Source organism: Strongylocentrotus purpuratus, unplaced genomic scaffold (assembly GCF_000002235.5).
Source record: "Strongylocentrotus purpuratus isolate Spur 01 unplaced genomic scaffold, Spur_5.0 spur5_scaffold_3, whole genome shotgun sequence".
Classification (NCBI taxonomy): domain Eukaryota; kingdom Metazoa; phylum Echinodermata; class Echinoidea; order Camarodonta; family Strongylocentrotidae; genus Strongylocentrotus; species Strongylocentrotus purpuratus.
Window position 1 is genome coordinate 21,568,643 of NW_022145609.1, and position 144,179 is coordinate 21,712,821.

Here is a 144,179-nt window from a genome sequence, read left to right on the forward strand (position 1 = left end):
CAGGGCACGCAAATCTCGACCGCCCGGGACAGAGTCTCCAATTTCCTTAAGTTAAGGAAAATACAGAATTTTGAAATTGTCAGGGAATTTCAAAGGAAATTAAAGAAATGGCAAGAAAATTCAAAAGGAATGTAAGAAATACTGAAAAGGGAAAATGTCCACTCTTTTATCATTTGTTTAGCTTTAGAAACAGTGGCAGATCCAAGTGAGGGCCGAATGGGCCGCGGCCTCTTTTGATGGGGGGGGGGGGGGGGGGAGGGAGCGACGGAAGAAAAGAGAAATAAGAAAGAAAAGAAGGTAAAAGAAAACAAGAGGATGTCAATGAAAGAATTTGGGAACCCCTGCTCTACAGCAACACCATCACCATTATCACTATTATGTCACTATTATAATCATCATCTTCATCGCCTTCATCTTCATCAAAATCGCCACCACCATCATCATCATCATCATCATCATCATCAAAATCATAATCATCACCATCATCGTCATCCTAACAACAGCAAGACTATCTCCTGTAATCATGACGAAAAACAAAGTTCACATAAGATTGACATTATTGCAATAATTTTAATTTCCATATCATTTATTATATGTTATTATTATTTAAAATCGCCGGAAAAATCGCCACGTGGATCCGCGCCTGCCGCAGGGCACGCAAATCTCGACCGCCCGGGACAGAGTCTCCAATTTCCTTATATTAAGGAAAATACAGAATTTTGAAATTGTCAGGGAATTTCAAAGGAAATTAAAGAAATGGCAAGAAAATTCAAAAGGAATGTTAGAAATACTGAAAAGTTAAAATGTCCACTCTCTGATCATTTGTTTAGCTTTAGAAACAGTGGCAGATCCAAGTGAGGGCCGAATAGGCCGCGGCCCCTTTTGATGGGGGGGGGGGGGGGAGGGATCGACGGAAGAAAAGAGAAATAAGAAAGAAAAGAAGGTAAAAGAGAATAAGAGGATGTCAATGAAAGAATTTGGGAACCCCTGCTCTATAGCAACACCATCACCATTATCACTATTATTGCAATGACGAACCTTCGTCATTGCCTTGTTTTCGTTCACATTCTGCCCCATTAATATTTCCTTTTCGTCCTGAAATCCCATTCGTTTTACACGTAGTGCTTGTCATCACTAATTATGCCCTTTTCTCATGTCCGTTTCCTTTCAAATTTCATAGGCATAGTCTCTAACATCTCATCAAGGTCACTACATTCTTCGATTTTCAAAATCACTCATGCATAACCGTCCAGGCGCCATTTTGTCCGTTTCTGGTCCATTTTAAGGCCTTTCTTTCTTCCTTCCCATCTCCACTGTCTTAGATCCTACAAACTTCTAACAAATTCCTCTAGATAGTCTAAGAGATGTTCTTTTATCTGCGACGTATAACCTGACCTTCAAAATGCCATCTTCGTACTCAAAATGCAAATCTGAAACCGACTCCGTCAAAAATCTCTCAAGTTCTTGAAAAATTGACCCCTAAATAATCTAAAACTGCCATAACTTTCTCATATGAATTCCGTTTTATATTTAAATCTCACAGTATCTTTATCTCATAATTGCACATCGCCATGCCAAATTTCACGCTACATTGGCTTTGCAAAAAATAAATAGCGCCCTCTAAAGTTCTGGGAATGGCTGTCTTTCTGTGGCCGTATTTCCATTATGGCTTGGCAGACCCGTACCCTTTTTGGATTTAGATACTTGAAGATATGCCCTTTCCAGCCATATACAACATTATATACCCTAACACTGACCGACTTGAGAAAAATGCCCTCCAAATTCGCCATTTTCAAGAAAATTCCAAAATAACTTCAACTTGCTCTAAAATGGCGATCTTTATACCTACATCAATAAAACTTGGCACACATATGTATCCATATACGTGACAACTGTCTGCCAAGTTAAATAAATTGTAATGCCCTCGTTGCAAAGTTAACGCCAAAAATGATGAATTTGCTATGCATTACGTAATAGCGCCTTTAATGCTTGTAGTACATTGCGTGCAGATGACAATGGTGTCAAACTGACCGCAATGAAGTGCCCTTTCGAATGATACCAAGTATGGTATATGTTTACACAGAAAATTGTGAGTAAATCGCATTTGAACAAGGGTCGACCACTATACGAATTCCGCCCGATTATAACACTTATCGGCCATGACGTCATTTTTTCAGACTACTTTTCGCCCCTAAACATCTTTTTTTTTCCTTGAAAATTTGCAATGACATTCCGAGATGCAATACGCAGGGCACCTCGTGGCCGGATTTTTTAAATTGGTCAAGGGGGCCATTTAAGACGCCATTTTGTCCTTTAAATCTATTTTACATCACATGTTTCGATAGGATTATCATAGAAAAAAAAGAGTAGTTTACAATAACGACCATGAAATTCTCTTTCCAATGATACCATATACGGCCCATAAAGAGACATAAAGAGAGAGAAAAAAACAATTTAACTCCGGTCATAATACAGATCCTGTATGTTTTCCGCCCATGCATTACACGCATTGTCTATGGGGCAAATCGGGTTCACGCTTTTGACCCCTAGAACGATCTTGATTGCAATGACGCCGCATGCAACTAATCCCATTGTTTTTGCACGCAGTGCTTGCGAGCCCTTTCTAGGTTCTTTCCCCTATCCCAATTTCTTTCAAACATCGTAGGCATAGTCACTACCATCCCATCAAGGTCACTGTTGAGGCCTTTCTTTCGCCCTACCTGTCTCCAATATTACAGAAGCTAAAGACTAAAGACGCACATCGTTGTTACACGATTGCATTTCTAGTGTTACTATTATAATCATCATCTTCATCGCCTTCATCTTCATCAAAATCGCCACCACCACCATCTTTATCATCATCATCATCATCATCATCATCATAATCATCATCATCCTCGTCACCGTCATCTTTATCATCATCATCATCATCGTCATCCTAACAACAGCAAGAGTATCTCCTGTAATCATGACGAAAAACAAAGTTTACATGAGATTGACATTATTGCAATAATTTTAATTTCCATATCATTTGTTATATGTTATTATGATTTATAATCTATTCGAGCTTGAAATAATGCTCAGAAAGCAATGTAATGCTGGTTACCACCGTTTACTATGCGGAACTAGAGCTTATATAAATGGAGAAGACAGAGATAAAGGGAGGATGATTAAAAACACATACAAATGGACCTTCTCTTGAGACGCAAGGGCAATGGGGGGGGGGGGGGGAATCAAAATCCAGAAATCTGTGTTTTCCCCCCTTTCTGTGACTTCTACCTGTCATTGAAAAGGTCGGTATAGGATTCCCGGAATGACGTGTTTTAGGAAAATAAAAACAGTTAAAATAAATATCGCCCCTTTTGTTCAAAGCTGAAAGGCAACGCATTTCTTCGAACATCATGAAATTCACATGGAATATATTCTATTTACAATTTTTTTAAATTATTTATTCCATTCTACGAAAGACAACATAGCAATATATGGTCTGCCGGGCGGCCAGTTCACTAAACATTATACTGAACATGAAAATACAAAATTGATTGCAAACGGGGGTTTCGAGTATTTATTATATTAGCAGGAGTAGTATAGTATAAGTAGTAGTAGTAGTAACATTATTAGTAGTAACAGTAGTAGGAGTAATAGTATTATTATTATAGTAGTAGTAGTAGAAGTAGTAGTAGTAGTAGCAGCAGTTGTAGTAGTAACATTAGTAGTAGTAACAGTAGTATGAGTAATAGTATTATTACAATTATTAGTAGAAGTAGTAGCAGCAGTAGTAGTATAGTAGAGGTAGTAGTAGTAAAAGTAGTAGTAGTAGTAGTAGTAGTAGTAGTAGTAGTAGTAATAATAATAATAATAGTAGTAGTAGCAGTAGTAGTAGTAAAAGTAGTAGTAGTAGTAGTAGTAATAGTAGTAGTAGTAGTAGTAGTAGTAGTAGTAGTAGTAGTAATAGTAGTAGTAGTAGTAGTAGTAGTAGTAGTAGTAGTAGTAGTAGGAGGAGGAGGAGTAGTAGTAGTAGTATTAGAAGTAGTAGAAGTAGCAGCAGCAGTAGTAGTAGTAGTAGTAGTAGTAGTAGTAGTAGTAGTAGAAGAAGAAGACGTAGGGTGAGGGGGAGGAGTAGGAGGAGGAGGTGGAGGAGGAGGAGGAAGAAGAGAAGGAGCAGGAGCAGGAGGAGCAGGAGCAGGAGCAGGAGGAGCAGGAGGAGGAGGAGGAGGAGGAGTAATCGTAGTAGTAGCATAGTACTGGAAGTAGTACATACGTATATTAGTGTGCTAGTAGTACTACTAGTAATAATAATACCATTATTGCTCTTCTTCTTCTCTTCTTCTTCTTCTTCTCTTCTTAGTAGAAGTAGAAGTATCATTATTATTATTAGTTGTAATAGTAGTATAGTAGTAGTAATAGCAGTAATAGTAAGTACTAGGACTAGTACGAGTAGAAATAGTGGTAGTAGTAGTAGTAGTAGTAGTAAAGTGGTTGTGGTAGTAGTAGTAGTAGTAGTAGTAGTAGTAGTAGTGGTATTAGTAGTAGTATGGTAGTAGTAGTAGTAATAATAGTAGTTGTAGTAGTAGAAGTGTAGTAGTAGTAGTAGTAGTAGTAGCAGTAGTAGTAGTAGTATTAGTGGTGGTAGTAATAGTAGAAGTAGTAATAGTAGTGGTAGTAATAATAGAATTATTAACCCGTTGGCTACTGAATTATCTAATCCCCATTGGCTTAACACAGGGACCACCAGGTTCCAGTAAGCAATGGGTTAATAGTAGTAGTAGAAGTAGTAGTAGTACTATTAGTAGTTGTAGCAGTAGTAGTATTATTATCATTAGTAGTAGTAATAACGGTTGTAGTAACAGCAGCAGCAGAACCAGTACAGTATATATCAATAGTATGAAAACATCCTAGATGATGTCATCATCTTTCTCAAACACAATTACTATTTCTGTTATTGTATTATTTACATTTACTGTTTTATGAAAAGATTTATCGTTGGAAAATTCTTTTGTTCAACCGCTAGAATTCCTCACAAAATTTGAAGCATCTACCTTTCGGCTCTTTTCAACGCAACCATTTTTGATTTTCCATTGATTTTCTGTATATGATTTTGTACACATCGTTTAAAAAATGAGGATCAATTCTTAACCTCTCCCCCAAACAAAATGTACAACATAAACTTGGAATGCTTATTCAAATACCCTGACATAGAGAAAGAAAAAAAAACTCACATCAATGTAAAAACAAATATTAAAAAAAACTTGCATACGTATGTGATTAGAACTTTTAAAAAATCCATAACTTTCTCATTTCCTGCCCGATTTCTTTCGAACTTTCACCAGGTTTCTTTTTGATCAGTTTCTGCTTTCCTGTAGAATAAAGGTCTTTCAAGGTTGTATTTTCCTTTTAATAAAGAGAACAAATTTTGTTCTAAATTCTCAAGATGGAAAAACCCCAACCCAACTCTAAATCCCGTTTACAGTCAGCATTCCTTTTCGAATCAGGGAACAGATGTCAGTCGAACACTTGAAGCTGTAAACTTGTCGTGCGAGGCCTTGACATGGATACATCCCCCGATATAGCTTCTCGAGTCCTGTAATTCTCATCAAGGAAGACGCGGGAAAATGCTGATAATTAAAAAGAATGTTAATGGAATATGATAATGATGACGATCATGGCAATATGTCAATTTCCAGAAGCCCTAGTACAGTCAAACCTTCTTTAACGGTGACCACCTGTCTACAAAGATCACATTTGTTGCTTCCCTTGAAAGTGGTTTCTCATTGAAACATATACCAAAGGAACCTGTCTACAAAGACCATGTTCTGTGTTTTCCTTGGGTGGTCGCTATAGACAAGTTTGACTGTAATTTGAAGAGAGAAAATTTGATACCCGTGGAAGCTCGCAAGGATTATTATAGGTTCAAACATGTCGTTATTAATAATTATTTCAAGAGAGAAAGTTGGTGATACAGAGATATATTGTCAGAAACTTCAAAATGCCAGAGCCGAATTTAGCGATTAGTTTTGTTAATATTTGTTTGCAATGATGATTTTAAAGATAAACTTTAGTACTGGTAATGCGATTGCATTGTGAAAGAAAAGGTGTGGAAAGGATCAGAAACAGTTGATCATGTAGCATGTAAGTATTGGTGTGCACTGCAAGGTTCTGGAGTCATCAAAATCATAATAAATTTGACCGAGTCTTGGTAAAGTAACAAGCACTCACATAGAAAGCTATATATGGGACAACACACATGGTGTCGGGGCTAGTACTACCTTAATTTCCTTGTCTTTCTATGCTCATTACTCAGCCAGTATACATTTTCTTTCAAAATTGTTTGGCACATGTCATTTATTTGTAATCTTGAACATTCAGTGTAAGTTTCGTTTGATTCTGTGAGAATTAATTTTTTTTTTACCAGTACTGGAGTTTATCTTTAATTCTTTAAATCAGAAAAAAGGCAATCCCACGATTATTCAAACATGCCTACCCATTTACTTGGTGGGCTTGTCTTTAAGAAATAAAAGTTCAATACAGATATTGATGCAGGGACTTTTCCTGACTCATTTGATACGATCTGATTTTAAACATAATCAACTTATCTATAACCTAACTATTATTTAAAAAAAACCCGGCTTCAAAAAACAGTTTTAACTGGCAATTCTGGTATTGCAGAGCAATGTCTTTTTGTTAACTAAAGCAAATGTTAGAAGTAACATCGAGCATTAATAGACAATGTCAATGTGTTATCCGCGGTGCTTACGATGCGTCATTGCCTGACATAGCACTGCGTCAGCGGTTTTGGCGGGTTGTGATAATCCAGTTGAGAGTCACATAATATTCTTAAAAAAGTAAGAGCTAAATGAACCGTGCTATCCCTTTTGACAAATCACTGACACATGGACTATTGCCTTTATATCATCAATTGGAGCAGGTATTGAAGTAATCGAAATGACCCTAATGTGCACTTATGTTAGTGCAGCCCGTCATTCAACCCATTATTTGCATGGGGGGGGGGGATCACTTTTTTGAACGATGCCACTCTCATTATGAAGAGCCAACGAATGCACACGTCACTAACCCTGCCATTGGCAAAGCCAGACTTGTTAAAGGGGGGGGGGTGGGGGGGGGGGGAGGGGCAGACGGGGGAAAGAGGGGGGGGGGGGGGTTGACACCAGGTTGACACACAAAGTCACCTCGAAACATCTGAGTATGGGTAGGGATCCCTAAGCTCCGTGGATGAGCCCTTTTTCCCTTTTTTTAAAGTGAATGAACAGGGGGCCAAGGTCCCCATACCCCCTGCTGCGCCTTTGAACGCCATCCTACGTCAGGGAAATGACGCATCATATGCCACGGACATAGAGTGTGATACTCACCATGGCAGAATAAGTTACCAACATGTTAGTGAACACTGCAAAGAATGAATCGTGCAGTAAAACATCGAAATACTGCATGGGCAGTCAACACCTCGGGCAAACTTCGCCATTTACAAACCACCATACCATGAAATGCATGCATCATGCCTCTTCCTCTACAAAACACCATGATGTTAGTTTTGGTGTCCTTGCATACCGCGTGCAAACTTATCGTCAAGCTAATTTCCATAGTTACTTTTTTCCACCAATTTACTCATGCGGCATGAGTTTCACTTTTTTGTGTCTAGTGGTAGGATTTTTTAAACCCAATGATACGTATAAACTTCAAGGACTAAGCTAATGGATTATTTATAGCTGCAGTACCATGAATCCGTAATGGATAGAAAATTGTGTAACTTTGAGTGTAAATGAAACTTCAGTCTCCAGTTTGATACTCCACTGAATTCATCTCAAACACGAACAATATCGACTTTTCACTATCACCGAAAATAAAATTTCGTCGCTGTTGTCACAATTAAATTGCATCACAGGCGCGTGTCAGAAAGCAGGTCACTCTTTTGGGAATAATACCGATAGATTATAGTTATATAATGTGATATTGCTGGAGCAATCTGGCAATAGTCTTGCCGACAAAGAATCTAGTGCGATAAAAAATAGTTTTGTTTAATTGCTACGACACGTGATGCAGTGGCGACCCCTATCACGATTGCTCGAACAATAGCAAATAAGCACTACGTTTGACAACAAAGTGTAAAGTCGATATTGGTCCAGGCTTGATAGAATATAAATATTATGGAGTGATGTAGTGAAAATATGTGAAAACCATACTTTGTAGTAGATTATGTTTATTAATGCATATCATCGAATCTAGTGATGTTGCATACTGTCTTTCGAAAAGTTAGGTGTGAAACCGCTAAAGCCATGCAGACTCCGCTATTGTCCCTAGGAGAGGACCTAAAGCCGTCGGTCCTCTGGTTGCTTACTAGCAAGCGTTTATGCTTTCTTAGTAGTCAGGTAAAATAACCACCACCACTATTGTAACGTGCCAAAATGCCCCAAATCATGCAACAGGTCCCCCGTTACACAGAGAGTTGCGTCATTGGCGTCGTAAATGAACACTTGATTAAGCTAATAATTAGAAAATCAGGGGCGGGATCAGGTTTGACAAAAATGAATAAGTTAATGCCACTTTGGTGATATAATTTACTCAACAGAATTAACAAATAATCGAAATCACAAGATGAAATCTTGTGTAGATTTGAAAAGGGGCATCTTTGGTATTGGTCATATACGTTTTGACAGGGGAAAGGGGGCATGGGTCGGTTGTTCCCTCAATATCGGCTGCCATTGGTGCAAATGATCGTTACTCTCGGTGCAATAGGCCTGGTTGTAATTACTATTTGAATTGTCATCAGAACATAGGCAATCTCCTTTCACATTTAGAGTTTTAAAATGTTGATTTTGGACAGTCTCGCAAAACACACTCTAATCACAAACATAGCGATATACCATAAACAAAGAAAGGAAGTGTCACGAAAATTTGGATTACAGAGGACAGTGCCTTTTGGTTCTGATGTCAATTTTCCATTCATTCTAAACTAAACCACTTTTAAGAAACTCTGTTGAACAGAAATGACATGTATAATACAATTGGACGGGAGCAAAAACCAGAGAGACCGATCAGCTTGAATTCGCTTGTGGGCAATTATTTGATATTTTTTCAACTAGATCTTTGCTCAGAAATTGTGTCTGAGCGTCAGTTGAATGGGTCTAAATATGATCTCAATCCAATTCAAGCTATAATCATCTCTACTTATTTCATATCAAAAGACATGTTAATAAGTCAAACTCTCGCACTTCCCCTCATCACTTTTGGACTCGCCCGATTGGCTGGAAAAAGGTAAGTTACACCTTTCCCTTATGATAACTCCCCTAAAGATGATTAAAGAAGGTCGAAAGCACGGAGTGTGTTATGTCGGTTATTCAACAGAATCTCTTGTTTGAGTTGCATGCTTATCTAAAACGTACCTTTATTTTCATTTAGTTCAAATGCTCTTTCGTTAACCCCTCTAATGCGCATGCCCAGTCTCCTACGTTTGGAACGCCGGCGTTTGCGTGTGTGACATGTGATCGTCTGTTGCATTATGGGAATGATACAAAATGGCGCAGAACCATGGTGATTACAATGATGATATTACGGTACGTCATCTAGTTAGTTACTTCTACTGGAAAGAATACAGTGCTAAGAAGTGTGAGAACTGCCCGAACATGCAGAATGTCTACATTTTCAACACTACTAAACTGTTTTATAATATTCTGTGGTCCTAGTTTTACATTAACACAATGTGATTATGCCTGCATCTGTGAACTAAATGCGCCACACTGTGTCATGTCGTACTGCCAGTGTTACCACAGTTGGGGCACAATTTGCTCACAGTGCCCGCAGTATGAAAGAGTTCCAAACCCCCTATATGCTAACAGTAACATAATGCCATATAATGTGATTTTCTGTTTTGCACTGTTCTACACCCTATACACACTGTGTCATACAGTGTGAACACTCTTTACACTGTTTCATACAGTGTGAACACTTTGTACACTGTGCTATACAGTGTAAACATTCTGCACACGCAGTAGTCTTTAATACACACGTTGAGAGTGTTATTTTTCCTTTATGTGGAAGCACCGATATTTTTCTATGAGCATAGTGAGACATTTTTCTGTTACCAGAGTAAAAATTTGGTTCACACAATTAAGAGAGAGAGAGAGAGAGAGATATTCATTCACACTTTGTGAAGCACTGTATTCTTTCCAGGCAGAGTCTGCATGTATGAAACTTTAGCGCAACATTCATATTTGATTAAATACACGTCATGAAATGGAACAATGAGGTATGTCAACATGAAAACACTGAATGATACAATCAAATGTTAAAATCCACTTTTGAAGAACGCATGTTAGTGAACAAACCAAGTACATTTGCCCATTTAAAGTGGAAGGAAAAAGTTAAGCAGAGAGAGATAGAAAGGAGAGACAAAAATAGAGAGGAAAAAAGAGAGAGAAGGATGGAGAGAGGAAGACTGAAAGAGAGAGAGAGACAGAGAGACAGACAGACATGACACACCCACATCCACACTCACACACATAGATTAATCTCTCATTCCTTCGAATTTGAGGACAATCATATTTTCAGGAGAAGCCCCTAGTTTTTCACTAATGATTTTTTACAAATTGTCAGATTCATTAAATATATCCTTTTAGTAAAAAAAAAGCCTTCACCAATGTAAGTTAGAGATGTTATAAATCTGTCTTGTCTTGTGAATGACTGAAAACATTTCAAGAAAATAAAACAAACGATCTGATTATATTTCCATATCAATACACAAATGATTTCCCGTAAAAACACCAAGTCTTATGACACTTAATATAAAATAAATAAATAAAAAAATAATAAATAAAATAGAATAACGAAAAAGACATTTATATGTACTTTTAAAAGCCCTGTTCCATCATTCGCATTATCAAGTACCTGTTGATATACATACACTCAAATCCTTGTCAAGAGATTCAATGCATTGACACCAGTCTAAGGAATAAGCACAGAATGGAAAATAAAAATAAATTGATAGATAAAGCCATGATTGGAAATTGAAATTGAAATGAAATCGGAGTCAAAATGCAAGTTAGAGACCCCCCCCCCCCTAAAAGTAGGTAAGGAGATTGTGTGGAATGCGCATTCAAATATAATTGTTCATCATTTCATTCTTTTTTGATCGTAAGTTATTTGGAATGGATTAGGGGGATAATTTCTCCTGACTGAGTTAAGTCCGTAAAGCCAGTTCTTGTAACTTCTATAGACATAAGTATCAGCATACAATGAAGTGGTAGATTTTCATGAATTTTATGAATATACATTTTGCGTATGATGGTGGAGCTATGGTAACAGAGATAAACATTACAAAATAAACATTGATGATTTTTTTTAAATTTGGGATTGGGCGCAAAGTGTATTCCAAGCAAATAAGATATGTGTTTATTTTAGCGATTGATATTCCCCGATATTAAAATATTCCTGTGCATTCAACTCTTTTACAGTAACGTTTTGGTATTGAAGGCAAAGATACAAATAACAAGGGACTAAAGCTTGAATATTGCATCGATTGTATTCCACACGTACATGTATGTCAATTTTTTACATCAGAATTCCACAACATTAAACAAATCCTCTATGAATTACAAGTATGCACGTTACAACATGTAACGTTATGTTAAATGGTCTAGTAACTTAAAAAGACACATATTACTAACTATACGTAGAGTCCTCCAATTTCCCCGCAGCCCGACCAACTATAATTTTTTTGGTTCAATCTTTCATTTAATTCACAGGTACGTTTTGGATCTAAAGCAAAACCCGGTTGTCATAACCATCTACCACATGAAACTACTAAAATACCTTTGTACACCAAGGAACAACTCACCAACTTCACCATTTTTCGACGTAGTATGAGTATATGTTATTATGTTATTAAAGTACGATTGATTCTCTATCCCCCAGAAGAGAAAACCGAAATTAAAAGAAAGATCAAGCCAGGTTAATCTAGTCAGGGAGAGAGTGTTATTGAGGGAATGTCCACCATTAACAAGCCAAGCTGAACAAAGAGTGTACACGCACTGTGACACGCGTATTCCTGATGCAACGGGAAAATTCGTTGTTCTGCAATAGACCATTTTCATAATGTTATCAAATACACTGTCACTCATATAGTTGGAAAATTTTTGTTTAACCCCAATTTATGGAATTATTTTAAAAATAATTTAAAAATAATAAATCTAGATAATAGTATACATTCTCAGATTTTATTGCATAATAATTGGCCAATGTGTGTTTTGCGTGACTGCTAAAGCATGTGTTTGATACTATGCTTATCAACTGGGGGACCTACGCCCTTAAGTCATAAATGACAGTAATGAGGACTAATGCCCCACAAAAGGGCACTAATATAGCACATCGATACGGTTTTGATCCTGGGGCCTCACAGTTACGAGGCCATTGCTTTGTCACTGAACCATAACTGTAAGCAGCGGGGCTAGGGTAGGGGGCAGTTTCCATTAATAAAATTAAAAAACAAAGAAAATGCAATAAATTTTCAATAATTTATTGCATTTTACCCCGGCCCCCAACATAAAAAAATCATCTGGACGGCCATGCATTATGGCTCAAGGCATGGGCACACATGCTTTAGCAGTCACGCAAAACACATATTGGCAAATTATTATTCAATAAAATCTGAAAATGTATACTATTATCTAGATCTATTATTTTTAAATTATTTTTATCGTTAAGAATATTAACAAAACATTTGTTACACTTAGAAGGATTAAGGAGTTTTCATCTGTAAACTGCACTATAAAATCCCAATAATTTGAAGAAAAAAATAAGGGAAAATGAGAGTAAAAGAGAAAGAAAGATCATAGAAAGATGGATATATTACAGAGAGGGTGAGGTGATAGAGGAACCGCATATACAATCCAGTCTTACATTGGAAGAATAACAAATCATAGTTACTACGCCCCAACGAACCAAAAAATACGAATGGAATCGACATTAGACACATTATATTCCCCAAAACACATGGACCCTTAGACACTTGAAGAGAGAAAGGGAGAGAGTAAGACAGAGGAAGGGGAGATAAGAGCGGGAGAGGGAGGGAGAAGGAGGGAAAAGGAGAGATAAAGACAGGGAAAGATAGGTAGAGAAAGAGAGAGAGAGAGAGAGAGAGAGAGAGAGAAAGATGGGGGGGGGGGTTAGAAAATGATGGATGATGAAAAGAATTTTTTAAGAAGGCAGACCAATTTTTAAGTATTTGAAATATTGAATATAACAGTATGAAATATATATTATAACAGTTGCAACCCCGATGGTACACCACCATATAAACGACACCTGGGATATAACCATACATTACTTTACCGTACCACCAAAACAAGAACATAAACATTATATATACTACTTGAAACAGAAAGCAAGTACTTTTGCATGGCACTTAGTTCTTGCGGGATTACGTATCTTGATAATACAATCCCGACTGAACGATTTGATATATATACAGAGCTCCGAGTATTCCCGAAGCCATTATCCAGCATCCAAACCCAGTCCGATCACTGAATATACTCTCGAATTAGTCATTCCTCCTATCGAATGTTTAAAAATGAAATCCTTTATACACCGTATAGTTTGCCCAGTCAAGGAATTAAATAGCCGGTTTTAGAGGACAATGGATGTCCTCTTATCACGAGACAAGTATATAGCATCGGTGAACATGCCTTAATTTGAGCAACGCTGCTTGCTGTGTGCTCCGACGGTGTAACCGAGTGTCCAGTCTGATTTCACTTACATTTCTTTATACCCCCCAAAAACATGTTAAAGAGACCTTAAGCCGAATCGTGTGAACCGTTTTTTTTTATAACGGATTATACTGCGGAATACCCGGATATGATGAACATCACATGGGCATAATAACAAGAAAATAATATTTTCAACCAAATGTGGAAATGTGGCAAACTGCGAAGCGTGACTTAAGATTCAGGTTCAATCAATTTTGGGAAATTTATCTTGTTTTAATGGAGGATATACACTGATCTTCTATAAACCTGACTGTTGTCAGGTTATCATTGTTACCCAGCATTATTGATCGTTACTTGGCTTATGTGGATACTTGACGTACAGTCTTATTCCTAACGGTCATTTACTTCAAATCACATCGTATTAGAGATGTTCGTTTGGGAGACAATCTCCCAAAATGTAACGTACTTGTCTTTCAACACGTACTTTGTATCATTATAAAATAATTGGAATTAAACAAAAAATCGGTATTTGATCTTTAGACATCAATTTTCGTTTCTATGAAGTATTTTCAAGTTTTCAAACCATGGCAGTGGTTGTTGCAATAAGTAAAAACAAGAAAAGATACCGATCTTGCTTGTTTTACGGTAAAAAAAAATGTGATGAACTGAGATAAATTGATTTCATTCATGCAAAGAAATTCTTGAAGATCAGGCTAGACATTTTTTCCTCGATTTTGAATTTTGTTTTTTGAAAGACAATGTCTCAAAAAATAAGGTGTGAAGGAATAATTGAATGACCGTATGAACAAAAGCTATCCACAGTGATCTGGATGATGGAGGTTCTTCAATATACTGTTTCATCCTTTGGTCATAATTTTGAGTGACCATACGACTCGGATCGTAATCGGAGAGACGGCACAACGTCATTGCAACCCAGTGCTAGCCATAGGTTGGCATATCTTCTCCATAAATTTGATAGGTCTCTTCACCGGTTTCAAACGTCCGTCTTCTGGGAGACTGTCGACCTCTGCGGACTGTTCCGCATGCAGCTCTCCGGTGCCGCATAGGAATACGAGGCGCGCGTTGAACTGGTCCATCGGAAAGAGGGCTGGTAGGCCAGCCGTCTTTGGTGCAAGCTTTCGCAACAGCAGCAGCATTCCCTAATTACCTGTTTGAAACTCTGCCGAAAGTTCTTGGAGAGGAACGCATAGATGATGGGGTTGACACAGCTGTTGCAGGCGGCTAGAAGATGGAGGAAGAGACTCAGAACGGCGTGGGTGTTGTAGGGCATGTCGTCGATGAAACGATAGATCAAGGTGTACGTCAGGAGCGGACCCCAACTCAGGATGAAGAGCGCCACCACTATGGCCAACATTGTTATGACCCTCTGCAAAAACAATGTTTTTATCACAAAAATCCAATTCGTTAAGATTATACCTATCTTCAATTGAGAAGGGAAAAACATTAGACCATGACAGCCATCACCACTTAATCATCATTAATGAGTACTTTAATACAAAAGTGCATAGCCTATGAATATTTTCAAAAATATTCATAGACTATGTGTTTCATGGCAACAGGACATAAGAGATAAACAACAATACTTGGATTGAAGGCAGATTTTGGTGAAGGACACATCGTAGCAATAACGTATCAATTTATTTCTTTCATATAACATGTATATTTTATCAAGTATTATTCAACAAAATTGATATTGTAACTCTAAAAAATAGGGTTTGGGCCAATCCTATCCAACGCATTTTCATCTTTCTCTCTCTTTCTCTCTCAATTGATTTTTGTAAAGTGGAAAGTTTATATTCAAGCCATTCTTTACCATTTTCTCATATAATGTAGTGCCCCCCTAAAATGGACTCAAGCAATGCCACTGCTCGCACGTCATCTTTAAATAGGACCTTGGGTGATAGCAATCTTTCCTCTTCAGTTAACGATCCCTCGTAATGTGCACTTTCTTTAAAGTGCATCTGTATAACTGTATCTGAAGTTAGAGCTTTCTCGTCCTATAAGAACCTTCACAAATGTTGCTACGATAGTGCCTAGTATATACATATAGGCCTAAACACATATACCCTTAACTACTTACTTGTATTATGCTGTCGTGGTTGCATTGTTAGGTCACGTTGTTTACCACGAAAGCCTAATATCCACTCAGCTGTATACTATCCGTCACCTTCACTGGCTCCTTTCGAACCATACATTTCCCCTGATGTACCCCTATTCCACTGTGCACTAAACACTGTAGTCCTAGGCCGACAATGGAACCACAAACCCGTATATATCTTTTCACCTTCGCTGGTCCTTTTAAGAAGTTGAGGAAATATTTTCCAATAGAACAAGGCGTGCGAAAAACTTGTATCTTACCGCCTAAGCTGGTCCCTTGGTACCCCTTAAAGACGCAGCATCCTTCATTCCTTTCACATATTTCACCTTTGGCTTACCTGTATCTTGTCACCCTCACTGGTCCCACGATGCCTTCTGGGAGCTGGCGAATCATTCAGGTTTTCCACCCTGCTTGGCTCCGAACGCAAGGCGTCCGCTTCGGTTGTATCATCATCAATGGTAACCCCGTTGGCCTGACTAGCGGCTTCGGCTCTGCGGACGAACGACGAACCACTGGACCACCCTGATGTATTCCGGTACCATACCCGGTATCTCGACAGGACTGCATGAGATGTAATGAATTTACAGAGGATTACGACTTGTGAGATAATGTTGACATCCATTAGACAGTGATGGGGTTCAATGTTAAAATAGTCGTTCGTAATGATAGGATTTCTGCCTTTGTTTGTACGGGAGAAACAACCATAATCTTATGTTGTTTGTGATATTTTCACTAGCGAAATCATCTTAAATGGCACTTTATACATGACAAATTCAGAAATGGCCAAAGTTTACATGAACGAGGAAGTATGAGAAGGTTCATGTTAATACCTAGGAATTGTGTCTGATGAACCTTTGAAAAACTATCCATACTTGTTCAAATAACCAAAGGCTTCGGTCTCATGCACCTCCTGACACCTGTCCGAAGTATTAGTGAGATTGGAGGACTAGGAAATCGAATATTCACGAGGCCGTGGGCCGTCGATTGATCATACTATGGGGTAAATATCCTTTTCTAATATCTTAGCTAGTCACACCGACGAAACCAGCACCAGACCGACAACCGACCGGACAAAAATTGTGGTACTCCGAATGGTCGAGAATCTGTCAGTTTGGTGTATCTTTTACCGTTGGTATATCGGTGTAATTGGGATACGACTGTCCTTACCCGGTCTGTTAAACGGTGAACCATTAGACTCCCCTGATGAACGCTCCCTTGTACTGTTTAGATGGCACGCTATCCTCATGTAGGCGTAGGAGACAATCAACAGAGGAACGAAGAACAGAAGAAGGAACAGGTATACCGAGTATATGATGGACATGGCCTCGCTAGGCCAGGCGTTGTTACACGTATACGAATAAGGTTCGAGCTCTTCCTCCCAGTAGTGGGCGGTTACTTTCTGCAAACAAATACCAGACAAAAGGGCGTGGTAGGTACACAGATTACGTAATAAATTCAGGATGGGGGCAAATGTGTGATCAAAGCTACTTAATTGTTTATAACATTGATAGGGCAAGTGGACTCTCTCTTGTGAAAAGAAAAGAAAACGAAAATCGAAGTAGCAAATTGAATCCTTTAAATGATAAACAATAATCAGCCAGTTATTATATAATAGCAAGCACTTTTATGATTCGTCATATCTAAATATTTAAGATAACATAGAAATAATTTGAAACTTTTTATTTTATTGTATTGCATTTCGAGATAAACGTAAAATATAAGTTTGTGAAAAATTACATTCCTGAAAAGGTAGACATGGGGAGTGTTTCACAAAAACTTTAGTTAACATTTTTTCCTTATAATAATGAACTATCAAAGAATGTAAATTTTGTAGATTTGTGACCATGATTTGTACGTCCCTTGAGAGACCAATGCCAGTAAATGGTGAGAGCATCTCCCAGAATACATGTAATATATATCAAAAGTATGAGAGCTTGGACAAAAGAAAAACTCCTACCTCACGTAGTAAACCATAATTCCATATCGGTTAAACATTTGAAATATGGGAATTAGATATCCTGTTACATGAACCAACATAATTCCGCCTCGAAAAATGTTAAAATCTGGCCTCCAAAAAAGCATTTCTTCAATAATATAACCAACAGACTGCATTTTAATAAATATACCCGGGGTAAAACATCTCACACAATAATGAATGCTATACTTGATTATCATTCATAAGTGAGCTTCATGTCGGATCTCTATTCCTGCTATATCAGGCTACATATTTTTAAACCCACACCCACAAAAAGTACACTAAGGTCATTTCTGGCATGACCCTATTTGACCTGTCTCCATCCCTGGAACCACCTTAAAGGTCTCATTGAATTACGTCGGAAGCGACACGTTTAACGTTCCATCAATCAACCAAATTAAATCACATTACAGGACATGTCTTTTTCAATGCATTCCGCAGCGGTGTTATATAACGGGCCGAGTTATTTCTTGAATTACCCAAGAGCAATTCAATTTCCATCAGCCGGCAATCGAACACAATTTTTTTCTTCTTTCTGTGACGCGTACTTTTTTTGGTGGTCCAGAAGGTTGAAACGTACCGGGCAATATTTGTAATCATATTACCAGAGGAGGATTCAATATCGTACACGACGAATGTGTGTATGCGAGGGTGCGTTTGGGTGTGAGGGTGGGGTCTTTGTGTGTGTGTAATTTGTGTGTGTGTGTGTGTGTTTCTATAATGAAAGAGAAATGGAAGGGGGGAAAAGAGAAGTCATAAAAGAAAGTTAGAAGAGGTTGAGGGGTCGAGAGAGGGAGTTAGAGAAAAAGAGATAGGAAGGGATGAGAAGAGAGATCAAGAGAGGAAACGAAAAGAGTCAGAGACAAAGAGGGATGACAAGAGAAATAGTGTGAGTATCATAAAACAATGTGAAGGTGTATGGGGATGTCCACAAGAAAGAAAGTAAGAGAGAGAGAGAGAGATAGAAATGAAGAGGTGTAGTAGAGGAGAACAAGGAAAAATGCGAGAAAAGGGGAATGTATTCGGGAAGGGGGAGACTGCAAGAAGGAAATAAAGAAAAAGAGACAAAGAGAGCAAGAGATGTTGAGGAATATTTAGAGGGAGGGTCCGAGATAACAAACACACCATCGAGTGAAAGGTAGGAAACGGAAGATTTGTCATGTCAAAGTTTATAGCAAACGAAAGTAATTTTAGGATATCGAAAGAGGGTCGAAATGATAATAACTGAAAACAAGAGAGAAAGAAGACATCAAAAACTAAGAGAGACAGAAACCGGTCTTTTTACAAGGAAAAAAGTTTCTGAAGGTGACAACTCTTAAAGAGAAGTTCGTATAAATAAATCGATCGCGAAACGGAATTCGATAGAGATCAAAACAAACTGCGGAAGTGAAAATATCGATGTCCTAAAAAACATGTACTTGCTACAGGGAAACCAGCACTTAGCACTGCATAATTTTCACGACAGCGGTAGAAAATATATGCGTATTTTGTGTTCAAAAGTGTGAAGAAGGAGTTTCGTTTTCCCTTTTTATTTACTTCAAAAAGGAGCCTGACGTAAAATGAAAGCGGTTGCCTCGATCTGGTATTGATTGTGAAGACATCAAAAGCATTTATAGTTCATTTGCCCTGTTTCGCTCTCTAGATGCATAATTATGACTGAAATATTCCTAAATTGGAGCGAAGGTAGACCTATACCCCTCCAGGATACAGCTGAAATAGAAGAGGCTTGGGGAAAAAACATTTCTTTCATTTTTGGGGCTTTGGATTTTGCCCTCGTACTCTCTCTCTCTCTCTCTTCATCTCTCTCTCACACACACTCACACACACGCAAACACACCACCTCTCATCCTCTTACCTCTCCCTCTCTCACCCTCTCTTTTGCCCCCTCTCCGTCATCCTTTCTGGCTTTCCATACACCAACTTTCTACTTCTTCTTCTTCCTCTCTCTATTCCATCTCTTTTCCTCCCCCTCTCCAGGATCTCTCCATTCCTCCATTCTTTCTTCCCCCTCTCACTCCCACTCGACTTTCACTCTATTTTGCTTTGGCCTAACTTCCCCAACAACACACAAACCACAACAATTTACAGGTTAAGGCACTGGTGAATGCAAACACTTTCCTCATGATTGTTCTTTTTGTAAATAAAAAGATCTGAAGGTCGTGGATTGTTCCATTTTAGAGAATACCAAGGGGGTATTTCATCAAACCTTTCACATTCGAATCTTGGGACTTTGATGAAACATCCCCTGGTGTATAAATTAAAGTTCACATCGCTTAATAACAAAAGTTAGTGAATTCTGTGTTCCTACAAGGCGAAAATTCACCCGACACTTAGATTTAGTGAGGAGCACTCTTCAATCAAAAGTTGTGAAGTTTAGAACTATATTTACGATTATCATAATTTTTGTATCTCTCTTCTCGTCTACGTGTCCTGTGCTAATATGTGTAAATTTGTTTTCTAGCAAAAAATATAACAAAAATCTTACATATTATTTCGACGATAAGACCACTCAAAGTTTTGATTTAATTGTCACTTTGTTTCACTTTGTTTCATCTTTCATATTGTTAATGTACCTATAACCATCAATTACTCCTTAAAAGCCGGTGGTCAATTTACAGTATACGATGGGTCATTACTCATCCGGCCATTATCACTCCCTTACGTGTAGTGCCCGTTATAATTCAGCTCTTCAAAGAATACTGATTCGACTTTTCCCTCAAGTACCGTTCTTACGAATGTAGGCTATCAAACAACTGAAATTTCTAGGAAGTCTTTTTAGCATTGGGTCGAAAATATGACAATGCAATGGACATTCATTTTCACTGCCCATGTGATTACCACATCATTGCTTTATTTTACATTATTGCAATAGTACCTGATAAAAAAAGAATTACATTTCAGTTACAGTTTGGTTAATAACGAATGCACTAAGTGTATACAACCGTTTAACACGTATGAAATAACAAAAAAATAATAAAACTACTACCAAAACAAAAATGATACCGCTTCCCAGATATAAAAATGTGCCCCACGGACTTATATGAAGATTACATGGCGTACCGTGGTCCAGCCATTCCGGGGCACTCATGCTGGGGGGGGGGGGGGAATCCGTGAATGAAATGCAAATAATTAAGAACTACAATGTGGCTGAAGTTGTAGAGCGAAGAGCGCAAACATCGTCTTTTTTCAACGCTTTCTATCTTACCCTCCTTTCTCCGATCTTCTATCACTATTTTATGCCCCCCCCCCCTTTGTTTGCCATTCTACTGGGGTGCCCCCAAGGCGTCCGGTAGCTACAACACTAGAATGCTGAGTCCGGACAATAACAATGTTGTTTATTAATTTTGTATTTTTCTCAAGAATAAAAATGATAATCGCAAAAGAGTGTGTTTATGTGTTCGTGTGTGTGTATGTGGGTGGGGGGGGGGGTGAAATAGCAAATATCAAAGGAAAAAGAACATGCTTACCTTGCTAAATATGGCGGGACTTGAAAAAATACATGAAGCTAACCAAAGAGCTGTTATGACCCTTTTAGCCCTCCCCATCGTCACAAAGGACCTGGCCTGGAGTGGATGCAGCACAACGTAGTATCTGAACGGGAGAGGCCAAAGTTCAAAGTTCATTTATTTAAGACAGATCATGAAACTGCGTAAGAGTAGCAATTGCGACATCATACAAGTACAATAACAACTACAGGAAAGTTTAATGAGAATTCGATTAATGATATAACAAAATGAACATAAACTCTTTAATTGCCAAAGGCCCCCCCCCCCGAGCCGGAATACCGATAAATGAAATCAATCGATGAAAAAAATTATGACCTTCACAGTATTTCCTAGGACAGTGACATTGCATCGGTCGTGACACTTTGCTGAGTAAATATTTTCCAAAAATCATCCAATTTGTAAACTGAGAGGACTACTTCGTCAGTGATTTGACGATTTGAGTAACGTGAATAAACAACTAGGTTGGAGAGGAGGGAGTGAAAGACAGAGAGAGAGAAAGAGAAATCGGGAACATAAAGTGAGTAACAGAGAGAGAGAGAGAGAGAGAGGCAGAAAGAGAAGAGGAGACACAGTCGGGAGGAGGGTGGAGTAGTGGTGGGGGGGGGGGCGGGGGCGAGAGAGATGTCCACAAAAGTTCACTGCTCGCCACCTCTATATCTGTTGAATATCAAAAGTGGTTATCCATCTACTCCATCCAAGTGCCAACTACACTAATATTCAAAGGTAGAGTCGTTGAGACATATTTAAACTGCCTTTCACACACTAGATCTTAGAGGTAGGGGTGTTGCGAAGGAAGAAAAGGACTGCCCTATTTTGTTGGCATTTTTGAACAAAACAATTCGTAGGATCTTCGACTGCTTGGTCGAGAAAAGCGTATAAAACTTGTTGGAAAAATCTTATCAGACATCCGCCATTGATTTCTTTTCCGCCGAAGAGGATGTTTTCTATAGTCGTATTTCCAGAGCACAACCTTCGCAATTTATCTCATCACCTGTAATGAATTGGGAGGAGGCGCTACATTAAATCGCAATCAGAGTTTTCCCGTGGAGTAAAATTCTTTGATATTGTAAATGATTAGGAATCAGACGCTGTTTAGGTTCTGTCCTTCGAGAGTATTTGTCGTACCTATCGGAAGGAGATAAACATGTAGGCGGGTCCGAAATGCAGTATGAAAATAGGCAGGGGTAAATAGCAGTTTCATGAAGGGGCATAGGGGGGTTGGGAAATATTGAGAATAATAGAAAGAGAGAGAGAGAGAGAGAGAGAGAGAGAGAGAAAGAAAGAAAGAGAGAGAGAGAGAGAAAGATATATAGAGAGGGAGATAGATAGATAATTAAAAAAGAGGGGATAACAAAGAAAAGAAAGAAATGAAAGAATGAGAGACATAGAAGAGAGAGAGAGAGAGAGAGAGAGAAAGAAAGAGATTAACAAAAAGTGGGAGCAAAGGAGAGACAAGAAAAGAGGAAAGTCGGTGCTGATTTAAAAACTTATCAAATATGAAGAAACTGCACAAAATGGATACCCTCGTCAGCTTGGCTGGCATGCTTAGAAAGGAAATCATCCACCAAACCACGAACGCGCTTTACATAAGACCCGCCTTTACTATTGAAATAAACATATACAAACTGAAAAATATAACATCGATCATAGGAGGCCTAGTTCTTGATCCTTTTAAAAATGTGAACGTTAAACACGGGGGGGGGGGGAGTGGTGCAGATCCATCCATGGGATTATGGGAAGGAGATGGTGGAAGAGGGGGGGGGGGGGGTAGATCACATAGTTATGGGGAAGGGTTGGCAATTGCCCATTCTGTACTCCCGATGGTGTTTAAATGTGTAATGGGGTTATAACAATATTTGTCCGGAGTTTGGGCAAGATAATATTTTGTTCCAGCTTTGATAAAATACCTACTATGCTACCAAAATCAGCGTACTCCACAATTAAAAAAAAAAAAAAAGTTATGAAGATTAGGAAATAGAACAAAAATGTTATTGTAAAATATGCTTATCAACTTAAATCTTATGCAAAAGAAAAAAGTGATAACTAGAACAATAAGTGATTAAAGGTTCTGTTAGCTTGCCTGCAGAAAATAAATAATTGTCAGGGGTGATCATGGCGATATTTTCTCATTCCCCTTAGATCAACATTAGCCCTGTCTTATCACATCATTTACACCTACCAATTTTCTGTTAAATGAAAAAAACAAAAAAACAATAAACGCATGCAGTGTGCATTTCGCATTGCTTATGACCTCTAGGCAAACATGATCATGTAATTACTGAAACCGAATGCCTTGGGAAGAGGCAGTTAACCCATTTTGCACCAGACATAAAGCGCAAAGCGCCGAAAGGCTCTTAAACCGTGCAACCAAATAGTCATGTTCGTGCCAACCCATGTGCTATACAGAGTCTTGTTTTTGTTCTTAGAGCAAGTTTGATGGATGCAGATTAAAGGAAAAATCTAAGACTTCGTGATAAAAATCAGATTCTTTTTGGTTAAGCCTAAAATTCGATGCAAAGCTTGAATGTGGGTTATTTGTACGGAAAGTTTTGGGTAGTAAGCTTTTTTGTGCATTTTTTTCTGAGGGTATTATAATATTAGCAACAATCATTTCCCGAAAAAAGGTAGGAAATATTTGTTACAACTTTATGATCAACAGTGTGATTAATAAATAGCTACCTTCTCAAAATACCATCCAGGAAGCATCATGAGATTGATATGTTTTGCCGACAAACGTATTGGTTTCCATTTTGAAGCAAATATATAGGTCGCAGCTCTGCAATTCTGCAATTCTGATATCTAAACTTGCGTCATGCAGGTGAACGTTTTATTGTTTCGCCAACAAGTGAGCCGTAGTCGAAAGACTACAAGCCCATTTAATTGTTATAATTGTGAAATCTAAACTTGAAAACGTCATTCTCCGAGACATGATCCGCAGTCGTTGAGACCATAATCAGGTAGATATTTCTTTAAATTCTGAAATAAAGACATGCACCATGAAATCAAAACCACATAATCTGTAGTTTGACGAACGAAATATCAATAATTCGAAGTTCATATGCATATTCATGTGGTTTAAATTCTGAAATCTATACTTGGGCAATGTTCTTTTTCTGCACATGACCAGAAGTGAAGATACTGAAAATCGTCCGTTTTACATTCTAAATGTAAATTTGCGCGTTATGCAAGTGAATTTTCTTGACACGTGAGCCGTGAACACATGAAGAAGTCGTCCGATTTGGATGTACATGAATGGGATGCTATTTCCTCGGTAATGGTAAACAAGGGTGATAGAATTACCGTCACGGCTTCATGAGTACCAGAACCCATCAACAGATGGGGCTTGAGGAGTGGTACAATTTTTTGAAGGATTTAAAAAAATTTAATAGCGTAATACAGTGCAGTGCTCAATGATATACGACCAAGCTGTAATTACTTCCGACTGAGACTTAACTATAAAAAGAGAGGTTTTAAAGAAACAAGTTTTTTTTTAAAATAAAAAATAAATAAATCGTGAGGCTTTTAGTTTTACGCCGTAAAATTAGTGTATTTTGACCTTCAAACAACGGTTTTGGATCCGCGATATTTGCCAGTAGTGTGAACGATCCTGTTATTGATTTCTCATCTCTACGGGTTTCATCTCTAGTGACCATGTTCGTTGACACTACTCCATCTCGATTGAGGGCCCTGTCACTTAGGAGACCCACGGACCTGATCTAAGGTAGCCCCCGTAGGCGTTCAAGTGCATTCCAGGTGCATACATTCCTGTGAGTGCGCGGGCAGTGAGAGGGTGAGCGTTGTCAGTGAGGGTGTGCGTGATGGATGAGGGTGAGTGTGTGCGTTATGGATGCGGGTGTGCGTGATAGATGAGGGTGTGCGTGATGGATGAGGGTTGTGTGATGGATGAGGGTGAGTGTGTGCGTTATGGATGCGGGTGTGCGTTGTCAGTGAGGGTGTGCGTGATGGGTGAGGGTGTGCGTGATGGATGGGGTTGGGCGTTGTTGGTAAGGGTGTGCGTGATGGATGAGGGTGAGCGTTGTCTGTGAGGGTGAGCGTTGTTGGTGAGGGTGTGCGTGATGGGTGCGGGTGTGTGCGTTATGGGTGAGGGTGTGTGTGATCGTTGATGACGTTCGTCATTGGTGAGGGCCTGTGTGACGGGTGAGGATAAGCGTTGTTGGTGAGGGTGTGCGTGATGGCTGAGGATGTGCGTGGTGGGTGAGTGTGTGTGTGATCGGTGATGGAGTTCGTCATTGACTAGGGCCTATGTGACGGGTAAGGGTGTGTGTGTGTGTGTGGGTGTGATAGGTGGTCTTCGTGGTAGGTGAGGGTGTTCGTGATGGATGAGGGTGTGTTTGATGTGTTAGGGTGTGTGGCATGGATTGGTTTGCATGTGGGTATGATGGGTAGGGGTGTGTAATGGGTGACGGTTAGCCTACTTGGGATGAAAAATTCTGCTGTAAGTCATAATAAATATAGTTAAGAATTAATAGCTTTACCAATTCATTTCGGCAAAATTGGGCCTATAAAGCTAACACTAAATATACAGTATATCGACATGAGAGCGTATAGCTGGAGCTTATTCATTAGCACGAATGGGACCAAAACTAGTTGACAAAATAGCCATTAATTGATTGATCCATAACTTTCTATATGAGCTTTTTCCATCCTTTTTTTAATTCGAATGTTCATATTCATTCATTATTGTTATATTTACATTTAATACATTTACATGTCATGCATTTGTTTTGCCAAAGCAGTACATTACATTGTACAGAACATTTAAATAAAATAGCAAGAATAAGTTAAACGCTTAATGCATATCAAAATCAAGTATTTTCACACGATATAGGAATGTTACAGCGCAAGCATAAAGCTCAGTGTGACTAAAATATGAATATAACTATATAAAATAATAATGTCTCCCATCCCTCTCTAGTGACGCCCCTGCAAATATGGCATAGCCTAACACATTTTCTGCTTCACAACTGTACGATAATGGCGGACGCCAACAACACGCAGTCAATCTACATGTTTTACAACATTCGCCTAAGGCCAAACATCAACAAAAAAGCCACGGCAACTCCGCAAGTGGTCTTGTAGTAAGGGCAGGGGACCATGGGGGTGTTTAAGAAAAGGCTGAAATCTGGAACAAGAGCAATATTAATTGAATTTGATCATTCTTGTTATTCCTAGGTACAGGAAATTTGTAAGAGCAAGGTCACATGTACAGAATATATTTGTTGGAATGTCTTCAAACTTTAAACTTCACTAGAAATATGTAAAATCAGGAATTTGATACCAGATGGAGGTAGGTAGTCCGACCATCTGATGTACACATATCACAAGTCAGTGTATTTCATTAGTAGCGCATCTTTACAATACTTATCTTATTTCGATGAATTCAAAACCTGACAAATCACAATGAATTTCAGACACTTTCTTTCACGATACAATCCCATGGCCAGAACTCCATCTTACCTTTAATGGCTAGGTCCCAAAGGTTATCACTGAATTGGAGGGACAGCTGGGGTCGAGAGAAAAAAAGAACTAGTTTTCAATCTCGAGTGTTCGGTGTAACAGCTTGTGTTTGCGAGGCTTGATGAATATTTAATAGCTTTGCCATACAACTCTTCACATTTTGAATAATACACGAAGAGGAATTTTTCAGAACATCTTCCTGAAGATAAATCAGCACAGGAGATCACGATCTGCTCGTGAAAGTTACGGAAGGAAAAATGTTTTTTTTTTCTTCAAATAATTTTGTTTTCAAGAAGAGAAAGGGCAAGGTGGATATGGCCGAACTGATGTTGTTCACAACTACGTAGAATTCATGAATCACGCGATGGCATAGCTACTGATGACTCGTGCTCCAATTCGTATCTCAGAGAGATTGAAGGACATATATATATATTTAAAGAGAGATGAGAGATACAAAATGGAAGATGAAACAAAACAAATAAAAATATCGGAAGATGCTTGGGTACAGGTACCGGAAATCTACAGCAGTGGTAGCGAGGTCGGTGAAATACCCTGCCTTTAAGAGTAAAATGTAAATTGCATCGTGGCATGGATCTCTTAAGTGCCATTAACATCTGATTATCTATCACTTCACCGTTAAGGAAATAAATTTCCTCGTCGTTTAGGATTGTCAGTATCTTGTTATTTATCAACCAGAATAAATTAGATTTGAAACTATGATTTCCGGTATCTGCCTATATTACACACGCGCTCGTAGAAGAAACATATTAAAATTAGTTGCAGCAGTGATCAAAAGTTTTAATATTTCCAATACTTTATTACAGAAAAAAATGTTAGAAGAAATACAATGCACAATGTTATACATACTAATAGCAAATAGCCTTGATATTTAGAAGAACAAATGGAATATCCCCTCCTCCATAATGGAAACAAGCAAACAGTCAAACATCCTAAAATTAGAACAAACATAGAAACAATATTGAAAACGAACCGAACATGAGTCTGTGATGGAAGGGGTTAAAACAAGTATGGTACGGAAATAAATGAAATGGAAAGAACTGTTGTCTATATAGACGTGTCATAATTGATATACCACATTTTGGAAGGAGGAGAAGGAAGGAGAAGGAGAATAAAAAGTATAACAGAATAAAGGAGAAAGACCGAGGAAACATGAAAAAGAAAGGGGAGAAAAAGTTAAAGAAAAGGATAAGGATCGATCGGGAAAAAAAATACATTGGAGAAAAAGCGCAAAAAAGTAGAGGCCAAAAATGGAGAAGACAGAAAAGGAAAAAACGCTTCGAGGAAGAAAAGAAAAAACTGAATTTAAAAAGAAGAGAATGTATGAGGTGCGAGAAGAAGGAAAGGAGCAGTGACGGTCTAACTACCTAGAAGATTTACTGCCCTGTTCGGAAGAGCTATAATGAATAATTAAACTTGAACTAATCTGTCTCCAATACACTCTAAATTATAAACGAGGTCTTTTTCCTGTTTCTGTTTACAACTCTCCAATGCTAGTCTTCAAGTAGACGAGTAAATCAACGCCAACTAGAGTCAAGAGAAATATAATTTATTAGATATTTCTTCAAGGATCTGTGCGAGTATTTTCCTGACTTAATACCGAAGCAAATTAGCATACATGTTTATGGACTATTTATGGTACGTGTACATGTAAACGCTTTTTATTCCACACGTAAGATGCATTTCCATAGCAGGCTATTGTCACATTAAAGCATTACCTTTTCAATATTCCAATTATTCAATCTAAGGGAAGACAAATATAAACGTGTGTTACTACATTTATGTTATCAACAACAACAAACAACAACAACAACAGCAACAAGACACAGGGGTATTTTATATTCCGCCGTAAGTTCCGAATTCCGTTATATTAGAGATTGTACAGGTCAATGTTCACGTATCCAATACTACTACTACTACTGGAGTTATCGAGGCCCATAGTTTAAACCATTACCTTGAAAAAAGGTAGGTATATTAGTATTATATTCTGCATCTCAAAATTTGTTTATAATAGAAATAATTACAAAAAAATTCAAATCAAATCTAAAGATTTAAACAAAGATTTAAACAAAAAAATCTTATCAAATCTTTAAATAATGTTTTTCTTTCACCAAATAGTATTCCCAAGTAAACTCCCGAATCGCACTTTTTCAGAGCAACCTTAAAATGGTAGAGATATTTCTGGTCACGTATAGAGCTCTCAACCGATCAAAACCCAATACATTTTTGATGCAGGATATAATGGAATATTTATCAACAAGTTTGATGTCAATTTTCTTTCCGCTTACAGAATTGGAGAACCCCTAAATCTTCAATCGATGTTTTCATGACCCTGCAAAGTGGGCACGTGCGTGTGCTGGCCTTTTCATATATCCCGAATATCCAATTACTTTTTCAATCAAAAAATGTATCCTACCCTTTACATTGAAAAAAAAATTTAGGTCAGAAAAAATGAGAAGCATCCATCCTTTGCAAGTTATGCAACCTAACTTGCTTGGATCATAGACTTTTCAATCTATTCCCGTACGTTTGGAAATTATAAATCTCATCATGTTTACAGCATTCCCGAGAATAGTACACGCTTTACGTTTTATCCATTACTCGATTGCATAGACTTTCTAAAAATTCCAAAACCCTGTTGTTTGATCCCCTGGAAATCATGTTCAGATTACGTAATACGTTAAAGGTCCAGTCACATTATTACCTATGACGATAATGATAACCAGAATGATATACCTCTTTTGAGTATGTTGAATAAATCTAGTCATCTGATTGGTTGAAATTGCAGTGGTGATTTTGCCATGCCCGCCTAATGGGTCAATAGTTAATGGGAAAGATGCCCGTTGCCCCGAGTAACGGGCCGCATAGTTAAATTTTGCTGAAATCCCCATTGGTTTACATGTAAAAAGTTTCTTTCTGCGAGCGCGGATACCATACAGTACAGTGTGTTTGTGTGCGATTCCCGAATGATCGTTATTCAGGCAACTTTCCAGCGAATTTGTGTAGACAGTGTCTCAGATTTTCTGCGATGTTTTAAACAATCTTTACTCAAGAACGATAAAGTAAGTATACTTTGTAGATTTTTTTGTGAATTCGGTACATGGACTGCTTTAATATTCGAGGTAAAGCTGTTTCTATACGGGCTCTCGGGGACGTTATATTCTGATATGAGCCTTGATCCTATAGAAACAGCGATGCCTCTTATAGTAGCCAAAGATCTAAACTATAACACGTGGTTTCCTGAGTGAGGTCTTTGAGAAATTGTATTGAATATCCATGTTGCCCACCGATTTAGGGTCCTGAATCATCGCCACCGATTTCCTCGAATCGGGTTCATATCCAAAACCATTTCCCAGACAAACTTCAGGAAACCGAATTCATGGTTACAGCTATCATCATCGGTTACATGGGACCGGTGCTTTATGGTCGCTGCAAAAGAAAATATTTCTTCAGTCGAGCGGTTCACTTATTAATCATGACACCTCGCCTACTGCTCGTGTGACTGTATTTTGACAGTAAACGGAGAAAAGATCAATCAGCGTACACGACCGAGAAATCCCAAGGGAGGTCGTCTTCAGCTTTGTTTTTGTAAGCGTTTGTCATAGTCAGCCATGGAGGATGTCATTGATTACGCCATTATGAGAGTGGAATGGATAAAAATTGATTGGGAAATGAACATTATCTCTACCAGTAAATGAAGAAAAAAAGTCATAAAATCTTTCAACATGGACTCTAACGTTTTTTATAATTCTAAACACGATCGTATAAAAGCAGATTACAGAAACGAATTCAGAAAAGCAACTCTCGCCATTTTTTAATCGCCTCATGCACCACCTTTTGAAAAGGTCAAATGTTTAAATTAAAATACCATGATGATTTTTAAAGACAAGAAAGAAGTGCCTGGAAATTTCCTTCGAGTTGATCTCTAGAACTGTTAAACTTATTTATATATATATATATATATATATATATATATATATGTTCTAAATTTATTCAACAGGTTCACTACGACGCTATACAGTAGTATACGTAAATGTACATTTATGTTTGTATTTGTGTGTGGGTCTGTGTGTGTGCGTGTGCGTGTGCGTGTGCGCGTGTGTGTATGTGCATGATTTTGTGGGTGCGAGGGCCTATGTATGTATGGAAGAAAAGCTAATAATACAGAAACATTGAAGTCAACTTACTTGGTTGATAGACAGGAAATAATAATAATATTGGGTAGGGGGGGGGCGGCTTTGTTCGCCCAATAGTAAGATTGTTTTAGAATTTCATGATCATGATGATCTCTCCAACTTTATTCATATACCTTTGAAAATGTAAAAACAAACAAAGAAAGGAAAAGTAAAGAAAAAAGAAAAAAATTAGCTACCCAGGCAACCAGTCCGGCAAAAACCTGCTGAATAAGAGGCGTGACAGGTACTCATGACTGTCTGTTTAATGTGAAACGAAATAGGAGGACCACTTTAATCTGGGTAAATGATCTACTAATAATCATTGGTTCCTGTAGCTGGAGTACTTAATGACGTACATTTGGATTAACATCGCTAATTGCACATCCTCGCCTTAAGTATGAAAGATTGATGCGTTCAATGGGCCTTCACACTATCATGATTACATTATCGGGACTAATTCAATGTACACTTTGTGTGAAATATATATAAATCATGCCATGTACATAAATCACTTCAGTAATCAGTAGATATTATTCTACAATGACAGAAACATTGTTAAAGAAGTTATGGCGAATCGGGAATACATTTGTATTTTCCCTGTGTCAATTTTTTTGAATATTAATTCAGTCTATCAGGACTCATTCCATAAACAATTTGTGTAAAAACACATATAAATTATGTACATGTACACGTAGTACTTCGGTAATCCCTAGATATCATTCTACAATGGCGGAAATCTTGATAAAGAGGTAATGGGAAGCGGAATTTTTGTTCTCTATTCCATGTGTTGATCGTTTGAACAAAATGAAAGACATCGTTAATTTCCAAAGAAAGAAACGCTATATATATATCAAACAATTTTTTAACCATTCGGTTCCAAAACGGGTAACATGATTCTTTGTCAAATTTGAGATATTTACATGAACGACAGAAAATAATGACATTTATTTGTCCTGATGATACCCATTTGCATGTATATAAAGGTCAGAGTTTAAAAAACAAATTCGCCGTTCACGATTCCAGACATTTCACGATTTTAAAACATTCATTCCATTTGTTTTCTCTTTTCGTTTGAACTTTCGCCAATCGGTTTCTGTGATTTTCTACACCACTTTAGAGCAACTTACTATCATCCGGTTTCGACTGCCCCTGAGGTAGCTATGCCATGAGCAAAACTACCCAGACATTAATAAAACTACAATCATGGTCGGTACTTTTGATCATATACCAGGTTGGTCAAACGATTGGAACAAAGGTCATCTAGAAGGGAAGAAAAGATGGAGGGCAGGATACAGACTTGGACGGTCCAATTCTATCCCTTATTTGACCTAATCATCCAAATGCGACCCAACATTTAGGAGGACAATATAGAGTTCATAATAAGGAGTTGTCTTGTGTTGTTCAAGTGATGTCGGCGATGCGTACTGGATTCAGATGAAGAGAATGACGCGTAAACAAGTTCATCATGTTTCGTTTTGGAAGAACAATGGAAGAATGACAGAAGAAGAGGACAAGGAGGATGATGAGGGAGAAAGGCAGTGGAGGATTAGTATGAAGACGAGGAGTTTGGACGAGTGAGGAATGTAAGATGAAAAACGTAGAGGAGAAAGAGAAGAATGAGGAGGAAAAGAAGAAAGTCTACCAGAATATCTGGAGATAGAAAAAATACAAGAGGGTAGGGAAGAGGAGAAGGAAGAAAATACGAAGAGACGAAGAGGAGAAAGAGGAAGAGATTGAGTAAGAGGTGAAAAGGGAAGAGAAGGAGGATAGGACGCGGAAAAGAAGATCACAAGTAGGAGAATAATGAGGAGGAAAAGAGAAAGAAAAATAGCTCGGCAATGACGTGGAGAAAAATAAGGAATAAAATAAAATAAATTGAATTAGAATGTGGTTCATCATTCATCAAAGGGGTAATTAGCTCCCGGAATTAGCTGTTACAAGAACTAAAATTTCAAGCAAAGGAAGAAGAATGGAAGCGGAGGAGGAAGACGAAGTGGAGGATAAGGGGGAGATGAGATGAGTACGAAGGTCGGAAAGTTTATGACCACGCCCTTGATCTTTTCTCCAAAATGTATCAATCAAAGCAGGCACACAAAATGACATTCATGTTTGCATTTCATTAAAGGGAAGTCCACCCTGAAATTAAGTTAGTTTTAATAGGAGTAGAAAAATGAGAGAAACAAGTCAGTGAAAGTTTGAGCAAATTCCGATTAAAAATTAGGAAGTTAGGATTTTTGAAGTTGTGATCAATCAAACACAAATTGGCAACTCTATGACGTATCATGCGAGCTCAACTTCCATTTGCTCAGTACTAAAAAAATCTAAAATTTTCATTTTCCCTCAAGAAAAATTTCAACCATACATGCGCACCCTAAATATAATAATTGCAAATATGTTTCTATACTCCCCCTGCAAGGAACAAATATATATTCCGTCATCAATAACGAAGAAAACATGATTTTATGGAATATTATGCACAAAGCAAACGAAGGAGAGCTCGTATAATAAGTCACAGAGTTGCCAATTTGTATTTGATTGATCACAACTTCAATAATTCATAACTTTCTTATTTTCATTCAGAATTTGCTCAAACTTTCACTCACCTGATTTTCTTATTATTCTGCCTCTATCGAAACAAACTTATTTTGGGGGTGGACTTTCCCTTTAATGAAAAATACAGTGGCATTTCGAGTGTCAGTGTTCACTTGTTCAAAATCTCGTTGAATACGCCTGTCAAGAGCACATTAAGTAACTCTTCATATTTGCTATTTTTCTGTCTCTGATTCTCTCGCTCTCTCTATCTCTCTCACCATACTGATGATGATCCTTTCTCTATCGATCTATCGATATATAAATGATCAGTTATTTCATAAGGATACTAATTAATTTGTGTTTTACCTGTTTATATGCTTGTGTATTTATCTATTTTGCTTTTGCTGCTGTTATTTGTTTTAATTAACAAACAGGGCCTCATGGAAGACCACCAAACTGGTGATTATGTGCCACCCTGTATAGAATTATCAGAAATAGATAAATAAAAAAAATATATGTATCTATCCCTCTCTTTGACCCCACTTTTCTCCCTCCCACGTATATTCCCTCTCCCTCTCTCTCTCTCTCTCTCTGTATCTCTCTCTCTGTCTCTCCCTATCTCCCATCTGCCTCTCTATCACTCCCGCTTTCTAATTTCTACGTCAGTATAGTGATGGTCAGTTCTTGGTAAGCCCACATACATGATATACAGAAACTAAAATTTCCCTTCCCCTCCCGACTTTCTTTTCCTCACTTTAAACTTTTCCCACATCCTGTTGATCAATCGTGTGTACTTGAACTTCAATTCCTTAGTTCTCTCCATCCCTTAAAATGACTCTTCAATCATCTCGATCATTTTTAATACTTCATATTGCGGCTTACTTTCCCTGCATTTTTTTCTTCTTGTCCACAATCTCTTTGAAAAGAAGAAGGAAAAAGTATCGGCAAAGAAAGGACTTTATTCAGCCCTTTTTCGGTAATGTCATAATTGTTTTTGCGTTCAATGAGTCTCAAAGGGAAAGGAATCACTTATTTGGGATTGTCCCAAAAATTGTCAACTCGATGTTTAAAGCTAATTCACACAACTTGGTGAAATCAATAACAGCTAATAATACCCGAAAGTCATTACAACATCATTTATTCACGAGATTGCATTTATTTTACAGAGATGCATGATTTATAACCGGAAATAATATTAAGTCACGCCTCCATGGCTATCAATAAGCCTGAGAAAAATAAGTTATTGATATCCACCATCAAATTCTTTTGGGTAATGATTTATGTGATTTCAAATCTTTCCTGTTTTTGAAACTCCGAATAAGGTCATATATTATTCAACGAAGTCATTGTGTCAAAGTTTAAAACAGCAGAGCGCTCTTTTAAAAAAAAGGCTCCTTGGTAATGTTATTTTAGCGTTAGCACATTCGATTTTACAGCGGAAGAGACAATTCATTATATGAATTGATGTTTACTGGAATAGCAACGGCGTAACAAGGGTAAATGGTAAGGAGTGCAAAGGTCTCAAAAGTGCTGAAGTGGGAACATTTTAATCGAAAAGGAGGGGGCGGGCATAAGTCTTACAAATCTACGACAAAACAAACTTGGAAAACAGTCCTCTAATGATTTAAGGGACATCATGCCACCCTTTCCTGTCACAGGCTTCAACTTTCCTTCACAAAGTTTTACTTCGCGTTTATTGTTTCACCACCAACGCACTTAACTGGACTTGTAGTATCCCACAAGAATGGTAAACAACAGTGTAATACGCCCTCTTCCCGAAAAAACGCCAAAAAAGCCGGTCGCGCATCTGTTTGCCGGACGTCTGCTGGGAACGCGACGCCCTCTGTAGCACGTCATCACTTTACCGAGGTCGTGCATGGTATCGAGATTGGCCAAGAGATGAATCTCGTGTTGATTCAGTCGACGAAGCGTGCTCAAGGGCTATCGAAGCTTATTTTGAGAAAGGAGGGTCTACTCGATTACGGTTAGCATCGCGGGTAAATGTAGATGGAGTTAAGGAAACGAAACTAATCGGAAACCCTCTTCTCTATTTACCCGCTAAAGGACGTTTTTCTTTTAATAAAAACAAGTTAAAACTGGTTTTTTGTATCCCTCGAGTCTTCAAGGGATATGGTGGAGAATTTCCGGTTTCTCCTATCTTGCCAAACTGTGTTTTTCTTTTTAATTTATTCGAACTTCTGCAGTTTGTTTCAATTTCTACTTATTTGTACCTCAATTGAAAATGCAAGGAAATGGTACATATTGAGTTATAGGAGCTTTAGACTAAAATAAAAAAATTATAAAATTATTTATTTCATTAGTATTGATAGCATAATACTAATATGATTAGTGAATTAATAACAGTAACCTCTTTCAGATAAAAACATAAAAACTAGTCCCCAGAATTTGATCTTCAATTCAGCCTGAAATTTCTTCTTCTTCTTCTTCTTTTAAAAATTTTATTTGGGTAGCCTATATATATTTACTTCACCATAGTCGGTATGGCACAATACGTAAGAAAAGTTAATGCCGCGACTCCGTGATTGAAACAAAAATGAGGAGCAATATTTTTCTTACACCCACTCCCCATCCTTAATGACAAAATGCGGATGATGGGCTTGCGCTATACCTGGCCGCTAATTAACAATTAATACTGACCTTTCCTCAAGCTACCTTCAAACCTTTTAAAGAGAAAGCAAACAAATAGCACTTAAAACCATTTTTCATGTTTATTTTGTTAATATGAACAACCCCCTTCAGGTTCACGGTCAATAAATTGACAGGAATTAAGAAAAATAATTATAAACGCTTTGCAATGAAGAGCGCCAAGATAGGATCCATCAAAATCATTTATTTTTTAGAGTAGATCAACCGCAGGCTTTCAAGCAATTGAAATAATGTAGATAAATTGAAAACCATGCTGCCATTTGGCCTTAGCACGTCAAATAAATAGTTGTTTTATTTCCTTTATACTGTTAAGTGACCGCCTATTTGATGAATCGCAAAGAGTAAAGTGTTCTAAACCTACCGAGAGCTTTCACAAACGTTTCAAAATGCACCAATTAGAGTGTTTTGCTGGACATTGTGTGCCTAATGTGTCTTTACCAAGATTTGATTATTCGAAGGGCAGCCAAGCGTGTTTTCTTCTTTATATTGGGGATTTAAATGGGTTCCTTTCTCATTTTTGGGATAAACAAGGCTGAGATATAATGAATAAGAAACTCATAAAATAAATGTACCACAATTGCTTTTGCGGACAATTGAAGATTACTCAAACAAATGGCAGAATAAGTGTGGAATGTAGGTCTTTTTGATTTTGAATGGCCAATAAATATAAACTTTCTTAAACATTAGCTTCCATTGGTTCAGTGAGATACCAGGGTATCTCACTGAGCGGCGAATGCTTACGAACATAGCGAATTTGAACGCGCCAACTTTTCTAACGAATGTTGACGAAAAACAGAGACTTTTAATTAGCGACAGGGAGCAACATTTGAGCGAATGTTTGCCAAAGTGTTTGCGAAAGGCAGTTGGCAATTATTAGCGACTGTAAAAAAATGTTAGCGACAGTTTTTGCGAAGTTTAGCACCTATTTGCCAAACCTTTGCCACTATTTGTGAATGTTCGGGACTTTTTGCTAACTCCTGGTACTCAAAAGGTCGATTTCATATAGGAACCATATGGTAGCGTGGTCGCTAGCATTGGTAAATCAGAAAGAACTTTAGTGACACCGTCTTACAACTACTTGCAAGGGTTACGACTGTTTAGCGAACGCTTGCAACTATTTGTGGACAAATAAATTCGCAGAGAATTTTGAACATGTTCAAAATTTCTTTGCGACGAAAAAAACTGTTTGCGACAATGAAAACTGTTTGCGGTTGTTTAAAACCAGTTTACGAACCTTTTGCAACCTTTTACGTAGGCTGGCGAAACCCCACATTCAATACGTTCGCATATATAAGGTTCTTGCTCAAATTAAAAACGATTCATGTCCCGTAGGCTGTAGCTCAACAAAAGTGTTACGGATCACCTTTCCAAATTGCATGCATAAATGAAGACGTTTTTTCATCATGATGACTATCTTATTTTGTATCTAATTGTTCAGAAATTCTCTTTTCTCTCTTCGATCTATGGCTAATCTCTTTGGAAAGACTTGTGTAAAGCTAATTTTTATTTTCATTTTTATATAACCCCAGGGCACTCTCCAACCTTTAATTTCTAACTTCATTTCCTCTTTTAATCGGGTTATCTCTTTTTCCAATTGTTTGCCATTTTTTACGCTTGCACAAAGACTATTGTTAAATTCCCAATAAGATCCATTCTCCTTTTCTAAATTCTTTTCTGTTTCATCGTAGAGAAACAGAAATATTGCTGAGTGGTCGGGTGCTAAAGAAGATATTATATCGCACCTAATATCTAGCCCTTCCAGATCTTCAGATATGAGCCAATGATCTAATCGACTTTGCATAAATGGATAATTTTTGGTGAAAGTAAATTGTTTTTTTAATGGGTTTCTTTCTCTCCATATATCTATTCAATGTAACTTCTCCATTAGATCACTTACTTCCTTACTAAATCTAGTTTGCGGGCTTTGTTTTACCTTTCCATTGTAATGTAGCTCGTTATTACTAATCAAATTAAAATCTCCCCCTTTAAAACACAATTATTACTCCATTTTATCTTGTTCAAGCTTCTATGGAGTTCCTGTCAGATTTCAATGTTTTTCTCTATATCCCTCATCGGGAAATATACGTTTAATACCTAACACCATTCTAGACCCTTAAATTTCACAGTCTATTGATATACTGTATAACGTCCACTTTCGTCTTGATCTATGTGTATGAGTTTAAAATCAACTAAAGTCTTGACTAGAATAAGAACCCTTCAGCTGTGAGTAGATCCGTGACTATAAGAAACATGCTCCGTCCAACATAGAACTCCACCTGTCCTCGATGTCCTTAGAACTACTAATTTCTTGTAGAAATATAACATCTTCCTTTTCCTTGCTCCAAGAACGAAATCTCTCTCATTTGGCGCTTTGTCTAACCCTCTTACATTCGAAGAATAAGATTTTCAATTAAGATACATGTTAATCACAGCCATCCTTTAATTAGCCTATGAGTAATTGGAATCTTTCCTTTATCGGTTAATGATTTTTTTTTTTTACTGCATACATTATATAGAGAGCGAGATGTAAAGCCACTAACAGTCTTTTATCTTTTAGCCATTTATGGTGAAGTGCGGCTAAAATAATGTCAAATAGAAAAACTAATTTTATATCTTGTTGTTCCTGTCTTGCGTTGTCATTCCCCACCCACCATTGTAAAATTCCCCACAGAGACATGTTTTACTACATCGAGATAATCGACACAATTGAGTTCCGTGGCTCCACATATATTACATTCAATACAGTAGCGATAAACATCAGAGAATGCACCCATAAGGCAAAAAAAGAAGCTTAAAAGCATTTTTAACAATGTTTCAAGTGTCCCTACGTGTTATGAGTGTCTTTGCTATGGTGTAATTAAGCCCTGAACAAATTGCGATTCAAAATGATCATGAAGTGCTTCAAAAAAGTAAAAAACTGCTGGGAACACGGTTTCTGAAATATCAAATTCCAATCATAAATATCTTGATAATCAAACATGCGATTGGCTTGTAAAAGCTACATCCAGGATTTGGTTTAGAATCAGAGGCAAAGTTACCTAATACCATTAAGCTGAGGGTTGAAATATGTTACAATCTACAGTAGATATGGAACAACCGCGGTATGTGATGCACAATGACCAAGCCCGCGTTACAAACGAATCACCAACAATACAAATTTCTCATTTACAATACAATGACATAGAATTTAACCTATATATATTGGAGCCATAGTAAAGGAAAGAATCGTTGTCTCTGAACGTTGGCCTTTGTTATATTCCCTGATCGAAACAAAAGTTCAGCGATCCTGCACTTTTTCGTAAAACGAGTCGGAAAGTCAGAGTCATTAGGCATGTACGTGAGGAAAAAATCAAACTCTTCATGGAAGCATGATTAATCTCGAACTGGGGCCTACATTAAACAAAAGGTTACCACACTTCCATGAGAAGATCAAGAACCCTAGAAAAGAGCTCGACTATTTTCTTAGCCTTTAAGATCGTGGATGCTATGCACGTAATCGGGACGGACATCCCAAATACCAGTGACCTAAATCGAATGTACCTTTGTTTTTTCGCCTTATCACCTCTTTGAAAACAAGCCTTTATGACGTAAGCAGATCTAGGAAGGGGGACATGTCAAACTTTTTAGAAAAAAGCGCGGTAAATGTGCCTTAAAAACGAAAGAAATTTGTTTGAAATACGTCGCGCTTGTAGCTCACCATGTTGATGAAGCCTTGGGGGTCTGTGTGAACGCACTGAGGGGGAAACAGCGGTTATAAATCAGCGGCTCCTAGTGATCCAATATTCTAGAATGGGAGATTAAGTACCCCCTGAGCACACGCGCTATCGACCCCCCTACACCTGAAACTCTTCGAGGCTTCACGCGAGTCACGCCGCACCAGAGAAACCCGGCGCCATACCAGGAAATGGGTCAAGATTGACTCTTTTGTGTGTATCTGCCTTGTCCTTCTGGGGCTCGTGTTGATTTATAGCTACACGTGTTCGTCATGTTTGCAGAGGCGATGTTGTTCCACATGCAAAAGTTAACAGGTATCTGTTGGTTTCATCGATTTTGGATTAAGCGTATCAGGGATCCGGTGTCAGTTTCATATAAAGGGCAAGAAACAGTGGCGTGAATTCTTGGATTTAGGGAAGGCGAGGAGGAGGAGGAGGGGGGGGGGGGATGATGAGATTACTGATAACGTTCATCATGAAAACAAATGTATTGAAAGATTTGAAGAAGATAAAAATACGGGCCATTAGCCCAGATCCAAGATATTTACTTGTTTGGTGGAAATGTAATAAGCATGCTAAAGAGAGAAGTTTGAAATGTTACGTATTTTGAGTAAAAAGACAATGCCCCCAAGGCAATATGAAAGTTGACAGTGACGTAAATACAGGTGACCATGTGACCCATATCCCCTCCTCCAATCAAATGGAACCAAACAATGTTTAAATTAGAGGGAGAGAGAGAGAGAGAGAGAGAGAGAGTGAGAATGAGAAATTGAGAAAGAAATAAAGAAAATGTGAAAAGATGACAACAGGATCCCTCGCACACCCCCTTATCGTGGGCCTTGTTCATGTTGTTCATTCGTATTTTATCGACCTAGTATGACCGGTTCTCCCCGAATGGTGCCAGTGCCCTTTCAAGGGAAATACACGCTACGCCACTGTACGTTGATATCGTAATTTAGTAACTATCGACAGCAATTATCCAGTCATTCCTGTCCCTTTCAACTGCAGAATTTTGACATGGAGCCGAGCATTTCAAGTCAGCCCCATTGACAAACTTACGGTGACGTTAACCGGTTAACGGGCAATTTGAACGAATTATCAGCAATATGATAAATATAATTGGGAGAGTGGAAGGGCATGGGTGACATATCATTCTTGTAGCTTATGTAGGCCAAAGGCAGTGTCAACACCGCCTCCTACAATTATTATTCCGATGTTTAGCCAGTGAAATAACATATTCCCCTTAACCTAGATTTTGTTTACGCCTCTCTTTTCTCAATTTTTAAGTTGTTAGTCCTATGAATGATAATGGATAATAACAATATAAATCGCTGAGAAACGTAGAATTAAATGCTAAAGCTGGTGCGATTATTACTTTTATGAATAACAATTTGCAAATCACACTCCCTGCATGTAGGGTGAAGCGAACATTGTAATCTTCACTCAATATCCTCTTCAGCCATCTAAATAAAAGTTACAATTAAATTAATTAGGGCTACAAAGCAAAACAATAGAAAGAAATTATAGACCGCCATAGAAGGAAGGTATCTTTGGTGACACGCTTCTCTCACTGAAGAAATTTGTAAATATCTTTATTCCTCCTGTTTTTCTCGTGCCAAGACGGAGCCCTAATTCCACAACCTTCCATTTTGACATATTCAGACATGATCTTTTTCCTTTAAATTCATTCCAAAAATATTTTCTTTCCAAGTAATTCATGCAATACTCGATCACACACGTAGGTAAAATAAAAAGTAACAATCATGACCTAAGTATTGCAAACAATGCTAGGAGACAAAAAGAGCAGAAATATCGACAGTGAGACCGCGGAAAAAAAGAAAAAAAGATCAACGAAAAAGCAGATATACAAAGGGAGTAGATAGAAATAGAGGAGAGGTTGTAGCGGATGGGTGAAAAGAAAATCAGAACAACCTGAAGGAACAACAAGGAAAGGAGGAAATGATAAATCACCCTTAACAGCAAAGTAATGTGCAGGTGACCGCCTTCAAATCGAATGTTTCCATTTTGGTTATTGTCAACTCGCCCCTTTAAAAGTGTAATTACTTCTCACCTTACACTTGCTTTCGATGCAATGCTCGTAAAAGCGAGTGAAACCTGGATTGCGGATTAATAGAGGATCTGTAAAATGACTTATAGATGTCTGTGCCGTAAACAAGTAAAGGGCATGTATCTCAAAGTTGGAGAAAAGGACAAACGGGGTATCTGAGTTAATTCATTCGAAAACTACAAATTTTAAGTTCTCTATGCTAACTACCGTAACCTAATCTTAACCCCTTTTTAATTCTACAAATCATGAGACTAACAATTTTGGCGGGAGTGGTATAAACAAATATCACAAAGAGTTCGGGTTGAAAGTTGCTACTTTTGTCTTTCCTAAATTGTTTATACAATGTGCCGATCATAAAACTCGCAAAATAACTATTCAGAGTTTGTTTATAAATCGCCCATTGCTCACTCAAAAGAAGTGACATAAGAAAACTTGAATCGAAAGCCAAAGAAGCAAAACAATTTTTCATCAATGTAACATTATGTTCGCAGAAGCTTAGAAGAAAGAAGTTTTCTGGCAACGATCAATGATTTTGCCGACAAAAATATGTGAATGTAGAAAAAGAGAGGGAGAGAAATTTGTAAAATCATTTTTGTTGGGGGGGGGGGGGGTGACATGAACCCCTTTAGCTACGTTCCTGCACGGTATTAATTATATACGAGTTCTCATACCATATCAATAGGAAATCGACCTGCACCTGTTTCACCAGAGGTTTTATTTTAGATGCAAATTGAGCACAAGGGATTTCAAATCATCTGCCCTTGAGTCAAGAATTTTAGATTTTCTGAACCATTCAAACTATTACGGCTACAGGTCATGTTTTACCTTTCAAAATCTTGTTCTAGTTCGTATCAATTTGAAGGCAATGATTGAGGATGCCACGAGGGCATTCTATAGGAATTTCTTTGAAATGGTACAAATCTTCAAAGCAAAGTCATGCTACAGCAATGGAATATGCTTGTCTTGAAGTATCACTGAATTGCGTAAGGGCATTTTTACATCAGGCTTTGGGAAATCTATTCATGAAAGTGGAAAACCTCTCTGTGATAAATAAAGGGACATGTTTGTAAACTGCAAGGGAACCGTAGCTCCCCAAGCTAAACAAATAAAGATTACATACATCTACAAAGTTAGATTATCAACGAGAATAAACGGTTTTGATAATATTGAGAATACTTTGACATTTGAGTTGGACTTGAAATATCTTGTCGTGCCCTCCTCAGTACATTTTAACACTTCGGTAACTTTCTCCGCCTCTCTGAACGGACGCTCGTTTTCCAAACGTACACTTTTGCACAAATTAAACAATAGGCACCAATTGATGGAAGGATTGCTTTGTGCAATACTTTGGCATTGAAATATTACCCATTTCTGGTCTCGAATAGCACCACGACAACCCTTTTAACACCGATTTATAGCCTTTTCACACACAGCTAAAATTCTATAAACATGATTAGTATAAACGTGTTTCGAACGTGTTTAAACTAATCACGAGCCTTTCACACACAGAAATTTCGTCGCGATCGTTAATAGTTTCGTGATTAACTACTGCTCGTAAAATGCGCAGAAGTGCCATTGCGCATTGAAGGTCATGTCATATCAATCAAAGCGCACGCTCCATCCAGTTTAAACACGTTTAAACACGAATTTCCTTTCACACACAAAATGTCAAGCTCTCTAGATACGAACTTCGTATCTGCAGCCTGCTTTTAGGGGCGTATGGATCGCGACTTCGTATCTATCCCAACATCGTATAAACGATGTTCACACTGGGAAATTTTGTCTATAAACATGTTTAAAACTGTTGAGTGATTCTAATCATCTCTAGATACGATGAATTTTAGCTGTGTGTGAAAAGGCTGAAAGATTAATCTTGCACTACATGTTTCGATAATTAAACTGTGATTGTTACTATCGCGTGCTTGCTTGTTCAAAATATCACTTTGTATATCGTCAAGCAAAGTAAACACCATTGTCAAATCGTCCCACAAATTTAATATTCCTGACAAAAATTGTTTGCTTTTAATCATCTCCACAAAGAAAGCACTTATCAACAAGTCTAACACAAAGCCACATCCATACAAAATTTCGTGTTGTCGCGGGCAACGTTTCCACTGACTTCCAAGATCTAGGCAACCAGTTACTATAAGACGGCAGCCATTTAATCAGATACTTTATCTTTTGTCGATGATAATAATAAAGCAGTGGCCAACTTTGACTTTGCAAAATGAATGGCCTAGATGACCATGATGAGAGTGCTTTACAAACACTCTCTTGGTATAATGATTGACAATGAATTCAAAATGTCCTAGATAACGAACATGATTGAATGTGCGACATGTAAATCGCGATTCGCCAAAGATCAAAGTGCGTGATATTGTTGTATGAATGGCACACACACAAACTATTAATTGGAAAAGGACTTGAAACTTCATTTTTTTCAGATATTTTTTTATCGATAAAATCTAACTTGGTCATAGATTCAGCTCTAGCAATCAATTTTCAAGAATTATGTCAATATCACAGCTGTAAGATCGACATCAACCCAATTTAATCATGACTTCTCAACTGACTAAATCACAAGCAGAATGTTTTTCGCAAAATTGTAGGATGCCACAATAAATCACCATTACACAAGCTCGTTCAATCAGGTGGGTGATTGCGCACATAGAAACTAGATCTTACACATGATCAGTTGACGTGGGTAGTGGGCGGGGAAAAGTACAAACTTATGAAAGTCCTGGAAATCTAGGATAACCTAAATAGCCCTTTGTCATGTTCGTATGCCTCATGATCTTTTGATAGGTTTGCACAATTTGGTACGATGTCAGAAAAATAGCAAGAATAAACAATAACATGAAATTCAACTATCGCGTTTTACGGGATATGTTGACTAGGCATTAGCTTCAAATTGAAAACAATAATTACAACCTTTTCTCGTATTTCTGGTATTTTTGCCGAGAAACCTGGAAAGTTGATTAACTTCCTAATATCATAGGGACCTTTTTGTTACAAATAATTTTACTTTATTCGGATACAAATTTAACGAAATGTTTAATATTCAACAAAGGAAAATCACCGGAAGACCCCTGAACACGATATAAATGCGGCCAAGTATAAGAGATCACAACAAAAATGTACTATTTATTAAAAAATGGTTCGATGTAGGCCTTTTGAAAATTAATGATGTCGTAAAAAACTCTAGATTTATGTCTTTGAGAGAAATTGAAGAAAGATTTGAGAAAAAACATGCTTCTTTGTTTCAAGAATATTATATCATAGTAAATGCAATTCCCAAAGTTTGGAAACAGAATATGTTAAAACAGGTACATGTATATGATGCGACACGAGAAGAAAATGAAGGTGTCATGAAAAATGTTTTAATGAATGTTAACACTAAACGAAAGTCGAAGTTTTTTTTACTCTACGTTGTCTATTCATTCAATTGTTAGACCTCCAATAGAAGAGAAATGGGAAGAAATGTTAAATAGTGCAGAGCAAATCGACTGGAAAGTCATATGGTCGTTTAATTTACAAGCTATGAAAGAAAACAAAATATCAGAATTCAATTTTAAGTTATTACACAACTTATTACCAAATAGGTATAATTTATTTAAATGGAAATTGTGTAACAATCCCTTATGTTTATATGATGATCAGTTACACGACAATCTCCATTTATTTGTAAAGTGCAAGCACACAAGATTGTTTTGGTTAAAATTTGGAGACATAATTCGGAAACTTTACAATGTCAATTTTTCTTTTGACAAGTTCGTTTTAATTGAAGGTTATAAATTGAAAAACAAAATATTTAAAAGTTTAAATTTTCTTATCATATATGCAAAATACGCAGTTTATTTAACATTTATGCAAGCAGAAAATCGCAAACTCATGTTTCATGAAGTCTCTATTCTTTGTATTTTCAAAAGACTAATCCACAATCGATTAAAGATCGAAAGGAACTGTAAAACAAAAAAGATATGTATTTTTGAAAACACTGTTATTCAAGAAAACGAAACATGTTTTATTTGAACTATGCTAAGATGCTACGATGTTATTTCAATTGATTGTGTATGATTGTTTGTTTTGTTCAAATGCATATATTTATCAATAAATTCATTTTACAAAAAAAAAAAAAAAAAAAAAAAATGCGGCCAAGGAGAAAATATGCATTTACTTGTGTGAAAAGCAAAACGGTTAAAAAAAGAATGAGGCAATAGAAAGAAGAGGAGAAGGTTCGGATAGCTGTTGAACTCAACATTTAAAGATAGCGACGGGGACATTGAGGTGATTTGGCATTAATTTTCTTTCATTAACCTCGATATTTGGCGAGTGAAATGTTTTCTTCCGCTGTCTCCGCCCACCTGTGTACGTTGTATTTGACGACATATAGTGGTCACCGGAAAATAAAAAGCTTAGGGCTACCAGTAAATATGTTGCCGTACAGAGGAGAAAAAAATCTGGGTCTGTTGCACCTGGCGTAGCCGCAGGTACTAAGCAGGCCCCATTGGGGGTAGTGGGATGCAAGGGGAGGGCGCTTCCACTTTTAGGACTTAAACGTTTATACACCTATGCATTGACCATATATTTACTTAAATGATAATTAATTGTTCATTTTAGCTCATCATTAAAAAAGAAATTAGACTGGTAGTCAAACGACCTATGGAACTATGTCCTACATTTAACAAGATGTAATGAACTTGGTTGCGAACCCTAGACTTTGGGATTTCAGACCACTGAGCTGCCACCGAGGTATTTTGCCATCATCACCGTTTTATACATCGCTAACATGGAAGACATCTCCTTCTATAATGGTTCCACACCGGCGCATTCCAAGGTTAGTTCTGCACTCTAACTAAAATTATAATTAAATCCTTTCTGCCGACACATGAATGATAGGGCAGTATCACTAGATAATGCTAGATAATGACCATACTGGATATTCATCGTTTCGACCAAGCATGTTTAAGCTGGATTGTTCGAAATAAGTTACTCAGTAAGTCATCATGCTTGTCAATGGAATAAAAGGTCTGTGTATTGGGAAAAAAGAATGTTTAGCTTTTCCATCTCAATACTGAAGAAAAGGAGGTCAGACTAAAAAGGAAAGAAAACATCATCCCAAATATAGCAGCACGTTTGGAGGCACACCCACGCACAAATGTCATCCCTATTCCTATCAATACAATATGCAACATTAATCGCAGCCTACTTGTATTTAAAAAACGACAGTATGCAAGGTGAAAAGCTAGAAAGGCTAAGAAAATTAAGTTTTGAAGTAAATATATCTGGATTGAAGCAAACGAAACGATTACATGGCGTTAATATAAATTTAAGTAATCAATGAGTATCACATATTTGCTCTTGAAAGCACTGAAAAAGATTAAAGACTCCAGGATTTATCCTTGTCTTTGAGATAAATTCATAACATTTATTTATTAATCATCATTTAAATAGAGAATTCAAGTTCAACACTATTATTGTCATTTATATTACTCATATTTTGTTTTATAAAGCACGTAAAATCAGTAGCATAAAAAGAGTCACCTCATTAAAATTGACCTACTTTACCCGAGAAGAAGCCTTTTTTGATCCGTCATTTATTCCGATGAGGACGAAAGTAATGTCGTAGGAAAAGTGAGTTTTCATTTGGTGATGATGTGAGACAAGAAAATGACCAAATGTCATGCGGAAAAGCATCTTGTTACTTTATACGCAAGCCCTGGGGTAATCCTTTTTACAAGCGCTAGGCAAGTCATTGAAGCGTAACTATTCTTCCCGCAGCTAGCTCATACACTGAAAACCGTTCCAGAAAAGTGACCATACTGACTTTATTAAGAGACCGAAATCTAAAAAAGAAAAAGTACAAAATACTGAGATACACAAATTGGAGCAAGAGATGAGAGGTAACGGAAATTGAGAGGGGAGAGGGGGGGGGGCAAATAGATCTTGATCCAAAACTGCTCTACAATGAACAAGTTTGCCATTTCATCTAAAACAAGCGCTTGTCAAATATGCTGCAAAATGTCGTAATAAATTGTGGGCAACATCTTAACCGTAGGCGCAAGACATCACTTCTCTCCATTTCCATCATGCATCCACATTCAACGCAGTCTAATTATTGGGCATGTCATTCATGTTATGTGTCTAGACTTGAGTGCGATGTTGATTAATATTCTGTGTCTCAATTTCCAATTTCCCAGGTTTAATTAGTGCCACTAAACTCCACTTCAGATTCGATCAGACTTAATGTTTGACTTTCGAACTACTTTCGTTTGCTGAGCCAAAGAAAAAAGCTTGATGAATTAATGCCAGCTACATGATGTTATTAGAGATCCTCGTCAACCATCGCAAGTGGTTTTATCACTAAAGGTTGGGGATCTCTGTTTACGATAAACTGTCTAGAACCTTGATTAGACAGGTTAATCTCTTGTAAATGTTTGAAATTGTAATTAGACATATATTTTCAGCTTCTGGCAGAAAAGAAGTATGCCATCTTGCCGCACGCCGCACGTGTTTTACGAGCATATACATATTTGCATTTGATCATAACATATGAGGTCAGAAATGTATTTACAAGTGATTCTAAGTCAAGGATAATATTAAACAGTATAGGTTCAGGCGTTTAAGAACAGGCACGCAATAACTCGAGCTGTTTTCTACGACAAATACTTTTTATATATCAAAATGAAAACGGATATGAGGGATATATTTTTCCTACGATGGCATTTTGCGCATGAAGATACAAGAATGCATTTTGAAATGTATCGCGCGTATACGAAGTGAACCAACATAATCTTTCTTCCCACGGATGAATTAAACCCATCAATGCTATATTGTTGAACAAACTACACTAGTGTCCATGGACTGAGAGAATACACTTCCAATTATTTGTTGAGACTTTCAACTCCGGGTCAACAACACTTCCTCTATATCTCCCCTCACTCTTTCAGCTACAGAGAACATCATTCATGTATTCTCTTCGATCTACATCAGCTCCTTCCTTTCTAATTCCCAAATCCCGCAAAGAGGCTGGCTTAAAATCCTTTCAACCCGGTGCCCCACGCCTAATGTAAAGACAATTCCCTGCATTTCTAAGAATGAGAAATTCACATAACTTCTCCAAGAAACAACTGAAAACATACCTCTACATTTTAAAAGACCATATGCGAACTGAAAATAAAATGGATGAAATATTTGTGAACGGAAAGCTTTTAAGCCATAGATTACAATAATATCAAGCATATGCCATTTTAGTGTCTGTCAAAGAAGTATCAGCTCTCTGAAACTCAAAATCTAAAGCTTTGCAAATCGGAAGTTGTCGACCTAACAACTCGACTTGATAACATCATCTTATATGGTGTACCCATATTCACGATGACTTTGCATTAATTAAGCACGGTTCATCGTCCCAGCTTTATAGGTGAACACATGTTATGTCGTCACTGTAACTTCGGCAAATTTGACGCCTGCTGTTCCGTAATTTGGAGGGGTGCGGAAAATTACGTTTTAATTTGCTTTAGAGCAATAATGAAAGGGTAAATAAGTGTTATTAGTATTCTTTTATTTTTATTCTCCATTCATTCGGTTTTCCATAGATATCAAGTTGTATTTTTCATCGGACAGGGTCTCTAATTTGTCTTTAAGTTAGAATAAGGGACAGCGCCTATGTATTCTCTGAAAAAGACGCTTTATAAAGCCAACTATTATTATTTTTACACGCTATTTATAGGGAACATGATCAATTCAGGATGACCGAAGTCAGTGAAAAGACCTCTGCTCGATATCTTGAGAGAGACTTGTTATCCCTCGAGGGGACATGTGTGCATTGTCGTGTACTTTCTAGAGCAAAGCTGGTGAAATATCTCGTCTTGTACTGATAATTTTTTCAAGAAGTGTCTGAAAACACATCTTTTCTGATTTGTTGTAATATTCCTCTCTGTTTGTAATTAATGTAAGCTTCGTATGAAAATGTAATCTCTTTTGTTTGTTTGTATTTATTGTTAATGGAATGCGCTTTGTATCTGATAATGTATCTCTTGATTTCGACCTGATTTTGCCTTTTGCTCCTCCAAGCGCAATTTCCAAGAAAGAGAGCATATGCCCAAATCCACCCACGAACTCTACACACATGCACACACACGCAAACACAAGCTCACACACACAAACACCCGCAATCAAATTTACGCTCGCATCAACTTACACATGCTTGTATTTATTACGTTTTGAGCGTTTTATTTGTTCCTCGTACCTATTCATTCACCCATTAAAGTCCCTTCCTAAACATTGACATTGCTAGTTAATTGCACGTTCCTCTGTCGAGTATTAATTTCCTCCGTGGCGGGGACACCGTGTCAGTTTTATCGGAGGGACAATTTTCCAACTGCGGAAGTCAACAAACTAACTCATTTTCCTCGCTGCCACCAGGGACTTGATAGACAAGTCCCTGCTGCCACGCTGCGTAAAACACAGACACCACTCAATGACGGACACACTGCCATCTAAAAGAGGACCATCATACGCCAAGGACCTTCCTATTTAATCAAGTCATTTCTGAGAATTGTGACATTGAGGCAAAGAAGATGCAACGCTGTGTCGCTGCATGCTGTTTCGTTGCTTTAACGAATCCAGTCCCCCGCCCGAAAAGTAAATCAGAAATCCACACCGATACATAGCTTCAAATGGTAATTTTGTAATGATAATTATGTTGCATGTTTAACTACATTATGAATAGAGGTATCGCGGAATAGTGGATCATCCACTTGTCAATCCAAAGGTTGACAAGACATTACTCATGTTAATTTACATTTGCCTCTCTCCACCCAGGTGTAAAGGATACTTGGCAATTCCTGGAAAATAATACTTGCAGCGCCCTTTAATAGAAAGACGACTATGGTTGCCGGTGAGGCTTCCCTGGATAAACATGATTATTAACATGGAGGTAAAACCGAATCGTATTTATCAAAACCACCCATATGCGCATGCCTACGCACACTTTTAAATCGAGATTTTACTTCTCCGCTGGTCGACCTTGATGTGAGAGCATCATCTATTTTTCAAAATCCTTAACCCTTTGAATGTCGCATACTTTTAAGAAGGATTTTATGTCTTCTAACGATTTTTGCGGTGATTGTTTACCGTTTAAAGTCTAAAAGAAGGATTAATAATGAACATTCGGATGACGATGGACCATGATGGACGATTCGATGCTTTTAAGTGCGTTTACACAACGATATATTTTTTTCTCATAGAAGAGAGTAATGTGTGCTTCTGATTTCGTCAAAAAGCGATTTGCGTGCTCTGCAGTAAGGGCTTTCCACGGAAAGTATCAAAATGAAAAGTGAAGGGCAAAATGATTTAAGAAGGTGAAAAAAGGAGGGAGAAGAACTGTTCCTTGAGCACAATAACAAATCAGTACGATTATATGGAATGATGACATCACGACATCAGGGTTCCATTTCAAGCTTATGCAGCCATGAATATAGTTTTCGATCACCAACCTTTTTAGTCGCGATGCTTTTCACATACATTTCACTTGGTAATAAGACTGTAGACTACACCCTATATATATATATATATATATATATATATATATATATATACATAAATGTCCTGTATTGTATAGCTACTCCATGGCTGTAGTACAGTGACAAAGGTAGCCTAGGCTCCAGGCGTTTTGCAATATGTTCAGCAAATTAAAGTATGTGCCTACAGACTACAATTCTTGAAAGAATGTACACTGAACCCAAATGTACTTAAATTTGAACATCGACATTTTGAGCCTCTCCCCTCTTCCGTCTTTGCCCTTTCTAGAGTAAATCAAGATGGAAATCTCAGATTATGTAAATCTTTGTCTACGATAATGCGGCGACGGAACGAAACCCTATATATGCAACTTCGAGATGTTGTGAGGACTCCTTGACAATAATTCAACGCTCCCCAATAATACAAAGAAACGACCTTGGAGAACCATAAGCAGGCTATGAATTAAAACTAGTATCTCACTGAGCGGCGAATGGTTGCGAACGTAGCGAATTCGGGGTTTCGCCAGGATTTGTAAAAGGTTGCAAAAGGTTCGTAAAAGGTTTCAAGAAAGTTCGCAAATAGTTTTCATCGTCGCAAACAGTTTTTCTGTGCGAATTTATTTTTCCGCAAACAGTTGCAAGCGTATGCAAAAACAGTCGTAAGCGTTTTCAAAACAGTTGTAAGCCTTTGCAAATGGTTGTAAGACGGTGTCGCTGAAGTTCTTTTTGATTCGCTAATGCTAGCGACCGCGTTACCATAAGTTTCCTATATACACTCAACCTATTGAGTACTAAGAGTTAGCAAAAGATTTGCTAATCTTCGCAAAAACTGTTGATAATATTATTTGCTTACAGTCGCTAATAGTCGCCAACTGCCTTTCACAAATACTTTGGCAAACATTCGCTAATTGTCGCTGACCATCGCTAAATGTCGCAGAGGTGAACCCTGATTTTCGCCAACATTCGTCAGAAAAGTTGGCGCATCCAAGATTCGCAACGTTCGAATAAGCATTCGCCGCTCAGTGATTTACCCCCTTTAGCAGTTGATCATGAGCACTTTTTCAGACGAAATGTTTCGATGTCCTCTATAGTCGAGACCAGTCACTTTCCCCTTGTATGCTCCTTGATTAACTCTTGTGATCTGACATGCTAATTAAAGTTAGACCTCACAATCATTCGTCCTACTTTAAATGCCACTTAACCGTCTGTCGTATTCATTATCTAACCGATAAATTTAAATCTTATAACCTTCTTAATTGACCATGCTGACAGAATGTAAATTGACATATTTACTACTTAGCCGACATTCTGTAAAATATACCATGTCTGCCAAATACTGTTAGCATAATATGTCTACCCACTGGTATTTTCAATAGCGAATACTGATTGTGTTTTGATATTTGCGTCGACAATTATTGCACCTTGGAGCATTGAGAATATCAAGGTTGTAAGTGAAAGATGAGAATGATTTCTGAATATTCAAGCGATTGCATTGTGGACAAAATGTTTTAAAACCCAAGGGGAAGGTTGATTATGTAATGCTTAACCGTTACTGCGAGTGTTTTTTGATTGATCAAAATGAAGAAAAAAGATAATGATGCAATCTTAGTGATTTTTCAGAACTATATCTAATACATATACAGAAGTTGGTATGTGAGACTTCAAACATAACTTAATATGAGGCAATGTTGTTTTGTCCGATTTTTAAAGCCATTTCTCGTATTTCCAATATGTGGGCATCTGAAGAGCAATCCTTTTTAGATGTTTTGTTTCTACGATATTCTTCGAAACTGGCATACAAATATGAGGAGGCTCAAACATTATTTACATTCTTCCGAGAAATCAGAATTTTGTCCCCTTAACTGCCACTGTACGACGGATAAAAACCATCTCCCCAGAGCGATTTTGAGCTAAGTACAGTTATCCATGTGAATACGCGTTACTTTTTCAATATCGTAACATGAAGGTATTATGACATCTGCGATGGTACTCGAAGCACTCCGGCGCACTCTCGAGTAATTCTCACGACTTAAAGAGAAGATCGATTTCTAGTGAAGATGATTCGTGACCTTGCTCATTTTTCTATGTCAGTTTCAAAGAATATATCCTAGTAGAAATGTCTCCTGATAAGGATTTCTTTCTTCAAGTGCCTATTTGGAATTTGACGAGAAACTTCTCACGATCTCGGACAAAACATTCAGACACGTATGGGTGTAGACAATTTAGCAATATTCCTTTGTATAGTACATGCCATATTCCGCAAGATCGAGTCGATTTCTGTGCATTTTGATAATTCCAAATCCTTACTGTTCATAACAATTCATACGTACTGCATAACCTTACCCAATAGCTTTCGAACAGTTTCTTTTACAATGTCACCCGATGACGAGTATTAAATTTGATCGCTAACCGACACTTTACAATATCCTATGTCAAACGACAAATCCATCTCCCGGAGGCCAGTAAACTGCGCGTTCAGCAATCTCTGCACGTCCTATCATCTTTCAATTAGTTGGGGGGCATACCAAGACAGTTGGAGCCCAACTAGAACATATTTATCTTCGGGAGCATCCCCTGCTCCATAATTGGAGTCGTCATGTCGAAACAAGACAACGCAATGTTGCTCAGGTACTGGTAAAGAGGTGTAAACGGATAAACGTGAGATCTTCTTTCCACCTACTTCGACCGCGATAAATATACGTGTCATCTCGTTTAGGAATGCTCGCAGGCGACCTGAGGAGTGCAAATTGACCCCCCCCCTAATAATTATCGCGTCCAATCAGTTACTCAGTCGAAATTCTGTGTTATAAACATCGCTGGCTGCATATTTACGGAAAAGGTGTGCTAAAAAGTTAAAAGCTAAAAGTTTAAATCACAATCTTAAAACGTTAATGATCAGTATAGTATAGGTCATTTTTAAAGAAACTATTTAAGCTAAAATTATTATGGATACAAATACATGAAGGTGATTAGGTGGTTAATATGAATTATTCTGTATTCTAAGGATTTAGATGCATACATAAATAGAAAATACCGACTGTAAGGTAATGGAATCGGAAGCAATTTATAGCACTGCACGTGGTTGTGGATTTATTAGACATAAAAGACTTCGACAAAATGCGGCATCGGAATTCTGTCTCCGGGTGTCATGAATCGTTCTTTGTCATATTTGGGACATGAGAAATGAAATGTCTTATGGACAGGATTTAGCCGTTCCTTAACCCTGATAATTTCTCTTTCTCTCTCTCTCTCTCTCTCTCTCTCTCTCTTTCTTCTTCTCTAGGCCTAATTTGTCTGTTTTTCCACAGGTAAGTGTTTTGGCTCACTGTTTCTGTTTGCTTTATCCCTCTTTTCCTACCAATTATATTTACATTAAATGTCTCTATATACACCATACTCATACACCATAATATGGCCAGTATATATTATGTATACACGCGCACACGTACATACACATAAAGAGAGAGAGAGAGGAATAGAGAGAGACGTACACACGCACTCATACACACGCACACATTCACACACACAACACACACACGCACACATACATAGATAAAAACGAACACTGAGAGAGAGAAAAAAGGAGAGAAAGAAAAAGAGAGAGAGAGAGAGATACGCACATAGACAGGCAGAAAGAAAGAAAGAAAGAGACAGAGACAGAGACAGAGACAGATAACAAAAAAAGGGAGAGGGAAAGAGAACAAACAGATAGAGAGAGAGAGAGTGAGAGTGAGAGAAAGAGAGAGAGAGATGCCTACTAGAAAGACAAATTAGCAGATAAGTTCAAGACTGTAAAAGCGCGTCTTGAAGAAAAGATCCAAGATGAGCGACACATCAAACGATTGATGATTGTCTTTTTGATTCAGAAGTGGAGAAAGATGCGAAATTGGAACAAGTACACTTTGCTTTCGTAGCGTGAAAGTATGAACATTTTTGCTATCTCAAAACGGAGGCGAGGGAATGGCCAGCGTTCCGACTTCGTGGACACGCTGCGAGACGGTGGACCGTCACCAAATTAAGGAACTATTGCAAATCTTTATTGCTTCACGTACATCAATCTTAAAATCAAAAGTTCTGTGCACTATAAATTTGCAGTTTTATGCTCATCATCGCGTGCTCGGAATATATAACCAACTGAAATGTCAATGTTCTCTACTACCTTTCAAACAGTGCGTGAAACCCAATTTAGATGCAATACCATAACTGTTACGGAGGAACATTATTACAAAATCAAGATAGAAATTAGTAACTTGCAAAATCGTTTGTATAAAAAGGCCTCGCCTTAATGTGAAAGTGTTTGTGCAACTGCCTTTTGATTTGAACGGTTAAACGTTGAAAGCTTGATCAGCATAGACAATTATTTTCTCTACCAGTCTATATGACTTGGACGAGAAAGCTTCTGTCTCTTACAGATAAAGTTGATTTCTGGTCATGCGATTGCATTGTTAAAGAAACGGCGTGGAATCGATCAGAAAAGTTGATCATGTAGCATATAAGTATTGGTGTGTACTGCAAGGTTCTCGAGTCATCAAAATAATAAGAAATTCGTCACAGTCTTGGTAAAGTAACAAGCACTGCACACAGAAAGATGTATATGGGACCACACAAGTATGTGTCATAAAGATCGGTCCTCATTTTTAAGCTGTTACTTGTCATATTTACAATGTGAAGGCATTTGAAGAGCCATTCTTTTCAATGAACATTTTTTTCTCTGATGTTCCTCCAAACTTGCATAATAACAATGTTAACGCTCAAGAAATATTGTTCACCTCTCCCTAGAACTCAACCTTCTCTTTAAAAGAGCAGTATATGTTGATTTTTTGTTATCACGCAATTGACTGAACATACTGACAAACAGTGACTATGTGATTAATCGAGTGAGATTTGATGGTATTTCATGCTTTCCTGTATCTGGCTGGAGACGAGCTAAAGTCATGAATTCCAATGTGAACGCAAAGACCATATTCACATAAGGCCTTCATCTCTCTTTTCCTTGCTTCCCTTTGTGTTTACACATTGCCTCCCAAGCGATCTCATTCCCTCTGCCTCTTTCAGTCTTTGTCTGCCCCCATTTGTCTGTCTGTCTATCTGTCTGTCTGTCTGTCTGTCCCCCTCTCTCTCTCGCTCGCTCTCTCTACATCCCAGTCTCATCATCTAACCCTCAATCATTTTCTACCCGTTACTTATGTCTTTTTCTCTCTCCTCGCCTCTCCCCTCTTGGTTTTGCGATCTCAGTCTATGTATCTCCTTTTCTCGAATCATCTCTCCCTTTCTCTCTCTTTCTTTCTCATTTTAATTTCGCTGATGGGAAAGCGGACCTGGGCAACTTCTTTGAATACCTTCCCGTACTCTTCCTCAATGAATTCATGAGGGGGAACTACTAGAGACAGACAGAAGAGCCTCTTGAAGACAGCGTTTCGGTACATTTGAATTCGACATCAGGCGACCTAGCGTGTCCTCAAGAGAGCAGGTCGCGGTGGAGTAAAGTGTGGATGAGTAGACGAAGATAGGGGGTGGGGTGGACTTTTGACTTTTATTTGCGGTGGCTTTTGTTTCTAATTCCCCATGCTAGAGGGGACGGAGGTCTTGAGAGGTCTTGAGCATGTGTCTACAAGTGCAAGAGTGCATGCATGCAATGCACGAATGCTGCTTTCTGCGTCGTCCTACTTTGATGAGCAGTCTGGCGCTTTCTGCCTGTTGAATCTCGCCTTGTCCTTGGCACATATACGACCAGAACTGCATCTTATTAAAGATGTGCGGAATGCCCCATTGATCAATGAACACACCTCTCCCGGACTGCACCCAATGGGGTTAAGTCACACTCTAAAAGCAGAGAAAAAGGGACTATGCTTGCAAAAGAAATATGCAGAGTTTCGTGAGTACTCACTCCCAGACAGTCTTTATTCTATTGAGGAAATAAAATTCTACTACATGGTGATAACAAGAGAACGATGAAGATGAAAAGGATATAAAATCAAGGTGAGCGCTCAAAACGTTTACAGGCGCAAGGGTCCTAATCAGGTCGGGATGTTGGGAATTAAGTAGGCGTTTCCGATAGAGATCTGCTGCAAGGATTTACCTAGATAAAGTTGATTCGGGTAGATAATCTTTAAAAGGATAGACAATTTGCATATTACTATTACATCAGAGGGGCGTTACTGGTACGCTTTGAAACTAGGACTGTAGAGACAGAGACAGACGCCAGAAAGAGAGAGAAAGAGAGAAAGAGAGAAAGAGAGAGATATAGAGAGAGGGCGGTAAAGAGACTTGTGACCTCTCAACATTTGAAGCGTTTGTATTAAACATAAGTCTTGATGGGCCGTATTACACCCTATTCCTTTCCTAAAAACGGTGCGTTCGATAAGACTGAAGGATCCGTCTAAAAATATCACACATACTGCTCAAATATGGCTGAACTCATTTCATCGTTCTATAACCATTATGGATTATATTTAAACTTTGGGCATACGTTTTACGACTCTGCTCTAGCGTCAATCAAATATGCCAATATTTCACACCTTTGTTGCGGAAGCCTAGGGAATTTCTGAAATTGATATGAAACGACAACGAAAACTTATATTCTGTGATCAATCCATTGCAAATGATTTCACACCCCCTCCCTCCAGCTGCATTGAGAAGGTTATTTTTTTATCCATTTTAATGACTAGCAGAAGGGCTTGACTAAAGGGGACCTACTTTACACCCCTTAACAAAAATCAAAGTAAGGGCAAACAAATATTAATTAGAAAAAGAAAATGGTTTCTAATTCCACAGGCAAGCGAGAATTGGAATCGAGTCGAATGCAATTTGGTTTAGAATTTGATACCTTGGAGGTCTCATGCATACAGATTATAATAGTTATTTCTTATTTCTCTACAAGCAATTCTCGCGCTCCATATTTTTATTTGTTCATTTATATGGATGTGCGGGCGTGTGTGTGTGTGTGTGGATGTAGTGTATGTGTGCCTTTTCTCTCTTTTCGAGATTGTAGGCTCAATTTATACAGCTCCCTCACTCTCTTTCCCTCTTCTCCCTCTCCTTTTCTCCCTCTGTCTATCCACAACGTTAATTTCTTTCTCCCATTCTTGCACAAATTGTTTTATTTGTTACTAGGACTTAACTCTCGTCCTTAAAATTCCTTTTCATATTGTAATGTGGAGGTATATGAAACTGAATATAAAAACTACATTCGTCGAGATAAATAATCATTAATACAGACCATAAGTCATATTAAAGATTTGCTCGATGTTGTTGGTACGATCTGGAAAAATAAGACGACAATATTGAGTATTTTTAATTTTAATCGATGCTCCGTCGACTTAAGCGCTGTTGTGGTGTGACGGTATAAGACACTCGTGTTATTTGTTATTGGAGAGATTTGTGAGACAGCCATGGGCTAAGTTCAGGCCCAGAGAGAGAGAGAGAGAGAGAGAGAGATAGAAAGAGAGAGAGAGAACGAGAGAGAGCGATGTGGGAAAGCATTACATTCGGTGAATTTTTTTTAAATAAAGGCACTAAAACTTTGCCTCGCACATTTTTATTTTGTTCATATTTAAAAGCATTTTGTTTCCATAAATTGTTTCATCAATTCTATTTCGATTTCTCTTCCGTTTGTAAAATATAAAAAAAGTTTATATCAATCTCTGGGGAAGATCTAGTCGATATAGACGATCATCACCTAATTGATCAATTTCAATGTAAACTACACCGTTGTCGTCCACGGAAGAGCAGCGACGTCAATCTAGCGCAAAGTTTGTAACTGAACCCGAAAACCGGAGCCCTTTTTTCCTTCTCTGCAAGACGATTTTCAAGTTTTAGGCCGGGCAGAAACGCGTCGGCAGGGGTTAGGGGAAAATTTTGCCAGAGACATCTGAATGAATTAGCTCTGTTAGGGGACTTTTGTTAATGCAAGAGTCTTCAGTATTTTCAAAGTATCGCTATCCGACAAGAGATGACACAGAGAGACGCTTTTCACTCACCTATGTAGTCTTTGGCTTAATACCCCTAGAAATGATTTCAACCTTCCTGTACTTTTCGGACAACAACCGCGACAATCCGACAGAGCCTACGGCTACTTAAGCAAATACCATTTTTATATGGCTACTTTGGACTTTTCCTATCAATCTATGTCACGTGTGGGACATTCTAGTACCGGAAACATGTGATGGAGTACAAGCGATTCATCAAATATCATGCCGTGAGTCTGAAGCTGCAGCCTATAAAGTTCACCTGATATTTTCGAAAGCATGCACAAGACGTTCACCCCAACTGGAATCCTCTTGAGTATAGGGTATACATTAGGAATAGAAAACAAGAAAGAATAGAGGAGATGAGAGGAAAAGAAAGAGGATAGAAGGAATACAGGGGCGCAAGAGGCATACTCAACAGACAAAAGTATTGATGTTGTATATTGCTGTTTCAAGTTTGTTAAAAGAAAAACATTTTATAACTTATGTCCACACTCATCAGCACTCCTCCAGAATGCAGTCACTGCTGGAGATTTATCGGAGAGAGAATGCCCGGGAGCTGTTTTCCTCAGGGTAGGTCGGCGTCTAGACCGATGGCCCACAGAGTCCGGAGTTTTTGCATGGCTTTTAAAAACATTTACCGTTGAGTAAAATTGGTTTTTGTAAATGGTTATTTTATTTCCAGACAAAATATGAGAAGTAGGAGTGGGACTGCTTACATTTGTTACGCCAACTTGGCCACGAGGTCTCGTGACACCGAAGTGTGAACCCATTAAAGAACGATACCTTTCAAGAGAGAGTTATAGAAACTGGCTACGTGATTGCACTTCGAAAAGTAATTGGACAAAGCTGATAAAAAAAGAGATCGCAATGACTTGTGAACAAAATCAACAAAAGGCAATTCAAACACTCTTGTCCCTCACCTTTTGAAATATGCAAACAGTGCAAAGTACAAAGACAGATTACGAACTTGAACTTTTTCTAATCTCTAAAAAGATATCGAGGAATTTTAAAATAAAGTATTTGGCGGTTCGAGTCCCGCCGCCGCAAGACATTGATCTACATTTGCCACACTCCACCCAGGTGAAGTTAATGGGTACCTGGTAGGAATTTATTCCTTGAAATGCTAGAGCGCAGTATGGCAGCCGTGCTAAAGCCAGGGTAATAATCGGGAGCGCCAGGAGGGTCAAATCTGTAATATGAGCGCTATACAAGAACCCATAATTATTATTATTATCATTATTATTATAATGGTTCTCCACAAGGGATTAAAATAATGAAACAGGTCATGATAATAATTTCCTTACCGTTGTGACAGCGGTGGGATAAAAACGAACGAACACCATATACAAAACAAGTACTTCTACCTACCCCTACCTATCGTTATTATTTTAGAGTATCATTGTGAATGCTAATTGTGACAGCATCCAAAATATCACGTATTTGCATTATTATTCGCAATTACTTGTTAAAAAGACGAGAAGGGGGAGGGGAAGGGGGGTCCTGCTATTTGTTCATGTTCCGTTTCCCATCTAATGTATTGTTTCTTTTTTCCCTTTTTCGACATTCTCGATGACTTCAAAGCTACTTCGTCGTAAGCCATTAATGCAGTTTTGAAGAAAGTTTTCAGTAGTTATATAGGGTATTTTGCTATCTCGCGGCTTACCAACAAACAGTAAATTGGCTTTTAATAAAGGAGAAAAATAATCCCTGATTAACGTACCATGGGAAACCCCCGTAAATGTGGTGGTTGGGGGGGGGGGGGGGTATCTAGCTATATCCGGTGTTCTCGATCGGCTTCAATATTCGATAAACTATATCCCATAGGCAATCTTGTCTGATACTGTGGTACTACAGATTTGGATTTGGATTCCTCTAACTGCCTACGTCATTAGCTGGTGATTGGCAACCATATCCTCACTCCTTCTGATCACTTCCCCCAACTTTTGTCAGTTCTGTGCTAATCGCTTGGTTTCTGTTTATGCGAGGCTAGTCCATCCCTTCATGTTATCGAACCCCTACTTTCTCTGTCTGCCTCTTCTTCTCTTTCCTTCAATTTGACTTTCAATTAACTGTGCTTCTAGGCACTCCCACTACCCCCTTAGGACGTGTCAAAGATATCCCAGTTACAGACTGACTACCTTTCCAATGAGCTCCCTCTCTCTTGGTGTTAAGTTCCTTCAAATGAGATATGTTAGTCTTCTAGTCCTTCCAGCTGATCTTCAGAAGTTCTCCCTAATCACATCTCCGCTGTCATTATACGTTTCTCATCAACTTTCACCACCCTAGAGGAGTGCACTTCAGACAAGTGTCTTAACTAAATGCATCCTAAGACAGGTTGAGATGACAATATTCTTCCTGAGCCCTCGTAATCCTTGAGTAGATTGTTTGAATCAAAAAGCAACGACAGTTCGATTTCATTCACGTTAGCAGTCAAATGACTAAAATACTGAGAATTAAATAATTATTGTACCATTATAATAAAAAACATTTAAAAATATTTGAAAACAAATGATAATGTCATTAGCTTTACGAAAAAAATGTATTACAAATAGCTTTACCATTTGCATAAATAATGAAATACTGCTAGCTGTCACGATGAATCTGTTTAGGAAAGAGAAGCAAATTCTTCCAAACAAACAAAAATTAAACGGGGAATTATGTTAATGACTTGGTTATGACGTATGAAACGACCTTGATCAGATTCATAGCATGAATTTCAAGCGGCATTCGAAGTCTTTCCTCATGAACATGGCCAACTGGAGCTGTGAACGATAATGTGGAGGTTTGTTCTTATCAACACATGAATGTACGTCATCACGAAGACCAGATGGCGCGTGTAACGTGTCCCTACGGAACGGTTGATAATTTGTCATGACCTGTTGACTACACAAGCATCATACTACAGACAATATTGGGGAACGTTATTTATGACACGAGAAATAAATATTGGTCAGTGCTAAATGCAAGAGATGTTTCCTGTTTTCATTCTTGATGAAGTAGATGTTTCGCGGGACACAAATAATTCTAAAAGCCTTCTCTCTCTCTCTCTCTCTCTCTCTTTTTTCTCAAACACTGGATACGACGTGAGAACTTAGTATCCAGACAGCCGACGGGACCTCCGGCCCACGAGACCGAGTGCATATAAGACCGATGGCCCACGAGACCGACTACCTATAAGACCGATAGCCCATGATACCAACGTGTGGGTCTGACAGGCCTCTCGAAAACATTTATTTACATCATTGGTCTCGTAGGCAGTCGGTCTTGCGGGCTGTCTTCCCTAGGGCTAGTACATGATAAAGAAGGAAAACACAACAGGATAGCATTAGAATTTCGCGAACTAAAGATAAATATGAAAATTTGGAAAAGAGGACGAAAATTCCCTTTGCAAATATTGCTCACTTTCGGTCAAAAAAGATGCCAGCGGAAAATATGTATTCGCTTGGTATAAATGTTTTATCAAATTTGAGTAGACATTAGTGAAAAGCGTAACCCCTCACATTTTTATCAGGCGAATTATATTCGAGTAATGATTCATTTAGTAATGATTTATTTGACTCGCCGCCTCTGGAGGCAATGAAAAAAATTAATGAGAGCTTGAAAAGGTCACATGGAATAATGACTTTTTGAAGGCCATCTCCTACGATAAACATGACTTTGATCTCCTCTGTACTATTATATGGTAGCAATTATATCAAATATTTCAAACTCAGTAATTTTGGTTAACTTGCTGTCTTGTTAAAACTGATTTTGTTTACATTCTTATTTCCTTTGATTTAAGGGGCTGCATTAACTACTAATATGACTATGTTACGAAATCAACGACTGGATAAGAGATGGCGTTTAGTATATACCAATTAAGGACAATTGCACGCTACTCACCCAACCGATCCTTTAACTCGCCAAGATAAACATAAGACCAAGCATGGAAGAAAAAACGATAGCCAGGTGAAAATAAGACAAACAGGTCATAGGTTCAAAATTACCTACAATAATACTAATAATATTCATTTCTTGTATAGGCGCATATCACATTATATGGTCCCTATGCGCTTCCAAAGAGCTTTGGAAATGATTACCCTAGCTTTAGCTCCAGTAGCCATTATCAGCGCACAGTGCATTCCAAGTAATAATCCTACCAGTTACCCATTTACCTCACCTGGGTCGAATAAGTCAAATTAATGTCTTGCCAAAGGAAATTAGTGCCTGTGACGTATCCACGACCACGACACCTATAGCAAATACTGTAGACGGACGGGGAGGTGGTAAAAGCGAAAATAAAAGATAGTCTGAACGTACACACAGTAGACGAAATATAATATAGTGTTGTTTTAACCCACTGGACTTACTCTATATCAAGTGGTATTTTATTATAACAATAAGTTCCATTCAGCATGTTCAAAATAATGAAAATCTGCATGTGTCATCCCAGTTCATAGTTAATAAGGTTATGTAACATATTCGCCGTCCATACGATGTGACGTTTCACGGCGTGTTTGTTTAGCATGCCGACGTTCCCTGTATGGACAGCGAAATGTCGTCTCAGCTGTACCTTAACTTAAACGTTATATCGACGTGTAAGTGCACGGTGGGGTTGTCGTAAACAATGGATTCTCGACTGATTTGGTGGTATAAGCTGTATTGGTGTGCACAGAAACGCATTACGTGATCTAACACCGAATGGACACGGAAATGTCATCTCGATTCGACGGACAAAGCAAGTATCTAGGCGTGTGAAAAATAACCTGGCGAGAACTCACTACGTATGGACAGCGAAACGGGATTCAAATAGAAGCAGGTGGGGTAAAAACTTGAAGCAAGTCGTCTGCTTACTCATTGGTAGTCAACCCTACGTCAATTTGAAGCAGGGTCTTATTCTCTAGCTTATGGACCTGAGTACTATCTGATAACCAAAGCATCACAACCGAAGACATATTAATAGATTGCCAAAGCCGCAGTGGAGACAAAGTGGGTAAACCTTTTTCCCCGTCATTTAGGGGCACGAGATTCATTCGGTCATATTATGCCAAATGTCAAGACACATTGTGACATCGCCTGCTGAGCTATACGTGTTTAGGTGGTTTACGTCTGATTTGTTAGAAATTGTTTAGTTTAATAGAAGATAGAGGAACAATTTAAGACAAGCGGTACATACGTCACATGATCATGAACGGTCGAGTTCCCGCCACGTTCTCCCGCTGTTTCCGTTTATGATTGTTTCATTGGTTTTTGTTTTGTCGAGGAGGAAGAGAGACGATTCATTTTTGTGTATAATCCAAACTCATTCATTTCGTTTTTTCCCCTCTATCTTTTCCTTTCCTCTCTCCGTGAAAACAAGGTCTACGCACAAAATTTATACCAAATGTGTATTACACTGAGGAGAAAGTTGAAGTAGAAGTGGTAAGATTAGAGTTAAATTAATATATTAGACGATTTTGGGAAGCGAAATGTCAAATTATTAATTATCAGATGTGTAGTCTATATCCAGAGTGAATGACTAAATGCAATATGTGGAATTGTTACGTACAACATAATTTATAAGTACGATGTGTAAACCATATTGTCCAATTATATAAATGTTCTACGTATTATGGATATAAGAATGATGTACTTAGAACGGGAGAATATTATTCAAAATAGAAAGGCTAGATTGGAGAGACAAAGAAGCAAATAAAAGGTAAATTCATAGAGGTACATGTAAATAGAGTAACATAGAAAGAGACCCAGAGACAAATACAGAAAGAGAGGGAGAGACAGAGAGGGGGAGGGGAATCGGCCACTGATGGTAATACGAAAATAACAGCATATAATATGGTTTTTTTATGGATGTAAAGGAGCGTGGCACACAAATTAAATCTTGTCAGTAATCCCGGAGCTTTCCATCACCCGAAAAACATTTGCTTTTAGAATAATTAGATGAATTTATCTCAAGATTCGATGAATTTGATTAAAATTTTTCTGCTCATTTTCCACGTGTATTAAGTTAAGATGCTGATAATATGTAGCTGAAATTATTCTCGTTTTAAGTACCCAACAGCGCATGCGCACTGATGTGAAGGGCGGAACGTTAGATGGTTGAGAAAAAATAAATAAGTAAATAAATAAATAAATAAATAAATAAATAAATATATAGCTCTAAGAATGGCGATTTGTGATGTCATACATATCCAAACTTTCTGTCCGTAAATCTATTGAAATCCAGCTCAATCGTTCTTTTGTGGCAAACTTGTTCGGGCAACCCCTCGCTTTATAGGAAAGCCCCCAGCAACTCAACATTAAAGTGACTCGGTAACATTGCCTCAGATGCTGAATCTACATCCTGGATTTAGCTTATGCTGCAATCATAATTATAAACCTTAAGGTCAGTCAGGAATCCCATGACTTTTACAAGCCGATTGCCTGTCTGATTATCAAGATATTTATGATTGGAAATCGAAATTTCATTTTTCGTTTTCCTAACGGTTTTCATAACACTACTGACAATTGGGGAAAATGACTATGGTAAAACCGGTCACTAAAAGATGTTTATTGTTTTGAGGCACTTCATGATCATTTTGAAGCGCAGTCTTTTTAGGGCTTCAATAGTACACCATATCATAGACACTGATAACACGTACAGGGCCATGCATCTCAGATTTAACATTGTTAAACGATGCCTTTAAGGTAAAGCATTCCTTTCAAATGGGGGATGGGGGTAGAGGGGGGGGGGGTGGTTTGAATTGTTTCACCTCATGCTTGCCGAAATAGCTCATTGAAGACAATATGAAATGTAGGCAATTATATTTCTAAAGGAGAAACGACTTGCACCTTCCTCTACAAGTGGAAATAAAGTACGAAACGAAAAGGTTACCTCGCATAATTTTTATGTAAAAAGGAACCACACTTTTTAAATTGAGAGCGCAATGAAAGAGGAAATGAACAGTCATCAATGAGAAAAGCACCTCTCATAATGATGGAAAGATAATTTAATAGCCAAATGTTAATGGGTAAATGAAAATGCGTCTGACATCAGGGGCGGAAGCACGGTTTGATGAAATGGAAATGATGCATTGTCAATTTAATCGTCAATCTACCAGAAAACTATTTTAGAACTGCGGTATATGGATATGGAAAACTTTTCCCATCAATGTAAAAGCAAAAAAGCCGACAATAAAAAAATAACAAGAACAAGAAAAAGAAATGCTCGCCTCAAATAAAGCAGCTGAGGAAAACGAGAAATAAAATAATTTCTTCGCCATTGTAAATTTGTCTCGAATTATATAAGTTAAAGCGCATTGGCAAGCGGAAAGGTGACATATTTTGCTAAATGTACCTTGCGCATTAGCAGTTATATAAAATTAACCAAGCCGTTCTAGGAGCACGGAATGAAAGGAAAGGGAGGTTATTAAAATGTCTGCGTGACGAGACGTATTTAACCAGACATGTAATCGCATTAAATCAGATTCCTGATAATAATAATATGCGCGATTCTCTGTCAGCAATAATCTCTCTAGGTGAAGTTTTGTCCTAATGTGACATATTCTGGATATACATTCTGCATTCCAATAAAGCCTGTCCATACACGAACATTTAACTTGGGTGCCACTGTATTTACACGACTCAGGCCACGCTAAGAAATGACGAAACACAACTTCGGCGGTGTTGCTGTTAAAAGCTGACGTTAAGTGTAATACGCGTTATTTCTGTAGATTTCTATACATTTCTGTATATTATAACACAGGTCTCTGTGAATACGCGCAGGACCTTTATTGCGCGCACTTACCATACATTCACGCGTAACAAACAGCGGCCTTTCCTTTTTTTTGCGGCGGTTGACCGCATCATATCTGAATTTCCTATTGTGTAGTATGACCACAGTGGCATGATTTAGTGCCGTTTTTGGCCTACGTACGATTACAGTAATTGTGTATTGTTACGTCGCGCCAGTTGGATGTCGGATGCACCTTTGTTGCACGGTCAGACTGCGGTTTCATTTTGGAAGAACTTACAGTGACAGTTCACAGAAAACATGTTATCGTGTTAATCCTTATGGTCGATGATCTGGACAAGCATATCAATATTAACATTGAGACGTAAGCCCTTTTACAGGAACAAAAGCGAAGACGGTTCCGAATCGCCGTGTTTTCAGACTTTTCATGCGATTATCAACGATATATTAAAGAAGATTCGGAATTTTCCTTCAACTAAAACACTTACTATCGACTTAAATCTCGATTTCATTATTTGTTTCACTATACTCAGAACCTCAATCCAAAAGATTATAGGCCTACTTGTATACATTTCTACACCAAAGATAATTGCGATGATATAATAATAATTCCGAATAAGTTAGACTGTTATAATAGTGCATATAAAAATATGTACCCACCTATGGTAGCTTTTAATGAAAAAATTATAACTTTTGTGACCTTGAACTATATTTACTATGAAGAAGAAATAATACCCTGCCTAATCATACCATATTCATATGTGTGCTGCCAACGATGACTGAACAGCAGGCTTTTAAAAAAGTAATGTCAAAATCATATTGTACCAAGTTTGAGCTCAAGCAATGAATTTGGGTCAAAGCCTTAATGTGTGTGTTTTCTCATTTAAAAAACAATAATTGTTCATTTATTTACATTGACTATTATTCAGTTGAAAAAAGGTGTTAATTTCACCTCAAACTCAAGGTAAAATTTATTATACTCTCTTCGTTATGATGATGACAATCTTGACGTCATTCGCATCCCTTGTTGAAGGTAACCTTCTTATTGAGAGATACAAAATGGATAAAGTTTATTTGCGATGTTATCTCTCTTTGAGAAAGTCTCCTGTCAATTTCTTTGATATTCATCATCATTATGTGTTCTTTCTTGCATTTGGGTTTAGTAACCTTTGAGTTTTTCATTCGCTATCCGAGATAAACACCTTTGAGAAATGGTGCAGCTGACAAGTGAGCAGAGAAAACTATCAGATATCATGAGAACAAGAAGTTATTTGGCTGTTCAAAATAATTAAAGGTTATCCTGTGGGATGAAACAAGGTTCCTTGAAAGTCTAGATACATTGCATTATTCTAGACAATAAAGCACGAGGCATAATTTAACTGTTTAAAGGACCTAAGACCCAAAAAGCACATGCATATGGCCTGAGCCACATTCACTCCTTTATCCAAAACTTAATAAAAGGCGTTTTTGACAACATTTTATAAATACCCTGGTGCTCATTTACCCGTACCAGAAATATTGTGAATAGAGTATCATGGACAGAAAATAAATTACTCTTCACCATGAAATCAATTTGATATTCAAATTGGTTATGGCTTTTTAATTAGAAGCTGCCAAAGTGGGTACCCTTTTATACGCACTGTATATAGCTTTCGAAATCCGTTCCAGTAATATCAAGTTTGAAAGTAATCGTATGATTTTACTCTTTCGGGTTCATTTCCGGCATTCTCATATGGTATGGAATAATACCGGATTAGGGTTGTAAAGTCCTCTGGGCGGATTTTATAGGATATTCAAAGTACTGTGAAGCCATGGAGTGTACAGAGATCAAACAATGTTTCGATACATTCCGTGTTTAGAAAGGTCATCGAGATATACGGCTTCCAACCAATTATTTCCCCTCGTGAGTAGGATTTAAAAATGAATGAAGTTCATGATGATTCTTATATCTAAATCGTGAACGGAAAAGCCAGGGAGCTCAGACATTTCCTCCAAAAAAAAAAATCCACGCAAGAGCCATATCATACTATTATAAAAGTGAATCTATTTAAAAACTACGCTTGTGTGTAGGTTCACTGAAATAAAATATAGTATGCAGTATAATGAATACAATTAGACTCAGACACAAATAAACGAAACAAAATATATAAATTTTCAAGCTAAAAGTGGACGAGAGAGAGAGAGAGAGAGAGAGACAAACAAACTAAAGACATTTTACTTTAAAAAGAGGGAAATATGACGCGCGAACCCTGAAGAGCATATTTGTTTTTTGGTGTTTTCATGGAATTGTCTTAAGTTTGTTTACAACTCCATGAAATAAACAATGCAGAATTATTTTAGACGTAGACCTATTTTGTAGCAATGCAGAACCTCAACCAAGCCTCAAGATGGGTTTAAAAATCTAGTTCATCGGGCCTTTTCTTCTGCGGTGTGGTCAGCGTTAATGAATTCCGATGGTCGTTTTGTACGCTATCAGTGTGTGAAATTTGTCGCCTTTTTGGTCAAGGAACCGTTGAGGTTTGCTTAAAATATAGGTCTATTAGTATGCAAAGTGATTCCTAGAGTATCTGGTTTCGATTATCCCTCAGGTAACAATAGAGGATTCTGGTGTTTTAAAATAGGTTTTTTTTAGGGATATGTTCGTTGTTGCCTTGCTTTGTTTTTCAGTGAAATATGTCCGCTAAAATGGAAATTACGGAAAGGATTGAAAACAACACGAGTTTCAGAGAAAACTCTCTCATGAGAGTCAATGAATGTTTGTATTAAACTCAAATTTGAAGGGGTGCATGGCCGTCCCGCGATAAGAACCAGCCTGTTCATTCTCCCCCGAGTATGACTGAGTAAGTGAACGAAAAACAACGATTTGTGCATCTTTCTGATATGTTCTGCTGGGAAATATGGCAAGGTATGTAAAGAGAAAGAAAGAGAAAGAGAGAGAGAGAGAGAGAGAGAAAGAGAGAGAGAGCAAGAGAGAGAGAGAGAGAGAGGGAGCGAGAGAGAGAGAGAGAGAGAGAGAGAGAGAGTGATAGAGAGCAAAACGAAAGAGAAATGATGAGGTTAAGACCGTGAAGGAGCCATGGAGATGAAAAGATACGTAAAAGGTGAATGACTGATCGTACAAGTGAGAGATCGAGGGGTAAAAACATCACATAAAAGGGAATACACACTTTGAAAGGGAAAGTAATTTGACACAATATGAAATATCACTAAGGTACGTCGTGTTTTGCTCTAAGTCCAGATCAAAATAGCAGTTTGTTATCAGCGAAGCGGCATACTAAGTGGATACAAAATGAAGGTAATTAGAAACTTATTCGAAAACAAAAGCAATGCCAACAACTGGGGGAAGATCAGACAAGAATATATATTAGTAAATGCCTATATATGGAACTACTAGTGTCGTAAAATAGCTAAAACGGAAGATGAGGAATGTGACAAAAATGGTTATAAGCGGATGTGTTGAATAAATAAATGGTATGCGCCAGAGAATATCAATTTGAGGATGGAAAATATGACGTAAACATTTGTATATTATTTCTATGCTTCCATTATTTATCTTGATCGATATTGATCGTGTGAATGGGGATGGTCTACAATTACGAATTCAAAGCATGTAAAGCTGCCCCTTGCGCTGAAACGGAAGGCGTCTACGTGCAGGGTACACAGCGCAATGTACAGCGGTTGCGGTCCAGTGGATATGCCTCCGGACTGTGAACCACAAAGTACAAGGTTCGAGTTCCTGTCGCAGCACTAATGTGTTTTCACACACTTCATCCAGGTTAAAATGCCCATGCGCTGCAATGGCAGCCGTTATTGTGTCAGACATGAGCGCTGTACAACACCTCACGATTATTGTTATAATTATCCTGACAAGTTGAAAACAGTTTGGCATTGTCACATAAAATGCAAAGCGTGAAGTATCTTCCTGATCTCATAGTAATCATATTTTGTTTGTTAAACTATAAAGCGTTATGTAAATATTTACTATTATTATTGTATGATTGTTATTAGAAATTTGTTATTATAATTATGTATCATGTATTATATTGTTGTAATTTGTAGGTTAACATTACTCTAATTTTATTTTTGTTAAGCGCTTAGAAACTTTGTATTAAGCGCAATATAAATGTAATTTATTATTATTATTATTATTATTAAACGGTTACGTATTCGTTTTAGCTGTTGTTGTCTTTTTGTATATTATTTATATGTTTATCATAATCATCGATATTCTTCTCCTCTATTTCTTTTTAAAATTTCCCTCCCGATGAAATTGTACTACATCTTAGAAGCCCCTTTCATATTACTACAATGGTCACGATGATGACAAATCGTACCGATTTCATTTCAGAAGTTCCACGTCATCGTGTATCTGACGCCTATTGATATCTGACAGAGTCAAATCTGTAGATGTTAATAGTCCAAAACTAGGTCTAGATATCACCTTGCTGTGTCTCTCTATCGCCTCCCATTCGTTTCTTAATCCACTCGAGTTGTCTATAAGCGATGGAGAAGGAGAGAGAGAGAGAGAGAGAGTTAGGAGATTTCGTGACTGACGGGCCACTTTAACGTCTCATCCTGGCCGAGATAACTGAATTATAATATTACCAAGATCTCGGAATTAGGGGTTATGCTGTTGCAGATGAGACATATCATTGACATGATTTCTGAAGTTCTACATCATCGTGTATCTGACACTAACCTTATTGATATTTGTCAAAGCCAAATTTGTGTCTAGTTATCACCTTGCTGTGTCTTTGTATCGCCTTCCATTCGTTTCGTAATGCACTTGAGGCTCGAGTGGTCCAAGCGATGGAGAGGGAGCGAGTGAGAAAGAGAGAGACTGAAGGGCCATTTTGTCTCCTCATTCTGGCCGAGATGAATAAATTATATTTCCCCCAAATTCTGACTTGAGGATTATGATGTTACAGATGAGAAATGTCTATAAAGATCTAGGGTTTCATCTTTCGTACAAACGTCATGAGAAAAACTTAACAGTCCAACTTTCATCTTGTGTACCGGAAATGCCATTTCAATCCATTTACCGTTACCATAAAGACTGATGTTTTCAATTAATCATTAGAATGAGCTAGAGAATAATGTTCGTGTCTTAAAACAAAGGAAGGATCTGTGACATGTTTATTTTTCATGAGCTCTATGTTTCCTTTCAAAAATGTACTCTGATAACTGATCATCGATGTGAATGCAGCGATGGATATGAATGATGTGTCTGTATGTGGTCGATTTCCATTATTGACATAACGATGTCATCTATGCAACACACGCATTTGTTCGATGATCTATATTGTCGTCAGCTCGTTATTTGACAGTGACTGGATGCCTGAATGATGCTAAGCTGCCGTTGGATCCCATCAGGGGGGTTAAATTGTCCGTGTCTCCCTGCGGCATTCCATACGCTTCTTTAGCCGCCATCGGCCGTGTCAACGGTATATTTTCTCAGCGTTATCACATGACCTTCGAAAACATGATATCGCACAGTCCATAATGTGTGTGTTGTCCATACGCGCTTGTCCAACATACTATTGAGCTTCTGCTTAATATATTTTAACGATATTATACCATCAAGGGGCTTAAATTGTCCGCGTGTCCCTGCGCGCATTCCGTACGTTTCTTTATCCGCAGAAAAACTTTGGCCATGTTTAGCGTCCATTCATTGGCTCTAGCCCTAATCACGTGACATTAGAAACATCATTGAACTGTCCATATATGGTGTGCGCTGTTCATACGCGCTCATTCAAAGTTATATCATTGTCGACGGTTTGTTATTCAAAAGATGGTCACGCGCCGTTGATTACCATCAGGGGGTTTAAATTATCCGTGTCTTTTTGCGGCATTCCATACGCTTCGCATTCTTCAGCCCCTTTTCCACATGAGATTTCAGACATGAAAATGCTCTCTTCATAGTTTTGTATCGATTGTTTGGGTTCGAATCACGCCATAACACATGTAGCACTGTATGAACACCGTAATACCTGTCAGACATGTCTTGAATAGTTTTCTTTGACCATGTTTAGTTGATAAAAATGAAGTTTTATTGTCTGAACGGTGTTATTTTTTCCTCGCTTGGTTGTATGTCAAATAGGAATCGTACAGTTAGGATTAAAGTGCGCAGTCTATAAGGGTATGAGGTACGCTTCCTACTATTTTCGTTTCTCTCTTATAAGTCATTAGACCAAAAAGAGAGCTTGTCGAGAGGACGAAAAAGAAAAAGAAAGAAAGGGGAAAAAGAAAACATACGAGGAAACCGGAAGTAACACACAAAAAAATCGATGGAATATACGTGATACATTAAACTGCGTAAAACCATACATACAAACGGATATAAGACGGGAAAGAGATAGATTAGAAGGAGGTTAAGGGTGAGAATGATTAAAAAGACACTCAAAATATCTTCCTAAATCTTTATAGCGCTAAAAGACTGAACTGAATTAGTGAAAGTGAATCTGCCAATGTGAAATGGCCACCGATGGATTCGCGGCAGAAATATTCTGTGCCGGTACGCAATTCCATTTGTCATCAAGACACAATAATAGCATCCAGAAACAAAAATAGCCGAGCGCAATCGATTTTCCATTCCATTCCTATCATTTTGTTAGTTTGAAGATGATGTAATGACTTGCGTTTCGATCAATCTCAGGAAAAGCAGGAATACCCAGTAGAATGATAAGTCTGGTTATAACAAATTGTGATGTAACGACTTATGTTTTTAATGAATCACAGGAATACCCAGTAGAATAACGAGTCTGATAACAAATGACAAACGTGACCAGTTTTAAGATTTCAGTGACCATTTATTTTTGCTGCTATCTTCATGTATGATGAAAATGTGACTGATTACCTCTTTCTTTCTCTGACATAAACTATATGTCATTTAAAGGAACCTATTAAGTATCGTTACTGGATCACTTTCACGCAAATATCTATAGGTATGGTAAGCGTAAAGGCCTACATGACTATACAAAGTTTTCTGTGTTCCTTTACTTTATTCGTCATTTTTTTTTCCTCATCATGATGTCCGTGCTTTCTTTATTTTCCTCTTTTACATTCTCAAGGTTAACTTCACATGGAGTTGTGAACACTACAATAAAAAGTTGAATTTATCAGGAACAAAAGTGCCCGTTTCAGACGAGGTGTCATCTCTTAGTAGGTCTGTGTCAGCTTCTGGCGCTGTCCTTGACGAAAACACGATCGCAAACTGTCCATAATATTCCATTATATTTGCCTCTAGAAATCATGTTGGGGGTAACGTATAGGTCATTATCACGGTCACACATTTCAATTGGCTATCGAAGTTATTTCAGGTTAATTCTTCGAAAGTTTTTGCAATTCAGTTTAAACTTGCCATTGCATATGAATAGTGACTTAATTTAACGCGGTTATGAGTTTAAACCATTAACCAACAAAACTTTTAACACGGCTAATTATAGAGACCGATTTACTTTAACTGAGGGGATTTGTTTGGCTAAGGTGTCATCTCAAAGCATTGTTCTATTTTCAATCAAATAACGCTCTGAAAACTACTCAGAGCCAGGTTTTGTTGAATGATGTTAATGTCAAAGCAAATACAAATGTTGTTGAGTGCCGACAGGTGTGTACCTTGGGAGCTATATCAGAGTCCCGTAAATGAAATTATCCCGGTCTAATCGAGCTCCCTTACCCCAAGGTGTCGTCTTCTTCGAACATAGTGACGTCATTAATAAAGAGATCTGGCAAGTTTACCCGCGTTCACAATCTCGGCAATTACCTACCGTCACATTCAGTTCTGATCCTATCTTCGATTAATTTCCTTGTCAATCTTTTTCGTTGTCTTTCTTCCTGTTTTTTCCGTGTATCTTTCGAGTTGTTAATTATTATTCAGCTCTCTTTTTTCTCTCTCGTTTTTTATTTCCCTCCCTTTTATTCTTTTTCATCTCTTTTCCATCTTTTTTTCCCTTCATTTTTTCCATTTTTAAAAAACTTTTCTCCGCTACCTATCTTTTCTTTACTTTTTGAAGAAAAGAAGCGGATAGAAGCACACAATAGTTCTAATAAAAGAGTTTCCGATTATTTTCGGTTATTTGACCGCAATCTAAGCGAGCCTAGTTGTTTCCGTATCTGAACGTAAGACAGTTCGTTCCATCTATTACAGGCCATCACTGCTTTTAGATTTTGTAAGATAAAAAGAACCGCATTTCCTCATTGTTTCGACAGTGTTCATGGTGTATTTAGTTCTTAAAATAGGGTGTATTTCTGGTGATGCTGGACAGGAAATTTATTAAAGGAATTCCACAACATTTTCATTAAATTTTTAATTCTACAAAATGAAATCTACAAATGTAATGAAAAGAAAACTAAAGTTGTTGAATCAAAAGAAAAAAGGGGAGAGATTCGAGTGACACAACATTCCCGATATACCCCCCCCCCCCCCATACAGGGAGGGAGGGGTGGGCCCCTTTCCGTCCAATCCTTGAACTGTCTATTCTTAAATGAAAAAAGAATGTCTTTGATACGGTGTAAACATAGACGACCGGGAAACCTCGAGACTAATTTTGACCGCGTGGTCTATGTCACGTTTGTGCTGCCTTTTGATGCGCTGGAAGTCCAGATAGCGACAATGCTTTCTTCTACCTCTGATTTCCGCCCATTCAAACAAATCAAATTACATAAAAGCAGAAATCCTCGTTCATGGCTGTTCAATACCCAAAGTCATTTCGTGGTTTCTTTCTTCTCTCTGTCTAGCCATTATGAAGCTGCAAACAATTCATGAAAAGACGCCAATACCGTTTGCGCTATAAACATAAATTTTGTTTGAAATGGCTAAATTGTTTTATCTTTACTGCTATCAAAACTGTGGTTATACGGTGGTAAACATAGCAAGCACGAATATCCTTGTTTAGTTCGAAAAATTTAGCATTCAAAGAAGAATATGATGAAAGACATTGTCGGAAATGAAACATGAAATAGATACATGTTATGTCAAGAGTTCATTAATTTGATGTCATTTAATATGAATGTTTTTATATATTGTATTTTACATTTGTAAAACATAGCCCGATTCGGCCTTGTAGGCCGCGATGCGTTGTTGTTCTTTTATTCTCAATACAATCATGATCAATTCAAGAAACATGTGAGCCATAGATTACAATAACATCAATAATAATGTTTTTTTTAGTGTCTGTCGGAGCATAGTCAGAGGTATTGAAGTAATGCTTCCTGAAAACTCGAAATCTAAAGCTTTGAAAATCGAAAGTTGCTGACATAACTATCGACTTGATGACATCATCTTTAATATGGGGTCTACGCAGGCTCACAATGACTTTGCATTAATTCAGGACGGCTCATTGCCTCAGCTATAGGCCCTATAGGCGAGCCGATCGGTTCCATATGTTTTATGTCGTCACCGTAACTGTGGTAAATTTTACCCCACTGACCCGTAATTTTGTGGGATGAGGAAAATTAGATTTGTAATTGCTTTTGTGCAATACTGAAAGAGAAAACATTTTGTGCCCGTTTATATTTGTATTCTACGTTCATTCAGCTTTCCATTGATACATACATAGGCCGATACATATATATTTATATAGCGCCTTTAAATAAACATGCGCAACGCGCTTTAAAATAGTAAATAAAACAGAATAATTATTTTGCCCTCCAAGCGCATAGACTGTAAATTTGTTGTGTAAAGCTGGGTAAAGTAATTCAAAAAGCTGTGCACCACATGAACGAAGGCCTGGTTCATACAGTACACAACCTCGTTCACATCCCACACAACTCCACACAACACCTTGTCAAAAAACAATCACAGGGAAAACAAATAAGTCTTGAGAATTCTCTTGAATGATTCGACTGAGGGGCAGGAACGAATGGTTAATGGGAGATTATTCCAAATATAGTGGGACAAGAAAATATTATATTTTGTTGACCCTTCTTAAATTGATGCGGGGATTTGCAGAAGAAGAGGATGTGACCTTGAGCGTAATGAATATCTCGATTGCTGGATGATTCATTGATTAATGATATTAAGTTGTATTTTCATCGGATATGGTCTTTATTTTTTAAGGATTGTTAAGATAGATTTTAATGGAGTTGGTTGAGTGGGGGCCATCTTGCTGTTTATCGATATTTAATAAATATGCTTCGCGTGATAAGAATGCTGAAGGAAAAAGGAGACTTGGCGAGAAATTTAATATAGCATCTCCTGTTTAATATCAACTTAATGAAGTCCATGAGTAAATTATAAACGTCATGCATTTACGAGGTGGCCTTGGTATTACGTATGTCCTTCAGCGATATTATTAACATGAAATGCAATTTAGTTTATCATTATGTTCGGTGAAAAGTCGCACCGCAAAATGCCGAGCAGCTCTCCACTGTGCGTAGAGATTTCTTTTTTACATAACACTTTTTCGTCTTTTCCTACAACTTTATAGCATTCAGTCAATGAAAATAGTATCTAAGAAATAAAGTTTATCAAATTGGTACCCAAATTTATATGTTTATTTTATTTATCTATTTCTGACATCTATACCAGAGAGTACTTTTCAGCAATGGTGGTGGTCGTCCACGAGGCACTGTTAAGTTACAGCAAAATCCAATAAATCTCACGAAAATACACTCATATGAGTAACAGATCAAAAAACAAAAGAAATTAAGAATGCATTTTTTGTGGAATCCTCGTAATACTGCGGACCTTTTCAACGAATAATTGTGCATATTTGTAATATCGTATAACATGTATAGCTGGTTATCTGTTTCCAAATCAGGTGAAATATAATCATTACTTATTCGAAATTTTCATTTTCTAAATATAGTTTCCCATAGTTTCTGAAGCTCATACAAAAGTAAAAAGAGAGAAATTGATTTCTGATATGAGGAATAAGGCAATTTTAAGGCGGTCTTGCACTTTATGAGCCTTTAGCATGTTGAGGGTCCACAGTCTGCTACTGAACGTAAATTCCACCCTCGTTCTAACTTCATTTATAAACATTTTTTCAGTCACCTACTTTTAGCGATTTGCGCTTTGCCAATCTTCAAGTAATTATACGTCCAATCAATTCCCATGTAATGTGCCATAGGCCGATTAAAGAAATCTGAAAAATCTCATTAATAGAAAAGAGAAATAACCATGGCAACAGATTACTGACCTATTTCAACCACCTTCCTTTCTTTCTTGGCCTACTTGGAATTCACTTTCTCATTAAATGGAGGGGGCATCTTGTACAGGCTTCAAAATACAAAATTGGCAAAGCCCAACGTATTCTTTAGAAAAAAATAAGAGAGTGAGAGTGAGAAAACAAGAAAGAAATCAGTCCAACCGATTGACCTTATCCATGCAATCACAGCTGGTATTGGTTTCTCCGACAAAATCAATTTGTCAGATATGTTTCGTTAGAAAGCCATTGGTGGAATTACAGAAGCACAAGTGACATGTTCTGTCCGCGCAAATTTACGTCATGGGCCGCTTTACAGAGGGCAAGGCTAGATTTTCTTTTCCTGGTAACGGCGACTGCAATATCTGTGACATCTCATGGACATTATTGCTAGGATAATTGTATATCCACGCCGAAATTCATGATGTTTGAAATTGTGACCGAAAAGTGGGGTACCAAAGACTTTTGAAGTCATTTTTCAATAGCTTTTCCCCATCAACTATCACAAATCTGCATATTTTCTATTACGTAAAATGTCAATTAGTCAATTTCTCGAAAGTCTTTGCAATCTGTAATGAGATTCTTGTTGTTTCAATGGGTAGCATTTTAAAACAATATTTTGTTCGTTAAAATCTTAATATTACTGGTTTTGGAGTGTGATAAATACCGTAAATATTCCTTACAGCGAAACTGTATCACATAAACATACAAAATAAACGTACATTGTAATTATAATATACACGTATCACGGAAGGTAGATACAAGTAATCATAGAAAAGAAAAGGCTTTATCTACTAACAATTACGAGTGATATCTCTGTCTTTAAAATAATACTCTGTATTATCAATACCACGTCGAAACCAGCGAATTCAGTATTGCAACTATTGCAGCGATTTTTCTTTTCATTGATTCTAGCTTGAGCTGAAGCGCTGAAAACACAGGCATAAATGTTTTTATTATTTTCATGGCCACCTGCTAACTAACAAATGATGTATCACTCAGATATTTTATTTTGCCCCAAGTTCAATCACTTTTGCCGTCCTTTCAATTTTTATGGGAAGTACAAGCCGCCCGCACATTTATTTTCTAATAAAAAACACCCGACTAGGCTTAATTGTCTAAATGGAAACGACAAAGCATATTAATCTTGTCGGGTTCCATTGGCGTTTCAATTAATCTTGATTTACAAAACGCGTGAAAAGCATTACCGTGAGCCTTATTTAAAATCATCTATCCTGCTCTCTCTTTTTCACTCTCCCTTGTCCGGGTGTATGCGGAGCAATGATATGAGTATGAGCTATAAAGGTTAGTTTAACCTCTGTTAATAAGCAACAGATTTTAATCTAATACTGCACTTGCACTTTTTAAAATATAAATAATGCAGCTTTCTGAGCGTAGCGTAATCGTTTTTGTAAGTTTTGATCAGGGAGATGCAATCGCAATCAATGATGGAATACGTTCTCGTCCAAAAGCTCGAGACTAGTTATACAAAATAGGATAGAAGATCCCAAATTAATAAAAAGGAAAAGTAAATAAGAAAATACAAAAATTATCTCACGCAAAAATAAGCGATATAATACAGAATAGAACAAATACAATAGGTAATTTAAAAAAAAGTACCGAAGAAGAGTATAAGAGTACAATTGAAAGAGAAGAGAATGAGAGAGAGAGGGAGAGAGAGAGAGGGAAGAAAGGAAGAGGGACAGAGTGAGAGACAGAAGGAGCGAGAAAAAAATCGCAGAGGAAAGGATTGGCAAAGACATAAAGAGAGGGACTAAGAGATAAAAAGGATGGAGAGGGATAAAATAAAATTTAAAACGAATGCCAAAGAAAAGAACATGACTTGGAGTAAAGAAATGATATAATAAAGAATAAATACAAAATATCATAGGTAATACAAAAAAGCTTTGGGGAAGAGTAAAAGATTATGAGGGAGGGAGAGAGAGAGAGGAATGGAGAGAGAGAGAAAGAGAGAGAGAGAGAAGTAGAGAGAGAAAGACATAAAAAGTAAAGAAAAAATCAGATTGACAAAGAGAGAGTAAGAGATAAAAAGGATGGAGAAGGACGAAGGTTCAATTTATCGAGGATAAAACAAAATCTAAAACGAATGTCAAGAAAAAGTACATGACTTGGAGTAAACTCCTCAAGCTTGCCAAGCGTGAGGGAAAGATATTTTTGAGCTATTGGAAGCTTCATGAATTGACCAATGAACGTGCGTTTGCCCGTCAAAACTATATTACCCATACATGAACACAGTTTACGTAGCGTGCCTGTTGGCTCACTCTTAGGGTTCATCATCTTCAGCATTAGATATTAAATTAGTCTAAAACATCGACTTCATTTTATGTCACCCGACTCTGATTGCTATGGTGTGTTAGAAACGGTGATTACTATCAAAATTACGTTTTCATTGCGGCTGACAACTTTTATATGGCTTAAAATTGTTCAGAAAGTTCGTTGGCGGCACCCGTATAATTACGGTACGGCGACTTTATGCTGTCTATTGCTATCTACGTTAGATGGTAACTTACTAGAGTAATGAGCTGGGAGTCGCTAGGGAAATAAGGTAGCTGTTATACGCAGAAAATGGGAAAGGTTGCTCTGAAACTATTAGAAAGTATGCTCTCAGATTCTCTTTTTTGTTCACAGAAGTTTTTGGACAAAATAAAATGAAAATGATGATGTGTTTAATCAATGGAATATGATGATATCCCCAGTTCCTATGTGGATAATCATGTTCATAATATTTCTTTTTCCTGGCATGATTCAAAAGACGCAACATAGCTCGTATCCTCAATGTTCCATAAACAATATTTCATAAAATACCATTGACTTGCCAAAACTTCTCTTTTGCTATAATTGTTGTAAGCCTCTGTAAAATATAACCACGCATGCAGGCATGTAAATCATTCTTCTTTTTCTTCGTCGTCTTCTTCTTCTTCTTCTATTGCTATTGCTGCTTCAAGGGGGTGAAGATAAACGCACTGATTGTGTGTGTATATGTGGAGACTTTCACATATTCTGTTATTCCATATTTTAACATTTTAACTTCTTGTTCTTGTTGTGCAGGTGCATATATACATGTCCTTGGGGGAAACAATAATTATACAAGCGTTTTCTACCGACCTTTTCTGAGGTTATGTGTTACTTCAGTTTTGAAAGTTACTCATAACGGATTATGAATTAATCAAACCTATTTTTGACTCTTCAAAGAAAAAACTTTCTGCTTGTGAGGGTCATATACTTAAGAAAGACCTTTTCTACGTCAACCATCGCCATTTAATTTCCATCGCACTACATTTGTCACGGGGAAAACCACAGTTATTGCTTTGAAAGACGGGTAGGACCAAGGTTGTCTGCGAAAGCAAATCTTAATGAATTATTGTCGGATATATTAAAGGTTGTATAAACCAAAGAAGTTTAAATATAATTCCCGGTTTACCCTTGGCTGAGGCACGACTTTGCCAAGTAAAGCGTAGGCGTGCCAATCAGCACAAAACAATAGGCCCATATACACAGTCAAAGCACCATTGACTGCCATTTGCACAACTGAAAAAAAAAAAAAAAAAATTGCTTGCTCATCCCGATTTTTTGGTGAGAAGTGCGCTTGCGCGACTTGCACGGAAGGGAGAAAAGTCACGTGACCAAAAACCGGAATCATTCACCATTGTTTCAAGAGCGGGCATTCACACTTAAAAATCGGTGACATTTCTGCCGGCGTTTAAAAAGAAACTCTCTTCAGGTGTTGATTTTTCGATTTCAGATTTCGTCGTATTTGCCGGTAATTGCTTTACAACTTTCGTCAAGTTGCTTGGTAACTTCCGGTTAAACACCGGAATGTGAGATAAATTCACGATTTTTGTTTGCAGTGTAAATGCGGCTCATAATTGATGGGAGATTTGCTTCGTACAACACGAAAGCTTTGCAAAGATACCTATTAAACTTCTAGTCTTGATTAGATACACGGCAGACCTTATTCTTACTTGTATAGATGATACCTGTTTCCACTGGAATCATTATTATGTTTATTAAAAAAAAAGAATATTTTTGTACTAACCCAAGAGAAGTGCAATTTAGCTCTGTGTGATCACTCCCATGGCACGTACAGAGTTAATGGATAATCATGGAATGCTGCTATGAAACATGTTCGGCTAAATCAGATTCGTGATCATTTCGAGATTTCAAACAACACTGTTTTAAAAGCATTTGTATCCCTTATAGGTAATTTCGTGATTATGAATTGGATAGGAACACTTGACGTATACAAATAAATCCCTACCACGAGCAAAACTGTCTAGCCTTTAGGGCCTAGTTATACACGCTAGTGATATATTAACTTGGCTTGTTAATGCCTCAGCCAAATAGCGAGATCAATATTTTAAAACAAAGAAATTAAATGACAAAATCTTACAGTGTGATAGTAATCTCTTTAATTGTATCCTCGCTGAGCAATAAGCCTTTCAAAAATTCTAGCCTCTCAGAAGATTTGTTGAGATGTGTTGCAATACCCGCAAAAAAAGTGAAAATCAGGCGGAAAAAAGTTTTTACGAATGTTACTGTATCCATTTTCATCTCCAGCAAATACAGATTAGGTGAGATAAAGATGAATTTGAAGTATTTTACATCTGAGTCATGTCGATCGAGGGGGAGGGGGGTGGGGTTGGTGCAGTGTGAATGGGATGGTATCACCCGTCTTTTACTAGGAGGATGGAAGAAGAAGAGAGAGAGAGCAAAATACTGAGGGAGGGGAGAGTATGGAAGGGTCGTGTCATTTCCAGGTTGCCTTCAGTCTCCCTTTCTCCCTCTCTACGTCTCTGTCTCTCCGTCTCTCTCCATCTCATCCTCTGTTTGTCTGTCTGTCTCTATTTTAAGTTTGCCACTCGCTGCTGGGGGGGGGGGGGGGTGGGGGTGGTTGGCGTAGCGACACCACTATATCCTAACTTCTACATGACCTCCCGGTACGGGTTCACCGAGGATATCGGTTTAGCGAAGTAACCAGAATCGCTGAACTCCATCAACGTGTGATAAATAAAGAAAAGACATCTCCTGGAAAAGAAAAAGTCTTTCCGAACCGGAGCAGATCGAATCCTTTTTCATGAAGCCCATTCTCGTGCTCACCGGTATCGATACAAGTCACGTTCACACCCAATAGACTTTTTAAAGGATTTAGTTTCAATCCACAGGTCTTCCAACTTAGTAATTCAATTAAAGCAATGTCCTGTAATCTTGAATGGAAGTTTTTACCGAAAACAGAAACAGCTCATATTTTCATTTCAGAAATTACATCAATTGTAATGATAACAATTATTCAATTTAAGTTTTACCACTGCAAACATTATTTTTTCACAGATTATTGAATGATTACTTGAAAAGAAAAAATATGCTTGCCTCAAGATCGGCTCTTAAGTTTTTTCACATTTGAGAGCAGTATGATAAAAAAAATGCTCCGCAATGAAATGTGTGGAAAGCAGGGGAAAAAATGCCAGAGAAGTATAGGTGAAGGAAAATCCTAGAAAGTAAATACCCTTTTTTGTCTTCTTTGTAATATTGAACATGTGAGTCATGTAAATAGAGCCGTTAACGAGACATTTTAATAGTAGTAACTCGGTTTCAGATGTGTGTACAAGTTACGACTATCTACGAGTTTTCGTGCCAAGAAACACTGCGGTAATGCACATGTCAGCAAATATGCACGCTTTTCTCTAATGATCTCGGCGCCTTATTTCGGTCTATGCAAGTAATAATTTAAAAAAGTTTACCATCCAACTTAAACTGTTGTTTGAAATCTCACTCCCAATTAACGGCCTTTATTGTGCATATTGTCGACAGCTCGTTTCTCTTGAAAGTAAGCATTTCGTCGGAACATGGATACCAAAATCTATGAAATTACTTAGAACATGAAACGAGAGAAGAAGGAGAACGTGCAGAATGTCGGGGGAGGTATTATTTCTTGGCCGACAAAAACCAACCCGCTAATGGACTTGTTTCTAAAGAAGAATAGAAGCGAGAAAACAAGGATAAAATAGAGAGTGGGAGGGAGTGCCACACCTGGTATTGAAGTGTCATAAAAACAACCTTGTAACCGTGTTGATTTGCTAATTCAATATCAGTATTCGCCCCCCCCCCCTCCTCTCTCTCCAGAGCGCGTGTAGATTTTAATGAAAAACGAATCACGCATAGCGGAAACATCTTGATGGCTTGTTGATGACTTACAGTGATGTGTGATTATTTGAATGACGCTGAAGGCCAGAGTCGCACAGTGGCCTTTCATAAACCCATTACATGCCAGTGTGGATAAAAGAGTCTCCGTGTCACATGATAGGAAAGAGTATGATATGAAAGAGAGAGTACATGAGTAGTTTCTATACTGTTCAGACTCGTTTTTTCACGGTTAGAATTAATGGATGTCAACAATTCTGAAGACAGTGGGAGTGTTACTGTAATTTCATATCTTTACTTTTCTCGAACCTGTCTATCAAAAGCATAGCGGAGTTGGAAATGTGGTATTCGTGTACTTTTAAAAGGAAAAAACTTGAAAATGGTGCGCCTATAAAATAAATATTTTTTTGAGGTGATGAGAAGGAAAGGAAGTCCAAAATAAAGGGGAAAGAAGAAAAGGACATTAAGAGACAAGTCACAGTAATGATCTGAATTCGGAAGAAAATATATAAAAATCAATTTAAATGCCATGATTTCAATGGCGTCGATACCAATGCATAATTATGGTGAGTAGTCCTTATGCATCCTCACTTCCTTTTAAGAAAGATAATTACACTGTACAGACCCAGCATCTTCCTCAATACAATTCATTAACCATATGTACATGTACGTTTAAATAATCCTCGATATTCTAACTGATGTTCATTAATACTGCTACACTTCTTTAATGCAACACCACAATACTTTATGTGTCACGTTACGTTAACGTAACGGCAGTACGCTGGGGTGAAACAAAATGCGTATAGCCGTTTAATACGATACTGCAATGTTCATACTTTACATTGGTCGAAACTGCGTTCAAATCAAAGTAAATTTACCAAATATCTTTTTCAGTTTGTGTGTGAACGTGTGTGTACGTTCCCGAAGAACTGATATGCAGTTGTTCGAATCACTGACTGACTGGTGAGATTTAGCAATTTATTCGATATACAGTGTGAGTCAAAAAAAGTTTACACTTAGAAAATTGCTAATTATTTAAAAAGATTATCTATGAACAGTAAATGATTATACATCTTATGAAAGGGTGTTTTATCCCAAATCTTTTGGTATCATTTTTGTGTGGTATGTGTTCACGCTTGGATGAACAGGAGGCATCGTTTGCGAGAGTGCAAAAATCGATTTGCGCCAAATTTGCTTGTGTGATGTTTGAACAAAGTAATTGGGATTTGGGTATTAATGCGGTCTTTTCAGATCCAAATAACATCCATAAGAAAATTAATCATGCCACACATATCAAATATTGAATATTTAATATCAACGAACATTAAGTGCGCGCGCGTGTGTGACTTTGCTTCTGCAAAAAGCATATGCAATGCATTTCATTTGATACATTCAATTCATTCTCTCACTCCGCTAATCCCAACATTATACATGCTTTAGGCATCACTTTGGCGCAAGTCGATTTTTGCACTCTCGCAAAGAATGTGATTGAGACAGAGATAGAGATAGACTCAGAGATAGAGATAGAGATAGAGATCGCGATTGAAATTGAGGTTGAGATTGAGATTGAGACAGAGATAGATAGAGGGAGAAAAAGAGAGAGAGAGAAAGAGAGAAAGAGAAAGAGAGAAAGATGGTTACATTCGTGAATGTGAACAGTGCGACAGGCACGGAGCCACAAATAAATCAGTCAAGGAACCGAGGGATAGCTGGAAAGGGGATAAATTGGAACAAAAGAGAAAACTTAATATCACTTTATGTTACCGTCAATATTTTGAGTTAAATTCCAAACCCAAAACAAATAGGGATTTCCCTTTCCTTAAAATGTCGTATACCATCTACACTAAATTGAGACACCAGCTTCTCTTTAATGTCAGTGCACTTGCGGGTTACTGGTGATCATCGAAAATGCTGCCTTTTTATAAGGCAGTCTAAGTTTTGTGCAACTTTGTTTAAATTACCAAATTAGAATTGTCGTAATTATATAATATTATGTGCGTATATAAATATATATATATATATATATATATATATATATATATATATATATATATATCTATAACATTTATAGCGCAATGCCTTTGAATGAAGTATTCACCAATGCAAATTGAACAAAAGACAGAAGAGTTAGATAACGACAGAGGAAGAAATGTAAAGACACAAAGATAAATAGAGTGAGAGGGGTAACGACCGACATCGTTAACGACAGAGAGAGAGAAGGGAAAGACACATCGAGAGTGAAGTACGGAGGAAGAGAACAAGAGAGAGAGAGAGAGAGAGAGAGAGGGAGAGTGCGAGAACGACACGAGAGACAAGATTGATTTTCGGGGGCTATCCCTGCCGTGGATATCGCCCTCGCAATACTCGAAAAACCAGGAGATTCCCCGGTGGCTAGCTTTGCTCAGACGATCAATCACTCATTGATTTTGATCCATTTCGTTTGGCGGTCCTCCTGTGAGTCCTGTAAGAGTCAGTGACGGGAGAAGCTGCCTAGCTAGTAAGGCACCATAATGAAAGAACGCCGCTGCCAAAAGGTAACATTTCCACTCAACATGAACCGGAGAATTTCATTTTCAGCTTAAAGGCATCGTTTAACAATGATAAATCTGAGATGCATGGCCCTACATGTTATCAGTGTCTGTGACATGGTGTAATATTGAAGCCCTAAACAAATGCGGTTCAAAATGATCATTAAGTGCCTCAACAAGTTAAAACAAATTGAGTGACCGGTTCTACCATACTCATTTTTTCCAATAGACTGTAGCGTTATTAAAACCGTTAGGAAAACGAATTCTGAAATTGCCAATCATAGTTATCTTGATAATCAGACAAGCGATTGGCTTGTAAAAGTCATGGGATTCATGTACATGTATGACCTAAAGGTTTATACTTATGAATGCAGGATGAGCTAAATTCATTTTATTTTTAAATCTGAGGCAAAGTTACTCAATCCCTTAAAGTTTCGGTTTTGCACCCCTTTATACAAAGTTTCGATTCATTCTCCCGGGAAACGTCTCGATTCCTGATTTGATTGGTAATTTAATTCAATATGATTTCATCTCATTTTATGTTATCATCTGGATCATAGGACTAACTTTAATTTTTTAATCCGGTAAATGAGCGAAATCATATAATGCAAAAATAAGAGGCGCTAAACATTTAATTACAACATTTGACTAAATGGAAGGGCTCTGCATGGAGTCATATTCATTTTTTAATTGTTTTTTGTTGTTATCAAACTGAGACAAATTCGTGTCATTTTAATGTTTTACTAACGCTGAAGGATTAACGAATATGCCCTAGAGCTAATATGGTTATTCATGGGTGCACAGAGGGGATTTCATTCACGTACTTTCCTTTTCTGCGATTTACGTGCCACTAAATCCTTTCTAAATATAATATTCGAAAGAGTAAATCAATTTCATTTGGTGATATTATGCATGCTTTAAAGGATTACGATTCCGTAAGACGTACCTAGATTTCACAACAGTGACTTAATCCCTTTTGAAAACAATCTACCCAACAAAGTGCATCATGACATCTCGAGAAGAAAGAGGAGAGCGATATTGTCAATTGTATTTTGATGAAAATTCAGTTAGCTTTTATCAAAAAATTATTGGTAAAATTGAATACAGCATTATTGCTTGCCAGTGACTCTGTGATGTTTAACAGCTTACCTACAAAGAAATAACAACAATAGGGTAAATCTTCTTTGTTGGTTGGTTTCACACGCTATTTTTGTCACTAAAAAACGTGTAGCACATTGGGTGTATGATGTGTGACGTCCTAATTACCTAAAAGCGATTAACAAGATGATTCGTGTATCATTCACTTGAATGTATTTAAAGAGCAATCTTGGATCTTCTAAGATATTCGTACAAGCTAACATAACAGAATGAGAATTATTACTATCATTATCAGCATCATCATTATGTTATTATTTCAGACACACATCCGGTCCGATTCGTTTTACTCCACCAGGGGGTTGTTTCACAATAAATAAGATCGACTTGAATTTGGACTTAACTATGGCAGGCCGTTCATGTCACTGTTTGATCTCACCATTTACTGGCATTGGTCTCTCAAGAGATGTACAAATCATGGTCACAGATCTACAGAACTTACAGCCTTTTCACACACAGCTAAAATTCTATAAACATGATTAGTTTAAAGGGCTTTAAACTAATCACCTGCACATACAACATCATTCACACACAGAAATTGCGTTGCGATCGTTAATGGTTTCGTGATGCGCAGCAGTGCCATTGCGCATTGAAGGTCAGGTCATATCAAACAGAGCGCTCGCTCTATCCAGTTTAAACATAAAAAACCGTTCACACACAAAATTTCATGCTCTCTAGATACGAACTTCGTATGCAGCCTGCTTTTAGGGGCGTATAAATCGCGACTTCGTATCTATCCCAACATCGTATAAACGATGTTCACTCAGGGAAAATTTTCTATAAACATGTTTAAAACTGTTGAGTTAAACACGTTTATACTAATCATCTGTAAATACGATGAATTTTAGCTGTGTGTGAAAAGGCTGTTATATTTGTTGATTATTTAAAGATCATAATTGAGAGACCGATGATGAGAGCAAACAGTCGCATGTATGGCCTGCCATATTTAAGTCCAACTTAAAGTCAATCTTAGTCTTTGTGAAACACTTCCCAGGAGTGTTAAGCCGTATTTCTCTAGAGTCAGGGAGAGTGGTAAAGCTCTTGGTTGTAATGTTCTGGTTCTCGCGATGGAATGCTAAATAAAATGTCTCCTGATACAACCTCATTCCTACAACCTCGTAAGAAATATACCCATTATCTGAGGATGTATCGATCTAGTATAGGCATAACGCGATTTAAAACTCATTTTGTTACCTATCTTTTAAACATGATGAGAATAAGAAAACGAGAAGCATTTCCAGGGTAGTGGCATTCTCATGAAACCGATGTAATCTTCTTAACCTTTAACAAATTTGAATATGAAACCGATTGATATTCTTGAATCGATTTGTTATAATTTTGGGAGATGAGTTGAAATTGAAATGAGGAGATTACAAAAACGTATAAATAAAAAAATTACCCTGTAGAGATCATCTAGATTTATGTGCGTGAGCGGTTCTTATAAATATCACCAATGATATTGAATCAATACTGAATATCTTGACGAGATATATTTTCGAAAGAGTAGAATCCTTCGTTGATTGCTTGGCGTAACATTGGGAATATCGGTACTGGCAAAGAGATCTCTTTTATACACCTAATACACTACCGTACGAACTACAAACCGACTTTGAACCGACTGAATTTCGTCATTAGGGAGTGATGTAATTGTCTTGATCGTTGTATTGTAGGTTTGTTTCCTGTCTCATTGGTGTGACTTCGGTATGAAATGTTCGTTTTTAGTGGCTTTTTTAACAGAGCCGTATGACGCCTTCCCAAACAATTCCAAATGCAGGACGTCGGAAAGATTTCAAAGGCTTTCGAAAGATTTTTTTTTTCTTCTTCATATTAACTACCCCCTCCCCCTCCACACACACTTTAATAAATGTTCTTGTTTCCTCTCTTTTTAGGTTAGAAAGTAACAATTCTTTCTACAATCAGCATGAAAACGGAAGATTGTAAAACTTCAGAGAAATGGATTAACGTGCACGTTTTAATGTGTTAGGAGATGAATTTACTTATTTTGCTATCCTTGTTATCTGGATACGTTGGTAGAATATAACAAAATCGAATCCGAATTTTAATACAGAGGCTTTCATGACTCTAGAGATTCCCAACCGAAAAAAACCTGTTGCGTTAATGGTTAGGAACTCCAAGGTCAATGACCGTCGCTCGCGCACGAGGTGTCATTCGGGTGACGTAGGCTTCCGTCAGCAACACGTGCGGGCCTTGACGCACCAAGTGCGATTTTTGTTCAAGAACAAAATGAACACTGCATAAATTGCGGTATCCTACATGTACTTGCATATGGAATAATTTCCCTAATTGCCTTCTCACAGGCTAGTTTGTGGTACCTAAAAACCGAATGACGCCATGTGAGCAACGAGCATGACAATTTCAAGGGTGCTATTTTGAAGGCTTGCAAGGGATCATCGCTTATTACAAAAAAAAACCCTTGCGAATGATATATCACTTCACTATCTTTTACGCCGGGGCTTTTACGATAGAAACATCATTGCGGTCTGGGAAATTGTACTTGAACGTCGCACGTGGTCGCAAATTTTGGACGAAAACAGCTGCTATTTTGGTTCTAGAATTTCTGAATTTTCTGAAGTCAAATCAAAAGACTGACTACAGCTTTGACTTGTTCTAACTGCATGAGTTGTTGTTGTTTCGTTGTCTTATCATTCTATGTGGTACGAGTTAAAATCAATGTTGTATATTTGATATTGATGAAGTTACTTTCTTAACGAGCTATGATTTAATAAAAGCTGAACATGGTTTAAGGCATGCAGTCAGGGAACCGGCACTTTGGTGGTCAATTCGAGTTGTTTTATATCCACTTAACAGGCAACCTATCAATCTGCATACATTTAAATAGAATTTGTAATTTGAAAACATCTCTTCCTTGACATACACACATGGACTATCTTTGCCTTAGTCTTTCCCCCTGTCTTTATCTGTTTATGTCTTCGTCACAATCTCTCCTATTCCCTCTTCTATCAAAATCACGCGCGAAAAAAGGAAATTGCCAATAAGATGTATTTATTTTCTCCTCAGTGGCCATATAAATATAAGCAGATTGCAACTGAGAATGAAAAGCGTAAGACCTGTAAGAAAATACGGCCCCAAGGATGTGGCTCAAGAGTCGAGGTCTACGCAGTGTCCTCTTATGTCAGTTCACGCAACGACTTATCACAGAGATCCTTGGTTCGTATGGCATCAGTGATGAAAATTCCGCTCCACTCCCCCTCCCTCCCTCTTATGCTCACTCCCCTCTTCCTCTCTCCTCCCCCTCCCATCTCCCCCCTCTCTTTCCCTGCTGCACGTACTTTTGAGTGGGGCTTTCCCGCTGTCTTGCTCCTCCCTCTCAACCATGTCCTTACCCCTCTCTCTATCAGACACACACACAAACACACGCACACATACATACACACGTACTCACCCACGCCCAAATGGACCCACATCCCGTCTCTCCCCCTTCGCTAGTTTAAAAAGATGTGCGTTCTCAGTTATTATAGTGCAATGAACTAACTGAAAAGACAATGACAATTTATCAGAATTCCCAAATCCACCAGAAGCACCCCTCTCCTACAAAAAAGCACAAACAACAAAGTTTTTAATATGTGTCATGAATTTCTATTTTCAGTAAACGTGTTTTGTTGTTCAATTGAGCATTACATTTCAACCATTTATACAGCCATTACTGATGTCATGATGACGTATTTGCTATCCTAAACGCTCATTTGATTCTTCTGGCTTCATAAATCACTAAAATAGCCAAGCTGTACTTTATCCCTTTATCGTTGAATAATTCGACCTGTTGGGAAATTTCTTTTAGGTATCCAATGTGATTGCAGGAGGTGCATTTTAAAAACTATTTCTTTGTTTCTGGTTACTGCTCAAATATATACTTGTTGTTGGCAAATTTAGAGGTATTTTTGTCATCTTTCCTTTCATTAATGTCATCACGCTTACCATTATTCTCACCCACCCTCCCCCTCTCTCTCTCTCGTTCTCCTACTCTCTCACAACTACCCTCACTAAAACACACACATACCTCACCACCTACTCACAGAAGTGTACATGCATCTACTCTCTCACTTTCACTCTCACACACATACACACACACACACACACACACACACTCTCTCTTTCTCTTTCTCTCTCTCTCTCTCTCTCTCTCTCGATCAAACCTTACACTTTTCTCTTTTGATACAAGCTACAAGTCGTCTTCTTGAATGTCTTGACCTATAAACAAAAATTTCATCAACATCGTTGAGAATACATATTGGAAAGATACTCAAACTCGAATTTCATGAATATAATTCATTTATAACATGTGCAGGTATTCCCAATTTAGGATTGCGACACTACCTAAACGTGCTTCGATTGCGTTTCATCGCCTGATCGGCAAATCGCCTTTTCCTAAAGACTTTCACGTAGTTGAGATATCCCGATGGGTGCTCGAATCGCAGTCAGAAAAAGAAAAAAAAGTTTACAAATGCTCAAGAAAAAACAATTTGCGTGTGGATTAACTTCAGTTTACGGCGTGCCTTTAGAATACAGAATTTACCTGAAATTTATACCGCCCAGGGCAATTAAACTGGAGCAGTGATATGGAATTCATTATACGGGCCCTTCTATTTATTTATGTGAGAGTTAAGCCAATACCTTTCAAGGGAATGTACAATTGATCTCGATGTAGCAGAGTAAGGATTGCTATTAAGTTTGCGCCTCGGGTACTGCTAGCAGATACACAATCGTATCTATAAGAGAGCTATAACGGAGCGACGAACAATTATATATAGCCGGACCAAAAATGAATTGAGTAGCATATACAATGCAGGTAGTTATGCTTTCAAAGAACCGACATTAGTTTAACTGTAGCAACCTGTTTCCCCATTTTTTGTTACTCTCGATACCTTTCTCCCTTATCTGCTTCCTAGTCACAACTGGTCTTGTCTCTATACTCTTCTGTTTCTCCACGTTTTTACCATCGCTAGTACTCTGTTTAATAAACACCTTCACCCCATCTTTGTTCTTTATTTGAATGACGAACATTTGATCACTCCCCCATTGTTGTCAATCTCATTACCCCATATATTGTCTTCAGAATACTTAATGGCTTGTTCAGATACGGCGATGTAAACCGCTTTCTTTTTAGACTTTTTAAATACTTGTACATAATTATACTCTGGCTTGATGGTTTGTTTTACCTGACCGCTAAGAAAGCATGTGTATGTTTGGAAGAAACCAACCAGGGGACCGACGGCTTTTAGTCCTTTCCGAGGGATAATGAATGACAACTGAGCGTAACAAGTCACTTACGCTTATTCTTAACTCTGCGTTACAAGCAGTTCAAAGCGTGTTACAATTTACGTCATCATAAATAAATCCTGCGGTTTTGCCGAGTTAATCCGAGCGAACCTTTACTTATAATCACACTGATATGGATAGTATAGCCAAAGAAAAAACTTTTGCTTGGTGCTGCTAACGACCGACCCCAAAATATTGAGAATTTTTTTTTACTGTTTTTTAGAAGAAAAATGTATTGAAGCATTACAAACTGAGAAATATCAGCCAAAAGTGGGAGTAAAAAAAAAAAAAAAAAAAAAAGATTTCCTACCGACCGTCCGATGTGTTGGCACCTAAAGGGCAATACAACATCTTTTTTTTGTTTCGGCGTTATGTAAAAGTAAAGGAGTACTATCCGCTATAATGATATCGATCTTCAATTAATGGGACATTCTACCGAGGTACCACTTCACTTTTTCACTTCACTACCAATGAGTCTTATTATACAATTGGTGTTTTCTCATTTTTTCTTTGTTCTAATCGCTTCATCTATCTAACGCCCGAGAAAATAAGAACAGCAAAAATAAAATCACACATACCACACTCTATGTAACCATAAATATTCAGAATTGTACGGAAAGTAGTCGCACCATGAAAGAACGTTACCTTGTTTACACTTATAATCTATTCTACAAAAAGATATCTTTTTAAATAATCTTGGGGTTTTATTGCTCTCAAGTTAAATCTTGATGAATATCTGATTCGATGGTGTATTTATGTCTATCAAAATAAGCAAATTAATACAATGAATCCTGGGACTGGTGGCTCCTATATAAAGCTAACGGGAATTTCACAATTCAGTATTCAACGGGTTAACTATCTTAGGGCGCGTTCATGCTTGATTTTGACGGCCAGAATCAGGCATCTGTTACGCGTTTAGTTTAAAACACGCTTGCGTTCATGCTCACTTTTGTAGAATCACCGAAAAACGGCGATCACGATCGCCGATCGTAAACTCACAAAAAGATGCGTTTACAATTTGTAAACGCGTTTAAATGGGGTCAACGCACTGACCTCTAGTGGGTCTACGTAGCATGCGCACACAGGTTTGCGAATCCAGCTGAAGGCCACCCAAGGAGAATTGCCTGGAGAAGTGAGCATGAACACTACATCGTGGAACTGCGATCACGATGAGCGTTTACGATGAGCGTTTCAGATCGCTCATTCTGCCTTCAAAATTTAAGCATGAACGCAGCCAAAGAGGATCTGATTATATATCACTCGTGCGAAAAGAGAAGTGCGTTTATACGCGGAAGTAATGGATCAAGTAAGCTTTGTGCAGTGTTTTCCATAATTCCATATTATTGTTCACGATATATGGTTTGTTGCTTTCTACCTAAGATGTTGAAGAACTGACTTAAAGGTACGTCTTATGTTTTATTAAAAAAAAAAAACAATCAAAGATCTTGATAATATAAGCTTCAATAGTCTGAAATCATAAGGGTGTACAATATTACGTCGGATTTAAGCATATCAACTTAAAAGCTGTGTACTTTTCAAAATCCTGTTAATGATCTCATTTTCCCTTTATCTTCTGTTAATGATACACACGAACTGATATTAAATTTTAAAAAGTCCCGCTTAACAATGAGCTAAGCCTTTGAGAAAAGTTCATGTTAAAACATATCATGAAAGTCCTCTGCGTAAACTGTTAGTTCATCATTCGCTCCAAATGATTTCTTGTGTTTCTTCATTTGGTGTTTTCCTTTTTTTCTTCTGCTGCGCTGCTTTCTACCTAAGATGGTGAAGAACTGACTTAATCTTGCACACCGCATCTAACGAAATAACCAAACCACCTTTCCGTCTGATCATTATTCGCTGATATGCTTGAATGTCAAAGGATAATAATCATCAAATCATCGCCTTGTGTTTGGTGACCAAGTTTAATCCTAAAGCTTCGTTCAGATATGCCACGGAAAAGCAACTTTGTTGCTTTTTTACCATAACAAAAAGAAGGATGGTCCCAAAGTTGAATACGCTCCACATTTATGTATCTTATACCAACGAACTAAGTGACTACGCGCAAGTCCTTTGTTGCGCGCAGTTGCCATTGGTTTACACATACAAACCAACGACGGCTTTTTCTTTGCCTCGGTTTCACCGCGCCATATCTGAACTTGCCTTGATCGTCATTCACTGAAACTTCGGTATACGAGTCACACGCTTTGCGTCTTCAAAGAGTGAAATAAACTCATTATCGAAGCTGAAGATCGAAATGTTCTAAGCTGTGTGAATACCCGGGGACATCGCTTGTATGCACTTTAAGTATGCATGTATTATGTATCAAACAAATAGTTAATAACGCATAGATGATTATCAAACAAAACTATTGCTTGCGATCATAATAATTGTTCATTCAGACACCACTTTGGGCAAAATATATACCTGCAAAGGCAACAGCATTGTAAATCTCTTCTAAAAATGTCAATTAAAGAAAAGATTTCCATTAACTGTGTGTATCTCTGAATAACTAAATCGAAATCGCTGACAAGCAGCTTGTAGGTGAGAGCACTTTAAAAAAAAAAAATATTTAGTTTTTATCGCGATTTAATAAATGTACGATAAACTGAGACACATACACACACTGTATAGAATAAAGGGGTGCATATAAAGGGTCAAACTTGTTACACCAGCTGTTTCTTTTAAGGTGTTTGTTCGCACCTATTTAAACCACCTACGTACACTCTAAGGATTAAGGGATTTCAGATAAGGAAATAAACTTGTTACACCCGCGTCTTCTTTTAAGGTGTTTGTGACCACATTGTTAAATTTCACCTACAGAATAATGGTGTAGCTTAAAGAGCCCTTTTAATGATAACCTTTCGAAAGGGTGCTGGTGGAAAATAGAGGTGCTGCTTCGACAATCTCTGGGAATCTCATACATTTGCATAGAATCAAAATTCTTTGGAGGGTAACCACCCGATTCCATACGCCGAGAAAGGGTAGTTTTGGAGCAGCAAACGAGACAAAGGCTTACAATAAGCAATCAAACAAAAAAGGAAAGGAAAGAAGTTGAACGGTTAAAAAAAGAACATATTTTGTTTCAACAATCATAACAACGTTACCAGTGAGTTATGTAGTGAACAGTCGAAACGTGAAAAGGTTTTTAAAAAAGAAAAGAACCTTTGCCACAAAGAAAAAAACAAATAAGATAAGCACTAAAATTGAGAATTTGAACGTTTAAAAAGATTGAAACTCACCGTTCTAGACTTATAATCATCATTGTGAAGACAGAGCAAACGGGTGAGATGACCCCCACGTAGGCTACCAGCCGGCACATGACATCCCCAAGATTCCAATGATCACTACTATGGACGATGATCTGAAGGGGGATGAGGAACACGACGGTTAGGAGGTCGGCGACTGCCAGGTTGGCCAGGAAGAAGCAGGTGACGTTGTGGAGTCGACGGCTCTTGACGACGGCGAAGATGACGAGGAGATTGCCTGTCATGCCGACCAGGAAGGTGATGGCGTAGACGGCGAAGACGGGCACGTTGGTCAGGAGATCGAGAGAGTTGTCGTAGTCATACGATGACGAATAGGACGACGCCCATGCCGTTGGATCGTCGACGTCCGTATCGTTCGTGGTTGTTTCAAAGCCGTTGGCGAGTCTTGGCGTAGTGAGCATTAATTCTGGAAAAGACGCCATTGTAATAATTAGCCGTTTCAGGCGACTTTAATGATTAGCAGCGGAAGTCCATGTACCCCTCGAGAAAATGGATAAAGGAAAAAATCAAACATCCAATTATTCTCCAGTCAAATATCTAAGAAATTACTGCAAAAAATGTTTTACCTATGGATTTTCAGAGAAAAAACCAAAACTGTTTTAAGATCATGAGGATTATGACAGGAAACCGTCCACGAAGATAGAGTTTAAATTTGGCTAATCTTGTGTGAAATCGGTGGTTTAGGAGAATGCAATCCAGTGTAAACCTTTTTTTATAGCCCAACGGCAACCATTGACGTACACGGACACGCTAAAACAAGATTGTCGATACTGTGTATCTGGAAAAATCTAGCTGATATCATGAGGTATACTTGGGGATCTCGTCTTTCTCTCTTTCTATTTCTTTTCCCCCTCTTTTTCCTCTGCCTATAGCTGAATCAGGCGTAAAACGTTGGCAATTTAAATAGCGAGGAAGAGAATTGTGAAGTCCAAGCGATGAAGATGTGGTCAAATTACTCCGGGGAATCCGGTAAAACTTTTTCGGCAGAGACGGCGAATAATAAGATGACGCGAATGAATGCGTGATACGCACTGGTTCAGAGAAAATAATTCCAAGTTCAGGCATCCGCTATGTCACTTCGAATGTCCAACTTAAAACAGTTTCCGATAGCACGAGTTATTTGCTAGCTGTCTGGGCTTGTTATTACGAACGTTTTCAATGTGGTATTATACGATATACATCCGATATGAACCACTTCGTATATATATAGCCCTGTCACAACAAGTCATTCCAATGCATATTTAACAATCAGCGAGCTTCAAACTCAAAACGGAAAAATATATTTCGTAGACATAGTGCTCACAACAATCTACAGTGAGAATTCCAAGACTTATCCAACACAACGTCTGTGTAAGAAGGTTTTTTTCCCTCAATATCTATTCCGTCTTTTTTCCTTTTATATCTCGTCCTGACCTTTTATTAATGAAGGAAGGAAAAAGTAAAAGTCTAGGAAAGATGGCTCGATGTACACCTCCAAGTCCGTTTCCAACGACAACCGCACGCAAGGTAGTTTCTACGAGGAATAAGCTGTAGCTTGTAAAAATCGCTGCTAAAATGTTTGGTGCAGTGAACACCCCCCTTAAAGTGCGCGCGCTTTCTCACTGCACCAAAATCATGTCGTCAATGTCGTCTGGTCAATTGAGAGTCCGTTGCGAAGAAGAGCGCATCGTCTGGTGTAGATACAAAAAGCGATTGATTGGGGTTGGGACTGATTTAGACGAGAATTCAACTTTGTTGGGGCAATAATCAGGTCATCAAAACTGTGGGGTACTCGTCTGCATTCTTGTGGCGTGTAATTGGGATCATACTGACGCTTATCAATCAGAAATGATTACTTATGTCTGGGAAACGACCTCTAACAGGAGTCCGTTTATAGAGTCGGTTTGTAGATGAAGACAAAATAACTGACCGTACCGCTAAACCAGACGGCATCTGTGGAATGAGACCCGGCTTGATACGTCTGCGAAGAGACAAAGAATGCAAATAAACAAAATGTCAATCAACCAATGAGATACTTTCACACAATTCCTGTTATCCTATGAACATATGATACATTGTTATGCTTGTTGATTATAATTAAAATCACGCGCCTGTCACTCAATTATCGTAATGTCGGTTGTGATTTCCTCATATGATTGTTCATTAGCACCAGTGAATCATGGATTTATGAAAAGAGAAATGAAGCCAACTTATGTAAGAAGTGGACGTTATTTTCAATTTCAAGTATCTCCTCTTTTTTTTATTCAAATTGCTTGCACGCTGATCATATTATGGCTATTTTGCTGCGGTGAAACTAACAGAATGAGTCAGCAGAAATAGAAACACTCTCGAGTTTATAGCTGATAAATCACCGTTTTAGCGACTATCTTACTAGCTGTTGGTCATTACGTGTTTTTTTATTGTTATACAATAAATATAAATTACGGCTGGGGGAAAACAGGGTTTGTGACAAAGGAGGTTGGGTGAAGTTTGTAGAAAGAGACAGCGGGAAAGAGAGAAAGAGAGAGAGAGAGAGAGAGAGCGCGCGGGAAGACAGGAAGGGAGGTAGAGAGACAGAGACAGAGAGAAATAAAAGAAAAATGAAAGATTGTGCAATGGTTAAATGGTCGCACATACCTGCAAATAGCTGCAAAACAAAATAACACTCACTATGAAAAAATAAGGAAATCTGATCGTACGGACATAATCACACCATAGATCATATTTGATACATTTGATCCGTGTAGTCATGCTTAATGCCTCGTGCATAAAATAAATGATTTCAGTTGGCATGTTCAAAGCCCTTATATCTACTGACCAACCCAATATTAGAATCCAAAAGTAATGCAACTTCAAGCAAATTAATTATTCTAAATAATCATGAAAACTTGATATCATGTTTAAAGCGATGCATATGGGAGAGCATCTGCATACATTTGATATCGTGATTTAAAACAAAAACAATGATGCTCTCTCTATGATAAGATGTTCTGATCAATCATACAATAAACAAGATATTACAGGGAAGAGAACGAAACAAAAAGAGAAGAAAGACATTAGATGAAAATAATAGTAGTGTATTAAACTGGCAAATCTGAGGAAGAAAAAAAAAGGTACATTTCAACTGGGGTGGGGCACATATATTTTACATCTCCCCTTAGCTACCATACTGCTTCAAAAGATATTTGTAATAATGGTGCACTTTGGTGATGAAATACCAGGGGCGACGATCCCGGGGAGAGGGATGGGGGGCGGGATGACACGTCCCCCTCAATTTTTCTCCCCCCAGAAAATTTGAAAAATTGCCAAAACAAATGAATAGAAAATACTTAATAAAGACTGCAACAAACTTTTAGGCTCAAGAGGGCCCAAGGGTGCAACGTTTAGACTAATACAAATGCAAAAAAAATCTCGGTCGGTCGCTACGCTCCCTCGCATAATATCCTTCAAAATGCACAAGTAACTATAATTGTAGAGATCTGTATTCCGTTGGTATCACGTACGCACAGTTTACACTATGCTCCCTCGTCCCTTGCATTTTGCCCCCGGTCATGAAAGAAATTGCCGCCCCTGTGTAATACTATTAATTACTTACTGTATAAACTCTTTATAATAAGATGTAAATTTGGCATTTAAAAAAAATTATCATATTTTCCCAAATTAAACAGCTCAGGCACAAGTTTTCTACATCTCCTCTACAATGACAAACACCAGAAACAGTGTCATTAATGTACTGTAACTGTATTTTATTATGTTATGTTATTTAAATCATATCTCTTTATTCATACACTCTTACTTATACCAGGTAAAACGTAGAAACCCCTCAATTCCCCATGAAACGAATTTGCATTGTAGTGTTTAGTCATTAACATATGTAAAATTATTTTGCGAAAAAAAGACTTTCAGCGACAAAGTAAACGCAACCTGGTTAGTGTGCGCGTTTACTTTCAAAGTGAAACGGTGATTTGGAAATGTCAATGGGAACTCGTCAACGGTGATTTTGGAGGAAGAACGCAGTCGTTCACGATTATCAATAGGCGATCGTGAAGGCCATTCGAAGTGACAAAACGTGTTTCCTAAAAATAAAAAAACCGATCTCGAGAAATTAATTTGGCATGGAGTAGAAATAAAAGCTGAGATATACCGGCTGAAATGAAGTATGGAATTTGGAGGACATCTCTAAATGTAAGTGTATCGTGAAGAAAAGAGTTATTTTCTTCGGACAAATTCTGTACGTGCTCTTGCCCTGTGCATTTTAAGTCATCATTGGCGATTTGTTTATAGTAAAAGTAATATATGTCCTATTGAGTGCGTGTGTGTGTGTGCGTGAGCGGTTGTGCGTGTGTGTTGTACGTGTGTGCGTGTGTGTTGTGTGTTTTTGCGGGATGAACATTTCCTTTCTATTTTATTACCACCGTAATGATTTAACACTCTCTTGTTGTCTATTAATGTTGGCACGAATTTGCCCTTTTGATTTAGTTTATATATGAATAAATGGAAATGAAAATGAAATGAAAATGAAATTTAACATCATTAAGAGTAATGTGCATCATATTGAGGGAGTTTCCCGTCATTTACTACTATTCCTTCGTTATATAGTGCTTCAAATGTTCAAGAGAAATTAGAACGTAATCAAAGGGGATCAGCTTATTCATTAGTAGTAAATCTTCGAAGCGCAGAAATTATATTTCTCTAGACACTAACTAACTAGTTTCTAGGGTAACGGTTAACCTCACATACGTTATGCTAACACGCTGTCGAGTCCGCTTTCTCGTTTTACGATCGCTCTAAATTTATAAAAAAAATTATCATTGATATTCAGCCGACCAGCAGATTTCCATTGAATCTTATATGGACTAATAGGATACAAATCGGGTATTTATACGCTTTGATGAGTGAATACTTCTATTTTGGCAGAATGTGGAAGGAATTCCTATAGGCATACTTTTCTGTAAAAAAAAACGGCACTGTATCCATGGTGATTTCTTAAACCCCGTTCGGAAGCAGTTTTTTATAGCTGATGCTTTTAACATCGACATTAAGAAGAATGCACCATTTGGACAAGCCATTTGTCTTCACTTTACAGGACATTAATAAAAACCGTACAGGTCCGACCGTTATCGCCTTGGCTCGTGTCATATTCAATACTTAAGGAAAGGGCCACTTCATGCAGGTATACTTTGATATATATATATATATATATACCCATAATGATGGAAAGATATTTAATGCTAGTGAATAATGTTTTACGATGACAAAGATGAGCTTCAATAGGTCTTTGTTTCTTTCTTTCTTTTCAATAGGTTGAACTATATGTTAAATCATAAATATGGCGGATTGCCCATTTCAGTGGCATATTGATGATGCCATTATGAACGTTTAATGAGGTCTTTTAAATGCAGTAAGTAAAATGATGTTGTATTGCCCATCATGTCGATCTTTTACACATCATTTTCATATTAACATGAACTGGATCTTTCGTTTCTTCATTCTTTATCGAATGACGTCATAGACAAACTCAGTGACCAATAAATAACTGAACATTATTACCTGATTATTGATAGGACGACACTTAAACGCGAACACAATTACACGCTTCAGTATCTCGGGTAGGTGTGGCACTTTTCCACTTTCTGACTCTATCTCTCTCTCTCTCTCTCTCTAATTCTGATAATTTCCCTATGTTTTGTAAACCACCGATCGGCATGTTTACAAAGTAAGGGGAATGGATGCGAATAAAGTCGGGGTATATGCAAAAACTAAAGCTATGGAATATGATCGACGTAATTATGCTTAGCATGTTTGTTGAAAAACATATCGCTCCTTTTCAAGGAGTCGTCTAAGCCTTTAAAATGCGATCATACGCTTTTCTCAGAAATCTCCTGGCGAATGGATGTTTTTACTTCAGTAATGGTTGGCCTCGGATGGAAGGCCTATATATAGATGTAAATAAATCTTCTTGTATACTCGCCTTTTTTCAAATTTCATTCTCCCCCTCTCTTTATCTCTCTCTCTCTTTCTCTCTAAAATCTCTCTCTTTTCATCCCTTCCTCTAATTCTTGCTGTGCATCTCCATTTCTATTTTTTTACCGCTCTCCATCCAGGTGAAGACAATTGGATCCGGTAAAAAGAAATTCCCTGAATGCCTGAACGTCTTAACTTATCTTGCTTAACATTGAAGGCCGGGTCCGCAGGAAAAAGACATTATTGATACTGACGCGGCTACCCTGGGTAAAAAGAGACCATAATTATTCTTTTATGAATTTTATGGTCTGATATGTCAAATTTGCCGAAACTTTTTTCGCACCCGTTTGCAGCGCTAAATGTGTCTGGTACCATTCGCCATAATATGAAGGTCACGGTGTCGTGGTCTTGTGGATACGTCACTGGACTGTCTATCATATAATTCGCGGTTCGAGTCCCGCCGCGGTACTAATGTCCATTTGCAAGTAATCTGGTACCGGGCAGTAATAAATTCCTTGAAATGCTAAAGCTCCATAATAGCAGCGATGCTGGAGCCGGGTAAATAATTGTGGAGCGCCATTGGTGTCAAATATGACAGACAAGAGTGCTATGCTAAAACCCACTTGTTATGATTGTTTTTAATATTATATTGATATAATAAATAGTTGTATCGTACATCACGTTTCATCCTTTTCTTTCTTAATATTAGCATTTCTAGTCAGATTAATGTCAGGATGGACAGAGGTTCTAGACCTTTCGGGTACTTATTCTTTGCGGAAAATTTAAAGCACGAGCTAAGCATTGGGCCTGATGACAGCTAACCAAACGTGCTTAATGCTTCATGTCTTGTTAAAATGTTGTGTTTCTGAACTTTCCTCTCACGTCGGAGGATAGACGCAGAGGTTGTGATTGCAATGGATGTAGATGTCCATGGTAATCTGCTTACAGCCAGAAGGGCATTAATACATATCCGGTTACACGGAGTCAGCGCCCTTCTTGCTCTCAGGGGACGGGGTAATCCATCAATTCTTTTCCCAGGGAGCTTTCAGGGAGTAGTGGAACGCATTTGCTGTTAATGTCTGTTGCATCCTAAGGTTGCATCAAGTGAAACAGGCGCCCGTGGCCTAATGGACGTAAGTGAACTGATTCAGATAAAGGGAAAGAAACACAGTAAAGGGAAGGGGAAAACATGCTGTACAATTGGATTTTATTGTGCTAACAAGCTCCAATTCATGGAAATTCCTAATTGATATTAGTATATTCAATTGTGATAATATTACTTCCAGTAAACTATAACGCCATTTTCTAAGAATGAGTGCAATGTCCTTTTAAGAAATAAGATTTATTTTGGGAGACCATCAGACCGGTTCACAATATGAAAAAAGTAATTAAGTTAAACAAATAATTTAACAAAAGATAAGGAATTTGCAACTGCATGCTTGCCTTTTAGTATCAGTTTATAACCGATTTATACATTAATGTCATGGTATACTATGCATGATAATAATAATGATAATAATAATAGGCATTTATATAGCGCCGTCTATCTAGACAATTCTATTCCGAGGCGCACAAGAAAAATAGGAAGAATATGAGAGTTTGGATGAGTGTCATAGTGCTAAGTACAGGTTTTGTTTTAAAAAGATGAGATTTCAGCTTGGATTTAAAGGTCTCTAACGAAGTTCTGATTCTCAACTTAAATGCAAAATTATTCCAAATATAAAGTGCTGCAGTTGCATAGGCCACAGGCTACTCGGTCTTGGGAATCTTAAGAAGATGCTGGTGTGATGATCTTGGACTAAGAGCTGGTGTATATGAAATAACAAGGTTTGTGAATAGTTTGGTGCCAATCCATTCACAGCCTTCCATGTGAGGAGAAGGATTTTGAATTCTATGCGCTTGAGGATTTGCAACCAGTGCAGATTTTTGAAAACATGAGAAAGGTGATCATATTTAGATGTCCCTGATAAAACCCTGGTAGCTGCATTCTGAGCATGTTGAAGTTTGTCAAAATTTCGTGAAGTAATATTGAAAAGAAGAGCATTGCCAATATCTAATTGAGATAAAACAAATGCACGTATAAGCATAGCAGCAGACTTATGGTCAAGGACCTTTTGAATGCTATTAATATTATGAATGTTATAATACACTGATTGACAGATCTGCTTCACGTGGGCATTCATGCACATGTTCTCGTCAAATATAACACCGATATTTCGAACTCATGGAGCAGCCCGAATATGGGAGTTACGGTCCTTGATCAAATGATGTTGTGACTTAGAAGTAACTATAAACAACCCTGTTTTACTCTCATTTAATTTCAACTTATTAATGAGCATCCATGACCTCATATGTTCTATAGTAGCCTGTAGACGATGCCTGGCAGACATTTCACTTGCAGGGTCGGATGGGTCTAAGGAAACGTACAATTATGGTGTATCATCTGCATACAAATGAATGCTTACGCCGTGTTTATGAGCAATTTTGGCAAAAGGACTAGAAAAATTGCTAAAAAACAATGGCCCGACGACTGACCCTTGCGGCACACCAAAATGAATCTGAACGGGAGATGACAACGTTTCACCGATTTTAACAACTTGTGATCTTTTATCAAGATATGATGCGATCCAGTCGAGCAGAACCCCTCCTATGCCAAGAGACTTGAAACGATTCAGTAACAATTTATGGTCAACAGTGTCAAACTCAAAGGCTGATGAAAGATCGATTAATACCAGACAAAACAGCCTTCTTATCATCAACGGTACGAAGAATATCGTTTGATACTCTGACAAGAGCGGTTTCTACCCCATGGCCCTTCCTATATATGCAGATTGGAATGGTTCAAACAATTTATTATCTGAGAAGACGCACTGCCACAGCCTTTTCCAATATCCAATAGCCTTTCCAATGATTGTGCCATGAAGTCTCGTTCATCATCCTACTGTGACTTTAACCTGATTGCAGTGCATATTTACTATTGCACTCGCAAACATTTGTATAATAACAATTTCATATCCACACTTATATTTGGGGGCTGCACAAAATTTATACTTCATGTATATCCACCGAATTTGTCTTACAGCATATCGAATATTTTCAATGAATGACTTCACTTACGAATCTGACATGTCTGACATTCTGTTATATTGTGTTAAGGAAGTAATGGTTGCATATTTTCTTTACCACACATTAAAGGCTTATAGTTTTACCGCTTGAGAATCCATTCGGGCTTATTTCGCCGTGTATGACAGCTTAAGACGATCAACTGAGACATGCAACTATGTTTTGTAGGAATAAATAGAGAGATAAGTGTGTGGGGGGGGGGGTGAATCACTTCCTCTGGAATGATTCAGAAAGAGATTGATATCCTATTACTTATTCAAACAGAAGGCGGGGGTAAAATGTACATGTATTGTTTTTACGCAAATTAAGTGACAGCAGCCCCCACGTACTTTACATCATATTCAAAGGCCTGATCACATTGTCTTATTCTTTTTCAGACTTGTAAATATATAGTTGAGGGAGTTACGCCACGACTCGTTCAGATATGAGATGGTGAAACCGCGGCGGTATTTAAATTGATGACGCAAAGTCTAATACGCTTCACGTTCCTGAATCTTTTTTTTTCTTCCTGAAGACTTTTTTCGCGCGCAGTTGCCATTCTTTTACATGTAAAAAGAGCAGCGGTGGCGTTTTTGCGGCGGTTTACCTCGCCATATCTGAACGAACCTTTTAAGTTGATGAATGACAAATGACAGATAGAGTACTTGACAGGAAACATATCCGTAACATCTATGACAACTTCGATTCTAAGAGCTGTTAACATGGCATCGCATCTTATCATACGGCCAAAGGGTCCGGCGTAAAATCGCGAAAGGTCACTATTTATTATTACTGGGAGAGTCACTTGTATCTCCTCCTTTAGACGGTTCCATATATCGTTCTATATTCCTTGTTACTAATGTTGAAGAAGAAGAAGACACTGAACGAAGAGACTGATGATAGATCGAAGGAGGATTGCATAACTCATAGCAAAGGTCATAATAGGAGGGTAGGGATGATGGGGAGGATGCGGGGAGGATGACCTCTACAACAAATCCTTCGATAGCAGAAAGAAAACGGAGAGAGATGGAGAGATAGAGAGAGGGAGTGGAAGTTAGAGAGATATATAGATAGAGAGAGAGAGAGAGAGAGGAAATAGAGAAAGAGAGAAAGGGTAAGGGAAGTGAGAGAAAAAGAATGAGAGAGAAAGAAAGAGAAAGACAAAAAGAAAGTGCCGAGAGAGCGATATATACCATTGTAAAAAATAGAAGCCAATCCCTGATGTAGACTTTCCCATTTGATATTTGTTATCTCTTCACAAATTATCTTTAAAACATTTTACCGTCAATATGGTAAGACGTATTCGTTTAATACTAGCATATAAAAACCATTGATATATGAATGACATTATAAGAAATAGAAGAAGATAATGACGTGAATTACAGTTATATATTACGCAGCGATGCACTGACGTCTTTGAGGTCTAAAAACCGAGCTCTTAGATTTCGTAGATTCGTAATGCAATGGACATTTCAATTAACTTTTTTTCGTGGGGGGGGGGGGGGGGGGGGTGTTTGGATGGGGGAAGAGCATTGTTGGTTTATTTCAATTACATTTTTTTAAATGTGCCCTCAAATTAAAAAAACTAAAAGGTCGAGAATAATCCCTGATCAGAAAAATATCTGCATCTGTCCAAAATTGCAATATTGATTTTTTTTTTTAATCCCGTTTTTGGTTTTGTTTATAATGTGCAATATTAATGTGTGGTACTTATGCTTAAATGTTATTGTATCTTTTCATTCATAACTTCACATTACTACGTATTTTAACTGTCCCGCGAAAAACTAACTTTGGTGAATGGGCTTCTCTAATTAAATATTAATTCATAAATTCATAGAAAATGCACTATTCAAAGCACCGCAGATGGAAAATAGTATAATCAGCAAGTCTTTGAATAGTGAAAAAGAAACGACACACTTACATATACACACAACCTCCATAACTATTACAAAAAAGGAGTGGGATTAAAAACCAGTTCATCCAACAAAGGTAACGGACGTCTTACCCTCATAAACCCCTCATCCCCCCTCCTTCTGAGGCCTGAAAAGTCATTACACTTGCAATAGGTCTACAGCATGCGGAGATACTCTGATAAATAACATTAATCAATTTCTGAATATGCCAAGGCGCAAGTTCATTAACTTTGTACAAGTTTTGTAAGTCATACTTTATGAAAACTCCGTATATTAAAATCAATAGAATCTACCGGTTTGTATTTCTAGATTTTCACATGTTAACAGTTTTGAGTTACTAAACCAAGTTTTGTTTCCGCTGTGGAAAGGTTGCTCAAATGGTCTATTCATTTTCTTTTCATATGAACCATTTCCAGGAAAACGGACCATGAGAGAATGACGCAATATGATCGCCTTTGAAATGAGTACCCTTTAAGATCGCTTATGATGGAGCAAGTATAATAATGTATACAAATATTGTTATGATATTGGTTGTATTAAATGCAAATGTGATTTTTGTTAGGGCTATAAAAATTAAAATTGCCCATTGGGGAAAAGATATGGAATTAAAAGTCTTCCCCTTTGTTTCATACCTTTTAAAAATGGCTTACTAAAAACTGTCGCAAGATGTGATAATAATGTAAATTTCCTTGGCCTGAAAACTTTAATAATGTTCATCCCGACCTTAGGAATTTGGTGCAATATTGCCTGGCTTTTCGTACTTTATCCTTTGGCTTATTTTCGTTTATGAAACACAAGACGACTTGCTGGCCGTTCGAATGCGCACGCAGCCTTCAGGCCAAGTGATCAGCTTCCCACATTATCTGCACATATATCGTGCAAATATCTTTCAAATTCAGCACAACATCTAACTTGTGTTTAAAGGGAACCAATCTATAAAACAAAAATTGCTTTCACTATATAGTTTGGAGTTATATGCTGGTGTATTTTATTCAAATTATATTGTTATTAATATTACTTTACCGTGGACGGTTTACATGACTTAACGGAATATTCACTTTATCGACTCACACACAAATAAAATAAACTCTGGCATATAGGAGGAGGGGGAGTTTCCTGCATTAACACTCTGATTACAATTTTTACTAATCTCCTATTCCACAAATCAGACTGCACCTATACACGTACATTTACATCATCATGAATATTCATAAATTTAGTCGTAACAATATATACTGCCACTGCTGTATGCGTGAAAGAAAAAACGACTTGCGAGTTGACGATTAGACCCACCCGTATGCGAAACCGACTTAAACTTGGGTTTACGGAAAATTTGAGGATTTCAGTTGAATTAGTTTTTTTCATCAATGATACAATTAAACAACAAATATTTCTCCAATTCAATTCGTTTCTACACACCGAGTTTTAAAGTAATAACATTTGAACGGAAACACTATAATCGCAAACCTCTTAATTCTGTCCTTTATTTTTCTCCAGTACAGTTGATTTCATTGTATTATTTTGTAAGGGGGTTACATCTGTGTACGTGTGCCCCCAACCTAAATTGACGGTCAGTCTTTTCGCTTGCCACTTCCATTTTTCTCCTACACATCCAGATAATAATGATAAATTCATAAGTATTATCCTGAGTCTAAATATCAAGAAATATAGGTGAATTTGTTTCCTACAAAAGCAGCACTCTCTGCCAAATATGCGTAGGTGGATGCAAATATGCATCGCAATTGCACCCTTGTGTCTTAGCGTGTATGTGACGTACAACACTTCATTAACAAACAAAAACAAAACATTTTAGGGGTAGGTCCATAGGGCACATCTTTATTTGTGTGCCCCAACCTAAATTGGTTGACCCCTTTTCGCTTGTCATCCCATTTTTGTTTACCCATGCCCCCATCCCACCTTTTCAAAGAGTCATGAATCCGTCACTGTAAGATTTGACATTTGGGTCGTATCTGAAGTACCCTTGAAATCAGGGAATATTGTTTATTTATTTTCTTCCCTGTTATGACAGTTTGGAGACAAATATGACCTCGAAAAATAATTCAAACTCGAGCCAAGGGTGCAGGATAAAAAAAACTGACGAAAAATAATCAAAAATTAAAGAAGAAGAACAAGTAGTCGTGGTCGTACCAGTAATAGCAATTATAATAGATATTTTTATATCGCACACACATCGCAAGGTGCCCAACCCACTACGGTTTTTTCCCGGCTCTGATAGGGTTGAAAGTAATCAATGAATCTTTCGCTACCAGTACCCATTTAACACCTGGGTGGAGAGTGGCAGGTGTAGATTAGTGCCTTGCCAAAGGACGTTGGTGCCGGGTTGGGATTTGAACACCGTAACCTGTGATGTAAAGTCCGCTGACTATCCACTAGAACACAATACTTCTATATGGTATTTTGCCAATGACAAAATGTTAAGGATGTAAAAACGGCAAGTTAAAGGATTATTGGGAGAGGGGTGGTGAGGATAAGTATATAACACCCCACATACCCATCATCTCGACTGGTGACCCTGCATAGATTTGTTTCTTGGAATGCATGAACATGAGAATCGCAGTGATAGACAACTTGCATTAGTACTCCAGGGTAAGTACCAAATTAAGTAAAATAGAAAATGAAACAATCTAAATAAAATCAATGGTGATATTAGTAGTACAGTTAATAACAATAATAATATGAATGATAGTAACATAATGCCTTTTCTGCTATTACTACTATTAAAACTGATAATAATAATCAATATAAAATAACAGTGATAATAATATTACTACTACTAATAATAAAGCCTTAGTAGAGTTGTCAATTTATAATTCAAGAAACAAGAAGCATGAACACATGATAAATTGAAAGAACAACCCCCCCCCCCAAAAAAAAAAAAACACAAAACACAAAACAAAACAAATAAATAAATAAATAAAGAGAAGGGCAAAACAGAGCAAAACGAAAACGACATTTTAAACACTTTGGGCCTTTTCCCCTTAATTTTGTTTCTGAAACGCAATTAGAAAACGGAGAATACAACTTAAATATTATGATTCAGTCTGAATTATAATGTAACTTTTTCGTCAGTATTAGTTATGTCTGACATTACATTACTTTCCTATTTTACCCCAGCATATATTATGAGATCTACATTTAAAATATAAATTGAAAAATATATCTACTTACTGAAGCATATTAATCGGAGACAATCAACCTTTAACCCTAAAATTTCTATATAGAGAGAAAAATATCAGAGAAGGGCTTAATTGAGGAAAAACTCCTGAAGGGTACTTCCATTTCTCTGGCGCCTAAAATACTAAATGGATTGATTAATTGGAAGGTGTGACGTTAAACTTCAGATGATCTATCATCTTTATGATACTGATCTTGAAGAAGCCGTGGGGTGCACGTGATGCGACTTCAAGTACTTTCAGGTTAATGTTTAAACATATTTCAAGAAGACACTATAAATCTGTCCAACTGGAGAACAGTGGTTCACAAACAAACTTGGACCCACTTCATTTCCTTTGGAGAATAAATGTTTTTGTTTTCTTTTTTTTCGATTGGATGAAAGTATGGCATAAACTGAACCAAACATTAACAGAACTCGATCACAAAGACGTTCAAAAACTCAACCTATGGTCTTTTTTTCACAGAGCTTTGTGCTTAACATCAAGAAATATGCCAGTATGACTATAACATCATTACGTAACCTGATCGGGATTTCTAAATGCGAGACAAAATGATTTTGAAGCTGATCTAAAGTCAATTTCTTGAAAGTCGTTGCCATCGTGTCACAAACAAACACTCAATGAAACAAACAAGAAAACCTAAGAATATGGAAGTGGAATATTGGGGGTGGGGGTAGCACAGAAATATCGCCCGTTCTTCTGTGTTTAGACCCCCTTTATAACACGCTTGTTTACCATTTTTCAGATGCCCTTCTCTTTCAAATTGCATGATGAGACAGTGCGTAATTACACCACAACTTCAAACATTAGCTACCGCTGCGTGTTTACGGGCGTCTACTTTCGTCATTAAAGATGCAACGACAATTCATATTAGGAATACAGGTATCGTATTACTATCATTTGAAAGTAAAATGTAATGGGGATTGATTTTTTTTTCTTCCAAGTGCTTGCATGAAAAGCATTCATAGAAAGAAAAGCAAAGTGAAAATGAGGCATACTTTTCTTTTTCAACACAACTTTTGATATCCTGGGGTTTTCCCGATGTGGTTTCATAATTATCTAAAGTTTTCTACGAATAATGCATTCCCTATAATCGTTTTCTCTAACAAGTTGGGTATACCTTTAATCACCAATATACATTGGTTTGGTCGGACTAAAGGCCCTAAGCATAAGTCTGGTGAACTACAAATAACCTGATAGCACGAAGGTTATTGGGCGAAAATGGGCAGCTTCAATAATATTTTCGCCACAACTAGCTATCATTTTACCAATAAGAAAGGGGATTCGATCGATGTTCCACTCAAGGGCTATGCTACCCTCCACGCCCCAGTCAGCCAGGTACAACAGATCAGATTCAAGTGCATAGACAACAAATTGAGTGGCACGTTAATAAAACATCATTTATTTCAATTTGATGAGAGCTACACTTCTTCTCTCTAGCGAGGCGAAAGCCTTTGCTCAGTGATTTACATTGAACTTATCTTGGTGACTTGGCAAGTCTTTTTTTGTCGATTATGATGTATTTAAATGAATATCTATTGTTTTGCAGTCCATTTTTCTACGCTTGCGCTAGTTTATGTTTAACTGTTATTTTTTTGATGGAAGTTAGTTTGAATGTGGTCACATCAGATGAGATCTCCGATAAAAAGCGCACACTTTCAAATTCTTATGTATTATTACTTATGTTTTCTAATAGATTCGAGAAATATAACTTCATCTGAGCTGCAGCGAAACAATTTGATTGGCCAAATTACGGTTCTCCCTACAGGGACTGTTGGGATGACCAGCGGTCAACAATTATCGGTTCATACTTTCGGTTGATTCACAATTGCAAAATATTATACAAAGAATTATACAAAATTGTTGGTACTGTGATGGATCTTTGTCCTACTCAGTTGATTCAGTTCATGAGAATGCCTAGATCTTGGCTCGAACAAACACACATAATATCACACGTACATTAAAAGAGGAACAAGATAGACCCTAAGACGGTGCCTTGGGGAACGCCAGACACGTCAGACGTCACTGGGATGCTGGATGCTGATGGATCTTTGAGTTTAATTATTGTCCAAACCTGGCAGCTGGGTTTTACATAGATCTACCACTTCCTTGCCTGTGTCAATAGTCATCAAACTAATGCACAATGTTCGTTTAAGTTCTGTGTGAGCGTTGTTTACGAGTTTAAGATGTCAAGGAATCCGCGTATGGACAGTTGGAGTGTCCTATGTTATCTTAATGGGAGATACATTTGCTTTTAAACTGTCTGGTAAACCCTCAAAATGTTATCGATTTTTGACGAGCATGACTGTGTGGGTGCGACAGCTATCCCATTGACTACCGAATATACTCAGTCCCATAACCTTGGTGCAGGGCTAACTCGATACCCGAAGTCAAAGGATTAAAGTGCATTCCTTCAGGACGCTGTTAACTTGAACATCACCTGATCCGCAAACTTCACTGCTTTAATGTTGTTTATAAGTAGCATTTCAATGTCTATATATCGACGAATAGATCTTGTATTTGCATACCTTGGTATAGAGCTTTTATTTTAACCTCGGATGAATCAAATCATGTTTTGTAAAGAAAAGAAAGACTGAAATGGTTGTTCAAACCTCAGTCACATCGCTAAACTATTTCATCAACGAATCCAAACGACTGATTTTTTCCGTTCCAGGTATTGCAATTTTGGATTTAGTCTCTTGTCGGTCTGTTGTCGGTTTTATATGATACTATTTGTCATTCAAAGGTCGAAGAAGATACTGGCATTTTTACGTGGATAAATTGTTAAAGATAATCAATATTTCAAACGAATCAGTTGTTGTTCGGACGCGGAAACACCCGGCAAGCTTGTACGTTGTAGGCGGAGAGGCATGAATAACATTAATGATGGTGTAAACATAGGCACGTTGTAGAAGACGGGTATCAAATATTAATTCTGGTCATAGTGCAGATGTCGTGCTGTATGGAACACGGCACATCGTTGTTATTATCTTGCTAAATGGATGAGACTCTGTCCCATCTTTTAAGACAATTACCCCCCCCCCCCAAACTAAGTTAGAAAAAGGCATAATTCAATGAGCCCCTCCTTTCGATAGCATTCTAAATATTGTTATCTTCATTATTTACCCTGCATCATTCATATTTCAACAGGATGATTCACCTAAATGAAATTTCTGAAACGTATTCACAAAAGGAGGTTAAAATTGTGTTTCTAAAGAAGCTGAACGGGAAGAAGGGGGTCCAACTTTCAACCCCCCCCCCTCTCTGCGCCTCCTCTTTCGCCAATGGGAATAGATGAGCTACTCGTGAAGTAATACAATGAGACTCTAATGATGTGCAATCCTGGAACAGATCGCATTTTCTTTCAATATCTACTGCATATTATGTTTCAATCGATGTAAGTCTACCAGAGTTAAGCAGACGGATTACTGATGAAAGAAGGGTTTAACCCTGATAAAACATCACTTATAAATGAATATCTGGGTCATACAAGGATGAAGAACTCTAAAGTAAGGCCCATGCTCTTATTACATATTGTATGACTTAGATGTCCATGAACATGTTAATATACATGAATAAGTATTTAAACATAATATATACATGCAAATTCCCCCAGCCTTGACATCACCTTGACGGACACGATATTTTATGTAATCCTATATTTAAGAGCCATATCATTCTGTGGTATTACACACCATCCATTTAAACTTGGAGTATTATTTCGCAGGGAAAAGACAGATATTCCATACACTGAGTGAACCGCCTGTTAGCGAAAGTCAAGTCAATATCTTATATTACAATTAATGATAGAGTTTACATCGATCAGAAAAAGAAAAAGAAATTCTTATTCACATTTCAAGATGAAATACTAATGAGGCGCGGACACTAGTGAGAGATTGTATCACTCATCGATTCTTTAAAAAGGCCAACAACAAAAAAAAAACTAAAAGGGAAGAGAAGGAGGCAACGCTAAGGCATCTGGTAGTTACACTCACTTTCATATCACTTACAATCCTTACTAAACATGCTAAATAGCATTGTTCTCTCGCATTTCATACTCTTAATACGACTGATTCCACCCTCTTCCCTACCCCCGGCACAGTGCCGCCTAAATGGCTCAACAGACCAAAACTACGCAGCTGCATGCAAAGATTCTTTGCCTAGAACGGCAAAGGCCCTTTATAAAAAAAGATCAGTTGACGAAAACAAAAGGGTCTAAACATAACCAAGTCAATGAGACGTACGCTGTATGTGCAAACTATTGTTAACCGCTACAAATCCTGATTTATACAATGTGTGCAATTGTGCAATGCACGCATGTTCAGATACACGGGAGATTTTTTTTTGAGCTTTCATTTAAGTCTTGTGGATTTTTTACCATGGGAACATCGCGAACGTACGATTTAGCTGATTGCGATCTTCTCGGGGATATCTTGTATATGAAAAGCCGATTATGAAAGCTATTTAAGAGATAAATCAGCCCTTCACAAGGGGAAAGTTGCCAGTATAAGCACATTATCAGCCCATCGAAAGATGGTGAGGAATTTCTCTCTTCCGGTCACACTGCTTGATGGATACTTTACAAGGATGTAGGGTAGAACATGACCCGGATTTGCTTTTCTCTTCGTGGTCTTCATCCATAGCTATTAGCGTAGCGTCAAGGAGGTGATGGTATTGACGAGTGGGGGGGGGGGGGGCGGGGGGGGGGGCGGGGGGGGGGGGGGGGGGCTGGAGGAGGTGGGACAAGGGGAGGGGGCAAGGGGGCAAGGGGATCATGTACTTCTTATCGAGTGGTAGAAAGTGAGAGAGAGAGAGAGAGAGAGAGAGAGAGAGGGAAAGAGAAAAAATGAAGAAAACTTGAAAACATTTTCGTGTCGGGTGTGGGTCGGGTTTAGTATAGGGTTAAAGGTTAGTGTCCGGTTAGTAAATTGGCGCGGAGCACAAATATTTTCGGCGGAGTTGTACCACCATGCATCCAATAATTCTCTCTTTTTTGTTGTTGTGAAGATCTCATTGCCTAATCTGGTATATAATGATCATTTTTAGTAAATATAAATTTGAATTAAACTTCTGGATTCCTATGTTTGATGTTTACATTCCATGTAATTCAGCTCGTGAATAAATTATTTCCAATTAAATTCAATTAAAACAGATTTGTGTTAAAACTGTGCATAAAAATCAACCATCAAAATACATCATAACTATCTTCAATTTCAAGCTTTTTGAGTTGAGATGAGTTGAGTTGAGTTGAGGTTTTATTATCCAAATGTTCAAATACAGTGATACAACAATAATAATAATGATAAATGTATGTTTAACAAATATCTCGAATGAATAATAGCGACCAGAAAATAGCATAAGATGTTCATCATGTCTAGTACCTTTAAACTAAAGTATCTTAACATTTAACAATTTGTGTATTTATATATGAATTATTGAATACTGGTACAACAAGCTACTATTCTATGTAAACAAAATACACATTATGTGTGCTTAGTACACAAAGCCTAAACTTGTATAAATAAACATTCCGTATAAGAGAATACAATAAAGTATCATAACTGTCTACAAATAAAGAGTACATGTTTATTGTATAATAAAAGGCAAGAAGCTTGAGCAAAAGGTGACCATAAGTTATTCTATTAACATATGTGCAGTTAAAGTAGAGGTGTTGTGGACGAGTGGATACGTCGCCGGACTGTCGATCACAAGGTCCGCGGTTCGAGTCCCGCCGCTGCACTAATGTCCTTTGGCAAGACATTGATCTACATTTGCCACACTCCACCCACGTGAAGTAAATGGGTACCTGGTAGGAATTTATTCCTTGAAATGCTAGAGAGCCGTATGGCAGCCGTGCTAAAGCCAGGGTAATAATCGGGAGCGCCAGGAGGGTCAAATCTGACAGACATGAGCGCTATACAAGAACCCACTATTATTATTTATTATTATTAAAGTACTACGAAACCAAGAAACTGAAGCTTTTTTCCCGTAGAGATAAAGGTAAATCATTCCAGAAGCATACGCCTCTGTATGACACAGAAAATGAACCTTGCGTTGTCCTTACCTTAGGCATACTTAGGTTTTTATTTTATCTCTGTCTTGTCTCATGTCTGTGCTCTACGAAAGAGCAGTACTAATAAGGGACTGTGGTAATATATTATACAAATAATGAATGGTTATGAGTTCAATAGTGCGAATATGTTCATGAGTTGAAAGATTAACATTCTATTCAACGAGGCGTCAGCCGAGTTGAATAGAATTAACGTTAATCTTTCAACGAATGAAAATATTTGCACTATTAAACGAATGAAAAACATTCATTATTTGTTTTATACAACATCGAAGAAGACCTAATAGAACGTTAATCAACAAATTATGCTTTACTCCTTATAAAGATAAATTACAGTTCGAGTCAAGCCTTCTCAATTACATGCAGATTGCCTTCGCGTCAGATACACGCAGGGATACGCGCGCGCACATGCAGCAGAGAGGTACGCAGTCTGCATATAACCAAAAATGCACGGCGCATATAACCAAAAATGCACGACCGTGCAATATACCATCTATTGAATATCATGTGACCAACAATCGTCCAATCAAATGACAAGGATCCAGGTAGGTGTTGTATAATACTCAATAATTGATGCATAGAAACACAAATAGATAGCGTTATGTAGTTGATACACATTCAATAATTTTAACTCCTGGAATATTGGTTTTGAATGTGCCCGAAAGGAACTGATTGCTCTAAGTGCTTTGAGTGCTCTATGTTGGTTATGTGCCTTTAAAGGTAAAGACCAGTATTGGAAACGCCCCAATTTCAAAAAATGAAATGGAAGCTCTCATTACCAATCATGTGAAAGGATATGTTTTGACTAATACATGATGATAAAAAATTTGCCGGGAAACCGCCTACTAATTCATATAGTTGGTAAATTTGTTTCTCTCATGGTCTGTGAGAGATATAGGGTAGTCCCATATACACCTTTCTGTGTATAGTGCTTGTAACTTTACGAAGAATGGACCAAATTTCTTATCATTTTGATGATTCCAGAACCTTGCAGATGCTAGATGCTAGATGATCAACCTTTTCTGATCGATTCCACAACGTTTCTTTCACAATGCAATCGCATGACCATAACTGGTCTTTACCTTTAACTACAAGTAATGGGCAAATAGTAATTATTGTACTATGATAGCAACAAATTAACCCAAACTGACACTTAGAAAGGGCATGCATCCCGAGTCCCAACCCCGCCCCCATATTTCCTCTCTTTTCCACACACACCTCCGATTTTCTTCTTATCTAGTATTACAACCAAAAGCACGCACTTAAGTATCAAGTTCTTGGCTATTCAATAGGATATAACCCTGTGTTTTACGCGGGTATACATTTCTCCGTGTGAAGAAACGTACAGGTACTTTTCAATGCCAATAATAACAAAACGCCAGGAAGAATACTTTTAAGAAACTGTACAAATTCTTTCAGGTATATAACATGATGGTAATTGAATGGCAGCTTCACGCGACAATGATCCTATATACACGTACTCACAGGGCTCCGTGCTATACAGTATATAGGATAAATACATAAATAGCGTTTAGCTTGTTACTAATACGCAATTATAAACACAAAATTGAGCGAGGCTTAGTTCATTGGTTTAGCTCTTTGATATCATCAGGTACTTGTTCAAGTATATATATATATATATATATATTAGCAGAATTTTAAATGGTCTATATATCGAGGTATGAAATAGGGCCTGCGGGCCTGCAGATGAGCGATTAACCAGTGTTAAAAGAGAAGTCCATTCTAGCATCAAGTTCGAGTGAATAAAAGCATATTAAAGTAGATAGAGGTAGATGGGTGGAGAGAAACACAGAGAGAGAAAGAGAGAGGGAGAGAAAGAGAGAGGGGGAGAAAGAGAGAGAGGGGAGAGAGAGAGAGGGAGAGGGGATGGAAAAGAGAGAGAGAGAGGGAGAGGGGTGGGTAGGGTAGGGAGAAAGAGAGAGAGAGAGAGACAGAGAGAAAGAGAGACAGAGACAGAGACAGAGACAGAGACAGAGACAGGGAGAGACCGACGGAACTCTGATATATTTCTGATACAGGATAAGATAGGCCTAGTTACAACTTCTGAAGATTGCAACTTTCACATAATTTGCAAATGTGATTATTCTTTATTCACAACCAGTAATCCAGCAACGCTCTAAATCAAAAGCAACGAGTTATGACCTGTGTGACATCAATTAAAACGGCAATGTTGTTATATTTTCGGTTAAATATGACAGGACGGGTTTTGATTTATTTCAATTTCGGTGGGTGATATAAACTGTTTACAGTATTACCTTATTTTCTCGTAACAGCGTGGGACAGTGGTCATGGGGTCGAGGCATGGAGGTCTAAATTCTACTTCCACTGTCGAGTTAGTAACTGGAAAGTATGAGCGTTTCCTCGCCTATCACCAGCTACTCGGATATAACAACAATTATTTTCGATACACAAAGGGGGGGGGGGGCTATCTCTTTCTTTTGTACGTAGTGGTCGAGATGATTTTACGATTCCTGCTCCGGTGATAGTTGGTTGCTACGCGATCAATCTGCCACACTTAACGAATTCCTAAATTCCTAACTCCTTACTAGGACACGATTAACATACCATATTAAAAGCGAACCCGACCATAATCATAACCTACATGTAGAACCTGATTATAACCCTTAATCTATCCCCCTATTTATTTGTCGAAAAAAAATCCCTGACCGTTATCGTGACCAGAGCAAATGTAAGATAGCCCCCATCCATTGTGCTTGTGCTTAATTCATTTTTGTGAAAATGATATAAATATACATTCAGTTTCGATAAAAATGCAATAAAATCCAAATCAAAGACAAGTGTTGTCTCAATTAAATGCAATCATTGGAATATGCGATGGTCAGGCATTGGCATTTCACTTACCAGATATTGGTTTGATGACGGTTTAAATTTGAGTAGAATACAGGCCCTTGTGTTCTGGCGCAAACCAAAAAAGTTGTCCACACCATTTATAGATGTAAGCTAAATGTGTTGCTTCACAGCACCGCTTAAACATTATCAGTTCATTCGAAGCGATGGAATCACATTAAACAGCAAACTATTTAAAAATCACATTCAATGATGGTCAAAAATGAGAAATGCAATTTCATCCCTGCTAAAACGGACGTTATCTGTGTGTCTCATCGTACTTGGATCAATCAATATCATTGGTCACGTTTGATATCTAGAATGATGTCCAGGCATAGTGCCTAATGACGACTTTTGACCTAAATTTTCAAAATATCGTCACATGACTGACATTCAACGATTTGCTCTAGTACTCCGAGATTGTTTGATTAATGAAATACATTACTCACTATATACTATGTACAATGTGTATAACAGGATTTACGTAAGGGTGCAGTTTCACTTCCTCATTTATGGCCCACTAACCCCCCCCCCCCCTCCTTTTTCTCTCTCTCTCTCTCTCTCTCTCTACCTTTCCCTCTGTCTCTCTCTCTCTTTCTCTCTCTCTCCTGTTCTCCCTGTCTTCCTCTTCCTCTCGCTGTCACTCCACACCCTCCCTCCTCTCTCCCTACCTAGTGCTAGTAGTACTACTAGTAGTGTTACCTGACTGCTAAGAAAGCATAAATGCGTGTTAGTAAGCAACCAGAGGATCGACGGCTTTAGGTCCTCTCTGGGGGACCTGATAATAAGGATTCATGCCTTACCAAAGGGCACTAGCGCATGGACTTGGTTTTGAACCCGGGTCGCCGGATTACGAGACCACTGCTCTATAACCAACTGAGCTATCGCGCCTCCTCATCTCTCACTCTCCTGGCACACTCTCACTACCCCCTCTCACTCGTTTACTCGATGTTACTTTAATCTATACTTGTGTGTCTTTCTCTCTCTCCCTCTCTTTCATTTTTTTTCATTCCTTTCTCGTTCGTATCAATAAGTGTACGCCCCCTCTCTCTTCCTACTTCTGTTTGCTAACAGACCGAAAACGCACTTTGCTCTCATATCGTCTAATAACCTAACGAAAACATATTTGTTCGAGATAAAGAAAGATAACAAATCATGTGAACAGTATTCTTACAATGTAAATGATTAGTTTACATAATGTGTAAATACATTTCATTGTGTATGCAAGCTGTACATACAGGTAAGGGGGTTAATGGAGTAGGTCCTATGTTATACACTTAACATTGAAAAGTGTAACTGTATGTAAACATTGAAATCCAATTGACTTAAACCAGGTCAATATCAAATGTGACTGGATACTTTCCTGGGCATTCCTATCAGGTGTAGCATGAATTCCCCTGCCAAGTGGTTTCTTGTCAAGCATAAAACTTTCAAGATTGTTGTGATTACATGCACATCAATACATACCTATTTTAAAGACTTGTATGAGCTTACACAATTATGTGCAGCTGGTACTCGTATTACATGCATTTCTGGAGTAAAAATCAAGGAATAGACGTCAACTTCAAGATTTCAAGATTTCAAATGTATTCATGTTTCCAACAAAACATTACAAATCAATTATAAGCATTTAAAACAAATTTAAGAAATACATGTTGGAAACAGAGGGGTCCACTAGAAAGCAATGCTTGTACAAGTGTGAACACTTCAAATGAAACTTAGGAATAATGAATAATTAAATTAACTAATCCGTAACTACAAAAAAAACTACAAAATTGGGGGGGGGGGGGAGGGGAATGCCAACAGAGACGAGAAAGGGACAAGACAATACTATACACGACAACTTGCTTATTAATTAAGAGCCATTCGAATGATCAATATCTAGAAAATCTATATTGTTCATTATACATCTCTAATATTTGATTTTAAATTTGCTTGTGAGTGAGATCACATTATTATAGTCCTAATAATTTTGTTGGATAAACAAGGCCATGGATTCTTTTCATTTTCTCATCGTTTGTTTTTCTAGAAAAAAGTGAACGACCCTTGATTTGCACAATCACATTTTGTGTCGGACCTTGATATTGGGTGTATCTACATGAAATGATATTTAAAACATGAAATATAAGATTATGTGCCATTTGACTAAGCCATTCATACTGCAACTAGTATATTGCACGTGAAAAATTTTAACCGAAAAAAGAAGAAAGAAAGAATTGCAATAATCATTCATAATCACTCAAATCTAAGTCATGGGTTGAAGAAATCTTTGATTAGTAAATATATTTAACTCATGCTACTTTACTGCTAAATAATACTCTCTATTCCATTTAATTAATTGTTTCCAAATGAAGTTGTAAGCACTTACAGTAGTATAGCTAATATGCACTACAAATGCATTGCAATGATCACACAAAATCTATAAATTAAAAAAGGAGCTGTCAGCATGATATTTTTATTTATTAAAAGAGCCACAATATTTATCAATCAAATCCTGTATTTTTATGAAGATTTTACCATACAAGTATTTTTTACCGAAGCTCCAGACCTCTGAGAATCCAACAAATTAAAATTGTGTTTCCTTTGTATGCTTTCTGCAACATGAAGCGCTGCAGGGCGAATGCATAAAATCTAAACTGGACATTAATACTGTAATATCAGTACTTAAAGCAATATCAAAAGCATTATCTATCTATTCATATCTAAAGAATTAAAATTGAAATATCATTTCTAGACTAAATCCCCTATTTGCTGTCAAAGCAACATCCATATTAAACTGTGGTCATGTATAATTTCATTAATACCACTAAATTGAAATTTGACGGCGTTTCTCTAGCGCTCGTCAATTCATCCAACGTGAATGCATTAAACATATGAGAGCTGAATAAGATGAACATTTAAATGCAATTTGGATTTTAATCCCTAATAAAATGAGAAACAGAACTTGCTATGATAATTATATTCAGTTTACGTGATACGCAACGTACAACAATTTTGACAAATTTCATGTGTTTACCGATTGCCCTTTCGAATTTTATATACTATTTTTAACAACCATATATCATTCAGCTGAAGGCTAAGTGGGCGTTAAATCTATGTTGAGTGAACGCCTTTCTAAGTATTAGCAGATTAACCATACTAGAATATATTCAGCTCTGCAACAGAAAATATCGTACTCTAAAAAATAACATAATGGTAGCAGCCTCCGCTTTCCGTTCCTTCATGGACAGTTCCTGGGGCATGTTACAGGGGTTTTTTTAGGGATGAGCCGCCCCTTCCCCTCCCCTGTTTGTTTGCCGATAGCGTATTAATTCTCATAAATAATTCACAAGGACATTATGTTTTATTCCTACAGCCCCCCCCCCCCCAACCCAGTAAAATCATCCAGAAATTATGTTTATGAACAGCCTAATATTTTAAAAGTAGGTTAAGTGAATTCAAAGTGATAACAATAGTAATCGCAGTTCTTCATGTCGTGAAAATTGCTTCTAATTGGCCCATTAAGTCATTATCAATGTGGCTTCATCATATTTCGGATCGGTGTAAATCTACTGTGCTATCATAAACTCACATACTAAACTCTCTAAGTACATTGTTTTTTTGTTTGTTTTACTTATGTGAAACAATCGATTTGTGACCAGGTGTTACTTACTAGAATAAGATTAATCCTTTGTTTATCGTAGTAATTATTTGCTGATAAATATAATTATTATCGTGTTATTATCAACTGCAATCGAAACAATCCATTCTTTTAGAAAAAAACTTTCCTTCTTTTTTTCCTCAAAAATCCATCGTAAATAAAAAAATTCTTCAAAATAGTGTTTTGGAAAAGAGGTATATATAACGAGATTTAAACGAAAATAATCCACACGCCTCTCAGTGATAACGGCTTTGACATCAATTAAAACTGCATTCATTTCGTTTCATTTGAAAACCTCCAACTACGTTGCGGAGACAAGATCATACGCCAAGAAGGAGGTGGAAAAGTAGCGGTGATAGCAAGCATCCCTGTGTTCCAACTTTATGGCATGCATATAGCGCAAGGCGAGTCATATTGAGCGGTACACACGCCTATAAAATGGGTTGGCAAAGTGCCAGCCAGGTACGTCCTTGGAATGGATCATTATCATTAACAAAAAAGTATTTAAATATTGTTAATCATTTAATACATTTCCTGTTTCTCACTTTTGTTGCTATCATCGTCCTACTATTATATTTGCGAAATTATTTTCTGCCACCGCATATACAACATGTTCCATAGTAAACATTTTTTAAATCAATATATTATACAAAACTAAAATATAATGACTCTTAACTAAACGCATCCCACAAAATATACCACGTGTATAACGCTGGGAATAAACTTGGAGTAATGACCTGATTTTACTGCAAAACAAACAAATAAAGTTTATGTAAAATGATAACAGTAACGGGTCAACGCTAATTAAACCGAAAGGTCATGGCCTACGATTAAATCTTCCGGAGCAGAGTCCAGTATTTCATATCCGTTTATTAGCGGCATATCCACTTCCTATCCACATTTACCTTTAATGCGATCAAAAAATTATTAACACGGTTAATTAGGGGGTGGATGCTTTGATGCTTATAAAATAGTTTATACGATATGATATGCACGGTGACGCTCATGAGAGTTGGCTTTTCTTTACGAATCAAGCGCTAGGCTTTTACAGAAGATGTGGATTTCAAAGTGTCAAGTAAAATATCTCTTGGGGGATGGTTAACTGTCCAGTTTCGTCCCATTTCTAGCACGATCATGATTATCTAAAATGGTTCTCTTGCCGAGGTTCGTAAACTTTACGAACTATCAGTTTTAATTGGCATACAGATTTATAAACGGGTAAAAATAGTTGACAAAAATGGAAAACAAAACGAATCGGGGAATATCCACAACACATTTTCTGTGCAAACTAAAAAATCTTTTGACAAATACATGTAAGCTTCATAAAGGCCTCCAAATTATTGTGCATTCAAATGGCGCTGAAACGATTTACACCCAACAGGTATTGTCACGTTAGAATTGCGTTGATGTTCGAATGTGTTAAATAGTACAATATATTATGTAACCTGTCTGCTAAGAAAACTATATTGTGTATGCTTGTAAGAAAGTAACCAGGGGACCGACGGCTTCAAGTCCTCTCCAAGGAATTTAGTAAATGAGGAATATCGCATAACCATACAACGATAGCTCATCGACATTGTGTAAAAGAGAACTATTTAGTAAATAATACTGGGTAGGACTATAAGTTTTAATCTCATGTTTCGCATTTTTTTCATGTGCTTCCTCTTCTTCCTTTTTCGTTTTCTTTTTCTACTCTCTTCTTCTCTCTCTCTCTCTCTTATAATATGCTATAAAGTGCATTGCATTGTGTGTGAGTGAGTGAGTATGGCTACGTGTGTTTGCAAGATATTTGTAATTGTTTTGTAATAAGTATGAATATACATATATGTCTTTTTTGTTTTGTTTTTTATAGTATGTTTTTATTATATTTATATTTAATTGTATGTTAATGGGCCCCACTTTACTTTGCTTGCTTCTCAGGGGTCCATAGCCTGTTATCATGTTATAATTGTACCAGTACTAATGTGATTGTAAATTGTTTTTAATGATTGGCTGAATAAATTGAATTGAATTGAAAAAAAATTGAATTGAACCGGGGACCTCCCGTTTTATAGATGACGATTGCTCTACCACTGAGCCATTGTGCCTCCTCTATAAAAAGTCGGTATACCTTCCCCCTTAAGAACATCAACTGTATGGGAAATTAACAACAACAACAACCAACCAACTAACCACTCTACCACAGGAAAACAAGTATTTAGTATTATCACACGCAGGTGTAACCATACTTTTAAAAAAAGAGAACATATTCAAAACACGAGCTATTCTATGGATTCAATACTTAGCAATTATTACCTCACTCAGATTAAAGCGATTCATCTTTACCTAATTCTCATTTCCCTCGCTCTATTCCCTTTTTTGTCGGATACACGCTACCATTGAAAGTTGTTTCATGCAAAATGATATGTCATTGATATGTATTGTATGGTCCATGGATATGCCTGCTAAAATTCAAGTGATTAACGAACACAATACAGATAAATAGGGGAACACCGTGTATGTCAAGCAATGGAGGGGGGGGGGTGGGGGTATGGGAACAAAAGATTTGGTTCTTGCATTTCGGTATGGGGTATGAGATGTTATACTCCTCCCTCTTCTTCTTCATCTCTCTCTCTCTCTCTCTCTTTCTCTCTAGGTCCAAAAGGATCGCGAAGACTGTCAATAAACAAGTTAAGGGTAATTTCAACACCCAACTGTGTTGCGAGTAAAGATCATGTTTGGATTATATGATATGCCATTGTCCAGATCGAACTATTCAATACGTGTCGCAAAAGGTTGCTACATGGTTGCTACATGGTTGCTTCATGGTTATATTAAAGTCTCTGATATCGTGTTGTCCGTTTTTTACAATTTGATGTAATACTCTTCATCAGAATCAAATGCAAATACAAACAGATACTACATAGAAACGCGATGAATATAAAATGGTGAGATAAACTTGAAATAAAGTGAGATAAACTTGAAATAAAGTGAGATAAACTTGAAATAAAGTGAGAGAGAGAGAGAAAGAGAGAGAGAGAGACATCTTTTAACTTTCGATAGTACTCACATGTAAGTTATTTCTTTGAATGCAATTTTCCTTTATATAATAGGCATAAAATATTCATGTTTGATTGTTCATCTGATTAATGCAGCTGCATTCTGTGATTTCTAGCCTTATCTGTCAAGATTGTGTAGTGCATGAACTACAACAGCTATCTGAACCCAACAATCTCATTTATAACGCAATGATTCATTGAAATGTCAACGAAATGGTTTTTAAAAACAGTTTTTTGTTTGGTCATAACCTTCCCTTGTGCACAAACACATGTGTGTGATCTGCTTAATACGCTAATCATTCAAACCGTTACAATCAAAATAATGCACGTGTGGACTACTATGTACACACTTATATGATTCTATTCCAAAGCAAATTTTGTTCAACACAGACACACGGCAGAGTGCATCTATCTATAAAGCACTCAAAGCTTCAAAGTTTACTTACCAGAGGCTGCTTCTAGTTGACACGGTCACAGGCGTCCCACTTCGAGGATACGTTCCTACTTTGTACCAATCATGTGCTAAATCAAATGCTGATGGTAGAAAAGTCACATCATGGGTGACAGAATTGCATGGAAATGACACCAACTGGATAAGCCTCTCAGGGACGGAAATGTAAATCCATGTTTCCGACCCGGTATGGATTAATGTTCAAACGAGATTAATAATGGTGTCGTTCGGTTTCCCGCGGTTCCGCCGCGAGCTAATAAACGTCTGGTGTAATGTCAACAGTTACCATGTAGCGTAATGTGTACTTTGACGCATTGAACAGATTTCGGTAACTAATCCAATGTCATGGATGGACGAAGAAGGGAAAGCCGCGAAATGCAAATACAAAAACTGAAAGAAGGTCGTGGGAAACATAGAAATGAAGATTCTTTTCAGAACTCACTTTGTCTAAAACTATTCGTGGGTACAGTGGCATATCAGAGGATGAAAACGTGGGGGGGGGGGGCATGGCTTCAATCGAAAGGCTAGAAAGGAGAGACAGATAGAGAGACAGAGATAGAGAGAGGAAGAGAGAGAGAGAGAGAGACAGAGAGAGAGAGAGAGAGAGAACAGGGGGGGGGGCGAGAAAGGGGGGGGGGGGGGCGAGAAAAAAACGGGGGGGGGGCGAGAAAAGGAGATCAAATGTGAGATAAGAAGAACACAGGACCCCTCTTGCACCCTCTATCTAGTTATTCAATTGAACTTTTTAAAATCAAAATCATGTTATTTGCATAACTAATCAAAACATGAAAACAATGCTTCCATGGATTTATATTTGCATTGGAGTGATCCCCCCCCGCTTCATGAGGCATGTGCACACCCCCCCCCCCCACCCGGAGGATGATTTACGAAAAGCCACTGCTATCGTTGACATTATTGTTTTCACAGCGGCACAATTTTTTTTTCTTTAATTAATACTCAACGTCATCGTTCACAAAGTGGATTTGGAATGCAAGTGGATTAGAACATGACTGTAACATTACGCGCGACAGAGACAGAAGCAACATAGGGGATCGAAAGAGAGAGAGAGAGAGAGAGAGAGAGAGAGAGAGAGAGAGTAAAGAGCAGATATATATCTAGAGAAAGAAAACAGAACAGAGAGGTACGGACAGACATACGGATAGAAAGAAAGAAAAAATGTTTAACATGACGAAAAAATATGATAAATCCATTAAAAACACACTTCTCATTCAGCAATTACTGTTGAATTCTACTTGTCAACGTATGAAGACTAGCGCCCCCATACAGATGACTGGACCAATGATTCGCAATGCCAATAGTGTATGGAGGAGGCATTTGCTGCAAGGACATCACGAGAAAGTGGAATACTGACGAAAAAAAGACAGAAAAATGAATAAGAGCAGTTTTTCGGGGGGCCTGCCAGTGAAATATAATGTTCTAACTTATGGTTCATGACGGAGTACTGCTGTTGCTGCTACGCGCATGCAGGTTATTGAAGGAGTAGGGTTATAACAGGGGAAAAATTTAAAAACATTTCTAATTTAAAAGACTACAAGAGAAATCTTCTGACCTTTCGACACAACATTGAGGCGTATTCAAATTTATCACAGTCATGTAACTATAAGTATCTTTTCTGGGCTATGCAATCAAGTCTTTCTCAATGCGAATGTAATACCTTTGTTTTAGTCTGTGGACCATCCATGGCTCGATGGCGGGCAAGAGCTGACTCCTTCGGCTCTTAATAGTCCCTTGGGAACACAGGTGCATCCTTAAGGCGATCATTGGATGGTAGACAGCACAATGTTTCGAGTGACGGACAGGGGCAACACCAGCGGCGTAGCAGCGGACCGAACTTCGGAGGAGGGGGAAGGGGCCATTGCCACCACATTTTGAAATGCTGAAAATGACGAAAGAGAGGGTACCAGTAAGTTAAACATATTTTGGTCCTAATTAAAATATTGTTGTCTCCATAACTATGTCGTGTCTTCATCTGGAACATTCCCGCTGCAAACACACACACAAATACACTCTTTGTTGTCTTTATCAGATACTTTTGTAACTCAGGCAGGCCTCCCATGTTCATTGTGCATTAAGCATGTTTTTACCGTCCTTTACATGTACTGTATTGGACGATATCAATGTCACATTAATGTGCATACAAATGTATTTTCTGTCAAAAGAAAGCAATCAAATCAAATCAGGTCAAATAAATTCAAAATATGTTTGAAGTTTTTAATTATCATGAATTATCATATAGTTTTTAAACACATCGGTACAGTTGAGGTCTAGGGAATGATTCGTTAGATTACGATGTTAACTTTCAATCTATGAAATACTAATACGCAATTTATCACCATGGCATTTTGGCAGGGCTGCATGAAAATATTTGTTCAATAGAGGGCGGCAAACGCAGTCCTGGAAGTGCCAAGATAAAGTTGACAGACAAACTTTGAAGAATATAAATTACATGATACCAATCCTTTTGAAAATGGAGCGTTATTTTCCTTCTGTAGATAAATATTTATTAAAAAAAACAAGGGGGAGGCACTGGTTCGATCTTCATTCATGATACTTATTCTTTTAAACAAAAAGAAAAAAAGGAAAAAAAGCTTAAAACATGTATATCAAAATATTTCTCTTCCTTTCAATACATTTCATGGAATGTTGGAATAATATCCATTTTATTTATAATGTAGAGGCTAGAGCGATTTCACTAACATTTAGGCTACTGCATTATAAAATTGTATCTCCAAATATTTAAAAACTATGTGATAATTCATATCAGAGAAGAGGAGGGAAAAAACATATGGATATTTTTTTCTGAGTAAAACATTTTCAAGCGGGGATCTTGCCAGCTCTCGCCATGGTCTGAAATATGTAAATCCGGGATATTATACCCTTAACTTTACTTTAATGGTTTCTTGGTAGGCAGAGGCGCGCCCGGGTGGTTCTAGAATAATAATCTGGGGGAGAGAGCTTCGTGGGGGGGGGAGGGTAGTACTTACCTTTTCTACATGTGCCTAGCGTTTTGTTTTTTTTGGGGGGGGGAATCTTGAATAAATTTGGGATGGGCACCCTCTAAAAAAATATCTGGACTTGGTATTGTTCGTAGGGGCAGCCGCCACATCTCTAGATCCGCATGTAGTGTACTAACACTTTCTAGTCATAATATATAAATAATTAACTCTCCAATAATTCTCCATTCACATGTATCTGCACTTAATTATCGCAGTGCCATCATGGATTAAGGCTGCCAGACATTGACGCGTACTGCATTTATGGGGTGAAAGTACTTTGGGCGTAATGTGCAGAATTTAGCGATATGCTAGGTGAACGTCTAAAGAAAATTTAATTATGATATTGCCTGTGAGACATATCATTTATGTTTTATTTACGATGTTAACTTGGATTCGCATTGTGTTTATTGCAATACATTTATTCGTAAACAGGCGAATGGAATAATTTGTAAAGAGGCAATTAACAAAGATCGGTTCATTGAATTTCATTACATTACGAAAATGGCCTATTCGAGTCTGACTGCATAATTGTACTACACTTTACCTCCCCCCCCCCCGCCTCTCTCCCATTCTGAATCTCTTCCCCTATCTCTCTCTCTCTCTCTCTTTCTCTCTCTCTCTCTCTCTCTCTCTCTCTCTCTCTCTATCTCTCTTAGCCTCTACCTTGCTTTATCTCTGTCTGTCTGCCTGCCTGTCTCTTTCTTTCTCTGTCTCTACGTCTGTTAATATGTTTCAATGTTTAGCTCCATACATATATATATATATATCCCTCTCCCCCTTTCTCTCTCTCTCTGCCTGTCTGTCTGTCTCTGTCTTTCTCTGTATCCCTCTGTCTCTCTCTCTCTCTCTCTCTCCCTGTCTGTCTGTCTCTGTCTGCCTGTCTCTTTTTTTCTCTGTCTCTCTCTCCCTCGCTCTCTGTCTCCCCGCCTGTGTCTCTCTCTCTGTCTCTCTCTGTCTTTATCGCTCACTCCGTCTCCTCCTATCTCATTCTCCAACTTTCCTCTGCCGATTGGACCGGTGCAGAAAATGAACATGATTAATTGCCATATATATCTTCTTACAAATACAATGCTCTAATAAGCCTATCATTCGTCTATCAATATTGAAATAACGATTTGAGTGGGTGTGAATAACGTGACCGAATTTCTGGCGTAACGCCTATATTTCTCATGGAGAGAGGGGAAGAGACCTTTCATGTACCTCGCATCTGTCCTATGCATGGGGTGATGCGGGCGTTATGTTTCCCTTTTGGGAACAATGCGTGTTCATGTCATTTTATTTTTAAACATGGTGGTCAGTCTTGTTGCCCTGAAATAATACTTCAGCGCGTGTCGCTCTCGTAAGCAATATCATTTCCCTGCGGCATCCCTGCGGGAAAGAATCACATGGTTGTCCATAGTGTTGCTCAAACTGAAGCAAAAATGAGCAGAAATATATATAAATATATAAAAATGAATAAGTAACTAAATGAGAAAATAAATAAGTGAATGAAATAAACAAATACATAAATATATTAATACATACATAAAATAAAATGTTATGCTATGATTCACGAAAATCACCTATGAAACAGACTGCCATGAAACAGAAGGTGGCCAAAAGAAGAAAAAAAACTTATAAAGATGTCCAAGTAATCAGGATCCATGGCCCATATTCAAAAAATCTCACTGAGACTAGCTGTCAATTGACTAACCATGTACTATAGCCTATATGATTAGCTGAAAACTATACATAGTAAGGTTTATGAATAATGGGCACTGGATTTTATATAAAGGCATTATCATCATCATGACTGCGTGCAGCTGCAAACCTTTCAAATGCTAGTTGACCAGTCCTAAAGATAGACAGGGGAATGAAACAAATTACACGCATTCATATTCTGGTAGTTACCCCCTCACTTCAGAGGAAATAATTCCGCACATTCGCGCATATTACGTCCGTCAATCAATACGCACACCTCTTTAATATTAAAAGCTCGGTACGCCCCCCCCCCCCCCACCAGAAAAAAAAGGGGGGCCGCGTCTCTCTATCCGCCTCCGGATCTGCCCTATAAGGTACCGCATGCATACAAATTATAATTGTGCTGTGAAAGGCGAACATTTGGCTAGCGTTCTGTCTTCTGCATTCAAATCCTTAAATCCCTACAAAGAGCAGGATTGGACATTCGATTTAATATGGGGAGGCACTTAACTGTCACTTCTGTTCCAATCATAATGATAATCCGTTCAATTCCGGGCAGAATGGTGAAATTTTAGTTGGCTCTCAAACCCTAGCATTATGTTAATTCCCGTCGCACATGGAACATTATCTTGCTTTTATGTAAATCGATGGCAAACATGTAATCCGAAGAAAAAACAAATTAATTCAAATTTGGTGGTAAATTCATCAAACGACTTTCTTTATAATGAGAAAATTAGACACAATTGGAAACATGAACTCATGATACAAATTAGTTCATGGCGAATTAATTGGAAAGAAAAGGGAGGATTCTGCATTTGAAATTTCTTCCTCCTATGTCGCTGGGCTATAGCTTGAAGAGGAAAACATGAGCGATACATTTTACCCATTAAAGGTACTATGTCCCATTTGCAGGCCAAAAAATGAAAAGGTTAAATTCCAACGGCATTTGAAAGATAATACTACTTTAGAACTTCCCTTAAGAAAGTGGGGCTTGAAAATGTCTTCAAGTGGGAAAATAACGACTATTAGATGTCATATCGACTTAGGAGCTATAGAGCCAATAAGTAATAGTTTTGATTTTCAGACCATTGTACCGAATGGTCATACGTTTTATGCTGCGCAAAGATTCAATCAGTGTAATTTTGGCCATCACAAGAAGTGGGTTATCGATGTAGACAAATACTCAAGTACCATTTACAGCTCATTTCATGTATGTTAGTACCAGCCTAGAAAAAAGCCAGTCAGTCACTCAATAGTGTCTGACAGTCTAGTCTAGAAAGGAAACGGGTTTCCTTGCATAATTTGAATATTAGGACACTGCTAACGTTTAAATTTCATAGATAGGACATACACGACATATTCATAATTCCTGCAAAGTTCTACAGAATTGAGGTTGGCTGCAAAAGGGACATAGTACCTTTAAAGTACAATAAGTATCGATAGTCATGATCTCGGTAATGATGATGAGGAGGAGGAGGAGATGGACAGAGGAAGATGAGGAAGAAGAAAAAGAATAATGATAATAATAATAATGATAATACAAGTAATAATAATGAAAATACAAGTAATAATACAAGTAATAATACAAGTAATAATAATAATAATAATAATACCTATAATAATGTTAATTATGATAATAATGATAACAATAATTATTATAATAATGATAACAATTATAATAGTAATAATGATAATAATAATGATATCAATGATGATAATAATAATGATAATAATTACAAACAAACACGTCGTTACTGTTTTTATTGATCAATTGGTTATATATATATTTTAAGGTAGATATATATATATATTTTTTTTATTTTGCGGAAAATTGTTAAAGGAATTCCAACTTTGCAAAGATGATTTTAAGGGGGGCATTCCACCCCAAATTCTGTCGAGCGACGCCCCCGCTGAAGGAACCCAGGTGAAAGTCATGTGATATTGACACGACGCAGGTTCCATAACAATGATATCCGATCAATAATTATTAATATTCTTGCATCGTTAAACTAAATATGGATCCATTTTTATATTAACGAAAACATACTCTCCATGTGCTACGCGTGTGATGATCATATAGATGCAATGTTGATCCTATGGATCTGCGTAGCTGGGGGGTGCAGCCCATCAAAAAGTGTAGTTTGCAAAAATTTGACAGTTCATCCCCTCATATTTGGGAGGCGAAGAAGTTTATAGTGATATTTTGTAAATAATTTGGTTTTCATCGGTCGTATGGAATCATAAAAGGGTTTTAAAAGCATTGAACGCGAGATAGTAGCATCATAATGCAACAGTTATTGTGTAATCTTCATTTGCATTAACACGGTCCGATCTACATGTATTCGTTGAGATATGGGTCACTGACCACAATGTATAATTACTATAGATGTGTTTACTTTTAAGTTTCACAGGAAAGAGATTTAGGTGCTTTCTTTGTAACTTGTGTAACAACCCTATAAACATCTACATCTACGCTTTTCATTGATAAAATATAAAGTAAGACCAGGAAACTGGACTATATCAATTAAGGATCGTGATGGAAAGCGGGAGGACAGTATACACAGGGCTAATTTGCGGATATAGACAGGATCAACCCATCCTACCAATCAAGAATAATCCCCATCTCCATCCCCATCATTATAGCCATTAAAATGTGGAAGAGCTCCAGAGCGAAGCATTACCTGCCCATTCGGCTTCATCAAGGCAATACTGCTAGATAAAGGCTTCATGGACCGTTTATGCCTCTACGCCTAATTATTATGATGGCCAAAAGTAAAGCTTTTAATGAGTTCGGGTCAGTTTTGTGGACCTTTTTTTGAAAGATGATCTTCAGGAAACGTTCGTATCCAAGAAACCATAATCATTTTGAGGCTTTTATTTGGATGAGTGAGTGGGACGGGACTTTTTCTTGAGCTTTTAATGGGTCAAGCCTGAAGCTTCGTCAAATTGGCTTTTCACTATCATTTAGCTGATTTTCTCGACAAATTTGTCCGTAATAGAATTTAAATTTCACCACGTTATATGCACTTCTGAAGTCTTTTAGTACTCTCACATGTCACATATATCAAGGCGAAGACTGGTTGCAGTTGGGATATAACGCTGCAATCTCCCTACTCCGCTGATTTGTTTATTCTTTTTATTTGTTATCTTTCTAAAATTGTTATGATTATGTATATAAATATTTGTCACTATTTTTATTTATTCATTAGTATTATTATTATTCATTTATTCAATAATTTGTTTATTTATAATTATGTATCTATTAGTATCACTATTATTATTATTTTTTATTATTATTAATATTATTTGTATTGGTATTTATATTATTATTATCATTATTATCATTATTATTATTATTATTATTGGGGAGGGGGGGGGGGGGCTATCGGCCTCTATTTCAGTTAACAATGAACGAAGGCAGGTTAGTATTACGAGTGGGTTCACAATCATGAACATTCTTTGCGTCTAATAAGAAAGTAGGCTACCTCAAAAATTTAATATTGAATGTGTTAGATAGAATGCATACTACATTTACAATGTCATAAAGTCTGCAGGGTCTTTTGTTTGTCTTGTACTATGGCTCATAAAGCTAACCTTAAGTTGCATAGCGAAATCAATTGACTTAAAACTTCGTTTATTTTTGTTACTCTCAAATGTAATTGAAGAATACTTTATATCCCGGGCTCTTCTGCTTGTCAGAAGAAAAAAAGGAAAAATACAAAAGTTTTTTTCTTCTTTTTTTTCTTCTTATTTTTTCTTGTTTTTCTTCACCATTCTGAATTTTCGTGCAAGAGGTTTGATTTGTGACCAAGGTTTGGTTGGCAATTTGCCAAGATTCTCGCTATGATTATTTCAAGGGTCCTCTCATCAGTTAATCATTCGAGACTGATTACTCGTGAGTTGCTTTTTTTCTATACTGGCTTAGTACTCATTATATCTATGATGAATGATTATTATATATTTCAAGGTTTTTTTTCAAAATTATCATTATACGCATAAACCTGAGGATGATGTGTTATTAAAGGGATCCGGTAACTTTGTCTCAGATTCTGAAACAAAATCCTGGATTTAGCTCATGCTGCAATGATAATTATAAATCTTTAGGTCAGTCAGGAACCCCATGACTTTTACAAGCCGGTCGCCTATCTGATTATCAAGATATTTATGATTGGAAATCGAAACCAGATTTTGCGTTTCCTAACGGTTTTCTTAGCACTACAGTCTATTGGGGGAAACGAGTATGGTAAAACTGGTCCCTCAAAGATTTTTACTTTTTTGAGGCACTTCTTGATCATTTTAAAGCGCAATTGTTTTTAGGGCTTCAATATTACACCATATCACAGACACCGATAACAGGTAGGGCCGTGCATTTCAGATTTAATATTGTTAAACGATGCCTTTAATGTGTACCATGCACTAGCTAAGAACTAGACCATATCATTGTATGGTTTTGCCGCTTCAAGAGTTCCATATCTAGATTAGATTGAAAGGTTAATGTGGTTTCATATGCTGCCTTTAGACTATAGGAAAGCATAGACGAATGCAACTTAGCGATATGGACTTCTCAAAGGGGTGATTAAGGGTCCCCATAAACCCCCTCCCCCCTTTGAGAACAAACAACAAGTTGCGGGATAAAAGTTAAGTGAGGATGTGTAGCCTATGTTTGTATATTGTGATCATGAAATGGGATGTTTGGAGGGTGTGCTATTCCCCCATTGTATTTCATGGGACGATCACCTTTGTCGGGGGATTAGCATGTGCGAAAACCGGGTTAAGAAGATTTTAAGAGCGAAATAATAAATTTAGGTTAAGCGAACACCAGATGACAAGAGATAATCATAGTGAGAGTGAGAAAAGAGGCACACCAACATATGAACAAAAATCTGAAGGAGGAGGGGGGGGGGAAACGAGAGAGAGAGAGAGAGAGAGAGGGAGGGAGGGAGAGAGAGAGAGAGAGAGAGAGAGATGGGGTTGACAGATACATTATATTGAGCAAGGAAGGGGACGAGGAAAGCGTGGAGACTCTTGAGAAATAGATGTGAAGAGGAGAAATTATGGAATGGAAAGACGAAAGAGAGTGAGAGATAAAATAGAAGAGAAGAGACGGAGAGACAGTGAGACAGAAAGAGAGAGAGAGAGAGAGAAAGAGAGAGAGATGAGGAGAGGGGGTGTGGGGGTACAGGATCGATAGTCCCCTTGCCAGGAGCACAATCGCGCTACCGACATCACCATCCATCCATCCCGCCCGCCAGTCACCATTTCATACGCCGGGAGCTCTGATCGGGGGCAAACATCCGAGGGAACCGCCAGCCAGAGCACAGTGCATGCTAAGAGTTGAAACCACTTATAACGCGTATCAATATCCTGAAGAGGGATAAAATGTCATTTCTTCTTCAATAAAAAGCTGAATATACGCATCTAGTTTATACCTTATTCTTTGATTGAAATAGAATTGAGTGGACGAACGGCCCTTGCAAGACCCAGACGTTTTGACGCTTCTCAACCTTATAAAAGGTGAGTGGACAGTCCATTACTAATGCCCTATAGCTGAGATATATAGATGTTTGAATAGTTTTTGACGGATTGCTCACGTGATTCGTTCTGGCAGGAGCTGTCTTAAATATAATGTTCTGTCTATGGTCAGCTTGGATGAGGGCGGTGTTTTGGAAGCGGGGATGGGGGGGGGGGGGGCGTATGAAAGAAACGATTTCCCACGAAGAAATGCAAAACATGCCACCCCTCATTCTGTGAAAAGTATGTCATTCCATATTTTCGATTATCGGTATGTTGTATATTTGTTTGCTGTCAGTCTGAAAATGCGCCTACATGGCAGTGCCCACAATAAATCTTGATTTATACCACGCTTAACATGAAATAACGTCTGTCATCGCTTTACAGATATTGTTATCACTCAGTCATCGGAATTAATGCACCATCTCCACTCCCTGGGGAGTATTCCTACCATATGTTCACCGTGAGAACATGTGGCAATAACAATCACAAATGCTCTCAACTCATAAAATTGGGTCCCCATTTTTCTCCTGGATATCGAGTGGCAAATGCAAGATAATGTCTTGACAAAGTTCTTAAATTCCGTGCCTTGCATTTCAAAATAAGTGCTCGTACCACTCGACTATGACACATCCGACACCTTTTTTTGTAATGCACTTTTTTTGGAAGCATATATATTTGAATGTTAAACTTATATGCTACACCCACAACAAAAAGTGAGTCACCCTTACTCAAATTGATGAGTCACTGGTTTGTCCGTACAGCGAAACACTTGAAGGATCATGTGAGTCACTATGACTCGATACAAATGAGTCTTATTTATCTAAGAGACTCATTTGTATCGAGTCATAGTGACTCACATGATCCTTCAAGTGTTTCGCTGTACGGACAAACCAGTGACTCATCAATTTGAGTAAGGGTGACTCACTTTTTGTTGTGGGTGCATCATGACATAGACCCCCCTACTCCCTAGGCCTATCACACACATACCATACCATGCCAGAGTCACTGTCCACATTTGCAATGGAAAATATATCCTAAAATATCACATTTTAGCGATGTAATCGGTGGTCCCGCTACCCGAATCTGAAAAATCTACTTTGTACGCACTAAATTAAGCCTTAACTTGAGATTTATTTGTCACCCATACTGTCACGAAACAATCTTGAATTAATTCGTTTTACATCAAATAACAAGGATCTAGGAGTTTCGTTGTATAAAACAATGATGCAAGATCATGCATGTTTTCATTCGACACGGCTTCGTGCGATACAGTAGAATCTAGTTAAGTTACACACAGCCTCATCAACTCGAGTGCGGATATCGTAAAATGAACGCATGCATCATTTGTATAATAATCAGAAGATTCAGCCCACGAATCCAGTCATAAAAATCATCGTTTAAAACCATATGAATAATTATGCGTACCAATTTTTCACTAGCTGCAGTCAAAACTCTTCTGAATCCAAGATATAAGATGGCGACGTCGCGTCGTCGATCGGGAATTCAAATATGGCTCGAGAATGCGCATTTTGGATGACGTCACGAAAACATGCGCGCGCATGCATACAGCCTCACTTTCAAGTTGACTCACTTTTTTCTTCTAAAATGCTCTTATGTAGATCTTGACTCATTTTTTACGACCATGTGAGTCAGTCGAAGCATTTTGCAAATGCGTCAGCTCATGATTGACACACTGGTGAAATATAAATGAGTCAATAGAGACTCATTGGTTGTTACTAATGAGTCAATTTACACCTGACTCACGAAAATTATGCTTAAATGTGTCAAATGACTCACTTTTTGTTGTGGGTGTACGGTATTTAAATACGTAATATAACACTTTGTTCTCCTTCACTAGTATATAAAATACAATAATTACCTTATTGACAGAACAAATTAATTTCAAGAATGTTATCCCACTCAAAAAATAAGGAATATCGCGAGATCAAAGCATTCACAATTAAAAGAAGTTCACACAATAAGAAGAAAAGTGAACCAAAAAATGCGGGAAAAGGACATAATGGCCGTGAGTGAAAAAGCAGGAGTTATAAAATAACCCTATGCCACCGAAAAAGATATATCTCATATATTATTATCCGTATCCGAACACCTTCCTCCTGGACATCCAGCCCGGATAACCACCCCTAGGATAACCACCCTCTAGGACACCTACCCCTATGGCAACTACCCTCTAGGGCAACCACCCTCAAGGACGACTCCCCCTAGGACAACTACCACCAGAAAACTACCCCTCGACAACTACCCCCTAGGTCAACTACCCCCTAGGACAACTACCCCAGACAACTACCCCTAGGATATTTGTCCAGGGGGTAGTTGTCCTAGAGGATGGTTGTTGTAGGGGGTAGTTGTTTTACAGGGGTGGTTATCTGGGGCTGGATGTCCAGGGGGGTAGGTATCCTAAAACCATTATCATCTCCGCAAAGTGCTTTTTGCCATACTTTTTGCCATACTTTGATATACTTTGATTTTCGATGAGATTATTTTTGTCAATTTTTGACGTGTGTTGATTTACATAAGGAATATGAATTGATAGGTACATTACGGAAAGCGCAGGCAAAAATCACACACGTGCATCCACCCCCCCCCCCCCAAACATACATCCATCATCAACGCAAAACCTCAAAGGAATTTCCTTTACCTATATTTCTTTGTAAGGAGAACACTTGTAGTTATAATACTTTTTATACTCCTTTAGTATTTTTGTCATAAGTTGCACATTTAATTGCGACACTTTTCGAGCCTTTCTGGTGTCTATACTAGTTCTTGAATTTCAAAGGGGAACTTGAAAAAGTGACATTTAAATTTGTTATCTTTTTAGAGGGCCAATTAGGTACTGATTAATCTTATAGATGATGATAGATAAATAATAAAAGAAAGAAAACAAAACAAGTCTGTCCCCATAACAAACCAAATTCATTCGGTCTACTTGGATATAGATCATTCATAGAACCTCTTGTATGAGAGTCAAGAGCCCTCGACAATATATCAGAGTCAGTGGCGTACGCAGGATTTTTTTCAAGGGGGGGTTTTAAAATCAAAAGGGGGGGGGGGTTCCAAAAAAACATACATAAAACATACACATAAAAAAAACTCGAGGGGGGGGGTTAACCCCAAAACCACCCCTGCGTACGCGCCTGATCAGAGCGGTCCCAGATCACAACTGTCTAGAGACGAAATTGTCTGTCAAACGAATCCGCAGCATTTATGTTTCATGATTCATTTAAGCCACATGTTTGTCATAGCCTATATAACGCTTAGCAGGACATATTGTCACGTAATGTTTGTTTGTTATTGCTTCTCTCTTAACTTAGTCTTCATGTTCTATTATCCACCTTCAAGTTTTCCTTATATAGTGCCCCTTCTCACCATGTTCCTATTAACCACCATCTGCCCTAACTATGTACACCACATCATCCAGCAAGTTTGGTGGCGTAATGCTGTGCCGCCCGCCGTTAAGCCACTTCCAAACTGCAGCTGTTCAAGTATTCGAATGTTGTTCTAACCATTCCCTTCTTTCCTCTCTTTGCACCGAAGAATAACCGTCCAGTGCCAACTTGCTAATCAAAAATAACATTAACGAAAACTCATCTAATAACTATTAACCAACTAAGGAACCAACGCTAGCACATGTACACACCCGTTTCAATTTGTTGTCATATATATATATATATATTGGACTCCATGGAAGAACAGAGCCATTAGGTTAATGGCTCTGAAATGGACTATCCAACCGTTTTATCATTCTATCATTGTTATATAAGTCTTTGATTTTGTTATATTGTGTTATTGTTTTTTATGATGATTTTCGGAAATAAAACAAACAAAGGGTAAGATGTACCGAGGTAAAAAGTTAATTCTGACGACATCTACGTAAACGGCGTCAAAATATTACGCTTAAAGGTATAAACCATTTTTGGAAACGCCCTCTCTCAGAAATGAAATGAAAGCTCTTATTACCGATCATGTGAAAGAATATGTTTTGACTAATACGTGATGATACAAATTTTGCCCGGGAAACCGTCTACTAATACATTTATTTGGTAAATTTTCATATCGATCCGTCCTGGATAGATATCGCGAATGCACTTCAACATTGAACATTTGGGCATATATTCCTGCTTTTTTGCGAATTTAGGTTGAAGTATTGCCATCTAAACTTCTGAAGGCGATATTTAAGCAATATTGAATGGATATTTTTCACCCAGAACCCTTGAACCGCAATTTTACCACTTTGGGTCTTTACCTTTAACATTACTTCTTCAAAAGCACCAAATACACGGCAGGTTTCTAATGCCTACAACCTTTTTCCTCAACGTCAAATCGGGCGCAGTAGATTTTTGACGTTCAATGAAAAGTAATATTGAAATTTTTTTGTTTGTTATGGCGCTCACATATAAGGCTCAATGTGCATGCTCAAGGCACTCTAATATTACATTAATGTATTTAGTGTTAAGGATAAAGAGTAAAGAGTAAAGAGTAATATGCTTCTTGACAGGGGCGTACGCAGGATTTTTTCAAGGGGGGGTCTTATAAAAAAATATTTTGCTCCCGAAAATTTGAAAATCGCGCCGGTCGAAAATTCGCTCAGTGGGGGGGGGGGGGGGGGGGGGGGGGGGGGGGGGGGGGGGGGGTAAGCGGACACTTTTTTTTTTTTTGGTCTCGAAATTTGAAAATTTGACATTTCTTTTCGTTGGGGGGGGGGGGAGGTCACTTTACGTTAGCCGTGGGCATAATTATTATTATTTTATTTATTTATTTTTTTAATTAAAAAAAAAAAAAGGGGGGGGGGGTTTAGTTTTTTTAGGGGGGTTTACACACATAAAAATACCAAAGGGGGGGTTTGAACCCCCAAACCCCCCCCCCCCCCACCTGCGTACGCCCCTGCTTCTTGACACCATTCAAGTTGTTTAAAATCTCTATGATCGGGGAAAATGTATAGGTACCATAACAAAAGCAAAAATGACTGAGATTTGGAGAACGTAACAAAACGAAGGAGAATATGGCAGGGCAGAAAAGAGGAAGACGGAAAAAGACGAACGAGAACAGGTAGAAGACGATGACGACCATGATAAAGAAAGAAAAGAAGAATAGAATAACTTAAAGAACACGACGAAGTTACGAATGGGAGCAAGGAGCAGATTGAGAAAAGAAGAAAAAGAAGAAGGAGAAGAAGAAGGAAAAAAAGAAGAAGGAGAAGAAGAAGAAGAAGAAGAAGGAGAAGAAGAAGAAGAAAAAGAAGAAGAAGAAGAAAATGAAGAAGAAGAAACAGGAGAATAAAAAGAAAACTTTAAGAAGAAGAAGAAAAGTTCTACTATTATTAAAAAGAAAACGTACAATAGACAGACACAGGCTATCTACTTCAGCAGTGGATTGACGAGAGGTACTATAGGCACGAAGCATGGAGCTATGAAATGATATACTGACAGACATACATTGTAACAATGTTAGTTCGACGTAATCCAAGGGGGACAAACAAAACTGTCCAAACACATTTAGTTGACGATGTCAATATCACCCTTCGCCCGAAATAGAAAAGTTCAATTTCGCTTGTCCACGCTACGTTCGAGGCAATCAATAGTCTTTGTCTTGGTGTGAGGTTGGGGTGTGTGAGTGTGTGAGTGTGTGTGTGGGGGGGGGGGGGGGAAGAAAGGATGCCTGGTGAAGGGTCATTGTTCTTCAAACACACTTCATTATTTTTAAAGGTAAGGTTTGTCAGATATGAAATATCACAGGCAAAGCTCGTCGGGAAAGTGGAAGAAGAAGTGAGATTCGGAAACTTTCGTCGAATCTCTACTCGCTACCTCTAACCCTCTCTCTCTCCCTCTTTCTTTCTCTCTCCCCTCTCTCTTTATTTCTCCCCTTCCTCCTCTTTCACTAATTTATTTTGGCAAGTTGATCATGCCTGTTCATGAATTGGAAGGGGTCAGTTACCTCTCCTCTGTGCCTTTGTCCCCCCCCCCCCCCCCCCCCTCCTCCTCCAAAGTTAAACAAAAGGATTTGGGATATTGCGTGCCTAAAAACGAGATCAGAAATCGACAACCTTGCAATGTTTGTGGGTCGGGTTCAGTTTATAGGTTATAGTTTTTTCTCGAACAGAGTGGGAAAGAATAACACGTTTCTAGGTTACGTTATTGAAATACAATCAAAATGTTCACGGGCTGAACGTAACGCCGCTATAGAGATCTCCTTTTCACTTTTGTATTATCTTTCTTTTCTTAGCTCTCGTTTTCTCTTTTTTTAATAACTTGTGTCCTCTTTTCGTCTGTATATACTATTGATATGTTGCCTACCTCTCCGACATCTCCTCACTCTCTCTTCAATATCCTCCTTTCGCATTTATCGACACACTCTCTCTCTATCTCTCTTTCTCAATCTCCATTATGTCTCACCTTCCTGTCACAATCCCTTTTCATTCTGTTCTCTGGTTTTGTTTACTCCATCTCCCTTTCTCTCTCTCACATTGTCGCCTGCGCGGGCCCCTTCCTGTTCTTTTCTTCCTTTTTGTTGTTGCTTTACCCCCCCCCCCCCCTTATCTGTATATCTCCTCTTTAATTCTCGTCAGAATCCTGTCTCAATTTAAAATCCCTCCCAATTTTTTTTTATTCGATATGTCTTACCATTGACTACATGCCTCCCTCTCCACCCAGTCTTTCTATCTCTCTCCCTCTCTCTCTCTCTCTCTCTCTCTTTCTGTCTCTCTCTCTGTCTCTCTCTTTCTGTCTCCGTTTCCGTCTCTCTGTCTACCTCTTTGTCATCCTCTCTACCCCACCCGTCACCCCTTCCTTGCGTTTGAATGACCACTTTTTTTCCTCCATCTCATCTCATTTCCTTCCCTTTCCTGTCACTCGTCTCCCATAAAACCTACATGAAATCACATTGCTACTGATGGTTAACGGAAACCTTTGAAAAATTTTTACTTAAAGTCGCAAACATCTTGATCATAATCTGTCAACAGATTTAAAGGTGAAAGTTTAAATCCAGGGTATAAACTGTATAATCCGAATGTTCAAAAA

The 144,179-nt window shown here is 37.7% G+C and overlaps 2 protein-coding genes across 5 annotated transcripts; both read right to left on the reverse strand.

Moving 5' to 3' along the window:
- Positions 1 to 4,798: 4,798 nt before the first annotated feature.
- LOC584951 (neuropeptide Y receptor type 6) lies at positions 4,799 to 21,392 on the reverse strand. 4 transcript variants are annotated; one of them, XM_030996784.1, is made up of 6 exons: positions 21,274 to 21,392; positions 16,999 to 17,230; positions 16,169 to 16,392; positions 14,881 to 15,099; positions 9,396 to 9,501; positions 5,458 to 5,615 (listed from the first exon to the last, which is right to left on the reverse strand). In XM_030996784.1, the coding sequence occupies exons 1-6, from the start codon at positions 21,349 to 21,351 to the stop codon at positions 5,503 to 5,505; spliced, it is 972 nt and encodes a 323-aa protein (XP_030852644.1). In that variant the 5' UTR covers positions 21,352 to 21,392; the 3' UTR covers positions 5,458 to 5,502. The 4 variants fall into 4 exon arrangements, with proteins under 4 accessions (XP_030852645.1, XP_030852644.1, XP_030852647.1 ...); XM_030996787.1 differs by lacking the exon at positions 5,458 to 5,615 and adding an exon at positions 10,913 to 10,953 and having other exon boundaries at positions 9,442 to 9,501; XM_030996785.1 differs by lacking the exon at positions 9,396 to 9,501 and having other exon boundaries at positions 4,799 to 5,615.
- Positions 21,393 to 25,234: 3,842 nt separating this feature from the next.
- LOC115928522 (C-C chemokine receptor type 1-like) lies at positions 25,235 to 97,137 on the reverse strand. Its single transcript, XM_030995807.1, has 2 exons — positions 96,730 to 97,137; positions 25,235 to 25,459 (listed from the first exon to the last, which is right to left on the reverse strand). Exons 1-2 carry the CDS (start codon positions 97,135 to 97,137, stop codon positions 25,235 to 25,237), a joined length of 633 nt encoding a protein of 210 aa, XP_030851667.1.
- Positions 97,138 to 144,179: the final 47,042 nt, after the last annotated feature.

Excerpts from the sequence above, each read along its gene's own strand:
- LOC584951 (XM_030996784.1), bottom strand. The coding sequence starts at position 21,351 with ATGGGGAGGGCTAAAAGGGTCATAACAGCTCTTTGGTTAGCTTCATGT. Across the intron at positions 16,393-16,998 it reads TTCACCGTTTAACAGACCGG|TCCTGTCGAGATACCGGGTA; the intron begins GTAAGGACAGTC and ends CATCTCATGCAG. Across the intron at positions 5,616-9,395 it reads TGAACTAAATGAAAATAAAG|CATTTTCCCGCGTCTTCCTT; the intron begins GTACGTTTTAGA and ends TTTAATTATCAG.
- LOC115928522 (XM_030995807.1), bottom strand. The coding sequence starts at position 97,137 with ATGGCGTCTTTTCCAGAATTAATGCTCACTACGCCAAGACTCGCCAAC. Across the intron at positions 25,460-96,729 it reads ACGTGGGGGTCATCTCACCC|GCCCTCACCAATGACGAACG; the intron begins GTTTGCTCTGTC and ends CCCGTCACACAG.